This window comes from Periplaneta americana, chromosome 17 (assembly GCF_040183065.1).
Source record: "Periplaneta americana isolate PAMFEO1 chromosome 17, P.americana_PAMFEO1_priV1, whole genome shotgun sequence".
In the NCBI taxonomy this organism is placed as follows: Eukaryota; Metazoa; Arthropoda; class Insecta; order Blattodea; family Blattidae; genus Periplaneta; species Periplaneta americana.
Genome location: NC_091133.1, coordinates 2780160 through 2904014, shown reverse-complemented (window position 1 = coordinate 2904014; position 123855 = coordinate 2780160). Strand labels below are relative to the sequence as shown.

At 36.9% G+C, this 123855-nt stretch overlaps 2 protein-coding genes and 1 long non-coding RNA gene across 3 annotated transcripts in view; 2 read left to right on the top strand and 1 right to left on the bottom strand.

Moving 5' to 3' along the window:
- Positions 1-22110, top strand: part of LOC138693088 (zinc finger protein OZF-like) — a 55387-nt gene extending 33277 nt beyond the window's left edge. The window contains exons 4-6 of the mRNA XM_069816694.1: positions 5471-5568; positions 14820-14957; positions 19227-22110. Of these exons, the coding sequence (XP_069672795.1) occupies positions 5471-5568; positions 14820-14851 (130 nt within the window). The 3' untranslated portion in view covers positions 14852-14957; positions 19227-22110. The remainder of the gene's footprint in view (positions 1-5470; positions 5569-14819; positions 14958-19226) is intronic.
- An 11820-nt stretch (positions 22111-33930) lies between these two features.
- LOC138693375 (zinc finger protein 665-like) lies at positions 33931-123550 on the top strand. Its single transcript, XM_069817298.1, has 11 exons — positions 33931-33947; positions 39337-39419; positions 54709-54806; positions 60256-60372; positions 77154-77224; positions 79313-80315; positions 96127-96178; positions 101050-101147; positions 106314-106421; positions 112692-112774; positions 122211-123550. Exons 2-11 carry the CDS (start codon positions 39395-39397, stop codon positions 123160-123162), a joined length of 2607 nt encoding a protein of 868 aa, XP_069673399.1. The 5' UTR covers positions 33931-33947; positions 39337-39394; the 3' UTR covers positions 123163-123550.
- Positions 51117-53890, bottom strand: LOC138693489 (uncharacterized). The gene is made up of 2 exons (XR_011330338.1): positions 52926-53890; positions 51117-52585 (listed from the first exon to the last, which is right to left on the bottom strand). It is a non-coding gene; the product is annotated as an uncharacterized lncRNA (long non-coding RNA).
- Positions 123551-123855: the final 305 nt, after the last annotated feature.

Genomic DNA, 123855 nt, shown 5'->3' with positions numbered 1-123855 from the left:
CATACATTAAACATAGTGAGTTTGATATATAGTTCGGTAGGTCATTTATAAATAACAAAAGTAAAAGTGAACCCAGATTTGATCCTTGAGGGACCCCCGATGTCACTGTAAATTCTTCAGATAGACATTTGTTGAAGACAACAAACTGTTTGCGGTTTAATAGGTACCTTCTAAATAGATTTATAAGAGAATTACTGATCCTGTATTTGGCAAACTTCTTTAGCAATATACACTGATCAACAGTAGCAAATGCTTTTTTGAAGTCTGTGTAGATTACATTAACTGGATTACCCATGTCCATATTTTCAGTGACATAATCACAAAACCATACTAAACTGCATAAAGTTGATCTATCAGTAACGAAACCATGTTGTTTGTCGTCAATAATGTTTTTGACTGAGGAATAAATGTTTTTATATATAATAGATTCGAAAACTTTTGAAAAGATGGACAATATCGATATTGGCCTATAATTATTAACCAGTTCCTTGTCTCCACTCTTATGAATTGGACATACTTTGGCTATTTTTCATCTATCAGGAAAAATCCCAGTCTTGAGAGATAAGTTGTAAATATGTACTAAGAATTTGATGAAACTTTATGGAGAAATGACGGAATATTGGTAGGGGAAACGGGAGTAGGCTTACCTCGTGCAAACTTACAACTAAACACCGTCTTTTCCACCCGTCGGAATTCGAATCTGGGTTCCCAGCGTGGAAAGCCAACGCTCTAGCCCAGTGGTGGTGAGCACTCGCTGAAATGGGTAACGGGTAAGCAATGTATCGTAATATGCCCCGTCATGCAACAGGAAGAGGGAGACAGAGCATACCCGCCAGAAGTCACGATGCACCATAGTGCAGTCTCTTATCGGCGGGTAAGCGACGCTAGTCCGAGGGTGTACTGTGCTGATGACCGCTGCTCCAGCCGTTCGAGTAACGGTTCGCCCCGTGATTAGGACCTTATATTTGTGAATTTAATGTGTCGAGTAGGCCTGACAGTTGTGTAATAAAATGTACTGTGTAATAATGAAATGTGTCGCATTTACATACTCCGGCTATGGAGTAAAAGCGCATGGAGTATTAAAGCTGTGGTTTTATAACAACGGACATGTTTCCAGGAAAGGTACTGGTCCCACCAGCGAATAGGGATTATAAAGAATGGACACTGAGCGAATTTTCCTGTGTTTTGTTTCTCTGTGCACCAGCGGCTAGTTCCACTTTCAAGCGCTAGAGGTAGTGTAATCGAGCATACGCTAAGATAATAATTGACAATAGAGTTGAGGCACAGGACCTAAACATCGCCTACCTTATTGCATAATCCAGTAACGGTTTGCTTCAAATAAATTCAAGTTAACAGCTTTTCCTTATTTCTCAGTGACAAACTAGTTGTAATAATAATATTTTATATTTAAGATATAATACATTATATTATAAAATAATATAATACATTATAAAATTAAGTATCGAATTGGTTTAATATTTGTATAATAATATAATATAGGTATATGGTTTTACTTCTCGTAAGAGTTTTGTTTTTCCATTGTCAGCGCTATCAAATCATTACATATTTTAATTGTTGTTGGGGTCAACGTCTCAACTCTGATTATAAAGGAACTCTAGAGTCCAGACATTGCAGTTAATGAAGGATTTATTATTTTATGGATCCAATTTATTTTGAGTACATAATGTACCTAGATGTATTAATTGTATGTGTTATATTTCCGCTGTGTCGACTGCTAGCTGGTGTGATGTCAGCGCCAACTCTAGGGAGAAAGCAGATTTTGACGCTCTAGCTGGCTTGAAGGTCATTGAAATCAGTCCGGCTACATCAAAGGTACCGACGCGAAGTGTCCATTCTTTATAATCCCTATTCGCTGGTCCCACTTTGACAAGTGTCACGCACTCACGGCAGGCTTGATATCTTTTGATGTACATTAATTCAGGTCCTCTGAACAATTGCTTTTAATTTGCGTCCTATTTTAATTTCGAGATGTAAGAAGAAGTCAATTACCAATTGTAGAGTCCCTACATGATTGCTCCTAGTGTTAGCAATAACAATAGTTTATTAATAACAATAGTTTATATGGTATCTTAATCATAATTTCCTCACAGATACGAGAGTGGTTGCGACTTATACACAGGTAAGTTTCCAGAAAGCTAGTTACCGGTACAGTATGTTATCATAAAATAATGTGTGTTATTATTCGACGTTCAAACATAGGAGTCGACCTGGTTAGCGAGTTGGTATAGCGCTGGCCTTCTACGCCCAAGGTTGCGGGTTCGATCCCGGGCCAGGTCGATAGCATTTAAGTATGCTTAAATGCGACAGGCTCATGTCAGTAGATTTACTGGCATGTAAAAGAACTCCTGCGGGACAAAATTCCGGCACATCCGGCGACGCTGATATAACCTCTGCAGTTGCGAGCGTCGTTAAATAAAACGTAACATTTTAACATTTCAAACATAGGGAGGCTTATTTGAAGAGTGGCTATATAAGAGGCTGTAAGTGTCAATATTTTTTAAAATTAGTTTTCCCAAAATAAAGTCTATAAACCCTGCTCAACCCCTAATAAAAGGGATTGAGTCCCATCGTAATTTAATTTAGAATCCAGGGTCAATCTAGAGCATCTACCAACCACTGAACGAATATTGTACACTTTTGTCCATGCCAATGTGACGCTATAAACCAATTTTCAATACTTTTATCACAACCACAACACATTTAAAATCTTATTGTACCATATATACAGAATTATTACTACAATAACACATTTAGTATATCACGAACATGTAAAATGTAATTATTATGAAAGTCCCCATTGCTTCTTCTTCAAATTAGTAGTATTAGTACGTTCCCCTTCCACTAGATGGAAACCGACATGATTGGCAGAGCCGGCAGTACATGAAAACGAAATGATACTAAATGTGAGGAATGTTACTACAGATGTGTAGTATTATGTGACAGGTTAGGTTAGGTTTGATTAGGTGTGTTTTATGTGACAGGTTAAGTTAGGTTTGATTAGGTGTGTAGTATTACGAGAAAGGTTAGGTTACGTTTGATTAGGTGTGTATATTATTCCTATGTTGGCAACTCTGAAACCCACTGTTACATTAAAGAAATATGACCGTGTTCATCGTTCACGCGCGACGATTTTCCTATATAAGTAAGGTACGGATTTAGGGTGGGCTTACAGCTCTCCCAGTGATCACATCAATTTCTACTACTCAATACTTTACATCCAAGGCATTTTCGAAGTGTTTTTTATTTATTTATTAGTGGCTGGGACATAAGAAAGATTCACCGAATCCAGTTTTTCTCGTGCATGTGCAAAATGTGTGATATTGTGTTATCAGCTTCGCAAAAAAAAAAAGAGCTCTGTCTTCCTGTTTCTTTTTTCCTTGGACACTTAACAGCTTTTTTATGTCCAGCCTTCATTTGTTCTTCAGCAACGGTCGTGTATTTTTGCTATGATATCAATATGAGAGTAAGTCAGCCTATGTTATCATTCCCTTGTTCATGAATGGACTTCGGTTGCAAAGCAGTTGGAGTAAAACATATTACAAAATGTTTACAACTGTTCATCATGTTTCATGTTTCCACCAATTTTCTGCACACATTGTCCCTACCATCGATTCACAAACTAGATGCCACTTATGGAGAAAGGAAGTGAAGACCTGTTTCCATTTTCATTCTGTTTTTATTTCTGAAAGATAAAAGAAGTTCAAGTCCACCACTGTGGAGTAACAGTTTGATTGCCTCACCAAGAAACAAGATTTGAAGACACTCCACTGATCAATCGTCAACACATTCACTTCTTGCATGATGGCGCTCCTGCACACTTCAGTCGTACGGCTCGCCGGTACTTGGATCGAAGGTTTCCTGATCGATGGATAGGTAGAGGTGGCCCAATTGCTTGGCCTCCACGCTCAACTCATCTGAACCCTCTCGATTTCTACTTGTGGGGCCATTTAAAATCATTGGTTTATTCGTCTCCGGTGCCTGATTTGGAATCCCTTCGGAATCGAATTGTGGCATGTTCTGAGGACATACGCAATACTCCTGGAGTTTGGGATCGTGTTCGCAGGTCAATGAGACATCGACGTGAGGTCTGTATTGAAGCAGGAGGTGGACATTTTGAACATCTTCTGTAATGACAACGTCGGAAATGAAGCATTTCCGGACACATGTTGTAATGAACTATTTTGATGTGGGAAATACATACCTGAAATTATGCCCCGTATCTTTTAAATATCCTGTATATATTTGTTTCGATATTTATTTAGTATTTAATATATTTTGTTAGTTTGATGGGAATAATTAATTATCTCTTTTTTATACAAGGTGGGCCAGTGAAATAGAAAGATCTGATGGGAGTATACTGCTCTTATGGAGAGGGTGAGAATGAATATAACCGTCTCTTCTCTACCTACTTACTTTACAATTTATGACTCCTTAGGTGGTGACGTCACTGTCTCCATGTTCCCTAGTAACCAAGTTGTTTGTGTTTACCATGTTTTGTTAATTGGTGCTCATCGTTACTGCGAACTGCAATTAATTGATTAGAATGGTCTTGGGAAACCTCTTCATGCCCAAAAGGTAACGGTGTGGTGTGGGGTTTCTTCAACTGGAATAATAGGCCCATTCTTTTTTGAGAGTGAGGTCGGAAATGCAGTGACTATTAACTCAGTGTGATATGTTGCAATGATACAGAATTTTTACACCACAACTCGCCCATTTTCTAGTGGATGAAAACACACTGTTTCAAGAAGATGGAGCAGCAAGCCACACCGCAAGAATTTCGATGGATGCTGTGAATGCTTTGTTCCCGGGCCGCGTCATTTTTCGGAAAGGGGATATCGCTTGGCCGCCTAGGTCACCTGATTGAATGCTATGTGATTTCTTTCTATGGGGACACTTCAAAACGGTGTTTGGGAGCAATGCCCCAGAACAATTGCAGCCATAAAACAACGTACACGAGAAGAGGTCGCTGCTTACCTGTCAATATGCTGGAAGGGGTTGTGCAACAGTTCGTGGCCAGACTCGAAGAATGTGTGCGTTTCAATGGAGGTCACCTGGCTGACGTAATTTTTAACAAATAATTTTTTTTCTTGTTGCATACTTAATGGTTATTCATGTACTTGTTATTTCTACTCATTAAATTGATACAATACTAACTTTTCGTTTTTTTTCTGCGCCTTGAAATCTTTCCGTTTGACTGGCCCACTCTATATATACACATTTATTTATGAATATTTGATCTATTTTTGTAGATTATAAGATTAAGCCTAAATTACCTGAGGGATAACAGCGTACCGGTAATCTTTTTTGAGAATTCTTATTGATTACTATTAATATTCCAAATGTGAGTTCAATATTATGTTATAGGCTGTAATAATTGCAATGTCGTGTACAACTTTCCAGCAGCTCACGTTCTGCATATTGATATTAATTTCGTAATCGTCTCTTTCAGTTGTGATGGATACGATCAAGATGGAACTGGAGGTCGATCCATTGGCCGTCCAAACGAGTTTCAACAGGGATATAGAAGACAAGAAACCTTTAACAGAAGTAAATAGAAACTTTTACTCTATATTTTCTTAATGGGACATATATGAAAAAGCATACTAGTAATATGACTTGTACATTTTCCACTTCATCTTAAGAACATTAATTTAAACTAAAGAAAACTAGACTATGGTATGCTCATACTCTTTAAATATAATAAATAATGTTAAAATGTTCACTCTTATGACATCAATGTAATATTAACATTTGTTAACACTTGTTACATATACATAATGTATAAACGGCATCATATATCAACGAATGTTAATAGTCATAAGATTTAACATTTTAACATTTATTGCATTTAATAACTGTCTTATCTGAAAATAAAAACATGAATTGTAAATTACTCATCTTCTTTTTTTTTTTATTAGGTTATTTTACGACGCTTTATCAACATCTAAGGTTATTTAGCGTCTGAATGAGATGAAGGTGATAATGCCGGTGAAATGAGTCCGGGGTCCAACACCGAAAGTTACCCAGCATTTGCTCATATTGGGTTGAGGGAAAACCCCAGAAAAAACCTCAACCAGGTAACTTGCCCCAACCGGGAATCGAACCCGGGCCACCTGGTTCGCGGCTAGACGTTCTAACCAGCGAATAGGGATTATAAAGAATGGACACTGAGCGAATTTTCCTGTGTTTTGTTTCTCTGTGTGCCAGCGGCTAGTTGCACTTTCAAGCACTAGAGGTAGTGTAATCGAGCATACGCAAAGATAATAATTGAGAATAGAGTTGAGGCACAGGATCCAAACATCGCCTACCTTATTGCATAATCCAGTAACGCTTTGCTTCAAATAAATTCAAGTTAACAGCTTTTCCTTATTTCTCAGTGACAAACTAGTTGTAATAATAATATTTTATATTTCAGATATAATGCATTATATTATAAAATAATATAATACATTATAAAATTAAGTATCGAATTCGTTTAATATTTGTATAATAATATAATATAAGTAGGCCTATATGGTTTTACTTCTCGTAAGAGTTTTGTTTTCCATTTTGAGCGATATCAAATCATTACATATTTTAATTGTTGTTGGGGTCAACGTCTCAACTCTCATTATAAAGGAACTCTAGAGTCTAGACATTACAGTAAATGACGGATTTATTATTTTATGGATCCAATTTATTTTATTTGAGTACATAATGTACCTAGATGTATTAATTATATGTGTTATATTTCCGCTGTGTCGACTGCTAGCTGGTGTGATGTCAGCGCCAACTCTAGGGAGAAAGCAGAATCTCACGCTTTAGCTGGCTTGAAGGTCATTGAAATCAGTCCGGCTACATCAAAGGTACCGACGCGAAGTGTCCATTCTTTATAATCCCTATTCTCTGTTCTAACCGTTACTCCACAGGTGTGGACCTCATCTTCTTTACCTTGTAGCTCATTCTGTAATAATTTTGTTTTGGTTTAAGTTTCCAAGGACATATCAGGTAGGGTTGAACTGTGCTGTAAGATAGACCTATTATAGTCTTGTATTATTGTCCATGTTTCATTTATTTTTCCCTATGCAGAATTAGACTTTTCGGAACTGAAGATAGCTTCTATCATGAGGACCTACTCTATTGCCCTGAGTACTCCACTATCCGTAGATGTAAAAAATATTAACCTTTATAACGTCAAGTGGACCTGACCCACATACATTAAAAGTTACATTAATATTTCTGGTTATATTGAACTGAAAACTGGAATATCCAATAAAATGTTTTTAAAATGAGCAAAATGGTAAATTACGAAAATTCATTCTCGTGTAAATGTCCAAGAATATGATTACAAGAGATTTCAAACCCGCCAATGCTTAAATGCATTCATAGACACAGAAATTATTTTCTCAGCTTCCTTTAGAACTTGAAACATGTTACAGAGAATAATGTATGCTGAGTGGGATAAAGGAAGGATTATTCCTGAATCCTTTAAGAGAGGTTATTAGAAGAATAGGAAGGGAAACTGTTTTCTTTTGTAAAAATCCTTAGAGTGATGGCCAGAGTGTTAAGTACAAGAAGGAATACAATATAATGATTCTTAACCCTCCCTGCAGCATCTTTGTGAAAGTGAATCTGGGGGAATTCCAAGGCCGAGTGCACAGTAGCATACCTCCCTAATTAGTGTGAAGTCAGTCAGTGCCTGCTGCCTACATGGTCAGATTGATTCAAGTTTTGAACTGTGAACATCAGGATGTCGAAGCGTAAAGGTGAAGGATAAAGTTAACATTATTACTGATATTGAATGTGGTCTATCCCAAGCAGACTTTAATACTATATGTATAGCAATGTCATTGGTATAAAAACAGACACTTCGGATTGGGTGAACGGGATGTGGTGGTCCGCAGAGTTTCACTATGTATGTATCTATTTATTCACACTGCAATGGGTATATACCCGGTGGCAGTGGTAACTAATTACATTCAATAACGACAATAGTAAACTTATTAATTAAAATACAATTAATGATAATACAAATAATTAATACTAACAATAATTAATAATAATAATAATACTTACTTACTTACAAATGGCTTTTAAGGAACCCGAAGGTTCATTGCCGCCCTCACATAAGCCCGCCATCAGTCCCTATCCTATGCAAGATTAATCCAGTCTCTATCATCATATCCCACCTCCCTCAAATCCATTTTAATATTATCCTCCCATCTACGTCTCGGCCTCCCCAAAGGTCTTTTTCCCTCCGGTCTCCCAACTAACACTCTATATGCATTTCTGGATTCGCCCATACGTGCTACATGCCCTGCCCATCTCAAACGTCTGGATTTTAAGTTCCTAATTATGTCAGATGAAGAATACAATGCATGCAGTTCTGTGTTGTGTAACTTTCTCCATTCTCCTGTAACTTCATCACGCTTAGCCCCAAATATTTTCCTAAGCACCTTATTCTCAAACACCCTTAACCTATGTTCCTCTCTCAGAGTGAGATTCCAAGTTTCACAACCATATAGAAGAACCGGTAATATAACTGTTTTATAAATTCTAACTTTCAGATTTTTGGACAGCAGACTGGATGATAAGAGCTTCTCAACCGAATAATAACATGCATTTCCCATATTTATTCTGCGTTTAATTTCCTCCCGAGTGTCATTTATATTTGTTACTATTGCTGCAAGATATTTGAATTTTTCCACCTCTTCGAAGGATAAATCTCCAATTTTTATATTTCCATTTCGTACAGTATTCTGGCCACGAGACATAATCATATATTTTGTCTTTTCGGGATTTATTTCCAAACCGATTGCTTTACTTGCTTCAAGTAAAATTTCCGTGTTTTCCCTAACCGTTTGTGTATTTTCTCCTAACATATTCACGTCATCTGCATAAACAAGAAGCTGATGTAACCCGTTCAATTCCAAACCTTGCCTGTTATCCTGAACTTTCCTAATGGCATATTCTAGAGCGAAGTTAAAAAGTAAAGGTGGTAATAATAATGATAATAATAATAATAATAATAATAATAATAATAATAATAATAATAACAGGGAATATCCTAAATTAAATGAAGCACGATCACTTAAAATAACATTTAAAATAAATCTAATTTGTATCTTAAACCTAAGTTCAAACTAAACCCACGAGTATGATATGTTCATATCTGCACAAGTACCTTTCAACATTACACTCATTTCGCTGTCAACTCACTCACTGCACTGGAACTATGACACATTTCACTGATTCTATCCTGATTTCACTAACACTTCAAAAACATTTCACTGTTCAAATACTTTGCACTGCCACTATAAACTATAAAGCTTCACTGACAGGAACACGTTTCACTTACACAACACACTTCACTGACAACATAATTCTTCACTGATACAACACTTCAATAACAAAATATCATTTACACCCTTTAAATACTGTGTATAATTACCGTCTATTAGTAAAGTCCTTAAGCCTATTTTTAAATACGTTTTTGGTTGTTTGTAAAGCCTTTAGTAAATCTGCAGGTAAAGCATTCCAGTCCCTGATAGTATGATTGAGAAAAGAAAACTTTCCAGTGTCCGTCCTCTGTCTTCTTTCCCTCAATTTATATGAGTGGTCGTTCCTTGAAGAATAATTTGGCGGCTGCAACCTATTTTTTATTTCTCTCCAGGCAGGCTCACCTCTGTATGTTTTGAACAGTGCGCATAATCGAATTCGCGTTCTCCTGTCCTTGAGTGTGTCCCATTTTAATGGTGAATTTTTCCGACAATACTTGAGAGCCCGTTTTTTTAATCTTTTCCAGTGTCTTAATGTGTTCTAATCTGTAAGGATCCCAGAGTTCACTCTATATATACTAAACTTCCATAATTCCACTGAAGAAACATATCACAGAAAATTGTCTGTTCTGACTTTATCCGGTAGAGGACTCTTGGGTGCATATCACAGTGTTGCTACCAAAATCTGAAAAGATAAATGTGCCAACTGTGAGGTTGAGAATCATTGACAGGTTAGGTTTCGTTTGTTCAAGCTTTTGGAATGCCTTGCTTGTACGCTTATTGATAGATAGGTAAATATATTTAGGCTTACCATCGACCATAGCAAAGAAGGAAGACAGCGAAATACTTCCACTTTTCCATGTGTTACATTATCATGGTAATACCACTGGATTAAGTCGTCATTGTGTGTGAAAATATCGGACAAATTCATCAGTTGGGCGGTAGTTGGCCCATAGTAGAAATGAAGGTACTCCGGGTAGGTTCAATGGGTTTATAGGTTTTGCAGTGACTACATCCTGTATCTTAGTGTGGTGTGTTGCAATTTTGAGATCATTTTCAAGGATTTAAGTTCTTTTCTTTTCCCCTGTCTGTAGTGTGTGAGGATATCGAATTTTCACCAAAATTTGATTTAACTGTCACTAAAAATACTGTTTCTACCGTCTTGACGTGTCCTTTCCAGTTACCTTCCTCTGATTTCTTCCTTATAACCACTGTCACTGCACGCATGCTGCCCCTAGCAGCAGGCTAACGTACTTCAAACCTGTCATGTCCAGTATGCACAACTTACAAGAAGCATTTGGGTGATATAGAAGGAGGGAGATGGAAGATTTAAAAATCTGACGAAACGTTGGAAATGTTAAGTTTCAGGACATGAACACTGTAACTGTTCGTATAGTTTGCTAATAGACTCAGGGCTGGGCAAAATACTGACATCCAGATATTTGAAATACAAATACAAAATACTTTTAAAAAATTAACCAAAATACATTTGTATTTCAAATACTCTAAATACATTTGTATTTCAAATACCCGATACAATATATAAAGAAATAAGAATATTACCGAAAATCTAAAATATTATATTAACATTAAAATTATATTATCTCTAAGTTTTATATAAACACTGTAACTGAACATTCTTCCTTTTCCCAGTCAGCAATGAAATTATGCTACATATGAATAATTACTGCTCCCTTTCAAAACAACAAGTTCCTCAAAAAGTTCATCACATAAGGATCCCCTTGCTGGTGAATCAATAAGTCCTGCAAAATAAAACAGTCTTTCTACAGGCGCAGAGGAACACAAACTTGTATTATACTTTATAAAAGCTTGTTTTACTGTTGGATAATTCTCTAGAGTGCACAGGGTTGTCCCTCTGCCGTTGAAGAATTGTATGAGCTCATACTCCACAGTAGCCAAATTCTTTTCTGTTTGCTTTTCATAGTCTGTTGTACTTGAGTTGAAAACATAAAAATTGTTTTCATCGTTTTCATCATCTGAACTGACCAAAGGTGTAGCAGACAACTGCTCAGCTGATTTCACACACATATTCTGTATCCTCTTCTTATCATTTGGTGAGGCAGTGTCAGGTAGCCATCTCATCTTAAATGATGGGTGGAAGCAAGCTGCCAAAATAGCTCAATTTGCTTCTAGGGTCAGATCAAACTTCGCTTTAAATCTTGATGAAAGCGAACTAATTAGGATTGGAGTTACTTGGAATAGATGGCGTAGATTACTAGATAACATAATATGTAATCTGTTTTTAAGGGAAATTAATGTGGACAAAAGTTGGCTGTAATAGCACGTCTTCTCATTTTGCATTAAATCAAGGGCTACAGCAGTTGGTTATCCCAGTGTTTCACATATACTGTTTGTATCACGTTTGAATTGCAATATTTGAGAGATTGAGTCATGAAGAGAATTCCATCGAGTTGGGCAAGGAAACTTTAATGAATATTTCAAGACATCTGATATAATTTCTGAGGATTTGGGTCTCCTAGACGCATTCCATAATGCTGAACACTTAGCAAGTGTTGGGTGATGGATCCTTGATGCTGCTGGAGATTTCTTCATGGCATTAAGGAAATCAGTTGTGGCAAAAAAACTAAGTGTATGGGCTGCACATCTGAAATGGGCAGGCAAATAAGACAGAAGTTCATTCTTCAAATACAAATCCAAAATTTGAAAGACAAGAAGAAGAAGAAAGTATTTTGAGTATTTGAAATACAAAATATATCAATTTTATGTATTTAAATACAAAATACTTTCTAAAATCCTTGCAAATTACAAAATACAAATGTATTTCAAATACTGCCCAGCCCTGAATAGACTGTATACATTTCAGTACATAGCGTCATGCACAATTATCGAGGCTGATTTAGTTCTAGCTTAGTAATCTATAGCAAGATAAGGAAAAGGTCAGCGCTGTTTCTCATGTCAGCCATAATGTATTATACTTATACAATGGTTTCTTTTGAAGACTGGTAATTATCGCATTGAACTGAACTGCAGTTTCTAAGATGTAAGTGTCTTTTACTTGACATTATATATGAAATCTTCAAAAACTCTTCCAACTTTGATTTTCCTTAATTAACAGCAATGATTTTCATGCAAATTATATTGATCCACATGAAAAGACAGGAGATTATTTATTGATCTGTGTTTGTAGTTGATGTGAAGATGACGACAATATGTAATACCATGTGAGTAATGTGGTGAAACTTCTTTACATTAGGTAATCATTCGAAATTATTACATAGGCTTTGTTAACATTAAAACCAGCGAAATGGAGGAAACATATATTTTAAGAGCAAGGTAATTTTCGAGAATGAACTACACATAACTGTTCTGTGACAAGTTACATAATTAATTTGTTAATCGTATATAACAGGTGGGCTGAAATTTTTATTGTGTTTCTTTGAATTTTGTAGAAATTGAAGAAGCTGTCGCGTATACAATTGATTCGATTAAAAATTTTATTTGGTGCAGGGATAGAGGTTTTCTTTCATTTCAGAACATAATAAGTATATTAATCTTTTGTGCAGTGGCGTTTTCAGTTGAATAATATATTGTGAATGTTTATAATGTAGAAATCACTAATCCATGATCGCTATTCTCTAGATCCAAGTGTTGTGGGTTCAGACCCGGCTGGGGTCAATTGATTTTTCAGGATAGCAAAATGCGGAGCACAAGTCCTTCAGGAGGGACTTTATGCCGTGTGTCCCATTTCGGAGTTTTGCAGCATGTTAATGACCTCTAAGTCTAAATTAGAGCCTGTGACAAAATTTCTCCTCTCTCGCTTCCTAATAGTACCGAAGTTGTATACTAGGTGGCATTTGAAGCAATCAGCTTACCACTTATCCTTGTGTCCTGGTTGGCAAATAATAATAGAGGGGCAGAGAAGGCCTGACGGCCTTATCTCTACCAGGTTAAATAAATAAATCTAATCTAATCTAATCTAATAATAACTAAATTCCTTATAGGTGCTGAAGCCTCCATCAGAGTACACCTTTCCGCCAAAGGAGCAATGGGCTATAATTATGAAGCCAGGAAAAAATGTGGGGCTATGGAAAAAGATGAGCTAGGGTGCAGATACTCATAACCATCAAGCTTTTCGTAATAGAGTTTTGGGTGCCGTTGATTTCGTCTATGTGATGGTCATCTTCCTGCAAAGTCTATAGTTCCGACTCTGTTATTCCCGGCATGACTGCTCCTCTTTGCTTACGTCTTAGAAAGTGAAGGCTCTATAAAGTCTAGGTAGGTAGTATCGTTCGCCATTTTTGTTCTTATGTTGCCGAGCTACCATACGAGGAATCTATTTGCCACACCGTTAAACATTATCATGTCGTAGCTCCTATTATAATAAATCAAACGCAATGTAATTCAGCAAATAATTGAGCGGCAAATAACGTCATCGTGTGCTTTCTGCGAACGCCAAAAAAAGAGCTAAAATGGCGGGCGATTATATTAAGTATTTATCGAGCCTTAAGAAATGAATCAGCGAATCACAAGACGCACACGTTTAAATGTAGCAACGCGATTGGCTGCCGGAAATTAGAACGACGGGACTATAGTAAACCACATTTTAATATTAATTACGGAAAAGTAAACAGCTGAATGCCAGTAATACAGCAACTAATGGCGACAAACAACAGTTTTTTCATTCTCCTGAAAATTATGACTTTGTGAGATACGAGCATTTGCACCATAAGCGACGTAAAATGTGTAATTGTTTAGAATTCAGAACAGATGTGGTGCTATCAAACTTATGAGAATTATATTTATTGGAACCTGAGTTGTGGAATTAAGATCCATCGCATTTTCGAGTCGTGCGTTTTGAGGACAGAAAATAGTTATAAAATTATATGCACTCTGTAGTAACTTATTGTATTTGGCCATAATGCGATATAAATTATTTGTCACCCATTCTGAACTTTAATAATAATAATAATAATAATAATAATAATAATAATAATAATAATAATAATAATAATAATAATATCAATGTCAGAAGCACAACATTTGTTTAGTTCATATGTAAACAATTGTCTGTATGCATCTGAAGTCTGACTAGTGTAATATGTAGCTAGTCAACGATGTATGCAATGGAGGGAAAAGGGAACTGGCCAACCTACCCCATTATCTCCTGGTCTAGTTGCCTCATAAATGATGTCTTCCGGTATAACTTGTGAGATTCAGATCTGTCTTCGGACAGTTGACTAAATAACAAGAACAACATATGTCTTTCATAAATTCATAAATATCATAAAGTGTTTTGATTCTGGCAAGACATGTAAAGACACACTAAACTTATATATTATGCCGTTGCAATATCAGTGCTACTCCAGACGTATAATTCTGTTATGTTTTTCATATTTACAAGTAAATACTTCATTTCCGCCAACATATAGCTGTCATTGTCTTGCTATTGTTTCACTGTCGATGGTTTTGATAAACCTATTTCACGTATTTCAGAGTGAAACATAACACTTGGAATCACATTCTTACAAGCTATTATAGTATTATGTCTCTCTTCTGCAGGAAGGGTGTTCACTGGATCGCCACATGCCTGAAATAAAAACAGAACACGTGGACCACAGCTATGATCACACATCACAGATTAAAGTTGAGCAGACTGCAATGCCAACTAATTTTGTTATGATAAAGTGTGAAGCTCAGGTGAGTGAAGCCCACAGTTGCGCTCATTGTTCTTTTTCTAATATTAATATTGTACGGTATTCTTTTAGATGGAGCAATAGTTTCTGTATCACTATATCCACAGGGATTTCACCATATGGTAGATCCATTAATATTAATCTTATACGGTATTCTTTTAGATGGAGATACAGTTTCTGTACCACTGTATTCACATGGATTTCACCATATGGTAGATCCATTAATATTAATCTTATACGGTATTCTTTTAGATGGAGATACAGTTTCTGTACCACTGTATTCACATGGATTTCACCATATGGTAGATCCATTAATATTAATCTTATACGGTATTCTTTTAGATGGAGATACAGTTTCTGTATCATTGTATCCAAAGGGATTTCAGCATATGGTAGATCCATTAATATTAATCTTATACGGTGTCGACCTGGTTGGCGAGTTGGTATAGTGCTGGCCTTCTATGCCCAAGGTTGTGGGCTCGATCCTGGGCCAGGTCGATGGCATTTAAGTGTGCTTAAATGCGACAGGCTCATGTCAGTATATTTACTGGCATGTAAAAGAACTCCTGTGGGACAAAATTCCGGCACATCCTCCGACGCTGATATAACCTCTGCACTTGCGAGTGTCGTTAAATAAAACAACATTAACATCTTATACGGTATTCTCTTAGATGGAGATACAGTTTCTGTACCACTGTATTCACATGGATTTCAGCATATGGTAGATCCATTAATATTAATCTTATACGGTATTATTTTAGATGGAGATATAGTTTCTGTACCATTGTATCCAAAGGGATTTCAGCATATGGTAGATCCATTAATATAATATTGTACGGTATTCTTTTTGATGGAGATACAGTTTCAGTACCACTGTATTCACAGGAATTTTAGCATATGATAGATCCATTAATATTAATATTATACGGTATTCTTTTTGATGGAGATACAGTTTCAGTACCACTGTATTCACAGGGATTTCAGCATATGGTAGATCCATTAATATTAATCTTATACGGTATTCTTTTAGATGGAGATATAGTTTCTGTACCATTGTATCCAAAGGGATTTCAGCATATGGTAGATCCATCAATATTAATATTGTACGGTATTCTTTTTGATGGCGATACAGTTTCAGTACCACTGTATCCACAGGGATTTCAGCATATGATAGATCCATTAATATTAATATTGTACGGTATTCTTTTTGATGGAGATACAGTTTCAGTACCACTGTATTCACAGGGATTTCAGCATATGGTAGATCCATTAATATTAATCTTATACGGTATTCTTTTAGATGGAGATATAGTTTCTGTACCATTGTATCCAAAGGGATTTCAGCATATGGTAGATCCATTAATATTAATATTGTACGGTATTCTTTTTGATGGAGATACAGTTTCAGTACCACTGTATTCACAGGTTTTCAGCATATGATAGATCCATTAATATTAATATTGTATGGTATCCTTTTTGATGGAGATACAGTTTCAGTACCACTGTATTCACAGGTTTTCTTCATATGATAGATCCATTAATATTAATATTGTACGGTATTCTTTTTGATGGAGATACAGTTTCAGTACCACTGTATCCACAGGGATTTCACCATATGATAGATCCAGTAATATTAATATTGTACGGTATCCTTTTTGATAGAGATACAGTTTCTGTACCACTGTATTCACAGGGGTTGCAGCATATTGTAGATCCATTAATATTTTCTTTACAGCATTATATTTCAATATAACCTAACTCTCAACTATGGTATTATCTTAATGTTTTTTCTTACATATTACTTTCATCTCTTCCTATTTTGCTTTGCAGTGGCCAAGTTCTTCGAGAATGTGGGAAGGTGTAATGTCCTGGAACAAACTTTCATTTTAATCTTGCAGTTTTCTTCCTGAAGGTTGAGTTCTCGTTATGTTGTTTCATTAATGAAGTGTTGTTTCAGGTGTATAAATTAACACTTTTTATAAATAATGTCTAGGTCCACTGTTTTACAATCTGTAACATGTCTCTTGTGTGTCGTAGGTATTTGATACAGGATACTTATGGGTAGGTTATCACTAGAGTGGATGTGATGTTCATTGGCACAGTTTTCGGGGCCTGATTCACACTGTTGTATTTCTAACCAAACAGGTGTCCTGGCTCTGAGATTTTGGTAGTACTGGTTATCATCGTCATAGTTGTCATCGTCATCATCATAATCAGTTCCGCAAGAATATTCATGGAATGTCAGACGGAAGTACAAGGGTTCGAATCTAGATATGCAGCTTGTTAGGTTTGGGGAATAGACCTCGTCATGAAATTGTTTAAATATGAATAAAATATGACTTTAAAAATTAAAAATTTGACCATTATATGAAAATCATAGAAGTGCCCAGCCTCGAAATGTACTACTCTGACACCACCAGGGCCCGCCAGGCCTGTGTACACCCCTGCTGATTCACAAGTCTCCGAATTCTAAGTAAATGAGTCACATGGAATGCGGCATGAATCTTGTAAATTACGTGCTGACATGTCACTTGTGATAGCGAAAGAAAATACGTCTGTTAGCCACTGGTGCTACTTTGTGCAGTCAGATAGCTTGCAGGGAAACATACAGGCAGTTGCTCTCACTTTGACAACTTGTTGATGGACTGTAACCGTCTTATTTCTGTTTTCCATTGGTTGCCATAAACGCCTTTCATTGGTATCTTGCACTATTAGCCAAAGGTGATGTGAGTTGGAGTCCAATGCGATGTAGAACATTGATATTGGATACAGCACTGTCTAGTATTGTATGATAATCTCACATGCATTATGGCTAGATCATTTGTACATTTTGAAGTGAATTCCTCAGCATCAAAAAGCTCATAAAATAATGTTATAAATTTCAATCAAAGACACAACTATCTGCAAATGTTTATTTGCTACATGAATATAAGGTGTATAAACGTTTTCGCCTTGTGGGGCATCATCAGATATATTAAAATTATGTGATCTGAACTTAGATTAAATTAGATTTATAAAAGCAAATACGAACAGTGTGTAATACATGGTGATAAAATTTCATGAGTTATATGTATACCGTACTAATAAGATAAAATGATGAATTTCAATGTAGTGTAAATTCAAATATGATTAAAATTGGAATTGTGTGTACATATAACTCATGTTACATTATAATACATTTTATCAAATAATGTTATGCAAATTATGATCATGTTAAAATAAATGGATAAAATCTTGGGTTATAGTTATTCGATGTGTAGAAAATGACACGTCTTGGAGAACTGTGTATCATACCGAAGTTTGCAGTAATCGATGTTGTAGGTTGATTGTGATGTGCGTATAAATTATCATTCATATACTGTAAACATAAAAGTATGATTTATTTATACAAATTATGAGCATTATTTAGTGATCAAATGGGATAGAATTCTGTTTTGGTTTTGGAGATGTGAAAAGGTGTTAAGATTACTTACGAGTACTTTACTTATACGCACATCACAATCAACCTACAACATCGATTACTACAAACTTCGGTATGATACACAGTTCTCCAAGACGTGTCATTTTCTAAACATTGAATAACTATAACCCAAGATTTTATCCATTTATTTTAACATGATCATAATTTGCATAACATTATTTGATAAAATGTATTATAATGTAATATGAGTTGTATGTACACACAATTCCAATTTTAATCATATTTGAATTTACACTACATTGAAATTCATCATTTTATCTTATTTCTTGCTCCAATAGTATACATACAACTCATGAAATTTTATCACCATGTATTACACACTGTTCGTATTTGCTTTTATAAATCTAATTTAATCTAAGTTCAGATCACATAATTTTAATATATCTGATGATGCCCCACAAGGCGAAAACGTTTATACACCTTATATTCATGTAGCAAATAAACATTTGCATATAATTGGGTCTTTGATTGAAATTTATATCATTATTTTATGACATTACTAGACACATCTGAAATACAAAATGAATTGCAGATATCGAAAAGCTCGTTGGAATAAGGAAGACACCCAGATAACATACCAAATGTTGCTCTGTGTATTTGTCCGCTTTTAGATGAACTCTGAATGAGAACAGTAGAACATCTGCTTCGAGAAGGAAACTGTCCTGATTAATTGTATTAATAGTCTACGCGGGTTCGAAAGGTTTTCAGTTTTGATCTCTAGCATAGACGTTCATTGTTCTAGTTTTTCAAATATTTGCACTCTAGCTGTTGGACTTCCTTTTCTCTTTGCAGGAAGAGTCGTGTGGTTTGGACGCAATGGAGGAAGATGTTATGGCGACACCATTAAAATGCGACGCCTGTGAAAAGTGTTTTTCTAGTTCTTCAGACCTTGATATACATGTGCGCCAACATAAAGAGCAAAAACTATTTAAATGCGACGCCTGTGAAAAGTATTTTTCGCAACACTCCAAGCTAAGAATTCATGCTCGCCAACATAAGGGTAACAAACCATTTAAATGCGATATTTGTGGAAAGAGTTTTTCTATCTCGGGGCATTTTAACAGGCATGCGCGCGTGCACACGGGCGAAAAACCATTCAAGTGCAATGTCTGCGAAAAGAGCTTCTCGTATTCTTCAATACTAAAAATTCATGCACGTCAACATACAGGCGAGAAACCATTTAAATGCGACGTTTGTGGACGGTGCTTTTCTGATCCGGGACATCTGAAGAGACATGTGGTCGTGCACACAGGCGAGAAGCCATTCAAATGCGTTGTATGTGGGAAGTGTTTCTCTCAGTCTGCATCGTTAACAACGCATTCCCGCGTGCACACGGGCGAGAAGCCGTTCAAATGCGATATCTGCGGTAAATGCTTCTCGCAATCCGGGTCGTTGGCTACGCACGCGTTTGTCCACAAAAATGAGAAGGCATTCAAATGCGATGTGTGCGGAAAATATTTGTCTCAGGCGGGAGCCTTAAGTACACACTTACGCTTGCATACAGGTGAGAAGCCCTTTAAATGCAACGTCTGTGGGAAATGTTTCACTCAGTCGGGAGGTTTAAGTGCACATTCACTCACGCATACTCCCGACAAGCCATTCAAATTCTATGCTTGCAAATAGTGGATAACTTAAACTACATGCAGACAAGACGTCATTGCGGGGAATAGGGCTAATGCATAATAGTACATTATGCAACGAGCCTATAATGAAGGTAATTAAGAAACGAGTATGGATATTTATGAAACGAGCGCAAGCGAGTTTCATAATTTTTCATACGAGCTTCTTAATTACCATTATAGGCGAGTTTCATACGACTTTTTATGCTCGACCATATTTCTAACTTGATATTATTAATTTTTTAGCAATGTGCCGTATGTTGTGAGATGTGCGCAGACGCGTAAGTATTGATTTTTTCCGAGGAACAGATGTTCACATTGACCTTGCTAGGCCATAAGAACCTACAGAGATAACATTGAAATTAAATTAGACATTGAAAAACGAGATGACAAATTGAATTTATTTGAATATTATTTACAATTAACGCTAATTATTATAGTAACAGAACATAACCTTCTGCGACAGTATTGGATTTCCAGCCTCCGTGACTTTTCGCTAATTCTCTTTCGATTGCATATCCGAGAATAATCGATACTTGCGGTTTTATAACTGTAGAAAGCTGACCTGTCATTGGCTGAACAGTTGTAACCTGAGTCGTCATTGGCTGAAAGACCTGACCTTTAATGAGTAGGTGTACTTTAAAGACATGCATTAAAGGTCTGCTCCCAGGTGTATAATTACTACATTTCGGCATGGTCGAGCATAAAAGATATTATTGACAATATATGAATGACAACTGACAAGTCTTAGCAATTCCTGTTGCATAACAAAATTTTATTTATTAATCGTAACTAGCATACTTTAGAAGAGAAAGTCAGTTATATTGAGTTTTTATGAATAGTGTAGAAAAGTAGTTTTATAATACTAAAATCAACTTTAAGCGTTATTTAATTTTGAATTAATTTAGTTACGAAAGAAGAAAGACAATCGTACTCGTAGTTGTTGATGTACATAAAATATTCTATATTTACAAGCTTCATTGCGTCTGATTGATATTTTGGCTAATATGTACATCTGTTATCAGGCATACATCTCACTTGATATTTATCAGAGGAAGAAGAATAAAATTGCTTATGTACATCTGATATCTGAATAACTAGTCAGTGATGTATCCAATGGAGGGAGAAAGAAACTGTCTGCCCTGTCCCATAATCTCTTGGCTCAAATGTCTGATGAGTGATGTCATTTTGCTGTCACTTATGAGATTTCAACTTCTTTTCGGAAAGTTCACTAGACTTAACAACTATCTTATTGTTGTAAAATGGGTGCGAAAAATCTTCGCATCGTGTTTCTTAATGAAGCGAAGAACAGAATATAATATAATTTGGGCAATTTTATTTCGATTTGACGATGGAAGTGAAATAAAATAAATGGAAAGAACTGGACATGTATCCCAAAGCTAATACTCTGACGTCATATGCTGCTAGTAGCAACAGACTGTAATATTTATTTATCTAATGGGTGGTAAAACCCACAAAACAAGTGAACAAACAACAAGAAACAGTTATAAAGAAAACGTGCCTGGCTTCCACTTCTGTGAGTTACTAAGCCAGGACATACTGAAAGGTGATGTCTTTCCATCTGCTAAAGCAATTGAAGAGATAAGTTCAAAGGTGTTATCAAGTAGAAAAGAAATATGGAACATTTTCCCTCCTCTTCTTAGTAAGTCGGTGGAGACGATTAATCCTAATGCAGCTGCCAACTTGAAGTCAGGATTCTGGGCCTATGGAATTTGTCCATTTGAGACAGAAAGAGTCCTTATAAAATTGCCACAATCTGGTATGACAGAGTCTCCAGAATCTCAGTCCACGCTGGCACTGGTGGGAGAAACTGTCATCAACGTGAGATACGAAAAATCATCGGCTGCCAAGAAAAGGAAAGTAAAAATTGGAGTTGAATCGGGAAAAAATATTGCGAGTATCAGTAGGCCTACTGAAGACGGAACATCTCTGTCAAAGGAAGAAATCTCTCATCCTGTCTCAACTGAGGAGACCAGAAAAAGAGAAGCCAAGAAAACCACCAAGAAAAGAAAACAGAGAGGATACCAGGAGTCCAGTGATAGTGATGAAGACGGACGATATTCCACTAAACATTCGTCAGATCAGTGGGTTGAAGAGGAAGATAATAATGATGACAATTTCAATGACCCTAAACCAGGGGATTGGCTTTTAGTGAAGTCCCAACTAAAAAGGAAATTAAATTTTATGTCAATTGCATTGAGGAACTGGTTGCAGGAGAAGGACTTAAAGTTAGTTTTGTTAGAAATTGTGGTGGATTCCAGTTCAAGTATCCTGAGGTGGAGGATGTGAGTGTTATTGACTATGATTAGATAGAAAGAAAACTAAGTGCTCCTGTTCCTATGGAGAAAAAGGAATTCTTGAAATTTGGTGTTGATTTTCAGGGTTATGATATTAATTAGAAACTTACAGAGATGGAACCTGTATTTTCCAGGGCCATTTTATTAATTACAACATTAATAATGTGATAATATTGTGTGAAGTTTGACGTAATTTTATGACTGCTAATTAATTTAAAATATTTCAATTAAAATTATGAGCCTTAACATATTTAATGTAATGTTATGTTTTATTTAACGACGCTCACAACTGCAGAGGTTATATCAGCGTCGCCGGATGTCCTGGAATTTTGTCCGCAGAAGTTCTTTTACATGCCAGTAAATATACTGACATGAGCCTGTCGCATTTATGCACACTTAAATGCCATCGACCTGGCTCGGGATCGAACCCGCAACCTTGGGCATAGTATTTAATGTATGCACATTAAAATAACTATTAAAGTTCACATTTTCCTATCCCAAATAACTTAAAAATAAGAAATAAAATAAATAATAATAAAAGCATCCAAAAGGAGGTCGATATCGACCGCAATGAGATCACACATTCATTTACATGTATTTTTAATATGGTGATCGAATTAACACCATGGACTGAGTAGAGTCGACTGGCATTAAAAATTTGTTTTCCTCAGTGACCTTGGGAGTTCAGAGTAAGTGAAGTGGATTTCCGAGCAAAGAAGAGAAGTGCAACAACCTCCTTCTCACAATATTATTTTATTTGTAACATTATTTCCTAAATAAATGCTCCTAAATGAAAAAAATAAATAAATAAAAAGAAAAACATTGTAAAATTAAAGTGTTTATATCATCGGTTTTTGCCTTGAAGTTGCTGCTTATCTTTCAGCTGGGCTTATTGGTTTGTTAATAAATTTTGTGGGTAATTTTACAATATCATTTTCAATTGAACTTAAAACAAAATGAAAATGTTCGGGAGAAAGTCTGAAATATTCCTTAAAACTGGTGAGATAATTTTCAAGATGTCTTAATATCAATGAATTAAAAGAGCCCTCTGTATATCTATTTCTAAACATGACATTAACTACTTTAAGGATCCATATTTGTTTTTCAAGGCAAAACTTTATATCATAACATTACCACATCATCCACTTATCAGCTGATCACACATCGTCAACTATACAAAACAATTTGCTCTCCAGCTACGATGTTCGCCAGTAAAGAAATCACTCTCTGACGATGAACGCTGGCGATTTCAATCGTCAGCGATGTTCGTTCGGCGAAGATCGTCGTAGCCAAACCGTAGCTTAATATTTATACAGGGACATCATTTTATTTTTACTAACATTTTTAATATTAACCTGGCTATACCTCTGGATCAACGCCGTTTGCTACTCCCTTCCACGACTGGAGTTCGATGATACTGGCGTAATATACAAACAAATCACTTTACTAGGTATAGGAGGGAAGAAAAGTAGTTCATCCATTTACGTAAACTAGGAAATATCGCGATTTTGAGTTTGATCATTTTCATTAGGTTTTTGTTTAATCAAAATACAGTATAGTATTAACAATGAGTGTTTTTACTCATGAACTAAGCTGTCCATGTGGACGTATTCATTATGCAGTGTATACTACTGTATACTGTCTACAGCATATTAGCGTACAATATAGAGAATGAAGTTAAATTGAAAAATAATCATAATATGGATATTTAAACAAACACATTTTTTAAAATGGTGGCCATTCATTTCGATACAGGCTTCAGTTTTAATATGCATATTATCGCACTATAGACTATTGTACCTAATTCCAATTACCAGTTTAATCCTTCGTAACTTGTAACTCATGTTGAAATAATTATGTACCTACTCTATAAAAGAGTAGCTTACTTACTGTAAATTCAATCTTCACTTCTGCCCGATCCGAAAAGATAAAATTACTCAGACATGCTATCTACTGTCCGTCCAAGTGCTTATGTCATAGGGTCGTAGAAAGGGAGGAAATTACGTGACAGTTAATTACTTATTTATTTAAGTTATTTTAAACAATTGTATGGGCATAATATTACGTAGACGTCCAATTCCTAACAGAAGTTAATGTTCTCAGAAAAGAGCTAAGACAGCCCAGCCACTAGCTTTTACACAAAGGCGAATAGAAGAGGGTGGGGGAAACTGGGATGCGACGTAGGCAAATGGACGACAGTACCTGTAAGAAAATGATTCAATATTGAAATAAATATGACACTGGAAAACGCGAACATATTTTTGGAACATACTGTTTACGCTGAACATAAAGCTACTATTACAGTATATGCGGTCTTGGATCTGTATGGAGGACGGTTGAACTTCATTAGTAGAAGGGGTGGGAATGAAGTACATAAAAAAACTCAGGTTCAATAAAAATTGAAGTAAAAATAAAATGATGTCCCTGTACAATGTTAAACAAATACAATGTTAAACAAATTTATCTGAATTTGGATTAAACCTGCCTGCCAAGCGAAGGAAATAAACTAGATTCCCCACTAAGTGGGATCGATTTTTTTTGCCGCTAAGCTAAACATAAAAAAATGCTAGGTTTAGCTTGATAAAGAAAAAAGCTAAATTGGCAACTCTGTTTGCATGTTATTTTTATTTCTTTCTATTACAAGAATGTAGCAATCTATTATCTCACGGCAGTCTTGATGTCGATATGTGATGAGTGTGCAGGTAAATGATGTTTGGAGAAGAGTTTCATATTTATTTTTTTTTCGTAAACAATGTTATTGCTTGAGAAGCGAATTCTAATATTAAAACTAGTGTATGGAAAGTTCAGGTGAAGTTCAACTGCTTTACAGGGAAAACAATTGTCTTTGGGAAAATTTTAGAACACGGATTGCACCTGCCAAATTATGTCTTAAAATACTAAAAAAGAGCAGATTTGTCTGCGTTTGTCGAATGGGCATCATTATATTTACGAAAAGGCACTTTTCAGTGCCAATAATTTATTTTGTGTGCACAAGGTTGGAATTTTGAAGTAAGAGGGAAAGGGTGCAATCCATGTTCTGGACCATTTATTAAGTGTAGCTACCTTATTCTAGTGCCGAGGTCATGGAAAACATGGGGCTCTACCTCCATGCCCCCCATATGCCTTCATGGCGTGTGACGGGGATACCTTTACCTTTTTTTACCGGTAAATACGGTACCTACACGAATAGAGGTTTCAAGCATTCGACTGCTCGTCTGAATCAGGCCTTTCGCAGTTGCATGAGCCTGCCAATCCGGAGCTGTGGGTTCGATTCCCTCTTGGACTTTTCCCAACTGTGAGGTGAATTTCATGTTGAATCCTTGGCCTCATCTCGCCAAAAGCTATTCTGCTGCCATCTTTTTCATCACACCATAAAGTGCCGTTAAATAACCGATAAAAATATTAACATATTTTATTGAAATAAGTTAGTAATATTTCGTTTTCTTGCCTTACCCATCTCCACTTATAGGTACTTCCCCATATCCTGGATAAAGAGTTACCGGTATGTGTTTGAACACTCATATGAGGATCTCATGAGCTTTAGAGTAACACCACAGTCTACTATATAGTCACGAAGCTTGAGTTTTGAGGGTGCTAGAAACAATAGACTGTGACGGTATTATTTTGCATTGCCTGTAATGAGGCGATATTAGCGATCCTTGTGGTGAGCAACTATGTAATGTTTGCATATTTACTACGTATTGAGCTTCGCGACTGTATATAGTAGACTGTGGTAACACCATGTATTGACTACATTAGTCTCGAAAATGTAACGAAAAGAATGTTTGAACGGTTAGTCAACAAGATCCTATCGCAAGTGCTAGAGTAGCCTATTAGATTCGAAATCAAAAGGTAGCCTATTCCATTGGAATCCTGGTTTAACTAAGATAATTACGTAATTAAGTTGACATTGTAATGTAGGTAGAATCCAAGGAAGAGTCGTTTCCCGATTAAGAAGTTGAATGGCGTAATAGGCCTATATGACGTCACGTATGTCCACACGTGGCTAACGAGAAAGATGGCAGCCACGTGTTTGCACATTGCAGACCAAATACGAAAAACTGTTTTAATAAAAATGTGGCAATTTAGCTTACCTCAATTAAAATTAATAGAATACTAAAGGGACTACCGTGATGAAGCGATTTAATATACGCAAGGCAAGTAGATAAGTGTAGTAACGCCATGATTAGGATAGGTACCGGTATTTGTCATATTACTTCCTTGTACAATATAAGTTAATTAGGCTATGTCGTGATTTATTTGCCATATTGTCTGTAATAAGGTTAACAGCAAACTAATGAATTCAGTTCTATTATATAATAATAAAAGTAAATTGTTTAATATTTTTGAAAGTATTTGATGTTCAGGCTATGAGTTTGTCAAATTTCTAACGTCTAGGCCTACATTTTTACACCTATTAATCTGAAACTTCTGCCACACATTTCTTACAATATGGACCTACAATACACAAATTTTTACTTTCATGTTCCAATTGGTTTACTTATAATTATTTTTCTTAATACTGAATTATAATTGTCCCAGTTTTCAAAGTTAACATAATTTTTATTTAAATTTATATTTAATTTATTTCTGATAGATGTATGTAAAATATGACACATGATTTTCATATTTTTCTAATTACTTTTGAAAAAAATATATATATATTTATCCTTTTAGTTGTTAATTTTTCAATTTTTAAAAACTTATCACATTCTCAACACATGGTAATTTGAATACTTTGACTAACAAAAGAAAACACACGTGTCAATTTACTTCACATGTCTTTGTGGATTTCTGTGCAAAATTTCACGGAGATTGGAGGAAAATTGCATTCATTAGAGCAGGCATGCCAAAACCCTGCACATTGTGCAGTCGCGGACATTGTGCACTTGTCTCTGTGCGATGTGCACTTTCTATTCCCCTACCTGGAGGGAGTGAATCGCTTGGAGGGGAGCGCGACAGTGCAAAATTTTTTTTTTTACATTGGGGAATTTAATTGAAGTGAATTTATTTTGGCAGGCAGAGTAACTATCTCATGCCCCATGTTATATTGCTATCAGTGCACTTCATTAGAACCAGGTACCCAGCCTCGAAGACGTTAGCCCTGCGAACTTACAGTATATTTATTTTCCCTATTATCATATTATAGGATTATCTAAGAAATTAGCAAGTTCTTTGTGATAGTAGAAGAGAAAGGGTGGGGGAAGGGAAGTGGTCCGTGGCCCATTTCTTTTAGAGGTCATCCCGACATTTATCTCATTACTCAAGGGAAACCACGGAAAAACCTTGAGCAGGATGAGGTGTCGTGCTGACGACAAGCCAATTGGCTTCTGTAGGTACTGTATATGTTGAGGTGGAAGGTTGTCGTTTAATCGTGATTAATTATACAATAAAAATACATAACAATTATATACAAGAAAATATGTAAAATGCATCTATGCAGCCAATAACGTGATGACCCTGAAACAGAGAAATAACTTTATTAGTGCATTAATAGATTTATTCTCGACCATGCCGAAATGTAGTAATTATACACCTGGTAGCAGATCTTTAATGCATGTCATTAAAGTACACCTACTCATTAAAGGTCAGGTCTTTCAGCCAATGACGACTCAGGTTACAACTGTTCAGCCAATGACAGGTTAGCTTTCTACCGTTATAAAACCGCAAGTATCGATTATTCTCGGATATGCAATCGAAAGAGAATTAGCGAAAAGTCACGGAGGCTGGAAATCCAATACTGTCGCAGAAGGTTATGTTCTGTTACTATAATAATTAGCGTTAATTGTAAATAATATTCAAATAAATTCAATTTGTCATCTCGTTTTTCAGTGTCTAATTTAATTTCAATGTTATCTCTGTAGGTTCTTATGGCCTACAAGGTCAATGTGGACATCTGTTCCTCGGAAAAAATCAATACTTTCCCGTCTGCGCACATCTCACAACATATGGGACATTGCTAAAAAATTAATAATAACAAGTTAGAAATATGGTCGAGCATAAAAAGTCGTATGAAACTCGCCTATAATGGTAATTAAGAAGCTCGTATGAAAATTATGAAACTCGCTTGCGCTCGTTTCATAAATATCCATACTCACTTCTTAATTACCTTCATTATAGGCTCGTTGCATAATGTACTATTATGTCTGTCTGTAGAGTCAAGTGGTTGTTTAGTGTTCAAGTTGGTATTCGTCTTGTACGTTGTCGTTCCAAGCTAGAGGGTGGAGTACGCTCTTAGGTCTTTTGTGTTTATCTAAAGCAGGGTTGTAGTTACCCAGGGAAGAGATTAGTGGGTTGTTGCTGCTGTACGACTTGGTGTACGTGCAGAAGGCTTGATTTGAGATATATTCTTGAATTGTCCAAATTCCGAGTTCTTTATGAATCAGTCTAACAGGTGTCACTCTAGGTAGTCCTGTAATGAATCTTAAAAGTTTGTTTTGGAAAACCTGTAATTTTTTAAGAACTGTACTAGGTGCGTGTCCCCAAGCAGGACAAGCATATAATATTACTGGCCTAATTAATGTTTTATACAAAATCAAGGCTGTACGAATGTTTAAATGTCTGCTTTTATTTAATGTTGGGTAAAGCTCCATCATTCTAGAATTAGCAAGTCTTGAGTTTTTGTTGTACATCTTCGGAGAAAGTGAGCCGTCTGTCTAGTGTTACTCCGAGATATTTAACTGAAGTTTTCCACTCGATTTGTGATCCATTTATAGCTATACAGTATCCACAGCAGCATATCAACTTTTGTTTCAGTAACACAACTTCAATACGGTTGCTGATTTGGCTGTGTCTGTGAATGAGTTATGATAAATAAAGTGAGAAGTTCACAGATAACAAAGAAGAGAAATTACGAATCCTATAACATAATTGTTATAATGTTTTTCTTAATCAACAATAATTGTTTTAAAATGAAAGGTTTTCATTAACCCATGTCGAGGTAATAGTGACAGTTTAGATCAGATTAGTAAAGTTCTCAAAATATGTTATTGTCAGCGCTTATTTCTTAATCAGTACTCTCACGGCAAAAGTACTTGACAATGGCGTTGTTTTGGAGTCTGTATTAACACAGTCATCAATGGTTAGACGACTCACGACTCTCATTTCATAAGCAGGTAAGTGATGGGAATATAGTGAGGAATACATGTGAGGCTCTAGAGGTTGTAAGGAGTAAAGAAAGCAACTATTTGGAAGGCGGAAAATTTTTCTGGAAAAATATATAATGGCAAATTTTCCATCTCACGTCACTATATTATGTTAATATACTTACATTAATAAATCTTTAAACCTAACATAAAGAGAATGTCGTCGCTTCACAGCTTGTGAACTACACTTTTAATTTCTTTGAGTAATGCTCCCAACTGGTCAATACTTATATATTATTTTAATGTACCGAAGTACATATGATATTTCCATGCAGATATTCTGCGTCATCATAAGATGAAAATAATGGAACAAAGAAAAATTCTCTCCGGCACCGGGATTTGAACCCGGGTTTTCAGCTCTACGTGCTGATGCTTTATCCATTAAGCCACACCGGATACCCACCCCGGCGTCGGACAGAATCGTCTCAGTTTAAGTTCCAACTCTTAGGTTCCCTCTAGTGGCCGCCCTCTGCACTACGTCATAGATGTCTATGAACGTAGGACTGAAGTCCACACATGTGCTGAGGTGCACTCGTTATGAGTGACTAGTTGGCCGGGATCCGACGGAATAAGCGCCGTCTTAAATCCGGTGTGGCTTAGTGGATAAAGAATCAGCACGTAGAGCTGAAAACCCGGGTTCAAATCCCGGCGCCAGAGAGAATTTTTCTCCGTTCCATTACTCTTTCATCTTATGATGACGCAGAATATCTGCATGGAAATATCTTATGTACTTCGGTACATTACAATAATATAGGCTATATCGTCGTGTGAATGCAAGAACTAGGTAACTTGATTTTTCATATTTTGTGACATTGCCTATTTCTTATTTATTGCACTAAGGAATATGTCTCGTTTTCATTTACCTATTTGTTATATTGGAAAATAAATGTCGCTGGTATCGTTCGATCAGTTACCAAGTTCTTGCATTACATTTTATGCGATTTTTGATATGCTATGAAAGAGGTAACTAAAAAACGCAAATTTCGAGTTACCTAGTTCTTGCATTCACACGAAGATATGATATGCGTAAATCACTTATTCCGCTCGTATCCAGCATGACTCATTGCGAAGGAAGGCGCGGGGAGACGAAACTCGAGGATCGGAGAGAGCAGAGGAAACGTGTTGAAGCAGAATGTTGTGGAAACGCGGAAGCTTCGCGGCGCAGAACAATCGAGAACGTGTGATTTAATAAACAGAAGCGCGAGCAGTTTTCGAGCGAATGAGTCAGTCAGTGAATCAGTAGCGAGAGACTGAGCAGCGAGCGAGGTGGATCTGAGTTCGAGTCAGCTGTGAGAGAGCCAGCTAGTCTTCAAGCCTTGGAGCGAGGTGGACCTGGGTTCGACGTGCAGTGAACTTTAGGTCCGCAACTGTGGGTGCAGTGTATCCGAAAGTCTTGGGTTCGAAGTGCAGTGAACGTTATCTGGAAAGCTTGGGGTTCGATGTACCGTGAACTAGCCGAGGCGAATGAACTGTGAACTGAGAACTGACAGTTTTGTTTGTAAATAGTGTTTTGTGAACATTAGTTGAAATTAGGAGTACATTGTTGTTCTTCTCAATAATACAAGTGAATTGTCACTGTCGTTTGTTAGAGTGCAATAACGACTACTGTGTTGAGTGGAATACTTATTGTTGACGGGTGTGTGATTCACGTTAGAAATAAAAGTGACATTATTGTTGAATAAAAGTTACCATATAGGCTAATTTAATATCCCCTAATACTTCACCAAATTTTGGGAGCTAGTGTATATACATCTTGTATATAAGCCTCTACCGTAATTCAACATCTAATACTTCAGCAAGTTTCGGGAGAAAGTTTATATTACATCCTGTATATTCCGCATCACATAATACTCAAATAAGGGTTAGTACATCCATATGAATGCTGATGCAAGACTGGAATGGGTGTAAGGTAAGCTAGGATTTGACACTTGTAGCTAGCAAGTAGTCACTGGGGTTACGTGTCAGACTGTTACTTAGCTAAACCCTCTCTATCCTTGTTACTAACCTCGACGTATCGCTATTACAACTCTGCATGAGGTACGGTGTGCATAATACCTCGTCACTTATACCAAAAGTGTTTCATGTGTTTGTATGACAGGATGTATTTCGCTGTTTCAGAATCTTATGTTGTAACACTTCCCTCATCAGCCTACATCCTTAATCACCTGAGCTGTGATGGATGTAATAAAGACGGAACCCGAGGTAGATCCGTTAAGTGGCGGCACTGATGGAGAGGAGAGAAAGCCTTCATCAGAGGTAAAGTGAAAGGCAATGCTATTTTCTATTTCAATGGTTGTAGCAATATACGGTACTAGATGATAGTAACATACAGTCTACGAATTTTATTTATATTCAGTAAGGAAAGTGGGAAAGTGTAGAATCTGAATAAGAACTTAAGCTGTTTCACGGATGTGCATTCAGTCCCGTCAGATAGGCTAGAATTCTACTGAAGTTCCTACATGTGCGAATAATGTAGGGTGACCAATTCTGATAAACAAAAGCAGTACACATAAGATGGCAGTGCAGCAGTCCTTAATGCCTTCAGTGTTTGAGATGCTGAGATTCGTGACGAGTTTTAACAGCAAAAAAAAAAAAAAAAAAAACATAATGAATGGAGCAGTTTTGAAAATAATTAAGACTATTGACACATCTGCAAACTACAGAAACAGCAAAAACAATATTTAAAATTTAAAATTATTATTACATTTTAGCACATTAGAAAAATGCACTTTGAGGCAAATTTTAATACCAATTATTATCTCACACATACCATAATTAGGATTTGAATAATTTCAAATGAGCAAACACTTCATTATAATTTCATCTCATTCTTTGTCTGTACTTTTGGCTGGGGTGTACAGCATAGAACAACGTTGTATTTTCCTGAACTAAATCATGGAATTCACTATAATTTTTTTTTATTATGGGATGTTTGGGTGTTTCAGTTTTTAATTAAGATTTCTCAGCAGTCCACATCTTGTTCATCATTGAGGAAACTCTCTCAGTGAGTGCATTTGTGTGTGGAAGGCACAAACTGAACTCCACAATATCAAGTGCCTGTGGAAAGGGAATGAATTTTTCTTCAAAGTATTGTAACAATTGAACCCATCTTAAATCTACTCTCATTTGAGCAGTGCTCCAACCTTTAACCTTTTCAGGAGTGACATACTGTAGGCCCTTACCAATACATTTGAGATTTCATAAAAGAAATACTGGTATGAATCATTTACGGTAGTTGTTTTCTTAAGCATTTTTTGAGAAAGTTTAAGCAATTTTGCATCCCGTCCCATGCAATGACTGAATTTAGTCTCAGGAAATCCAAAACACTCATTTCAGTAAATGGAGAAGACCACTTCCAAATATCTCTGGGTTGTCGACAGAACATCTTAAGCGTCACTTTTTAAGATGCTTTTATTTACCTAATGGAAAGGCTAAAACATAACATCGAGCCTGGAAAAAGAGCACCAATGAGTCTGTAACGTACAGTGCGAAAACAAGGAGTACATTTCGAGGGCTTAGTAACTTCAAAAACTGACAGGTTTAGGTCTTTACACCAATTGGTGATTATTCGTTCTTCTACTTAGTCACAAAAAATCGTAACTTAGTTCCTAACAGTCTTGTATATAGTACAAAACATGATGCTATAAGCGTGTTGCCTGTTAAGCATTTTGTTGTGAATGAAACATCGATTGTAGTTCACATTAATTTCACATTTAGTCCTCGATTTTATCTTAACCATTTTAGAATTATTTTTGTGACCAACAAATCATCTTAAGACATGATGGAGAGAGAGACATGAACAAGAGGACATTTAAGCTATGTTAGCAATAGACGTAGGTACTGTATTTAGGCTGTCCTTGTGGACAATTACTAGTACTGTGTACAGCAAATTAAAGGAGACTAAAGAAAACCAAGTCGACAGTTCTTTGTCGTATCTATCATGACGTCATATATTAATAAATTGCCCCCAGTAGTCTAAATAAATTATGCCAGTAATTGTTTCCACTCAACTTCCCATTATGCAGCAAATTACCTACATTTAAATAAAAAAGAAAACGTGCAAAATCTTTCTATTTCAGGACCTTGGTATTTCAAAATGCAATGCTATAGAGTTGTTCCAAGAAATCAGTGTGTGAGTGATAAGATAATATTTACATGTGCTTTTTATTTGCATTGGGATCAACTGTCGGCCAAGGTTTTACGAATATGGAAGGATTACATGTACACTTGTTGATATCAAAATTAAGAGCAACCGAATATGTTTTGAAAATATAGACATGAATGTTGGGATCTTGTGCAATTGATGCGATACATGTTCCACAGGAAGGGAACGAGTTAGCTCTGCGTGTGACTGGGACGAAGACAGAATGTGTGGACACCAGCTACTCGTTTGAGCTGATAGGCTGTACCGCTGTGAAGAGTGAAGCTGAGGTGAGACGTTTATGGAGGCACTAGTCATTGAGTCCTCTTCTAATATCCTCTGGTCAGTGTGTTTTTTCTTCCAGGCTGTGACCAGATATTTCAATGATGTCTCTCGTGCTTTCTTTTTCTACCTTGCACGATTTTATTATCTTTGTTAACTCTTCAATTTTTTTCCTTAATGCCTGTGATCATTACATGCAAAATGTCCACCACATCACCATGCTTATTTTCGTTTTCGCATTCCCACTAATTGTGTTTACCACATCCGCATTTAATTGAATGTACAGTTCGGAATAGCAGTAGTTTAATAAACAGACATGAGTATTCCTAGGAATGAAAAAGATTACAATAACGAATTGCAAATAATACACGCAATTGCATACGAAGATGGATATAAAGAATCAATAGTAAACAATATATTAAAATGTAGAAGTCGAAGAAAATTGATTAAAGATGTTTCCAAACTTTCTCTGATCACAGAAAAGAAAAAAGGTTCTTACTTTTACATTTTCCAATAACTTTACATATCACATGACGTTGCCAACACATTTAGAAAATTTAATGATGAAACAGCACACAGAACTAATAGCACATTACAAAATATGTTATTCAATAAATTGGACCCAAAGTGCAATAAGTTGATTTCTTCAGGAGTCTATAAATTAGAATGTCAGTTGTACATTGGTGAGACTGGAAGAACGTTCAATACAAGATATAAAGAACGCAGACAGACTTCTCATAACATTAATTTTCAGTTGACTTTTAATGAACTTCATTATAATGACCAACATTTTTTCACACTAATATTAACAGCATCAAAATGACAATAGAAGAAAAAGCACTGATTCAATATGAAAAACTTATTAGATTACCAGGAAACAATTGGCATTCATACAGTCCTCTCTGTAGATTGAAAACTCAAAAAAGTTTCATATCCATTGTTCAAGAATTAAAACAGAAAATCAATATCCCGAATTTAAAAGAAAACTTACAAATTAAACCAAACCCTTTAACTCTATTAAATATGGAATATAATCTAAATTTAACAGAAGAAATACTGAAATCAGAAGTAAACACTGAAATACTAAAACAATTGTCTTTAGAGACAATTAATATTATATACCCTCCACAAAACTGGCTTCATTTATACACTGATGGATCCTTGATCTCCAGAGAACAAGGTGCCGGTGCAGGTGTTACGTGCTGTCTCTTCTCACTTTGTAGATCTCTTGGGTATGGAACAACAAGTTTTGATGGAGAAATCATTGCAATAAGTGAAAGTCTCAGGAATCTTCTATGCCACATCAGTAAATTTAAAAATGCAGTTATATTGTCAGACTCCAAAGCAGCTATTCTATCAATAGTCTCTAAACACACACCTTCATCTCAAACAGCAGAAATAACTAAAATGCTCTCTCAATTAATATCATTCAATAAAAGAATTGTATTCCAATGGATACCATCCCATTGTGGAATCCTGGGAAACGAGAATGCGGATGCTTTAGCAAAGAAGGGCAGCACTGCTACTTACAGACCTGTTACTAAATCTACGTATTACTCTGTAAAAAGATTTATTAAATCTACATACTTAGATTTCAACGAACAAAATTTGATAACACAATCCCAAGGGAAAAAATGGAACTCTCTGCATCAAAATCCACAGTTAATTCCCGATTTACCACGAAAATCGTCTGTAGCTGCATTTAGATTGGCAACAGGCCATGATTGTTTGGCCTAACACCTGCATAGAATTGGAATATATCAGTCCCCTAACTGTCCATTGTGCAACTCAAACCAAGAAATGGATTCGGAACACCTCAAAATCTGTGCTTCATTGGCTGGTCATGATAATATCTTTGAAAAATATTGGAGTGCAAGAGGTCAAGTGACTTTATTGTCAAACGCCTGGCATTAGAAAACAACAACAACAACATTTTTTCACAAATATAGAATATGATATGGGTATAGTACATGTACAGAATAAAAGTCATGCACTTGTCGTTTTGGAATCTATAGAAATATATAAAGAGAGATTAAATACTCAGAACAACCTAATGAAAAGACTCTAGTAGACAGGAACATTCTCATTTAGTTACATATTGGTTCACACCATTCCGTGCTTACACGCATGCAGTCAGTCGGCAATAGGCTGCACACCATTAGGATCTGGCCTCGTAAGTACTGCAACATTAGGATGTCCATTTTCACTTTTTACATCTATATAATCAATACTGTACTCCACATTCATTTAATATTTAAGAAATAGTTCAATACATATATATTACAATAGTTTTTTTTCGTATTTTCAGAAAGCTACTGAAGATGGACAGCATGTCTTGAAACATGTCTAGCTAAATGAATTTTAATTATATTGTTGTGTTTTTAATACTGTTGGATTTTAAGATAATGTAAAGTTTAATACTGTTCTCTCCGAGTATGGTCGCTTCTTGGTCAATAATCTCCAAGCAGAGTGAATGTTCTACTTACTCAGATTCAACCTAATTCAGGTAAATAGGCACTTCCTAAACGCCATGACAGAAATATTCATTGGAATGCTATATCAAGAGATTCAACTATAATTGGCTGAGCTGTTGAATGTTTACCTTCTAACGGACAGGCTTTGGTACTTCTAACCAGTGGGTGGGCCAGATGGGCCCAGCCCCACCCAAAAAATTTGCGAATTTTTGCGTTTTTTACGGAAAACACTCAACATTAAAAATAAACCATGGATCCAGAGCAATAGTTACAATCGATAGAATTAAGATAAGAAGTCAAAAATGCATTAATTTCTTCAAGAGTCAATTTAAATGTGTTAGGTTGGTTCTAAAAATATTGCCTTGCAACAATAAAAAGAAGGAAACTGTCGAGGGTACTGGATTGTTACATCAGCTAGAAAAAATTGACACCTTATTTTATTTGGTATGTTTAGACGATTTTCTTACTCTCGCAAATTCATTAGTAAATGTTCATCCCTCATTAAATCAATATAAAACTTTTTAAAGCTTCAAAACGAAGAAAACTTCGAAAAATTTTATTCCAGTGTTGTTTGTATGGCAGAAGTTTTCGGAATCAGTGTCTCTGCACAAGAAAAAAGATCATCATCCCTCAGTCTCTGGTAACAGACCATTTCGTTACTGATGATGCTGGTGTTGCACTGAAGATTTCCGATTCCGAGCAATATGATAAGGTTTTGCTGAGAGCAAGTTTATATAATATACTTGGTAATGTCATATCGGAAATGAAAAGACGGTTTGAAGAAAATTTTGTTTTCTGTGAAGCAGTATCAGCTTGTGATCCAAAGTCTCCTGACTTCATAAACTTCAAGACACTGCGAGAACTGGCTGACTTGTATGGGTCTTAAAATTTTGTGTCAAACATAAACCAGGAACTCCTAGAAAAACTGTGTTCCCTAGTGAAATTAATTAATATTAAATCAAAAGGTGTATGACCTATATTCTAAACCACATGAGCATGGGCTTGGCATTGCAGGACATACTGTCCTTCAAGTCTTACAAATTATACTGATCTGTCTCATCACGACTGCAACCGCAAAAAAAGGACTTCTTCTGCATTACGACGAATAAAAACTTTCACCAGGACAACCATGTCAAGCACAAGGCTTTGCAGTCTAGCAATTCTATCCATTGAGAGGGAGAAAAGTTGGGAACTATTGAAGGGCCATCACCAGCTATCGAGAGATTCGTTGCTAGGAAATCTCGACAGCTCCAGTTCACCTTATGAAGCGTTTGTATAGGAACGTCTTGCGTGATTGTTTATCATAATTTTGCATGTTATTAAATAAGACTCGAGAATGAGTTTCAAGAGAGTTGACGGCAGTGGCATTGTTAGGAGATGGGTCAGGTACTTTCTAAACCGCGCATATTTGGCCCATCTAAAATAATTAGTCTGGCTACGCCATTGCTTCTAACATTTGAGGTTGCGTCTCTTTCACATATATATCTGTAGATTGTATACCGTCTCTGACTTAAAGCATACACACCCAATGCAGTCCTCCTAATTTGGCCATATACAACATTGGTGTACTAACATTGTGTATTAAAATGGTAGCAAGAGACATCATGAGGAGTAACGGTCAGCGTGTCTGGCCGCGAAACCAGGTGCCCCGGGTTCGATTCCTGGTCGGGGCAAGCTACCTGGTTGAGGTTTTTTTGCGGGGTTTTCCCTCAACCCAATATGAGCAAATGCTGGGTAACTTTCGGTGCTGGACCCCGGATTCATTTCACCGGCATTATCACCTTCATCTCATTCAGACGCTAAATAACCTTAGATGTTGATAAAGCGTCGTAAAATAACCTATTAAAAAAAAAAAAACATCATGAGGATTGCCTGGATCCTATGCAGAACTTCGTGCTAATTGTGATGGAAACTATGTTTTAAATTAAAAATGTTGCTCATGACAAATTTATAAAGATATTCAGAAACTTCGTCTTAGCACAGTGTGTATAATAAATACTCTGATGGCAAGAAAGATGGCGATTGCATCATTGAAACTATTCAAGGCACTAATGAAGTGAACGTACCTGAGCACCAGACACATACGTCTTTTGATAAGACAACTCATTCTGCCAACTTGTATGACAGGATCTTATGCAGTTCTTCATGGAATAATGACGCAGTGTCTGACAGAAGAAGTCTGTCTAACGAACTTCCTCATCAGAGGTAAAATTCGTTAATGAGTATAGAAGCGTGAGGAAGCTTGTGAGCCAGCAGTTACGAATGGAGTGACTACAACGAAAATCCGAAAAGACTTGTGGTGAACTCAATGTTCTAAGAATGACAAAATGATATGCGAATAGTGTTTGCAGCAATTAATCCATCCTGAAGGACCTGTTTTTAATTCTGTGGTTCCAAGGCAAAAAGTTGCAGTAGGCCTATGCTAATTTTTTACGAAAATGAGACTTTGCGATATGTTGTACAGCCTGATGGTATCCTTACTGAGGCAAAAGATGACACGAATATCTCTATTATTTTTCTCTCTAACCCATTGTTATGGAACATGATTCCTATGATTTTATACAGTCATTCAAACATTAAATGTTCGCTCCTGAAAAAAACTGCAAGAAAAAGACAGATCACGTGCCTTGGAGACAGGAAACATCTTCAGCCTCATTATTCCTTGATTCTTCAAAGATAATGCATAACCCACCTTGAGGTTACCAGAATCAGTGGCAGATGTGGTTTCCTTGTCACAGACAATATTCTTGTCTCTGTTACTGGTGTTGTACCATGGATTGGGTTACTATAATTTAAAACTCAGGGCAGATGGTGATTGAAAGAGCGATAATGGAATGCCGGCGTGGAGACAGATTCCTCCAACAACCTCGTCTTCATCTAGGCCTAGAGATGCACTCTCTGTTTTACTTGTCTTCTTTTACAGGAAGAATCTTGTGACGTGAGCGAAGTAAAGGAGGAGCTGAAGCTCAAAGTATCGCCAGATGAGGATGAAGTTTTCCTTGAGAGGTGAGTGTAGTGTAGTCCTTGATTTCAAAGCTTAATTTGAATGATATATAATGATTAGGAGGCTATTTTATTGTATATATTATTTTAATGTACCGAAGTACATGTGATATTTCCATGCAGATATTCTGCATCATCATACGATGACAGAGTAATGGAACAGAGAAAAATTCTCTCCGGCGCTGGGATTTGAACCCGGGTTTTCAGCTCTACGTGCTGATGCTTTATCCACTAAGCCACACCGGATACCACCCCGACGTCGGACAGAATTGTCTCAGATTAAGCTCCAACTCTTGGGTTCCCTCTAGCGGCCGCCCTCTGCACTACGTCATAGATGTCTATTCCATTACTCTTTCATCGTATAATGATGCAGAATATCTGCATGGAAATATCACATGTACTTCGGTACATTAAAATAATATATATGATATGCGCAAATCACTTCGTGATTTAAGACGGCGCTTATTCTGTCGGATCCCGGCCAACTAGTCACTCATAACGCGTGCACCTCAGCACATGTGTGGACTTCGGTCCTACGTTCATAGACATCTATGACGTAGTGCAGAGGGCGGCCACTAGAGGGAACCTAAGAGTTGGAGCTTAATCTGAGACAATTCTGTCCGACGTCGGGGTGGTATCCGGTGTGGCTTAGTGGATAAAGCATCAGCACATAGAGCTGAAAACCCAGGTTCAAATCCCGGCACCAGAGAGAATTTTTCTCTGTTCCATTACTCTTTCATCGTATTTTATTGTAGATTATCACGGGTTGCACATTCCTCAAACTATTATTAATTATAAAGAATTGAAACGTTATTCAGTCACTCAAATTAAGCAAGTATTTGCGAAAGTTTTTTCCTTGCTGTTCCAAATATTTCCACCTACATACCCATGGAGTTAATGCCAAGACATGTTCGAAAACAGAAGGAGATTAGGGTCAATTCCACCATCATGAATACCACTTAAAATTCACTTATAAACTGTAAACCTAATTAAAGGATCATTGAGGAATGTCACGGACTTCTATAAATTTCTAAGGCTTTCTCACAGAACAAAGTATTTTGGAAAGAGTTAAAGAATTTAAATATCTTAGCAGATTTATACATTCATGGCTAAAGTTTACAGTATAATAAATCAATGGGCATCATAGATAGAATCATAAAACCATCTGTAGTTCAGCGACATACCCGCCCTTGTCTGAATAAAACCTTATCGTGACCAGTCCTGCTCTATGGAAGTGAAGCTTGGAGTCCAAGGAAATGTGGCGCAAGTAGAATCACAGCTAGTGAAGTGAGATTCATGCGCCGAACAGCTGGCTATACTAAGTGGGACCATAAAAGAAATGAAGACATCTTAAAGGAACCTGAAATTAACTCAATACTAGCAGACATTTGTCACTATCAAGATAATTGGCGTCAGCACGTGAGGCATATGTCTAGCTCTAGAATCCCTCGTGCAGCCCTGCATTACCAACCTAGAGGCAGGAGATCTACTGGACATCCAGTGAAGAGATGGGATGAAAACTTTTGTGGACAGTAACAGTCCAGGGCCTATAACCTGTATGGTTGATGATGATGATGATGATGATGATGATGATGATGATGATGATGATGAGTATGCAAAACCATGAATGGTATAGTGGGGCATGAAATTATAAGTATCTAATTTATGGTCATTAAGTGATTACAGAGTAATGGAAATACGAGGGGGATCCAGGAAATAACGACCGTTCGCGCATACCCGCCGCGCAGCTGACTCCCCTTCCTTGTTTGAAGGTCAACTGGCTTCCTTAGCATGTGTTCTCATAATGTTGTGAGTACTGGTTGCAACAAGTCGCCATTGTGCATTTTGTGTTACTTCAAAATGAACGACGTGATTGATAATCCCACAGACTGTGAGGTGAGGAGTGTGATTCGATTTTTGAATGCCCGACATTTGAAACCTGCAGAAATTTACCGGCAATTGAAAGAAGTGTATGGTGATACTGTAATGAATGAAAGAAATGTGAGAAAATGGTGCGAAATGTTCAACAATGGGCGAACAAATGTCCACGATGAAACTCGACCCGGATGCCCATCACTCATCACAGAAGACCTGAAGACTAAAGTGAACGACAGAATCTTGCAAGACAGGCGCACATCACTCGACGAATTGCATATTGCCTTTCCTGACATTTCTCGTTCTTTGCTTGGTGAAATTGTGTCACAACATCTTGGCTACCACAAAATCTGTGCACGATGGGTTCCACGACAACTGAGTGACCAACACAAAACTCATAGAATGGCCTCAGCATTGACATTCTTGATGCGATGTCACACAGATGGAGACGCCTTTCTTGATCAAATTGTGACTGGTGATGAGACCTGGGTGTCTCACAACACCCCAGAGACCAAGCGCCCATCACGTCTGTGGCATCATCACTCATCACCCAAGAAATCGAGAAAATTGAAACAGACTCTCTCAACACAAAAAGTCATGGCTACTGTCTTTTGGGATCGCAAAGGTGTTCTTTTGCTGGATTTCATGCCAAAAGGCACTACGATCAATGCAAATTGTTATTGTGAGACTTTACGAAAACTACGGCGAGCCATCCAAAACAAGAGGCGAGGAATACTTTCGAGAGGAGTTGTGCTTCTTCACGACAACGCCCGCCCGCACATTGCTGCTTCAACTCGAGAATTGCTGGATCAATTCGGTTGGGAAATCTTTGATCATCCGCCCTATAGTCCAGACCTTGCTCCTAGCGATTTTCACCTTTTCACTAAGCTGAAAGACTTTCTGGGTGGTACGCGTTTTGGAAGTGATGAAGAGTTGAAGAAGACAGTGAACACCTGGCTTAATGAACTGGTGGCAAAGGAGTATAACACGAGAATTCTAAAGCTAGTGAACAGATACGACAAATGTTTAAATGTAGGTGGTGATTATTTAGAGACGTAAAGGAAGCTTCAGTTATGTAACAGACTTTGTTTTTTCAAATATATATATTTTTTTAATTATTACAACAAAACGGTCGTTCTTTCCTGGATCCCTCTCGTATTATGGGTACAACAAGAATACATAAGAGATAACACCAGGGAAGAGCTTGCGGTGGGTGAATGGTCAGGCCTCAAGTCTCTCACGCAGTTTCGAGTCCTGTTCAGGTCTCGGATGTTCCGTTGAAAAATCCATAGTGACACTTGTGAAGGACAAGGTCGCAGTTGGACTTTTTCTCAGTGTTCCCCCGTTTTTCCTCACATCTGCATCATTCTGTCATGATTTCTCCATTTCATCATCATCCCATAGCATTCCCTGATCACTGGTTGGTGATGCATGGAGAGGATTGTCTGCTCGAAACCTGGATATGCAGCGAACCTTAGTGCAGTCAGCCGGTGTGGGTTTGGGAATGAGCCTGGCTTGATGGTTAGCGCAATAGATCGTCACAAGACGCAGTGCTGGGGTATAGTGTCCCCCTCTCGTAAATTCCATTCCATTTCCAAGTGCATAACTTAGGAAGGAACAGATGGTTTAGCGTGGTGACAGTTTGACAATTTGTAATTTGGAGAACAGAATCAGAAACATGGAAAAGGATATACTGTATGTCCATTTAGCATATAATATTATCTTGCGCAGATATTGGCAAGATAAGGAAGATATTTATTGAAAAGTAAGTTCTAAAGTCAAATTTAAAAGTAACTTGCAGGAAATTATAAGGATCCCTAGAAGAAAGAGGAAGGTAGAAAAATTATGATGTGCAATAAGGATTAAATGGGAAGAGGAAGCTAATCGATAGGCATATTCATTGTTAACAATGTCATGTTATGTAAGTAATAGGCGTAATTTTTAAACTTAAAACATTAGGGTAGATTAGGCCAGTGGTTCCGAACCTTTTTTGACTGACGACACACTTTACTGAATGCCCACGATTTCGCGACACACTTATTTGTTTCTATTAACAACAATATAATAATAACCAGTGATTTCCTTGTGAAGGAAAAAGTGGTAGAACTCTGTGTAGAATATTTTATAGTGGACGGGGGGATTATTACTGTTTACTGCGCGGGAATTTTGTCGTTTGTATTCTCCTATTCGTACAACTAAGATTTTCAAAGTCTAAGAAGAATTCAAAGAAAAATTAAATTAATAACATAGTTATTCACACATATTTCGCTTGCATGATGAAAAATGCAAGGAAAAGGAGCCGGAACGCCGTTACAGCATGTTCCGCCAGAAAAATGCATTGATAATTTCTGTGTAATGTCGTACATCCACTGTTGTAGATAGGTCGATGTTAACACGCAATCGACAATTCTAAACAAAACAAGCAGCAACTTGAGTGGAATTAGAAGAAAAAAAACCTATGTGTCAAAAATCCCAAACTAACTATGCTGGATGTCCGATAAAACATTTTTATTGTCATTTTTGAAAACTCACCTATTTAAATTAATGTGAAGTCTGCACTTGGTGCGTTGGACAGAGTTCTCTATACGTGATTATGGTTCAGAGGACACATAAATCATCTTCAAGATTCAGCAGTGTGTTCCTTTGTTTAGATTTCACTATTTTCATGTTGGAAAATGCAGATTCACGCAAGCATGACGAGAATGACAGTTCTAAATGTCTTTTTAGTTTATTCGATACCATTGATTGATTTGACAAAAGATTTCCGCATATAAGACACTCGGGATTTTGCTTATATTCATCTCTACGCCATGTAAAACCATAAGTTGCAAGTATTCATCACTATATTTACGAAACGCAATACGTATCCTGAAGGGAATTTCCGCGCACATTCGAATTAGCACTGCTGTTGTCTACTTCTAACTCAGAGCTTGATTCAGAATGCCTTTTTTGAATTAACATTTTTTTCCATGATAAAATTTAAATAAAGCACTTTTCATAAAATGGTCGCACTATAACCCTCTCATACTGAAACTCACCAATATGTTCTGACGATTCTAAACTCTATTTATCACTAAGTGGGAAGAGTAAACGAATTACTAAGCATTGTTGCAGGTGTTCACGTTTCTTTGGTAAAGTCTGTCTCAAAATAAAGTGTACCATATCGAAGACTAGGTTGTAATTAAAAAATGCGGTGTAAAGAGTCTTTCTGGATGACAAAATTTATTTTTCAATTCCAAAATTTCGCGACACACCGTTTTGGGAACCCCTGGAGTAGGCGAATAGTATATGTTAATATTAAATACATTATTTAAAGTGAGTACCTGGAAAACAAGTGCGATCGATCTGCATTAATTGATGACGTACTACATATCTAAGTTTTGATGAAAATAAACCTGTATATAGTAGTGCTGCTGCTAATACTGTAATCACGACCAGCACCGCCACTACAATTACTGCCATTAATGTACGTAATCCTTATTTAAGGACTTTTAGCTCTTCTTTCAGATAGGTAACCCACTTTCCAGTTTCCTGAAGTTACAGCCTTAAGTCTTCGCCTTATATCTTCATCGTCTTCTTCAGTGTCTTTTAAACGTATACAGGATCCTTTCTAAGTTTTTCGTTTGCATCTGATTCCCATTACGATGAGGTTTTCCTATTCCAATGTGTGCTAGTTGATGTGTGATTCTCCAAGTTGTTGCAAATGTTGTACCGGTAGTCATTTGTTCCTGTTATCATACCATCTTTCATTCTTCGTTTACTTTTGAAATTTTCATCTAATTTTCAATACTATGGTATAAGAAACAACACCTCATCACTTAAATTTCTATACCTACAGCTCATCTATACCTTTTGTCACTTGACAACTCCTTCAGAGGAATTATATGTCTTGGAATGTAGGCTTTCACATCCTGCGTCGTTAGGATTGGTATTCTCTGGGCTCCTTACTTGGAACTAGGCTCTTTTAAATTTGAAACTATCCATAGTTTTATCTATCTTGGCTCTGAAATTAACAACAAAAATAATGTTAGTTCTGAAATAAAAAAACTAATATTATCTGCCAATAGATGCTCTTATGGCCTTAGAAGACATATGAAATCTCAAATTATATTTAGGAATACAAAAATTATGATGTATAAAACTCTTATAAGGTCTGTACTATCTTATGCATCTGAGACTTGGCAATTGTCGAAGTTAGATGCGACATTATTATGTACATTTGAAAGAAAGATTCTTAGGCAAATCTTTGGACCAGTTAGAGAAAACGGAACATGGAGAAGAAGGTATAATTTCGAACTGTACAGATTATATAATGAGCCGGACATTGTTAAATTTATAAAAATAAGAAGATTGGATTGGGCCGGGCATGTTGTGAGAATGCAAGATGATAGGGTTGCGAAGAGAGTTTTTAAATTTATTCCGATGGAAAGAAGGAAGGTTGGGAGACCGAGATTGAGATGGGAAGACTGTGTGATGGATGACATCAAGACTTTGGGTGTTAGAAATTGGAGAAGTTTGACATTGGATGGGGAGGAATGGCGAAAACTTCTGAAGAAGGCCAGGGCCCATGAAGGGCTGTCGTGCCATTGATGATGATGATGATTCTCTGGGCTAACACCACCCAATCTGAGCCAAGGCCAAACCTGTACTGGAGACCGTATCAGCAAGATACTAAAACAACGTGGAGACAATTTTCATACAAACGTGACTGACTTTCAACAACTGGAGTGTACAGAACCCCGTGCTCCTGAGGTTGTGTTCAAAGGTACAGCACAGCGTGGCATAGAAGGAACTGCCGTCTAGATCATGTAGACAAGTCAGACGTAGCCGAGCATGCATTTAAAGAGGAGGATCACATCATCAGGTTCGAGACACCGACATCCTTAGTGGATGCCACACTTCTAGCCAGGCTACATCGGGAGGCTATTGAAATACACAAACATCTTTAATCGTAAGGAAGAAGGACACAAGGTCAACAAAGCATGGTACCTGGCCCTGAAAAGAACACACACCAAACCCTTTCTCCTACAATTCAATAGGCCCTCTACCTACTAGATAATGCCAATCTTGTTTATCTCAAGTTATGACCATAATGAGGAATGAAAATACTCCTCACTAGGCGAGATGTTTCCTACTTTAATTATTATGACGATTATAAATCCTGGGAACTGATAAGACATCCCAGAAGTAGCTACTTAACCGTCAGAATTCAACATTTCGTTGCAAACCAAGCAAAAGATGGAACTCTCCTGTTCATGTAAATATTACTTAGTTGATACTGATGCAGATTTGTGCCTTAATTATTATTTTTGAGGATAATAGTGTATTTGGTAACAGCATTCCAGGCAGGCAGCAGAGTGGGGTGTCAGCATACAACGATGTTATCGCACAAGAAGAGGACCAAATTACAGAGTCTAGTTCCGAGAACTGCGAGTCCAGAAGAAAGACATTAACAGATTACAATAACCACCATAATTTCAACACGTGTTATGCAAGAGAATGCAACTCGAAATCACAGTCTCGAATAGACGAAATTGCCGATTCAGATATTTGTAACAGGAGAGGGAGTTTATTCAAGTGTAACATTTGCGGCAAATTTTTATCTACTCAATATTCACTTACAAAACATTTGCGAAGTCATTCTGGCGAAAAGCCGTTCAAATGTGATGTTTGTGGAAAGTGCTTTTTAGTATGTGAAGCTCTCAAAGTTCATTTACGTAGCCACACGGGGGAAAAGCCATATAAGTGTGACATTTGTAGTAATAGTTTCTCAACAAAGAGTATTCTCATAAACCATTTACGTCTGCATACAGGCGAAAAACCATTTAAATGCGAGGTTTGTGGAAAGTGTTTTATTCAGTTACAGTCTCTAAAAAACCATGAACGGCACCACAACGGTGAGAAACCATATAAATGCGATGTTTGTGGAAAGTGTTTCGCACAGTTCGCGCATCTCAAAAGACATCTGCTGCAGCACGCAGGCCAGAAGCCGTTCAACTGCGTTCTTTGTGGAAAGTGGTTTTCAGCCAAAGGTCACCTCAAAATCCACTCGCGTCAGCATACCGGCGAGAAGCCTTATAAGTGCGATGACTGTGGAATATGTTTCTCGGACTCCCGAAAGTTGAAGTACCATAGATATGAACACACCGGCCAAAACCCTTTCCAGTGCGATGTCTGCGGAAAATGTTTCACTCAGAAGGCAAAATTGAAATACCACGCATACAAGCACACAGGAGAGAAACCTTTTAAATGTCAAATTTGTCTGATGGGCTTCTCGGACCCAGACTGCTTGAAGTACCATTCGCGCAAACACACAGGCGAAAAGCCATTCCAATGTAATATATGTGAGAAGAGATTCTCAAAATCTGGAAATCTCAAAAGCCATGCTAACCTCCATGTAGAAGAAAAACCATTCGGTTGTGATTTTTGTGGAAAATGTTATCCGGACTCCGGAAGTCTGAGAAAACATGTACGTCTGCACACTGGCGAGACGCCGTTCCACTGCAATGTCTGCGGGAAATGTTTCGCGCATTCTGGAGTTCTCAAAAGACATATGCGCGTACACACGGGGGAAAAACCATTCAAATGTGATATTTGTGGGAAATGCTTCACGGAATCGGGGCACCTCAAGAGACATGCGCGTGTGCACACCGGCGAGAAGCCTTTCAAGTGCGTTGTGTGTGCGAAGTGTTACTCTGACCCGTCGGGTTTGAAATATCACTCACGGCAGCACGAACGGTGACAGAGGGCTCTGTTAATAATCATACATGCCTGTGCATAGCTGGGAGTTCATTTTAATCGTAGTATATGTGGAGTGTTTCGAGTGTCAATTCCCATGAAATATGATTATCAGCAGAAATCCGTTCAAAGTTCGAATTTTATTTTAATCTCTTCATGTTAAGATACTATTTTAAATATATTTTTTTCCGACTGTATATAGAATACAAATGTAGATTATTGATGTCTTTATAAAATAAAGAGAACAGTTTTCTATATTTGTGAGGAAGGCATATACTTTCTCTTTTTCATTTGTTACATGATTTACTAATGTTAAAGGTAAAATATCCTTCTGTTTTCCATCTGTATGTTTGGAAATACTTTCCATACTTAATAACTTACTGACTTTTAAGGAACCCGCAGGTTCATTTCCGCCCTCACATAAGCCCGCCATTGGTCCCTATCCTGAATGAAAGATTAATCCACTCTGTATCATTATATCCCACCTTCCTCAAATCCATTTTAATATTATCCCCCCATCTACGTCTCGACCTCAAAGGTCTTTTTCCCTCTGCTCTCCCAACTAACACTCTATATGCATTTCTGGATTCGCCCGTACGTGCTAAATGCCTTGCCCAACTCAAACTTCTGGATTTAATGTTCCTAATTATGTCAGGTGAAGAATACAATGCGTGCAGTTCTGCGTTCTGTAACTTTCTCCATTCTCCTGTAACTTCATCTCTCTTAGACCCAAACATTTTCCTGGGAACCTCATACTCAAACACCCTTATTCTCTGTTCCTCTCTCAAAGAGAGAGTCCAAGTTTCACAACCATGAAGGACAACCGGTAATATAACTGTTTTATAAATTCTAACTTTCAGATTTTTTGACAGCAGACTCGATGATAAAAGCTTCTCAACCGAATAATAACAGGCATTTCCCATATTTATTCTGTGTTTAATTTCCTCCCGAGTATCATTTATATTTGTTACTGTTGCTCCAAGATATTTGGACTTTTCCACCTCTTCAAAAGATAAATTTACAATTTTTATATTTCCATTTCGTACAATATTCTCGTCACGAGACATAATCATATACTTTGTCTTTTCGGGATTTACTTCCAAACGTATCTCTTTACTTCCTCCAAGTAAAATTCCCCTGTTTTTCCTAATCGTTTGTTGATTTTCTCCTTACATATTCACGTCATCTGCATAAGACAAGCAGCTGATATAACTTGTTGAATTCCAAACCCTCTCTGTTATCCTGGACTTTCCTAATGGTATACTCTAGAGCAAAGTTAAAAAGTAAAGGTGATAGTGCATCTCCTTGCTTTAACCCACAGTGAATTGGAAACGCATCTGACAGAAATTGACCTATACGAACTCTGCTGTACATTTCACTGAGACACATTTATTTAATCGAACTAGTTTTTTGGGAAGGAAATACTTTCCTTACTTTCAAAAACCTCTAACATCACTTTCAAGTTTAAAAGTCATGTTCAAGTTCAAAGTTCAGAGAAGTTGAATAATATATGATAAGGAAAATTAGATTAAAATTTCAGTGAACAACTTATCAGATGGGTTGTTGACTGAAATTATAATATAATTTTTTCTTATCATCACTTTTAAGCATAAAAAACAGTCATATCCAAATTAAGTCTTGAAATATATATTATTTTCTAATAAAGGCAAGCCTAGGAATATGTTAATTGCATGTAATGATAATAAATTATTTTATAAAAGCATATTTAATGCCAAGAAATTTAATTAATATAGAATATACTTTCTTCGTTTTCCCGAGAATTTAGTTCTTTGGACTTAGCGGGTTTTCATTGCACACATCTTGTATACATATTTTTTATTTAATTAAGGTCTGTTTTCTAGTGGTTATTTTGTACTTCACATGGTCTTGTTAGAGTTGCAAGAGAAATCATTGTAGGACTGAAGAATATGTGTTATTTTGATATAAAATGGAATATATGTTGAACTAAAGGCCTCTCCATTGCTTTTTAACTTAGTTGTTGTTGTTGTGGTTAATGTAAATATTTGTTGGTTTAATTTTCGTCAGAGCCTACACGATTTGACTCGCAGGTGGAGAACCCTATGTAGCAGTCGCTTTTTCCATGGAGGCGACGCTTTTCTTTGCCGTGGCAAGTATTCTGCTGTACAAAGCAATTATTCTAGTGTAAATTAGTTCATTTGTACGGGGATTGGTACTTACTGGGGTGGTGGCCGGAGATACAATATAATCTGATTGCAAGGTACATCGTGTTCTTAATTTTGTGATATGGTTACTCAGTTTAAGTTTGGGTCCGAGATCGGTCCTATGCTGCTGGTAAGGGATGGCCAGGTACCTACTAGTTAAGATTGGATACCTATCTCGTAATCTTCTAGAGGGAATCGTAATTTCTTGGTTAGCAGAATTCGAGTTTTGAATACATTCAATCTCAGCGTTGTTCGTTCACTACGCCACAAGACGTGGTGTTTGGGCTTTTTCTATATAACTTTTATCGTCGGCGAACTGGTCAATTTGGCCATTGGTCTTTATTGTTGTCTGTATGTCTGCTACAATTAGATTGTTGGCAGCACCGTTCTCTGTCGATGGTGAGTGCAGCACACAGTTTTTGGCTCACTTTAACCCGTGCTGTTCGATCCTGCAGGAAGTCGAAGACCACCGCATAATTTGTGGTGTTAGTCCTAAGTTTGTTAGTTTGTAGCGTAGTCGGTCGTGCCGGACAGTGTCAAACATTCTCTGCATGTGTAGTGCTATGATGGATATGCTTGTTGCATTCGCGAGCGAGTTTATTTACTTATTTATTTACTTATTATTCTGCTGATAATTGTAACATAAAATATAATATATATAGAAAAAACTTTAGCTCGCCCCTGAAAGAGTAGAACTCGTGCTCAGGGGCGGTAGTTGAAATGGATTGGGTATTTTCAGTCAAGGGCGTCGTCGTCTGGCAGCTGCCTCCCCCTACACAAATTAATGATAAAGCAGGTAAGAGGAAAAAAAATGGAGAACTTACGAAAAAAAAAAGAACTTCTTAACTAAACATCTGTTTGTTATTATGTTGAAGGGAGTAAAATATGCTGAACTACTGGAATATACGATGACATTCCGCAATTGTATTGTATTGTATTGTATTTATTCATTCCCTGTACAATCTATTACAGATTATAGGTTCGTCATTAGATACAAACACACAAAATACACATACAGACACACACATACACACACAAATAAGATTTCTAGTATGAATTTTATTAATTTCTAGTATGAATTTAATTTTAACACTCTTAAGTTTTCCAAAGGATAGTAAAACTACCAAAGACACAATAAATAACAATATATATAATACATTTTCCGTTTACAAGACATTAAATAAATAAATTAAGAGAGATTAGGTAAAAACGAGATAGTCCTACATTATTATTAATATTATTTGGAGAAAAAATTATGTGCACCAGTAATGAAGGTAGGTACTTTGCTTTATAGCTTTAATGCAAGAAATCAATGATTTTGAACGGCATGGACTGGAGCAGAATAGTTTTTACCCTGGTTTTGAAACCTTCATAATTTAAGTGTTTAATATCCCCTGGTATCTTGTTATATAATAAGATACCTGTATGAGAAGTACTGTTGAGACTTTTGGTAGTATTATGACAGTTTATATGCAAATTGTTGGCAGTTCTTGTGTTATGGTTGTGAGTTTCAGAGTTCCTTTTAAAATAGTTACGATTCTTATGTATAAAGCAAACAGTTTCTAGAATGTAGATGCAGGGGAGTGGTAAAATATTTAATTCTTGAAAAATTTCTTTCCTTGGAGTGCATCTGGAAAACCTGTCCACAAACGAAGTAGGCCTATATGGAAGCGAGTATGACGTGTGAGATGTAGCCCCACCCACGTTTCCTGATTGGCCGAAGAGTTGGCCAATGATCTGCATATGCGCTGTCAGGCGTCAGCTGTTCTACAGATATAGTGTGTTTATGCCTTCTTGATGATCCTCGTGGTTCTAGATTGTGTGTACAGCATCAGGTGCATCTCAGGCACCAGTCACCCAGCCTGTGTTGTCAACTCAATGTTAGTGTTGAAGGTTCAAAGTGCCATAAAAATTACCACGCTGTGACGTCACCATGAGATGCATCACTGCCTCAGTCTGGGAGTTTTAGTTCAGTTTCATCAGATCGACTCTGAGATTATGAAACAGGGATATTAGGAAATTCTTTGGTACCGTTACGTACCTTTTTGCTTTATGTAATATAATAAAATTAAGGATCGAAGTTAACGAGCTAATGAAACTAATCAGGAATAATGTTTTCATATAACCTCATGGAGTATATTAGTCGTTGCAGTATGTTGTTTGCAGTTAATTAGAAAAGGAAATAAATGGGAGTGGAAGCAACGAAGCTGAACATGACACCAATGTGTCAACTAAGGCAGTCCCTCCTACTTCAGATGATGCAGACCCAGACCCAGCTGTTTGATGAGGCAGACGTCGAAGCTGGAGTTTCAATGGATGATAGCCACGAAAACGTCGTTAGTAGATACGTTGGACGAACATCTATGATTTCGACTGAAAAAAGAAACAGTTACTGAAAGATTGTTGGATTCCACCTATGATCTATAACAGTGGTCGTAAGCACTCGCTGAAATGGGTAAAGTGTAACTAGTGCAACGTAATATGCACCGTCGTGCAGAAGGGAGAGGTAGAAAGCATACCCGCCAGCAGCCACAAATGCACACCAGTGCAACGTCTTATGTGCGGGTAAGAGACGCTAGCCAATGAGGCCAACCTGCCTAGGAAAATATTTGTTTTTTGCTTATTTTGTCTATATAGCTATATGAATTGAAGATATGACGATTATCAGCAAAGGAAATTGTAATCATTATTTTACAATAACACGGTTAAATACCCAAATTTCTCGTAACCCCATATAATGCGACGTGCATTTTTGGCTTGCAACTCTCCATCTATCACGGATTCGCATAGAACCCCAGAGTCTGCCATCTAAAGGTAAGCGTTCACTACATCGTATCGCACGCATCGGACGAATCGCACGCATGGGAAAAAGACTATCTTTGCTGTAATTGTTATGTAACCGCGTTCACTACATCGTATCGGACGCATCGCCTCATGGCAAATCCGTCCACGTTTCTGGGATGGGCAACTTTTCCGATGCGTGCGACCATGGCCTTCTTTAATAAATCAATTTTAATTGGTCAACTGTTACTATTATGTTGTGCCATGTTCAGTGTCGCGCCAAAATGGCAGACGGAAAACTTATTTCGCGTGTAGAAAATTGCGAAGAATTATATAATTTGAGGCGTTCCCATTACAGTAATCAAGACATTTCTTGCAAATATATTATGTAACCAATATTTCTTTCGTTTCTTCCTCTTCAATTAAGACGCATGAAGCAATTACAAATTCGTATTCGCTAACAGACGTAAATAATAGACCTAACCTTAACTCCTTTGCTTTCAATAATGTCAATATCGTACGACGTCATGTATTAAACAGCTGATCGGGGAATCCAATGAGGTGAAGACGTTACAGTGAACGCACTGCACTTAATATATCCGTTGCATGCGATTCGTACGAGCAGTGCGATACGATGTAGCGAACGCTTACCTTAACAGACTAATAAGACATTGGTCGGGGCTCCTAGGTTGAGAAACATTGTTCTACGTGGTCTTTGTGTCACGGCAGTCTTGAATTCTAACGCGCTGAACATGCAATTTAAATTTCACCAATCCGGTAGAGGCGAATATTGACATTATTGACAGTGAATGCTAAAGAGATAATATATTACACATATTATGTGTAAATACATTTTATTGTTTGTTACAGTGCTGCATACTGTTACAATAGCGGTCTTTACTAAAGAAAATTGCTTAGTAAAATATTTGGAGTAAAATATATCCGGTATCGGTAACGTTTACTTTTTCTCTATGGCTCTCTCTTCAACTTTAAGTGTAAGTTTGCTTACAAAGAAGATATATAATTTAATGCTAGTACCTTCTTGTCTTGCATTAACGTTGAACTACTGATGTTGAGTCAACTGTCCGAAAATAGGGCTATACTTCACAAGTGATACAAAGAAGGCACCACTCCTGAGGTAATTAGACAAGGAGATAATGAGGTAGGGTGGCCAGTTCCTTTCCCCCTCCATTGCATACATCGTCGACTAGCTACATATTACATTAGTCAGACTTCAGATGTATACAAACAATTGTTCTTCCTTTGACACATATCGTCAAGTGAGATGTACTGCGTGATAATAGATGCACATAATTATCAGCCAGAAGCTCAATCAGAAGACACTAGTAATGTAGCCTACATATATTTTAATTCTTTTTGTAAGTCTGTGGTTTAAAGAAATTGTGTATTTTACTGTTGAGTTCATTATACAAATTATCCTCATTTTTATGATTTCTTATAAATCACCTTGTGGGTAATTCATTTGTGTTCGTCTTTGTAATGCGACAACGCTTTTAGTTCGGGTTCACATTTAGCTTACGGTATTGTTTGTGTTTTTGTTTTCCAAAGAATTTTAGATAAGGGCGCAAATAGCCATAGTAGCTGATGCTTCCTTCTTAAACTAATTTTTTGTGTTGTGCAAAATGGAGGGCCATCCATCGATTGCAGGAATTTACCTCCAATTTATTAAAATTAAAGTCACTTCCTTCTTGCAGTTGTAATGGATTTGATCAAGAATGAACTGGAAGACGATCCATTGGCTGTAGAAGCAGGTGATGATACAGAAGTAGACGAGAAGAAACCTTTATTAGAGGTAAGTTGAGAATCATTACTATTCAGTTGCTATAGCTGACATTTAGCCCTGCAACAATCAGTGTAGGTACTGTAAGACATAAAAGTGCTTTTCTCTGCAACTATATTCAGTAGGCTTAATCAAAGTAAAGGAAAACAAAGCTTGTTATGTCCAACAGTGACACATGTTGTATGTTTACATCAAGCTGAGAGCTGTCTCGTATACTACAAGCATTAATGCAAATATCTTTCATAACCAATATATAATATCTCATTATTGGGGTGAACAAGTTTTCACTTTACGAATTCGAGACGTCCATAACGAAAAAAATGGTGGAAAAAAGAACATAGTGCTTCATTTATAGTCACGTCACAGTTTTAAAACTACATTTACCCAAATCATTATTATACTATGACCACAAAGTCGCATATCCTGCTTGCATTGCGGACTTCAGATAGTGACTGTTTTGAAATTTGAACAAGGTATGTTTTCAGAATCGTTTGAAATAAATATCTTAATTTAACAGGCATTAATTAATCTAATTGCCGGCTGGGTAACTTTCGGTGTTGGACACCGGACTCATTTCACCGGCATTATCACCTTCATCTCATTCAGACGCTAAATAACCTAAGATGTTAATAAAGCGTCGTAAAATAACCTACTAAAATAAAAAAAAGGCATGTGTTTTGAGTAATAGTAGCTATGTCGATGTGCGGACCACAGAGGCTGAGACTTCAGCTGATTGCTCTCATCAAAAATGGCTTTTCATTCCCTGAGGCAGGTAGACTGGGAATTCCTCGTTCTATGGGCTCGTCGTTCTCGAAATCATGGGTTAGTCGGGAGACGTCCTGGTTCTGGACGTGCGCATATTTGTAGAAGGGAACAAGACGAAGCCTTGCACAGAGCGGTTTATGTGGATCCCTTCCACTCTGCTCGTCAACTGCAGGTTGCCTCTGGCTTGCCAGGTGCTCTATAACGGTTCGTTACTCTCTGAGAACAGATTATAATATTAGATGCACTTGCCTGTAACACACTTGAAGAGTTTTCGCTAGCGAGAAATGTGTTGCGAGAAAATTAAAAAATTGATAACATGGAGTCAAATGGACGTCCACACACTGGAAGAGATTCTCGTTCGAGGCAAAAACCTCGCGCGAGTTTCTCGCTGGAATCAGTAGCTCAGCGAATTTTCTTGACATATTTATCAAAGATGTATGACATTTATACTCTTTATGACGATTAAATGTAGAAAAAGATATCACGGGGGCGATGAATTGTATTGTTTGTATTTGAAAATGAGAAAAGATGGCTGATAATTGCAGTCAGAAACTTATCGAACTTGTACGATGTCACCCGTAGGCCTTTTTATATGATACACGGGATCAAAACTATAAAAACACGAAACTTAAAGAAGAAATCTGGAGACAAATATAAGATTATCTGAAAATAAATAGGGCTATATTTTATTTTTATGAGATTTAATAGTACCGGTATTAATAATGAAACATTTGAAATAATGTATCTATGTATATGTCTTAACAGGTTACATAATTTTAATGAGAACATAGCAAAGAATCCTCTATCATATCATGAATGGCAAAAAACTGAGGTCCATTCAACCTGAAATAACGCCTAAACGTATCATCATTCAAATCAAAACCAGTGTCCAAACCTCGCCTTTATCTTCTTAAGATACAATGTGATTTTCAGATATTTCTGGCTTTAATTTTAGGCCTACTTTTTCTTTTCATTAACAAAACATGTTCATGTAACTCCATTTCCTCATCATCTGAATACTCAGATTCAACATAGCACGACAATATACTTACAGGTTATATATTTAAGTACGACAATATACGTAAATACATAACCTATAATATTTCCCCCAACGAGTCATTACTATAATCAGAAAAATGCTTTCTGCATGAAGGAATGCATAGATGATCATAGCGAGGTGTGATCTGTGAGAGCGAAAACTCGCGAAGTGTGTGGAGGAAGGTTCTTCGCCTCTTTCTCGCAACACATTTCTCACTGGCGAAAACTCTGCAAGTGTGTTACGGGCCTGAAGAGAAAATTATATTAGAACAAGCTGTAGGCCATCTCGCTTTTATAACTGGCCTAGGTGACGATTTCGATTGAGGGAGAGTTATTTTCTCCGACGATAGCAGAATTTTGACCGATTACGATGAACCTGTCGGAGTTTATCGAGAGCCAGTTCTAGATAGGACCCGCAACATGTGAATTGACATGGCAGATCGGGATGCATTAACATATGATGCCGGGCCTGATGTCTCGGGGCGGGGCAAGTGTCTATGGCCGCAGTACCGACACATTTTGGAGAACGTGTTCCTCCCATTCGCTCGGACATACCCCGAAGTGACATTATTGTTTCAGTAGGATAACTTTGCTGTGCGTACAGCGAGAGACGGTCAAGCTTGGTTTGCTGGGAGGCCGAGGTCGAAGTGATCAACTCGACTCCTGTGTCGCCAGATTTGAACTAATATAGAAATTAAAAGAGAGGAGGCGCGACGAATTAGAAGACAATCCCCCTCGGAATCGAGATGCCCCGTGGAGGCAAGTTCTCTATGCGTGGGAAGACCTCGCTGGATCAGAACAGTGGTAGAAGCAGATGGCAGTTGGACGAAGTGTTAGGTCCTCCAGTGCTTTTTTTTTTTTTTTTTATATTTTCGTGTCTTTTTTAAGATTAACTGTGTACCACCCTGGAATAAGGGTGTAAGTATATAGGGAAACCATGCACGATATACCCTTATTCCAGGGTGGTATTCAACTGTTATATTTTCTTTTCATTAGGAAAAGAAAATTGGTCTTCCGAAATATATTTTTATACCGTTCTGTTTTTGGGGTCACGGCAAATACAATCCCATAGGACGTGGGAAATAATTTATTCCAATAAAAAAAAAGAACTAACTGAAACATCCATCACAGTTGTCCGAAACAATTTTATATTAAGACAAAAAAATTCGCCATCCACAGAGACCGAACCCATGATCTTCTACACGTCGCTCCAAGTTTCACAACCATACAGAACAACTGGAAATATAGCTGTTTTATAAATTCTAGCTGTCAGCATTTTTGAGGGCAGACTTGATGACAAAAGCTTCTCATGGAACATGGGTATATTATTGCAAGTCTGACACCTTCAAACAGTGGTGCTATTCCATCGTTAGAAACAGTTGGCCCCAAAGTAATGTTATTTAGTAGTAGTGTTTAGTAGTATTTATTAATTTAACCTGGTAGAGATAAGGCCGTCAGGCCTTCTCTGCCCCTCTACCAGGAGATTCCAACTACAATATGGACAATAAAATTACAATTAGTTTTAAATTTACAATTACAATTACAATAAAATCAAAGTACGAAAAGATTATCTGAATAATTAAAGCTAGATAATTTATCATAGGGAAACAAAGAATATTTTATATTTACTGAATTACAAATTAAATCTAGAATAACAAAAATTGTATAGTGATGAAATTACTGAATATTGAAATATTTTGTGATAGATTAAAGAAACTATTTACAAGAAATCAATTACTGACCAAGTGCCTAGTAAGTTTTCGTTTGAATTCAATTTTATTTCGACAGTCCCTGATGCTAGCAGGTACCGAATTCCAGAGTCTTGGCAGGGCTATTGTGAAAGAAGATGAGTATGAGGAGGTGCGATGGGATGCTATTGTTAGTATTATTTCATGACGAGAGCGTGTGTTGAGATTATGGTGGGAAGAAAGGTAAGTGAAACGAGACGACAGGTACGAAGGAATAGAAGAGTTCAAGATTTCGAAGAGAAAGAGAAGTGAATGTAAATTTCTTTTCTTATATAGTTTAAGCCAACCTATTGCTTCCAGGGATGGGGTAATATGAGCACATTGAAGTTTCATTTTGTGATTCACTTTGTTATGTGATTCACTCTGAGTTTATGCGAAATGGATGTGCAGTCAATGTGGATGTTTATTCTTAATAGCTAGAGTGAGCTCATAAATTTTGAGAAAGAGGTATCATATATTAGTTAATCAGTACAGAATTCTCTTGGAATAAAATTGGACAATGTAAGACCTCTTACCGCTTGAACAACCATGGAAAAAATCGAAAAATTGAACTGCTGCCACAACTCACATACAGCCCTGATCGTCTGCCTTTACATGACCATCTGTTTCCATCCATGGCCGACTTCGTGTATGGAAAAAATTAAAAAAAGACTGGAATGCTGTTGCAATGATTATCACTAAATGTTTCCACCAGAAACCACAAACTTGTATAACAAACCGCGCTATAATTAGGCTCAAAACTATAGCATCTAATGGCCTTTATTTCGAATGTTAGATTACATTTTATGTCGCAACGTACCTTAACTAAAATTTTGTTCCCAAAACCGACGGTACACATGAGGTACTGTAGTATCTGTAATGAGGATGTTTATTTCACTACGAGTATGCGATCATTTAATGAATAAAACTTGATTAACAGCCTAAATTATATAAAACATTATGAGATCCGCCGAAATGAAATAGAAACTTCAAGGGTCTGTGAAACTGGAATGCTTGGGAACCACTGAGATGTTACATTGCTTTTTGTTAATAACACAATACCAAGTTGTGGTGTGGGTTGAGAGCCTGATTGAATTCTGCCTTCTCTAGCTGTTATTTGTATTCTTCTGTTCGAGGCAGAACATAATGATTGTCAATCACTGACATGCATATATAATGGAAACATTCTTTTCTTAGAGCGTATTCCGAATCTCACCGGTGAGCAATCCGATGGCATCACGATGTTCCGAATTCCACCGATGACGTCATTGATGCTCCACCGGTGTCGCACCGGTGCCATCAACTTGCAGAGGTGGTGGCAGTCTCCATCGGCCGCCATCAGTGAATCTGATTGGTTCTTGTATAGGGCGGGAATTAGCAGACGAATAACATCGTGCACTGTTGTGTCATGGCGGTGTGTTCTGCTTTAGTTCTGCTGCATTGTTTGTAATGAGCACAACGTAAAAACAATATGTTAATGGCTTATGAGCGAACATGTCAACGGACCAGTTATTACTACTGGTTCAAGAAATAAGTTGTTTATGATCTCTTTTCTTTGAACGAGATGGCAGTACGAAAATTTCGCAAAATTTTGCTAGGGTAGCACAGATAACCACTTACACGGTCGCCATGACAGCATTGATTTTTCCAGCAGTTTTGTTCCTTATATTCGTTGCAACGTGACGTCATTGATCCCACCGGACTGGTGAGATTCGTAATACGCTGTTAGCAGCTGTATGCTGCATTTCAGTTTGATGCCAGTAATTCTACTTTGCATTTTTTCTGATTTGGATTTGAATTTTTTACAAATTCTGGCCTTCACTGCACTTTGTTGCCAAGCACTGGTGTACAGAGCCAGAATACAGTCTGTATGATTTGAAATCGACTTCAAAACAGCAAATAGAAATTATTTACTTATTTGTGTTCTCCAGGAGGTCAATTTATTTAATCTGCATTGGACTCAGATAAAGGAGGAATGTGGTGATGACCTCACATCCGAGTTGAAACTGGAAGAAACTTCAGTAACCGTGGTGAAGCGTGAACACGAGGTGAGTGGGTAACTCGTCACAGACTCCATACTGTGCTATATTAAATGCTATGCAGACCAGTCCCACTCCCACAGAACTTGTTGTCGGGCTGCAAGCTGTTGTACGCCGGCATACAGACAGGTCCTTGCAGACCGGCTCCATTCCACACCTTACCGCTTAGTTTCCTTAGGCCAGATGCTTTGCCTACTGTCTTTAAGCTGACGGAACAACATTGCTACCTGGACCAGGCGTCAGAAGTGCTCTGCATTATTTAGATGTTTCAGTATTCTTATTTGTCCTGCATTTGAACTGTGATTTGATTCTTTGCTTGTCAAATACCTGTAGGTAACGTTCAATACTTTTTCTTGGAGTAGAATACATCCTTCCCCGCACTGAGCAAGGGCTACTGTTGCAGGATCCATGGTGAAACAAAAAATGGCAGAGTTTCGAATGCTTACTGTAGATTCTGATATTTTTAGTAAGTATGCAACTTATGTGACCCCGTCCAATGACGCCACCTCCACTTGCTATGTGTATGAAGGCATATAAAAGCCATGCTGCACGGCCTCTTAGTACATACCTGCACCTCCACTTGTATTAAAGTGGCAACAGACTCGTACAATGCTCGTGAGCTGGACTGATTTCAGAATGTCGCTTAATATTAAGAGAGAATGTATTACATACCCTTCATTAATGACTTCTCCTATCATAGATCCATACTCTCTATATGCCGAAACTGAAATAAAAGTGAAACATTCAAACCAACACAATTGTATTTTCATTCCAGAAATTCTACGTGCTGGTGTATTCTTGATATAGGCAGAATTTTTTTGTTATATATGGTGGATGATTTTGTAACTAGAGATACTCGATTCATTTTCCTTTTATAATTTATTTGTTTGAAACTTCGGCGCTTTTTATATTTTGTCATCATTGTAGGACAGTAGCTGCAGTGTCCTGTATTTATTTGCATTTCATAGTACTTGTACATCGCTTCACAGCTAGAATATGCAGCATGGTCACAGTGTAGTTCAGTATATACAGAATGGTTTTACAATATGCTGCTACAATACAAGGAGTTAATACAAGACAAAAATATTCATGCAGTGTTGTTGAATGTCATCATTCCTCCTATAGAATAGAAGGCGTGAGAAATTAGGCACTTCTTTAATTTGGCCCTAAATAATCTTATGTTTTGACTTCGATTTTTTATATCCATAGGGAGGCTATAAAAATGTTTACTGCCATATAACGCACTCCTTTTTGATAGCACGATAGACTTGCCAATGGAGTACGAAAGTCATTTCTTGACAATATTTATGCTATGAACTGTTGAATTAGTTACAAAGTTTTCACGATTATATACCAGGAAGTTTATTAATGAAAAAATGTATTGACAAGCCTTGGCATTATTTGTGATGGTCCTACACAATTCCCTAGATTTGGCACCTACTATTATTCTAATTACACTTTTTTTGTAGTAGGAATATACTGTTACTGTCTGTAGAATTTCCTCAAAATATTATTCCGAAACTCATTACCGAGTGGAAGTTTGCAAAGTATATTGTTTTGATGTTTACTGTCTCTTACATATATCTAATGGCTAAACATACTGAATTTAGTTTGGGGGTAATTTCTTTAGTATGCTTTTTTTGTGCAACACACCACCCTGGGCGAAGGCCATGAAGGTTTTCAGATTATATTTAATTAATCTTTATTTAGCTGTATCTTACAAATTAAGGGGGATTGATATCTGATCTTAAACTTTAGGCACATGTTATACCTGGTGAAGGTTTTCCAACAAAGTCATTCATTGGATAGCCTAAGAAGCAATTTCCTTAACTACAATTTTCAATAAACTAGCCTAAAAGTGTCAATTAATTTTAGGGAAGTACAGAGAGACCAATGACATAACTTAATTTCGTTTAGCTTTTAATCAAAATCAGAAATGTAATAATTGCGTGTGCTCTATAAGAGTAATTAGAATAATAGTAGTTGTCAAATCTAGGGAATCATGTAGGACTATTTAAAAAAAAACTACAAATATGCCCCTGGCTTATCAGTATATCTTTTCATTAATAATCTTCCTCGTATGTAATCGTGAAAACTTTGTAAATAATTCAACAGTTGATAGCATAAACACACGTCAAAAAAATGACTTTCATACTCCATCGGCAAGTCTATCGTGCTATCAAAAAGGAGTGCGTTATATGGCAGTAAAAAATTTTAATAGCCTCCCTATCGATATAAAAATGAAACTCAAAACATAAAATTATTTAGGACCAAATTAAAGGAGCAGTCCGCGATAAAATTCGAAATTTTGATTATATTAGAGGATGTTTACCTAAGTAATCCTTAGATTAACGGCATTTGTCGCATCTCTCTATGGCTTTTAGTTTGTGAAATATTAAAGGTCTTACTGCAAGCTCTGATGTCATAACCACCGATCGCTTCATAAGACTCCATTGTAGTTCCGTTTGACATACAGTGGTGTAGAACGAGTAAATACATATTCATATGTTACAGTCAGTTATTATTGACTCACTTAGGACCTATCGCATGCATATACTGTAATAGTGGTAATAATAATAATAATAATAATAATAATACTAATAATAATAACTTACCCAAACTCTATCCCACTTTAAATCCCGTGTACAATGCATTCTGTTCCATTCTGTGATTAGAACGACTTGGGTCTGATAAGGGTTCGAACTGAAAAGGTTTAATATTTTGATCAATTATAACCTAAGTCAACGTCTTCACTGAGTGAGTGAATGTATGTGAGACGTGAAATATTCGTTATGAAGGGACTACAGATACTGTTTATCTCACGTCAGCAATAAATTATTACATGGTTTATATTATTCTATTGCACCATAGTTGTTGAGTCACACGGTTTAGGCACCTGGGCTATGTTTGAGAGAACTCTAAAACATGTGCATCATCGAATTGCAGTAGTTGATAACCACGAGCTACTCCCAACACATTTCTCTGTATATCTTCTCTCCACGCGTTTTCCTTCCTGCTGTATGTTTTCTTTTCTACCCATCGTTCAGTGACTTTAGGGTACTGGAGTCTGGAGCCAGTTACATCTCTTTTCACGTTGTAATTATGGCCCACTATCGCAATCATAGTTCTTGTTACTATTCCATCATATGGAAAGTGTTTTCTCTTAGGAATGTAAACCATTCTCTCGTTATGATATGATTCAAGTTTGCTGGTGTGACAAAACTGATTAGTCTGCTTTAAGTCTTTTAAAGGGCAGGGTTGCATACAACATTTTTCAGAGCATCGTAATCGTTGGGTCCAGGTTCGATCCATTCTCTCTCGCTATTGTATGGGTGAATGTGTGCACATTTTTTATATGTCTCTATTCATGTATATTACAAACATGATTTAATACAGAAATGAATCTGTCTTCTAAGTCGTCAGGATCACCTTCACATGTAGCACATAACCACCATGAGTGATTTATGATGCTGTGTTTCCACATTTGTATTTTCTCATATGTTTTTGCGGTGGCTTTAAGGTTTTTAGATAAGCTTTTTGCAATGTGCCAAATGTCAAATTGATGGTCCACCATTCATATTTGGTCCTCATGAATTTCCTAATTCCTCTATTGCGGTCCGACAGAGAGAAGGTAATGTTCATTTTTTCTTTTAGGCGATCTAGAGCTTTTTCGCATGCTGCTTTTTCAAGACTGCCTACAATTAGGCCTTTTTGCAGAACTACGAAGTCTATAAGATTATCTGAATCGAGGTCCATTACACTGTAAGTCACATATTTTGCACTCTAACCAGGTGAGTCAAATTGGTCATCACCGCGATTCGCACGTTTTTATCTTTTAGGGAATTGATAAGTTTTTCATGAATGTGAAAATAACTACACCTACTGTTGGTTCTACGAATATTTAAATTTTTTTATAAAATGTTGTCTTGCCGATGAAATATAGTTGTAAAGTTTTTGAAAAATGTTCAAACAATTTGTATCTTATACCTGATGAATTAGAATTTGAAGTTTCTTCTTCTATTTGAAAAGATCTGTCTAAGTCAGTTTATGGCTCACTCACATCTGATTCACCACACACATTTCTTAGCGTCTCGCACCCTATCTCACACTGCACAGCTTTATTTATATTAAGTTTCTGTGAATTTTCAGCCTCATCGAGAACTACACATACGTCAATATTTTCAGCTATAGGTGCATCACTGCAACTTGCTATTACTTCTTCGACGATCTTTTTTCATTTATAAGCAGAGGAGCGCTTAGTATTAGAACTGTCTTGGGGAGATTCTCCTTTCAAAAATAAGGGACAGCAGTTTTCTTCATTTTCATAGAAGTTCTATTGTCTTTCATTAAACGTCTTTTTAATAGACACGATTCTTCAAAATTAATTTCACGGAAATGATTAGAACACACAACAGCAGTTTTCGATGGTATAAAATCTTTTCTGTTGATTTTCTTCGCCCATGTTTTAAATATTTGCGGTGACTTTTCTTTGCTCGGAAATACATGAAATGATACCCCTTCTCCACGTTCAGCTTTTGTTCTTCCCTCTGAACACGAAAAATTACAACACCACGGCATTTTAAACTGTATTATGATACAATTTTTTCTGTTTAGTCTACTGTAGTTCAAAGTCGTTCATATAAAAGAAAATAGCCCTACATAAAACCACAACGTTGGTATCTACTTTTTTATGATTAAATGAAAAGCAAAATATAACTTCGCTCAATCACAACTAAGTCCGAAATTCTGTTCACGTGTATTACGGCGCGAGAAGATTATTTAATACAAAGCGCTGCACTCGGGATGTTCTCGGCCTACTACGCTATCACACCAGTTCAGTGGCTGTGACGTCATAAGTATTTGTGCGGAGTCAGTAACTCAAGAACCATGCCTCGCATTGACATGCGGTAAGTTACATTCTACTTAGATTGAAAAACGTGTTTGATTAAAGCCAACTTAATTTTATCGCGGACTGCTCCTTTAAAGAAGTACCTAATTTCTCACGCCTTCTATTCTGTAGGTGAATTCATGACATTCATAACACTTCATGAAATTGATACTAAAATTATGTGTTGTACTAGTAGGCTATATTGTAAATCTCGTCTGTGTATATTTCATCTAGACTGTGACTATTAATTAAGGCTTTATAATAGTACCGTATTAAGTTTTTTTACTTGTTCCATATTCCAGCTATAAGCAATGTATGAATACCAAGGAATGTTAATAAATACAATACAATACAATAACGCCGGCGATAAATCCATTAATATAGGTACGTAAAGTATAAATCCCAACCCGTTAAACACTGAGAAGTGTAGCTCATTTTGACCCGAATTAATTTTCATTGTTATTTTAAGGTATTGTAGACAAAACATAACGTGACATTTTCACAAACACGTTCGACAATTTCTCATATTTTAGCTGAATGAAAGCAAAATAAGAGCTCAATTTAATGTACTCGTGAGTGCTTGTACTCACATTTATGTAAAACTGATTTAATGCGTCTCAAAACTGTAACAGTTACTTTAAATAATTTCAAAATTTCTGCTAAAATGTGCCGAAATATGTACGCAATTGAAAATCTGAAAATACTTGTAATGAACCAAGACTATACTACACAATTGCAATATTTGTATGTTATCGACCTCTCTTGTAACTGCAGTAGTCACATGTGAAAATTCCCAATTTTTAGCTAAATCATCGCTAAATTTGTCCTAGACTGGAAATGCCAAAATACTTGTGACATATTCATTATTATCGTGAAACATCTGGCTTATTAACATGTAAAATTGCTGCATATATTTTCGCACTCGCCTACAATGGTTTATAAAATTGTATTTACATTGTCGCTGATGTTCTATTATTTTAATCACATACATATACTTCGGTCTCATGTCTGTAGTCCATCTAAATTCTTTAATTATTTTATTGGTAATATATTAATTCTGTTCATCACATGAACACAGTTGAAACAGCCACCAGCTACTGCATTTCACCATAAATTTGTAGGTAAATTTTTCGCGCATATCTGTACTACATTCAGCATTAAGCATACTTCCATTCCAGATCAATTCGTCCACAGAACAACCTCTAGTATACAGAAAATCTACTAAAACATTGTCCACAACTAAAAGTCCAAATAAGGCCACTAGTCAGAATGTCCAATATAGAGAAATGTTCACAAGTCAAAATGCCCATTATATGTAGAGATCTCCATAAATCATAATGTCCAACGTAGAGAAATGTTCACAAGTGAAAATGCCCATTATATGTAGAGATCTCCATAAATCAGAATGTCCAACATAGAGAAATGTTCACAAGTCAAAATGCTCATTATATGTAGAGATCTCCATAAATCAGAATGTCCAACATAGAGAAATGTTCACAAGTGAAAATGCCCATTATATGTAGAGATCTCCATAAATCAGAATGTCCAATATAGAGAAATGTTCACAAGTAAAAATGCCCATTATATGTAGAGATCTCCATAAATCAAAGTGTCCAACATAGAGAAATGTTCACAAGTCAAAATGCGCATTATATGTTGACATCTCCATAAATCAGTGTCCAACACAGAGAAATGTTCACAAGTCAAAATGCCCATTATATGTAGAGATCTCTATAAATCAGAATGTCCAACATAGAGAAATTTTCACAAGTAAAAATGCCCATTATATGTAGAGATCTCCATAGATCAGAAAGTCCAATATTGAGAAATGTTCACAAGTCAAAATGCGCATTATATGTAGGGATCTCCACAAATCAGAATGTCCAATATAGAGAAATGTTCACAAGTCAAAATGCCCATCATATGTAGAGATATCTATAAATCAGAATCTCCAACATAGAGAAATCTTCACAAGTCAAAATGCCCATTATATGTAGAGATCTCCATAAATCAGAGTGTCCAATATAGAGAAATGTTCACAAGTCAAAATGCCCATTATATGTAGAGATCTCCAGAAATCAGAATCTCCAACATAGAGAAATCTTCAGAAGTAAAAATGCCCATTATATGTAGAGATCTCCATAAATCAGAATGTCCAACATAGAGAAATGTTCACAATTCAAAATGCCCATTATTTGTAGAGATCTCCATAAATCAGAATGTCCAATATAGAGAAATGTTCACAAGTCAAAATGCCCCTTATATGTAGAGATCTCCATAAATCAGAATGTCCAATATAGAGAAATGTTCACAAATCAAAATGCCCATTATATGTAGACATCTCCATAAATCAGAGTGTCTAATATAGAGAAATGTTCACAAGTCAAAATGCCCATTATATGCAGAGATCTCCATAAATCAGAATGTCCAACATAGAGATATGTTCACAAGTCAAAATGCCCATTATATGTAGAGATCTCCATAAATCAGAATGTCCAACATAGAGAAATGTTCACAAATCAAAATGCCCATTATGTGTAGAGATCTCCATAAATCAGAATGTCCAACATAGAGAAATGTTCACAAGTCAAAATGCCCATTATATGTAGAGATCTCCATAAATCAGAATGTCCAACATAGAGAAATGTTCACAAGTCAAAATGCCAACTATATGTAAAGATCTTCATAAATCAGAATGTCCAACATAGAGAAATGTTCACAAGTCAAAACGCCCACTATATGTAGAGATCTCCATAAATCAGAATGCCCATTATATATAGAGATCTCCATAAATCAGAATGTCCAATATAGAGAAATGTTGACAAGTCAAAATGCCCATTATATGTAGAGAGCTCCATAAATCAGAATGTCCAATATAGAGAAATGTTCACAAGTCAAAATGCCCATTATTTGTAGAGATCTCCATAAATCAGAATGTCCAATATAGGGAAATGTTCACAAGTCAAAATGCCCTTTATATGTAGAGATCTCCATAAATGAGAATGTCCAATATAGGGAAATATTCACAAATCAAAATGTCCATTATTTGTAGAGATCTCCATAAATTAGAATGTCCAATATAGAGAAATGTTCACAAGTCAGAATACCCATTATTTGTAGAGATCTCCATAAATCAGAATTTCCAATATAGAGAAATATTCACTAATCAAAATGCCCATTATATGTAGAGATCTCCATAAATCAGAATGTCCAATATAGAGAAATGTTCGCAAGTCAAAATGCCCATTATTAGTAGAGATCTCCATAAATCAGAATGTCCAATATAGAGAAATGTTCACGAGTCAAAATGCCCATTATTTGTTGAGATATCCATAATTCAGAATGTCCAATATAGAGAAATTTTCACGAGTCAAAATGCCCATTATTTGTAGAGATCTCCATAAATCAGAATATCCAATATAGAGAAATGTTCACAAGTCAAAATGCCCATTATTTGTAGAGATCTCCATAAACAGTATCACGTGAAGCTGCATGCTGAACCCAGTGAAGGAGAAAATTAGACAATGAAATTAGTTGCAGGAGATTGTGAACTTAGCTTTCAATTATTGTAATCAAATAATTGACAAATAAATGTTATGTGATAATGTATGGCGAATGACAATATGTCAAGTTGCTCAACATAAAAACAACGATGATAATAATCTTCTGCCTCAAACCACTAAACACAGAACACCTTGTGACTCCTGGGTATTTGTCATAGTGCAAACTACAGTTGGTATATGCATTGTGCATTATAACTTGGGAAGAGGTGAGACATTGTGGTTTACTGTCGTATTCAATAAAAGAAACTCTCTTGCCATATGGACTGAAATTGTCGCTTTTCTTATGCAACACGCCGTCTTTTTGGTTCTACCTCTTTGAACACTGCTAAATGTTAGAAATAACACAACTTTAATTACTAATCAATTTAATTTCAATATTACCTACTTGTATTTCAATTTCTATATTCAGAATTTTTTTTAAAAGGCAAATGTCCAAAGAGACCAGGTGCTTACGATACAACGTCTTAAAACTCAAATTCAATGAACTTCCATTTATCGGAAAATAGAAGACTTGAATGTAAAATTTCATACTGAAATCTAACTACAATTTCTCTCATTGATATATACATAAATATTAGAATATATTAAAAAAAAAATGAAAGGCTCGAGGGCCAGCAAATTCAGTACGAGGGTGGCGGGTTGGACCATACTGAGCTAAATTCTCGCTAAAAATCAGAAACCCGCATGGACTTTCAGAAAGTCCTCAAATATAATTGCAACTTTATTTTAGCCACATTGTGAATAATTTTATATTTCTTCACCACTTGAATGTATTATGCTTGATTAAATAGTTTATTTTTTACTTTTATTAAAACATTCAAGAGTAACTGGTCCTATTTACTCCTGTCTCTTTAACATCGTGTATCGTAAATGAAAGTAGTTTTAATACAGTGATTCCCAAAATGTGGGTCTTTCAAAGAGCTGAGGAGGTCGAGAGATTATTTATAAAATAAAATTAAATACATCTCATCAACATACGTTTATTTTATATTTAGAAACAACGAACGTTGGTCAAAATAATTATTGCGATAAATAAGCCTGTTTTCCAGAGAATAGCTAATCAAACCTGGGATCTATTCAATACACACACAGCGATATCATTTTCAAATTTAAGGAGATGTCTCTCTTTTGTTTCAATGGTAGCGATGATATATATATTTCCATTAATATGACGTTGCAAATTTTACAAAAAAAATTAAGAACTACTTTTACAAACTTGAGGTATTCTTGCATTGATTTAATCCAAAACGTGTCTGTGCTATTAGACATTCTATCATTAGTTACATATTTCCTTCATATATATATATATATATATATATATATATATATATATATATATATATTTTAAGGGCGCAAATAGCCATAGTAGGTGACGCGACCTTTTTAAACCCCACTGACTAGATAACATATTTTAATTTCTGCCACTTGAACGCAGTTCACTAAAAATAGATTCAGTAGCCATGTCTGACTGTCGTAGTTGTCTTGACTTGTCTTGTAGTATATATATATATATATATATATATATATATATATATATATATATATATATATATATATATATATTATTTTAATGTACCGAAGTACATATGATATTTCCATGCAGATATTCTGCGTCATCATACGATGAAAGAGTTGTATCCGGTATGGCTTAGTGGATAAAGCATCAGCACGTAGAGCTGAAAACCCGGGTTCAAATCCCGGCTCCGGAGAGAATTTTTCTCCGTTCCATTACTCTTTCATCGTATGATGACGCAGAATATCTGCATGGAAATATCATATGTACTTCGGTAAATTAAAATAATATATATGATATGCGTAAATCACTTTGTGATTTAAGACGGCGCTCATTCCGTCGGATCCCGGCCAACTAGTCACTCATATCGAGTGCACCTCAGCACATGTGTGGACTTCGGTCCTGCGTTCATAGACATCTATGACGTAGTGCAGAGGGCGGCCACCAGAGGGAACCCAAGAGTTGGAGCTTAATCTGAGACGATTCTAACCGGCGTCGGAGTTGTATCCGGTGTGGCTTAGTGGATAAAGCATCAGCACGTAGAGCTGAAAACCCGGGTTCAAATCCCGGCGCCGGAGAGAATTTTTCTCCGTTCCATTACTCTTTCATTGTCTTGTAGTATAAAATTCTGCTTTAAACTGGGAAAGTCTGTTACCCCATGGTGGTAATAGTTTTTTTAGCACTAGAAATTTTGTTTACGTAATATTTTGTCATTGTTTTACCACATAGGCTACTTCTGTTATCATTCTTGTGTGGTGTCCATTGGTTTTGAGTAAAGTTACCATTTTTCGATTTTAAAGGGATTTGTATTTCTCGATTGTGGTTAACTACCAGTACGATAGTAGGTGCTTTCAAAAAGTTTTTGGAACCACTGTCGCAGTAGGCTGCAGTACAACCATCAGGTGTCTTGTGCACTCTAACTTAAAATTACAGTGCAATGTATATTTCTGAAAGTTCTATCAATTCGAAAACTTCTTGCCATTGTTTTTTCTCCACAGCACTTTAACACTAGAGGCAGCAGTCCGCCGAGTTAGCTCTGTGATAGCGCATCTGTCGCCAGACTAGCTGGTCCGGGTTCGATTCCGGGCATGGTCAGAAATTTTTGTGTAAAATCTCTACCTCTAGACTAGGAGAGGTTGCGGTGCACAACTTTTAATCACAGGATTGTGCACCAATATGCCTGGGTCAAATCCCAAATCTCTCCGCAGTGCATATGAAGGGAAGGCATATGTCACTGTTGATAGTGATTCGTCCGTCGGACGGGGACGTTAAGCCTGGGGGCCCCTTGGTGCTATTCAACAGAGTAGCTACGTGCTGGCTCCGGATTTCACCTTCTCCCTCTCTCGTCTTCATCCATTCCCTGCTTTACACTTACACTCACCTTAATACACGACATATCTCTTCACAGACACATCATGCATAGCGTAGCTCACCGAAGTGGTGTGCAATTTGAAAATGGGTCACAGTCCTGCCATCTATTCGCAATATGCAGAACCCGAGTGACGCAAGTGAAGTGAGTAGGCATGGGATATACTCTCTCTCTCTCACGTTGCTCCCAGTACACGTTACAGCTGTTTTGAGCCTTCTGTCTTCCTTACTGTCTCCCGCAGATATTTATTCTTCACGCTATCCTTGGATGACGGCTGGATTACTTTCCTCTCCCTGTGCGTTTCCTTGTTGCTTTTTGTATCAGGATTAATTGGACTCTTCTTTTTACTGCACACGCTGTTCTTCTGTCTCAGTGGATATTCTCTATTCCTGGACTCTTGTGATGAGAAGTTCGGTTGGCAATAGTCTAGGTCGGATATTTTTGGATTTACTTGAGTTTGTCCTTGATTAATGCCGCGAGCTGCTGATTTGCTGTCCAACAACTACCTCTTGTTTCTGCTGTAGTACCGATTGATTCTTATACTCTTCTCTGCGACATTTCTCAGATTATTCATGATAAATTCTATTTCGTGCCTGCCTCAATCTCCTCTTAATCTGTTCGCCATTCAGGTTCTCGCTGCACAGGTGTCGAACTGAATTATAAGTTCCTAATTCATTTCTCTCCGTTCCTCCTTCATTCCGAATATAATTATATTTTTCCTTCCCTGATGGTTCTCCAAAGTTTTAACCCTCATTTGTGATTTAGTATGCTCTTGTTGCAGTTTCCTAATTTTCTCTTCTTTTCCTTATATTTCTTGTTTTAACCTCGCTACCATGTTTCATATGATTTAAATTTTGCTCAAATTCTTCGTCATGATCGTCGCCTAGAGGGATTTCAGCCTTTTCTGCATAGAATCTTCTGATTCTTGCTATATAGACACATCTATAGTTAATAGAACATAGTAAATAAGAGGAAATGATACATAGCAAATAAAATGCAATATAAATTTAAATGTGCAAAATGATGTTTTTTTTTTATTTTAGTTGGTTATTTAACGACGCTGTATCAACCACTAGGTTATTTAGCGTCGATGAGATTGGTGATAGCGAGATGAGGCCGAGGATTCGCATCCACATTACGGTTGGAGAAAGGTAATCAGCACAAGTGGGGATCGAACCCGCGCCCTAACGCAACTTCAGACCGGCAGGCAAGAGCCTTAACCGACTGAGCCACGCTGGTGGCTCAAAATGATGTTGTGCAGTACTTCCAGTGACCACTGCTCTGCTTTTGCTGGATCTGGAATCTTCCAAATTTTTTTTTCATTCGTTGACTCGTGAAAAAGTCTCGTTCCCTCGTTTGTTGCCCAGAATTCTAGACCATCACTGATTGCTGTCAATACTTTCATTATCGATACTGCCATTGATTGCACCTTCACTATCGCAATCAGTTCTAACAGAAGTCGAAGGTGTACTCACATTGGATTTTGAAGGAACTCACTATGTTTTATTTTTAGCAAGTTGGAAAAACTACGCTATTTTATGTGTCACATTCCTAATAAGCACTTCTAAGTTTTTATGTCGCATCCTAACTTAATAATTAATAACTTAAGATTGTCATAACTTAAGAACCACAGCTGCCAGCATTAAGTACGTCATAAGTTGTGTGCCTGCCAACTGCCAAGATTAGTAATAGCTATTCGGATTTGTCACAACAATTAAATGAAATGGGAACTGCTGCAAATTAAACAGTTCAATCAACAATGGTATGTTTTGAAGTCGCTGTGAAGAATTCATTTTTTCGTTCATTCGTCTTTCCCACAATCTGTAATCCACATTCCTCTTAGCCTCCGCATATCTTAATTCGTCTATCATCTGATATCTTCTTCTGCCCTGAACTTTCCTCCCGTTCACCAGTCCTTTCAGTGCATCCTTCAGTAGGTATTTTCTTCTTCCTATCATTTGCATCATTATTCTTTCTTCACGCACCCTTTCTTCCATACCTTCGCTTCTTATTCTGTCTGTCTATTTCACATGCTCTGTTCTTCTTATCCACATTTCAAATGCTTCTATTCGCTTCTCTTTACTTCGTCGTAATGTCCATGTTTCTGCTCCATGCAATGACACACTCCATACAAAGCAATTCACTAGTCTCTTCCGTAGTTATTTTTCCACAAGTCCGCAGAAGATGCTTTTCCTATTAAAAGCTTCCTTTGCCATTGCTATCCTCCTTTTTACTTCCTGCGAGCATCTCATGTTACTGTTTATAATACACCTCAAGTATCTCAAGCTGTCCAATTGCTCTACTGCCTCATTTAGAATTCGTAAGTTTACGTCATTTATTTTTCTTCCGATAACTTCGGTCTTCGTCTTGTTTGCATTTATCTTCATCCCATACTGCTCACAGCTGTCATTTAGCTCGAGTAGCATATCCCTTAGTATCATCTCCTCTTCTGCTAACAACGCCATATCAACTGTATTCTTCTTCATCAGACTATCACTCCTCCTATGTTGATATCAACAATGGAAATGAAAAATTATTGAACATAAAGGATTTCATAATTTTAATTTTGAATGTACTTATTTTTTTCTAAGCGAACATGCTCTCTATAATTCAGGTCCTTTAATAAAGAAATTTGCAATATTTCCACACAAGAGGTTGTTTTTTTCTTTGTAGGATCATGAACTGTCATGTAACAATTAGACAACTTACAAGTTTTGACGGTCAGCGCGTCTGGCCGCGAAACCAGGTGGCCCAGGTTCGAATCCCAGTCAGGGCAAGTTACCTGGTTGAGGTTTTTTCCGGGGTTTTCCCTCAACCCAATATCAGCAAATGCTGGGTAACTTTCGGTGCTGGACCCCGGACTCATTTCACCGGCATTATCACCTTCATTTCATTCAGACGCTAAATAACCTAGAAATTGATACAGCGTCGTAAAATAACCCAATAAAATAAAAAAATAAAAACAAGTTTTGATACTGTGATGCACGAGCGACAATATACTATGATCAGACAAATTGTATTTCCCGTTAGGAATTAATTAGCTATTACCCTTACTTACTTACTTACAAATGGCTTTTAAGGAACCCGAAGGTTCATTGCCGCCCTCACATAAGCCCGCCAGCGGTCCCTATCCTGAGCAAGATTAATCCAGTCTCTATCATCATACCCCACCTCCCTCAAATCCATTTTAATATTATCCTCCCATCTACGTCTCGGCCTCCCTAAAGGTCTTTTTCCCTCCGGTCTCCCAACTAACACTCTATATGCATTTCTGGATTCGCCCATACGTGCTACATGCCCTGCCCATCTCAAACGTCTGGATTTAATGTTCCTAATTATGTCAGGTAAAGAATACAATGCGTGCAGTTCTGTGTTGTGTAACTTTCTCCATTCTCCTGTAACTTCATCCCGCTTAGCCCCAAATATTTTCCTGAGCACCTTATTCTCAAACACCCTGAACCTATGTTCCTCTCTCAGAGTGAGAGTCCAAGTTTCACAACCATACAGAAGAACCGGTAATATAACTGTTTTATAAATTCTAACTTTCAGATTTTTGGACAGCAGACTGGATGATAAGAGCTTCTCAACCGAATAATAACACGCATTTCCCATATTTATTCTGCGTTTAATTTCCTCCCGTGTGTCATTTATATTTGTTACTGTTGCTCCAAGATATTTGAATTTTTCCACCTCTTCGAAGGATAAATCTCCAATTTTTATATTTCCATTTCGTACAATATTCTGGTCACGAGACATAATCATATACTTTGTCTTTTCGGGATTTACTTCCAAACCGATCGCTCTACTTGCTTCAAATAAAATTTCCGTGTTTTCCCTAATCGTTTGTGTATTTTCTCCTAATATATTCACGTCATCCGCATAGACAAGAAGCTGATGTAACCCGTTCAATTCCAAACCCTGCCTGTTATCCTGAACTTTCCTAATGGCATATTCTAGCGCGAAGTTAAAAAGTAAAGGTGATAGTGCATCTCCCTGCTTTAGCCCGCAGTGAATTGGAAAAGCATCAGATAGAAACTGACCTATACGGACTCTGCTGTATGTTTCACTGAGACACATTTTAATTAATCGAACTAGTTTCTTGGGAATACCAAATTCAATAAGAATATCATATAATACTTCCCTCTTAACCGAGTCATATGCCTTTTTGAAATCTATGAATAACTGATGTACGGTACCCTTATACTCCCATTTTTTCTCCATTATCTGTCGAATATAAAAAATCTGATCAATAGTCGATCTATTACGCCGAAAGCCGCACTGATGATCCCCAATAATTTCATCTACGTACGGAGTTAATCTCCTCAAAAGAATATTGGACAAAATTTTGTACGACGTCAACAAAAGTGATATTCCTCGAAAGTTACCACAGTTGGTTTTGTCCCCCTTTTTAAAAATAGGTACAATTATGGACTCCTTCCATTGTTGTGGTACAATTTCCTTTTCCCAAATAGCAAGTACAAGTTTATAAATTTCGCTATATAATGCGCTTCCGCCCTCTTGTATTAATTCTGCTGGAATTTGATCGATACCTGGAGACTTGTACTTTTTCAGATTTTCTATCGCAATTTCGACTTCTGAAAGCGTGGGTTCGGATATAAATGGCTCAGTAGTTTGTATTTCAATTTCGTCCCGATCATTTCTATTTGGCCTATGTACATTTAGTAGTTGCGCAAAATAGTTTTTCCATCTGTTTAGGATTGATGGAGAGTCTGCAAGCAAGTCACCATTCTCATCCTTGATCACGTTTACCCTTGGCTGATATCCGTTCTTAAATTCCTTTATACCCTTATATAAATCTCGAATGTTTTTATTCTTACTATTTGTTTCTACCTCATTCAGTTTTTCCTTCAAGTAACCTCTCTTTTTATTCCTAAGTGTACGACTTGCTTCCCGTCTTTCATTGAAATAATTATCTCTCTTCTCCTCGACTGGATCCTGTAAGAATTTCAATTTTGCCTGTTTCCTTCTTTCTACTACCATGCAACAATCTTCATCAAACCACGGTTTCTTTTTCTTAGTTTCATAATAACCTATGCTCTGCTCAGCTGCAATTTTGATACTATCTCTGATATTTTCCCACACGCTATTAACATCTAATTCTTTCTCAACTTCGTCGGAACTTTCTAAAGTGGCAAACCTATTCGAAATTTCGACCTGATAATTTTGCTTAGCTTCCTCGTCCTTTAATTTCAAAATATTGAATTTAGTAATATTAACTTGTTGCTCTACTCGCTTGGCTACTGATAATCTTTCTCTTAATTCTCCAATCACCAAATAATGGTCAGAATTACAGTCTGCACCCCTGAAAGTTCGAATATCTACTATACTAGTATGTCTCCGTTTATCTATCAAGATGTGATCTATTCAAGCTATTACCCTACCTATTGTAATATATTGGTTCCCCATATCTGTATTGTATTGACTTCTTCTTTACAGGCAGAGTCATGCAAGTTGGATGAAGTGAAGGAGGAGCTCAACCCAGAGGAAGCTGCTGCCTTCCCTGAGAGGTGAGTGCAGTAGGCGAGTGATCACGTTTTACTTGAGTTGATTGCTATAAATGCTATCATGGGCCGCATTGATGTCGACATTCAATGCTTGTTGCAATTAACGATTCACTGAAGTTCTGCCTTCCAAATGTCAGAGTTACACTAAGCACAGCCATCATTCCTACGCGGCCCTCACATTTGTGTAGACAGTGCTCAGAGGTCCTTAATATAAAAAGGAGTGGTTCACAGAACACAGAAGGGCGGATAATCGGGACTCACACACTCTTTAAAATTTGTTTTAATACGTTAATAAGGAAGTCCTGATAACGAGGCCCAGTTAATCTCTGTGGTAGCACGTATGGTCCTATTGATGTATCACCAAGAATGCCGGCCCATACGTTAATTGAGAATCAGTGCTGATGCCTTGTTTCTTCAACTGCAAGGGGGTTTTCATCAGCCTACACATGCTGATTACGAAAATTCACAACACCATCTCTGCTGAACCCTGCTCATATCAGCAACCAGATTTTTGTTTTCACTATTCCTTGCGACGTATCAATATTCCATGCCAGGGGTGTCACTATGGTATGATTGTCTGGTAGTCTGCTGTATTGTAGAACAAAGAAATGCATTACTATGAATGGACGTCACATTGAGCACCTCCTATGAACAAGTGTTCAGATCTCAGAAAGCATGTGTTGCAGGACCCATGTTTATTAGACATTGTTTTCTTGTTATGATGCATACTATCACCTCCTAAAATATTGTATACTTTTTTTTAACACCTATAGAAGTAACTAATTTTGACTCTTGCTTCTTGCTGAATAACTGTTGGCTCGTGTATCGTGAACCATATTTTCCACCTGTCATCGTCTGCTTAAACTGCAATTGGTAAAATAATGTGTGAGACATGTCGTTCTTTGGAGCTTTAGCTCTTAATGAGAGTTTTCCTTCACTCACAGACCTTGCTGCTTCATTAGATAATTCGTGCTTGTTCTTTCTTTTATATAGTGTATGTCTGAACAATTGTATAACCTAAACACATATACCGATATATCATCAATAAATTTGTTTTATTAGACTTTTAAAATGTTTTTCACAGTATTGTTAAATTAATGTTCTGGAATAGTTTTGAACATTCTTCAAATGTTCCCCAAGGAACTGTTAAAATGTACCGCACGTGACCCTATCAAGTACGACTATTCATTAAAAGGAAGAGGTAAATATTAGAGAACTACAGTAATTTTCGAAAAATGAATTCATTTGGCTCTAATATTACATAATGAAACTCACCTCTAAAACGTTAATGTTGTCATAATATCTTTACCAAGTTCGAAAACAAATAATTCTTTCTTAAGCACTTCAACACAACACAGAGTTCATACCAATAAATTAAATGGAAGGAAAATGGCAGCCAGTACATCAGATATCAGTAAATCTCCTCTCACTACCGGCAACTTGATGAAAATTATATGTAGAGGTGAGAAATTCAAGCTATTCTAATATGCCCCCTTCTTCCCTCCAGACCATTTCTGCTGAACTACAACCTTACTACTACTACTACTACTACTACTACTATTATATCTGCTACTCTGCAACAACCACCACCACAAATACTACTACTACTACTACTACTACTACTACTACATATTATCTCCCGGCTTAGTTGCCTCATGAGTCATTCCTTATTAGTATTAATTGTGAAGTTCAAATCTGTCTGCTGACAGTTGACCAGCAACTGGTCTATCACTGTGTAGTAATTGATAGCATGCCTTACCCTGAAACTAGTAAGCTCGGGTTCGAATCCTGATTGGCACAAGTTACCTGGTTGAGATTTTTTCCAGAGTTTTCTCTCAACGCATTAGAAGCAAATTTTTTCGACGTTGGACGCTGGACACATTTCACTTGCAGTATCACCTTCATCTCGTTCAGATGCTAGTTAACCATAGGAATTGAAAAAGCGTCGTAAAATAACCAAGTCATTGAATAATATTAACAACAATGGCTAAACCTACTCCTGCTGCTGCTACTGTGTTTTTATTGTTCAAAAGTGTTCTTGTAGAGCTGATTTATTGTGATGTCACCAATAATGGGACGTTTTCATAACAGGCTTGCAGTTATCCAGGAGAAGACGGATCCAACCAATTGCGACATTATTACACAAGAAGACGATCAAATTATTTTAGGGCATATTCCCAAGAATTGTGTGCCGACACATGAGGTATCTCCTAGGTACATCGACCACGATGCCTATTATAAAAAAGAAGAGGAGTTGAAGAAACAATGTCTTAGTGAAAAAGATGAAAGTGCAGATTGCAATAAGAGGAGTGAAAGTCTAATGAAGTGTAATGTCTGTGGTAGGTTCTATTCCAATCACCAGTCTCTCACGCAACATTTACGAACTCACTCCGGTGAGAAGCCATTCAAGTGTGATGTTTGTTCCAAATGTTTCTTTTACGTCAAGACCCTCAAAATCCATATGCGTAACCACTCTGGGGAAAGGCCATTCACATGCGATGTCTGCAAGAAAGATTTTGCAGTCAAGAGCATTCTGAAAAGGCATTTAAAGCTCCATACAGCAGAAAAGCCATTCAAATGCAACCTTTGCGACAAGTGTTTCACTGACACACAATCACTAAAAAATCATGAACGCTGTCACAACGGACAGAAGCCATACAAATGCGACTTGTGCGACAAACGCTTCTCACGTTTCACACATCTTAAGAGGCATGAGCAGCAGCATACACACAGCAAGCCATTCAAATGCGATGTTTGTGGCAAATGTTTCACGGAAGCAGGATGTCTCAAAAGGCATGCACGAAAGCATACGGGGGAGAGGCCTTATAATTGTGACGTTTGCGGTATGAGTTTTTCAGAATCGGGAAGTCTCAGAAGGCATGCGCGAGTACACACTGGCGAGAGGCCATATAGTTGTGATTTTTGTCAAAAATTGTTCTCTCATTCGGGAACTTTGAAAAGGCACATACGTGTTCACACTGGCGAAAAGCCATACAAATGCCATGTTTGTGGGAAAGCCTTTGCCGCTTCCGGGCATCTGAAAAGGCATGCACGAGTGCACACGGGTAAGAAGCCACTCAAATGCAATGGGTGGGATTAATAAAAGTGAGCCGCGTCTTAAAAATGACTATTTTTTAGCCGTTTGTCTTTCGTCTTTAGCTCGATGCGATCTTGAAGTATATCAGCATCTCAGCCGCTTGTGTGCTGAGGCGCGACTCCATGGTTTGTATTCATAAAACAGAGCAATGGTTCCCATTTACAAGAAGTACCACAACACAAGAGAATCATTTGGTAATGGATCAAAGATATGTAAAACAAAGGGACTTTCACTTACTTCCTCAGTGAAACTGGAAACAGAGTTGAAATCCTCAGTAAGCATGAAAGGATTAGAAATTTCTTCTGTGATGAGTATACTAACCTGAGATCCATTATGGTATTGCAAATGATATTCTGTAGATATGTATATTTGCGAGTACATTGTCAAAGAATTTTGGAAAGTTCATGCTGCAATTAAAAAGCATCAGATTCGATCCTATGTCCTAAGACGACTACTGCATTTCATGTGGGTAAAACCGAATGACAAGAATGCTACACATTCTCTGATCCTGTCGGGGCGGTGCACTTCATGCATGTGCTAATAAAAAAGCAACACTTGCACATGTGACGTACACATCGTTAGAAAAAGGGTAGTCCACACCTGTGGAGTAACGGTCAGCGCGTCTGGCCGCGAAACCAGTTGGCCCGGGTTCGAATCCCGGTCAGGGCAAGTTACCTGGTTGAGGTTTTTCCGGGGTTTTCCCTCAACTCTATATGAGCAAATGCTGGGTAACTTTCGGTGTTGGACCCCGGTCTCATTTCACCGACATTATCACCTTCATATCATTCAGACGCTAAATAACCTAGATGTTGATACAGCGTCGTAAAATAACCCAATAAAATAAAAAAAAAGGTAAGCTACATTTAAAGTTCAAGCTATGTGCACTGCAATCCATATGTTTGCTAGTGTTGATGTAAATTAGCCTGGATCTCTCTAGATTTCTAGAATGTATTGTTTACAGAATCATGCCTGGTAATGATTGCTATGCATTGTTTCCTGGGGATGTGAGATATGGAAGTGCGCCAGGGCTCACATCTCCTTACTAAAATCCTAGTGCTGCGGAAAAGTAGCTTAGAACATAAGCATCGCAAACGAAAGCGTCATAATTGAACGAAAATTGTTAAATTATGGTTTTTAAACCATGCTCGCAAGTGCAGAGCTTATATCAGCATCGCTGGTTTGCCGAAATTTTGTCTCCAAGGAGTTCTTTTACATGCCAATAAATCTACTGACATGAACCTATCGTTTTTAAACACACTTAAATGCCATCAACCTGGGCCGGGATCGAGTGCGCAATCCAGGAAGTTAGTACAACTACTTTTGCTATATCAAGAAAAATTAAGTAAATCCATTGTATGTTAAGGTACATTCAAAATTTAAATAATATCTTAGTTCTTCAATGAATCCCAACCCATTGTGGAATATATGGCTACAGAAATGCAAAAATATAGGGCTTTTACGTATGTGGCCAAGAAAGGAACTAGAAAGAATGTAAAGAAGATCTATAGTTTTCATAAGAGTCCATAAAACTAGTTATCAAAAGGAAAATTAACAGCAATTACCACACTAATTCTCCATGTGAACATCAAAATTCAAGATGGAATAATTTGCTACCAGATATAAAATTCATTCCTGATCTACCACGAAAATCTACTGTGGCTATGCCATGGACATGGAATATCTAAAAAATTTGTGAATCTGTGAAAAATTTTATCGACCTTACATCTAAATATTGGGAAGAAAGAAGGAGAATGACTTCACCGTTAAATATTGAGCATTAGACACACACACTTTTTACATCCTTTTCTAAAATGTCTGTAACTTTCTCTTACCATACACTGGTTTACTGGCAGATATGTTATCATTCCTGGCCTTTGAATAATTATTTAACAGTATGTTCGTAATGACTGAAAGTATTTTGTCAGCAAGTTCAATACATTCCATACCACATGGGCATACATCATTTACAAAACCAGCATCACCACACAAAACTGTTTTGCAGAGTAACATCAACAATTTTTTCTGATTTCCACATTTTACAAATTGTTCTTCATTTGTACCCCTTGAAATCAATGCATTTACAATGCAGTATGCAATTTTTGCAATGTAAATTACAAAATCCGAAGGAAGAGTAAGTCCTCCTCGGTTCAAAGTGTCAAAATAAATATCTTGATTGCTGGTTTCTTTCCCTACCAAGTAATCAATACAAAGTGGACACTGTAACCTTGAAGATACCTTGAAAGAGGCATAACCTGATAAGTACAAAAGGCTGGAGGTATCAGCTTCAAAGGTAAAAGTATCGACATCTTGGATGACACTAAAAAATGGAGCTACATCTACAGTTTCATTCCTTTCTAGGTCTATATTTTCTGCTGCTTCAAATGTTTGTGAGGACCATTTTAGAATTCCATACTTGGCTGATTTTATACCTAAAAGAGGCTTCATTCTGAGTTTTTTTCTGCCTCTAAGACCTGTACAAAGGAAACATTGTAGTTACCACCTGATAACTGCCTATAGCAACTGAAGCGTTGCTCGAGATTGTCGGTTTGTAACTTTCCTGGCAGTACAAATTCCACATTAAGAGTTTGCAAACTGTATTGTATAAATTCAATTAACACAGAGGTACTCTGAAACAAAGCCCTGAAAGTATCAGGAGTTAAGCCACCTCTAATGCACTCCCATTTTTGCAACCATTGTAAAAATTGTCTTAAAAATTTGAGGTGGGCATCGCCAACACTATAAAAGGGATTCGCCAATTCATTTCTTTTCATAGTACCCAACAGCTTGGATTTCACGTTTACAATTGTCCACCACTGCAGTATTATCAATACAAACTGACAAGTACCTGGACTTTACACAATACTGGACTGACTTTGAAATTCAGTGTTTAAAGCACTGTAAGTAGACTCATGGAAAATATTGCAAACTAATGAAACTTTCTGTCTTTCTAAGTTGCTTGGGTACTGAGAATTATGATTTAATTTATGAGCAGGTTTCAAGAGAGGACTGACATTATTACCATAGTGATACAGTTGCTTAAGATCTGAAAATTTTGCAGTCAAAAGTGTGTCTGTGTCTTCAAAATCTAGAAAAATTAATGTTTGAGAAGCATCTTTCTGATTGATCCAGCAGTTTCTAATGTTCTTAAAAATATGAACAAAGTCGTATGTAAAAAATGTCTTATATGGTGGATCAATGTCATTTGAAACATACCCTTCATTTGAAGCCTGAAGTAGTGCCATCATATTTCTGTTTACTCTGTGATTGTATGAAACAACAGAAAGTATATGGCACCCACACTTTCTTAATAAATCAATTACAACATTTATCATATCATATACATCTTTGCCTGTCAAATTCTTCACTGGGTAAAGAGCAACAATTTCCCTGAAGTTACCAAATAGAGAAGAAACAAAAAATGCCTGGACAGTTTTAGCTTCAGTATTTTGCTGGTTATCAGCATATCCGAACAGTTGCCCTGATTTATAATCAATCTGTGGTTTGATATGCATTTCATCAATTTGTAAACTAACTAAACGTTCTCTCTCTGTCAAGTTTTTTATGCCATTTTTGAGAAAATGTTCATTGTTTGTCATTGAATTTGGCGACACTGAAAACAAAGAAGTCAAATGTTGCAAACATTTCATATGTGGTAAAACAATCCAAGATGTTTCTCGGATTGCCGCATAACAACTTGAAGAGTGCCCATAAAATATAATCAGTTGAATAATGTTTAGGGTCCACACCTGTGGAGTAGCAGTCAGCGCGTCTGGCTGCTAAACCAGGTGGCCCGGTTTCGATCCCTGGTCAGGGCAAGTTACCTGGTTGAGGTTTCTTCCGGGGTTTTCCCTCAACCCAATACGAGCAAATGCTGGGTAACTTTAGGTGCTGGACCCCGAACTCATTTCACCGGCATTATCACCTTCATATCATTCAGACGCTAAATAACCTAGATGTTGATACAGCGTCGTAAAATAACCCAATTAAAAAAAAATGTTTAGCTTTGCTACAAATTAAATTTAAATGTTCAATTGCAAATTTAATTTGCCTTTCAATGTTCGGTTGTATAGCACTGGACTCTCCCAATAATAAAAGAAGTAAATTTAATTTGTTCGTAATAACTGATAGCATAGATTGGACACTTTGAGCAGTTACACAGTCTTTCTCAACAGACTCATATTTCTTCAAAATTTGTTCTAACTGAGACCAGCGGGTGAGTTTCAAATTTCCTGTTAATATGTCAAACAGTTCACTTCTAGCTACTATGGTCTGGTTGACACATACCTCACAATTCATATCTTTATTTATTTTAACACTAACTATTATCTGTGGTATGGTTTCGAAAGTGCACTGATAAAGTATTACGTAATAAATATTATAATAAATGAACCAACCCTTTAGCAACTGTGACTTTCCACTAACATTGTCGGTAAACGTAGAGAAGTCCTTAATAATGTCTTTTTCAAGAAAACCTTTTTCTTTTTCAGCATGTACTTCAGTCTGTCTGGCTCTTCCTTCTTCAGAGTCCCTCCGCTTCTTTGTTTCTGGGGTTGACAAATAAGCTGGCAAATCAGGAAAAATTGTAGGGAGTGCTCCTGTTACTAACTTCAACCTATCTATAGGACTTCCTTCCACTCTCCCGACGAATCCTTGTATTTTTCCACTTTTATTACATCTTGTTCATGAAAATGGTGTATGCAAACCACAGCCCACTTTGAAGGTTGCCAGTGCTTGCGTGGTATTTTTCTTAACCAAGCTTGGCGAAGTTTCTCTTCATTTGGGAATCTGAATAGTGGAACATAACCTCCTTTGCTCGGATAATTTGAAGTGCAGTTAGGAACACAACTTTTATCTGGCATTGTAATTAATGCATTCCTGAAAAAAAAAAAAAATTGAATAGTAAAGCAAAACGAGCCAATAGGTAATATTATATTAATAAAACAGAAAACATATGCATAATGCATAGGATTTGAATTTAAGAATGTTTGTTATTGTTTTTTGCGTGTTTTATTTCTGTTTTAAAATTATGAAACACAAGTAAAAAACTCACCATAAATTGCAAATACTCTTAAATAAGTGTAAACAAATATTAAACCGCATATGCCATGTGAGTTGGTCGATGCCTGATGTACATACATGTTGCCAAGTTTCAGCGTTCCGACCTTGTACTAAAGTCGACCGTGCCTGATCTCGTATATTTGTGATCAGTGATCAGGTATCAAAGATGCTGATTCAATGATTCTCACGGGTTAGATCTCTCTCTCAATGCTACTGCTCCTACTCCGATAAACGGTGGCAACTTTGATTGGCATGTGACGAGTCGCGAGCTCCAGCTAATGTAATCTTGGTTCTTCCCTGCAACGTGGAGATATTCTACTCCGAACCGACCCGAGGCAATTGAGTTCTGGACAATTCCTGTGAAGCAAATGAGACTGTAGTTTGTGCTGGTTTTAATATATTTTAATATATAAGATTTAAAAAGTGTTAGATTTCAAAAAATAAATTGTGGTGAAACGCTTGGGTGAAAATTTCCACACTTACAATTTGCCAGAAAGTATAGTGTCAATGATTGGATCAAATGCAGTGCATTGACAATCAGTCACACCTTCCACCTCAACATCACAGCCGTCAACAACACAGACTCCGCAGAAATGGGGGATGAAGAGGAAATTATATTTTTCTCCCCATATGTACGTTTTTCTTATTTTCATTTAGTGGTATTTATTATTAATTTTTAGCAACATTTCTGGGGATTTTTTTAACAAATTTTGGAGAGGTTTAGTTACTTCTTGTTGAAAAATTAGCGAGATTGTAGTGCGATATATTGGCAACAGTGTACTAACCTCAATAATGCCTCTTACTTCGTAACGTACACATTCCAGAACATGTCGCATATTAGCATGAACCACTGCCGTGATTTCTTCCTTTATGCTTAGCAATAACCTGAAATTTTAGCTTCAGTAGACAGGTAAAATGGTGAAGGTACTGTGAACGTCTGATTGATTTTATTGAATGCTTTCAGAAAGTAGACAACGCCACCTCTTTTGCAAGCAACATAATGTGGCAGGTGTTTCGTTTTTTTTAAGACAGAGTAGGTTCTAATAATTACTTCACGAACCTTAGAAAACATTTTTGAAATCATATTGATTTCATATTTCATTTATCAAAATACACATATGAACTTATTTCTCTCACAACATGTATGTATATTTTTAGTAAATATATTTGTAGCATTGTTAGACATAATTGTGAGTTGTTTATTTATAGTTACTTTTAAATAAAATTTAAATCTGCTTTACTGGTTGATATTATCGTGTTGACATACATTTTCTCAAATATTATTATCTTCCGTTGATATCAAAATTGTTTTTTTTTTTTAATCTTGTTAAATTTTCACTGCTTGTATACTTTGTGACCAGGTAGAGTGTAAGAGAAGGCCCTATGGCCTTAACTCTGCAAGTACAAATAAAGAATTATTATTATTATTATTATTATTATTATTATTATTATTATTATTATTATTATTATTATTATTATTATTATATCACTCATGTCATTGTTGTTCTAGTTTTATTATTATTATTATTATTATTATTATTATTATTATTATTATTATTATTATTGTCGTCGTCATGAAGAGTAGACATGCTTTTGCTTCGCTGTGATGTCAGCATTGTTCCAGTTTAGCAATATGTGTGTGTTTGTGTTGTGCAACGTGCTAACCCGTATTTTACAATGCCTGCAAGTAAGGACACATATCCTTCTTGCTCCACAGTTTTCTATGGAAGGTAAAAGTTTTTAAAGTGTGTTGGGCCCTGTGGTTCTCGTTTCCATCTGGACTGTATAAACATTGGTGATGCTGAATACGACTTCTTTATGGAGGACGGGACCTCGTCCAATTTGTGCAGTGGCTGCTTAAAGACTTCGAAGAAGTCCCGAAAGGAGGATATACCAGTGAAGAGCAGGTATCATGCTACTCAGAAAAAGATAATTTCACCTGAGACAAAGCTTCAATTGCCTAAACATCCATTCCTGGACTCATTATCAGTTGAGGCTGAGACTGTCAGACTTAATAATGATTCAATTTGTGATATGCTTTCAGATGTACTCGAATATGTCAAAGACTTAAAAAAAGAAGTGGTTGAACTTAAAAATGAAAACGCGGCATTGAAATCTCTAATTGCCGAAATTTTATTAAGGGATCATTTACATACTAAATCAGTTATTACTGAACCTAATGTAGGTCAGCAGGCTGCGGTAAGACAAGTCGGGAAATCTTACAGTAAAGCTTTGACGAGTCAGGTGTTGCTGTTAAAGTTGCAAAGTCAGCTCTGTTTCAAACATTCCCGAGAATCAGCATGTTAGTGGTAATAGTAGGCCTATTAATGAGGTCACAGCTCCGACTGTGTGTGTCTATAATGATGGTTTTCAAATTGTTTCGAGGAAGAGAAATGAAAACAGAAAACACGCGGTCGGAGTACTCAAATCGAGTCCACTTGAAGTTATATCCGAGAGAGTAAAGTCGAAGGCATTATTTGTGTAAAGATTCAGCCCTAATGTCAATTGAAAAACACTGAGGATTCTCTTAAGAATCAGATCAACTTAAGGTCCCTGGTGTAACCAAGTTAAAAACTAAATACCAAACATATTCATCTTTTCACATCTCTGTAGACGAAAAAGATTTTGAATTAATTAATACCACTGGCGTGTGGCCTGCTGGTTGCCTAAGAGCGCCATTTTATGGGAAATTGAAGCCCGAACAATATTTTGGTAATACCTCTAGTGAACCTGAAGGACCTAAGGAGAATGCCTCTTAGTTTTACAAATGACACACAATGTTCAATTCAAGTAATCATCTTCAAATCTATTATCAAAATGTCAGGTGATTAATTACAAAGATGGAGCAATTTTTTGAAAATGTAATAAGCAATAATTATAAAATTATCTGTCTTACTGAAACATGGCTACATGAGCTTGCGGAATACAATAATTTATTTCCTAACTATTATAATATTTTTCGTGGGGATAGAAAAAGAGATGATTCCAATAAAACTTCGTGGTGGTGGTGTATTAATAGCTGTCAACAACCAGATATCTGGAGTATATCGGAGACATGACCCTGAATTTAACAGTGAATTTGTATGGGTTCAAATCCCTATGGAGGATGGTTATAATATTTTAATAGGCAATCATTACTTTTCACCCGACACTGATTCTAAAATTTTAAAATCCTATCTTAATTTTCTTGAATTCAATCTAGACTCACACAATTTTAGAATATTAATGCTCGGTGACTTCAACGCTCCTGGTATGAACTGGACATCTGGTTGTTGTCCTAACGATACACATTACTGTGCCAAATTTAAATCACAAGAATTATTTTCATCCTTGAGTTAAATCAGCCTGCAACAAATTAACTATACAGTTAATAACAGGAACCTACTTGACTTAGTTTTTACAAATGTTTCTGAGAGTGATGTCAAACTGGCCTCGTATTCTCTAGTACTATAAGATACATACCATCCACCCCTCTTAATAAATCTTGAAGTTAACTATCTTACTCTAATCATAGTCAACAAAGTTGTTTTCAAAATTATGCTCAAGGTGATTACTTGAATCTTTGCACTAGCCTATATAATTGTGACTGGAATTGCGTTTATCAGAAAAAAAGATAAGGTGCACAAAAAATATAAAGAATTCAATACTGATGTCTATTACCAAACTTTTTCTAATTATTATAGAAAACTAGTAAAATCTAACATTAAAAGTTATAAAGCTTAAAAAATCGATGAAAATTTAAAAAATGAACCTAAGAAATTTTGGAAATATGTTGAATCATTTCGTAAAACTGATAACCACACATATGAATTAATTATTGAAGATAAACACCTTACTGATGAAAAAGATATTGTCAATGCATTTGCTAACCATTTCAATTCAGTTCAGAAAAAGCTTAATCTTAAGGCACAAAACAATAATAATAATAATAATAATAATAAATTGTACAGACTGTCTATCTACACCTATAGTAACACATGATGATGTAAGGAAATCAATTAAAATATTTAAGCCCACTAAATCAATGGGCACTGATGGTATTCCAAATTTTATAATAAAAGGGTGTTCTGAAATTCTTGAACCTTTATTAGTTCACATATTTAACTTAGCTTGAAAATTGGGGTATTTCCATAATACTGGAAACAAGCTGCAGTTATTCATGTCTTTAAAAATGGCAAAAGTAATGTAGTTAATGACTACAAACCTATCTCTATTCTAAATAATTTCTCAAAAATTGTTGAAACTATAATTCACAAACATATTTCTTTTTTCTTTTTCTTTTTTGTAAAAACAAATTAAATTCAGCACAACACGCATTTACTAAATCCAAATCTACTAAAACTAACCTAGCCCCTTATTTGAATCAGATAGTACTAGGCTAGTTGTTGAATCCCAGCGCCAAAAAGATGCAATATATTTTGATTTCAGTAAGGCGTTTGATGTGGTTCTACATTCTATTGTCTAGATTAGATAATAGGACTATTGGTAAGGTACGTAAGCTGGTTTGAAAATTATTTACACGACAGACAATGAAGTGTACGAATTTCGAATACTCTCTCTGATCCATTTAATATTATTTGTGGTGTGCCCCAGGGCTTAACTTTAGGACCTCTTCTATTTTTAATCTTCATTGACAACATTTGCAAAAGAATAAGGTCTGACTATCTATTATTCGCTGACGATCTTAAAATTTTTCTAAAACTCAAAAGTAATGCAGACTGTCAATTTCTTCAGGATGACATTAATTCAATTACCAATTGATCAGTTGATAATGGGATGATGATTAATGAATCCAAAACTTACTTAATATCATTTTCAAGAAAAACCTCTATGCTAAAATATAACTATCACCTAAAAAATGTATTAATTAATAGAAAAGATTGTATCAGAGACCTCGGTGTATTAATTGACAATAAATTATATTTTCACAGCCACATTGATTATATTTATAACCATGCAATAAGAATGTTAGGAATAATTCGGTCAATTACTTATTCTTGTTCAACATTTGACTCTCTTTTAATACTATACTGCACATTAGTGAGATCGAAACTCGAATATGCATCTGTAGTTTGGAACACTATTATTAGTACTGATTCGGCAAAACTGGAAAATATTCAAAGAAAATTTATTTCATTATTTTCGTACAGATCTGCCTAATAACTCCGGGTATAACTATGATAAAAAAAATGCGAGCACTTTAAATGTCCAAGCTTGTATGCAAGACGTCATGATCTCGATTATTTATTCTTATGTAAGGTCCTTAAAAGTGACATTAATTGTCATTCCTTCTTAAACAGTGTAAGCCTTCGTATTTCTATGAAGGACATGAGACATCACAAACTCTTCTATATTATAAATTGTAAATCTTCCTCGCCAGTCTCCAGATGTATTAAAAATGCTAACTTACATGTAGGCAGTTTCGATCCATTCAATGTAAAGAAGTATTAGAATATGTCAATGTATTTGCCAATATTATTTGCAAAATCCTTATATACAAATTGGTAATACTTTTGTAAGAATCAACTCCTTTCCATAAAATATTATAATATTCTTGTAAATTAATCATTGTGATCTATGTTCTTCATTTTGTTGTTATCTCAATTATTTAATTTGTACCATGGTTGTTCATTTTATTGTATTAATTGTATCACTGTGCAGGACTTTTATTGACCAATAGCTGTTTTCCAGCACACATATATATATATATAAATAATTATTATTATATAGAAATTTAAAAAAATTTAAATCTGATCACCACTATCAAATTTTCTCTTACTATAGAAAACAACTGAAGGCTTTGATTAAGTCTGATAAATTGAAATGGTTGCAACCCATTGATGATAGTTTAAAAGAGTCTAATACATTTTGGAAATAAGTAGAATCTTTTCGGAAATCGATATACTTTCCTAATGAATTTTGTATTATTAATAGGGTTCAGATTGCTGATCAAAAAATCATTGCAAATGCATTTGCTAGTCAATGTAACGATGAAAGAGTAATGGACTGGAGAAAAACTCCCTCCGGCGCCGGGATTTGAACCCGGGTTTTCAGCTCTACGTGCTGATGCTTTATCCGCTAAGCCACACCGGATACAACCCCGGCGTCGGACAGAATTGTCTCTGATTGAGTTCCAACTCCTGGGTTCCCTCTAGTGGCCGCCCTCTGCACTACGTCATAGATGTCTATGAACATAGGACCGAAGTCCACACATGTGCTGAGGTGCACTCGTTATGAGTGACTAGTTGGCCGGGATCCGACGGAATAAGCGCCGTCTTAAATCACTTCGTGATCCCGGCCAACTAGTCACTCATAACGAGTGCACCTCAGCACATGTGTGGACTTCGGTCCTATGTTCATAGACATCTATGACGTAGTGCAGAGGGCGGCCACTAGAGGGAACCCAAGAGTTGGAACTCAATCAGAGACAATTCTGTCCGACGCCAGGGTTGTATCCGGTATGGCTTAGTGGATAAAGCATCAGCACGTAGAGCTGAAAACCCGGGTTCAAATCCCGGCGCCGGAGGGAATGTTTCTCCATTCCATTACTCTTTCATCGTATGATGACGCAGAATATGTGCATGGAAATGTCATATGTACTTCGGTACATTGAAATAATATAGTCAATTTAAATCAATTCAGATCAACCATAACTCTAATTTTCTCAGTTGTTATTTAATAAATTTTTACCCCTTCCTGTAATCTCTTGTGATGATGTCAGGAAGGCCATAAGAAATGACAAGCCACATAAATCTGTGGGTACGGATGGCATCCCCAATTATTATCGCTACTATCGCCTCATTACAGACAATGTGAAATAGTACCTGCACAGTCTATTGTTTCTAGTACCCTCATAAACTCAATCTTCGTGACTGTATATACTAGACTGTGATTCTAGCTTATTCCCTGTGTGCCAGGAAAGTAAAGCCATATGCGTTGTGTTATTTGTATTAGGCACTTATTGTAAATGAAAAGAATATACAGGGTGAGTGACTTAAAACTTGCACCGCAAATATTTCTGAAATGGAAGGTGATTTCGATGTGCGGTTTCCACAGAGTTGAATTATATACAAGGCCTCGTGTTTGTAGCCGATACACAGATTTTAATACGTATGAGAAAGTGTACTCTTTTACACAACATACATTTTTTTTAATAGAGCAATGCCTATTGACATGAAAAAAAAATAAGACTAGAGTAAATTAGAATGTCAACTGTTTTTGTTGCAGAATTCTAGCTCAAATAGTTTACAAGAAATTGTATTTTGAAAATTGTTAACACCAACAGTTGTCTGTCCCATCTGTTAGCACAAACTAAAGAAAAACAAAAGTAAACACACTAAATTCTCTGTGGATTCTGACACAGAAAGAGAAAGTTAACAATCACAGGTTTTGTTCAGAATGACCACCACTAGCTTGAATATACGCCTCCAGTCTGGCATGTAAATATTGCTGCACATGTTCTAACATTTCAGCAGGAATTTCAGCGTAGGTAGCAGTAATCCGTTCTTTCATATCATCTCGTGTAGTCGGTATTTCCCTGTAGACAGTGTCTTTGAGATTTCCCCACAGAAAAAAATCTAAATGGATCAAATCAGGTGAACGGGCAGGCCAAGGTATAGGTCCTCTCCGTCCAATCCAACGATTTGGAAACAATCGGTGAAGACAATCTGTAGTACGTCGTGCACTATGGGCCGGACGATCATCATGTTGATACCACAAGTTCTTCCTAATCTGCAGTGGAACGTCTTCTAACATCTGTGGAAGTTGGTCTGTTAGGAGGTTGAGATACGTTTCGGAATCCAGTGTTCCTTCTATGAAGAAAGGGCCTATGAGCTGATGGTTCACTATTCCACACCACACGTTTACACTACATGGGCGCTGACGTTCCACCTGATGAAGCCAACGGAGATTGTCTACAGACCAATAGTGCATGTTTCTGAGGTTAACGTGACCATGATTAATTTCGTCACTAAACAAGATACATGACAAATCTGGAGTATCATGTCTTAATGCCCATATACAAAAGTTAACACGATTCTCAGAATCTTTTCCATGCAACTCTTGATGAAGAGAGATGTGATAGGGATGGAACTTATGCCTCTGGAGAAAGCAAAGTAGACTTCATTGCCTCATGCCACTTCCTCGTGCGATTGCACAGGAACTAGTTTGCAGATCTGCTGCAACAACAGCAATTTGTCCCTCTTCTCCAGTCGTTGGTTTCCTTCTGTTATGTTCTCTCGGTGTTACACTACCTGTTCCACATAATTGGTTCAAGAGATTCACAAATAATTGTCGAGATGGTTGACGTCTATTTGGATATCTTTTTGCGTACACTGTACAGCAGTCTTGCGATGGTGACTAATATTTGCGGGCGAGAGCTCTTTTCTGCCCGCTGTGCGCGCGCGGAGCTCTTTTACCTGTAAACATTGCTAAAGGATGTACAGATCTTAGAACACAGCGCATCATGACGGAACGGAAGCGCTTAAAGCTTTCAAGGAAGAGTGGAAGATACAATATTTATGCTTCGAACATGGTGATGAAGTCCAGTGATTGTTGTGTAAAAAAAATATCATTAGCAAAAAAAAGCAACATAAAACGGCATTATGAGACGCAACATGAAAAAAATATAGGCATTATTCAGGAGAAGAGAGAAATAAATTCATTTCAGAATTGACATTGAAGGTAAATTAATTTACATTTGGTCAGCAGATAGTATCTAGATTCCTTTTATTTCTTTATTTTAAATGTATTATTGATGTTTTATTTGTTGCTTGTTTCTGGATATTTACTTTTATTAGACTACGTGTTTCTTTAATTTAGAAATAATATTTTATCTTTGATTGCACTTTAATTTACACTATTACTAAACTCAAAATGCTAATTCACTTTTATTCCAATAACTATTTTCAGGATTTTTATCAAATATGAACCAAACATTTTGAAAACTTTGATGTAAGGAGCTTTTTTAGTAATGTCAATATAAAATATACAGTACTTAAAAATATAATTTCAAAACTATTACACCTAATTGCACAAAATTTTGTATAGATATTATTATAGATCTGTTTATATAGTTTAAATTTCACAAATTTTGGCCGATATTGTGGAAGTTTTAAAAGTCATACATATCCCCAATGATTGACCTCAAAAATTACTATGGCTCTCAGTATCTTAATTTAATCAATTTGTTTTTTTCGTGTTACGTGCATCTCACAAATCACTCTAAGAAAACTCATTACATAATCATGACTGGAGAGTAAGGACTACATTTTCACAATCACACAATCAATATACTCAGTTTCAATCAATATTGCCATTATTATTTTTTCAACAAATACTCAAAAGTACTTAGAAATCACACACGTCGAGCAGGTAGATCCTATTAGTTTCTCTTAACTAATGAAGTGAAGTATTTACATAATAAATAATTGCTTTTAACAATAAAATGGTTTACATACAATTAACTTTTCCTATTTCTCTTTTTGTTCCTAAACACCCTTCCCTTTGCGATTTGTTTATATATGTACATGTATATTAAATAACTGAGTAATTAGCGCTATTACATAGCCAGAAATTTAGTAACGCAAGTTATTGTAATAAATGCTACCTTTATTCGCTGCATGTGCATGTACATCCCTGTTGTCTATGTTACAGTGGATGCGCTATGCGCCCGTGATCAAGGTCGAGCTCTTCTACCGTGATTGGGAGCTAATATCGTCTCATCCCTGCTGTACAAGCACGAACAGCATTCTCCATACAGAGGATCTCGGCCTTTCTGCGTTGGGAAATACCATCTTCTACGCACGTCCTATTTCTTGAACTACCCCAAAGTAACTGACAAAGTCGCAATGCAATCAATGTACAGAAAACACAATGTCAACAAACAACATTGTAGCCTAGCAACGAAGCAGTTGAATGGGATAGAGAACTGTTGGTGTTTACAATTTTCAAAATACAATTTCTTGTAAACTATTTGAGCTAGAATCCTGCAACAATTTACTCTAGTTTTACTTTTTCATGTTAATGGGCATTGCTCCATTTAAAAGAATGTATGTTTTGTAAAAAAAAGTACACTTTCTCATACTTATTAAAATCTGTGTATGGGCTACAAATATGAGCCCTGTCTTTAATTCTACTCTGTGAATACCGCACATCAAAATCACCTTCCATATCAGAAATATTTGTGTGCAAGTTTTAAGTGACTCACCCGGTATATGCCGAATAGGGAATGCAAAATATCGAAATATTTCGGAAGAGTTTAACTACTTTCGAATATTTTCGAAAATATTTCTAGGAACATGGACACCAACCCTTGTTCGGGTACATCAAGGAACCAAACGTTTACCGGAACCAGGGCTTTATTGATATCCTAATGTGTTGTTCATGCAATTACGTGATGTTTTACTAGTTGTGATGTGGTTGTGGTTGTGAACTGTTGTATCGGAAAAATTTGTATTAACGTTGGAACAGGTATGAATGTCTAATTAATCAGAATGAGGGAGTTCCGGTAATTTTGGAAGTGAAAATGGACGAATTTGTAAGGGATTTCTTGTGGAGATGGATTTAAAAAGTTAGGTTATTTCAAGAAAAGGAAATTGTTCGGAAATGTAGTAAATTGCGTGTGAAATGAGAGTTGCGTGGTAATGGAAGTGCAAACGTTGTGGTTTGTAGTGAAGGAAAGGAACGTAGAGACATAAAACACATGATATAATGTAATGTGAAGAACGCAAAACTTGAATGAATTCAATGACCACTGGAATATATTGAAGCACAACAAATAATAATGAAATATACACAAAATTGTAAGTTCTTTTCCACGTCGGTTATTATGCTGACGTCACTAAACACAAAGCTTTGAAAATTATGCAGAGATTCGTATATGCAAATCATAATAAAAGTCTGAACTAACTTCCCTAACCTAACTTCTCACAGATTTGTATGTGCAAGCCTAGATCTTAATTTCTTCTAATAAGATGACCTAATCTTTAAAACAACAAAGCTGGACATTTTAATATTTTACTTAACTAAAAAATGATACAAAAGAGAACTGCAAAATGTGGTTGTTTTATTAAAATAGTTTAGTCATAAATACTTAGGTTTGGAAACTAGTAAATAAATAAATAAACAAAAATTGTGTAACTTACATTATATAATAGCATTTAATTCACTCCAAACAAACAGTCCTTTCGAATTAATGCAGCATTCATTGATATTTTGTCTATGAATGGATCCTCTTTGAAAGTTCTTTTTATCACAAACCATTTTGTAAAAGTTGACGTACATGTATGGCTATTACCCAATTTTCATTACGGAGAAACGTACTCGTCAAAATATGGTATGCTTTTATAGTTGTCTTCCAATTCCTTTTGGTTTACATTTTCTACAGTTTATGGAACGAATAATTCGTTTTGTAATTGAGTTTGCTTTTCTCACAGGTACTACAAAATGTTTTCATCACAATAAGACAATTTTTCGACATTATTCTTCATTGCCACTTATTGATTTTATGTTACGATACCTGTAGACCAGCATTTATTGCTTTGCTTATTTAATAAAAAGTTTGCTCATTATTGTCACAATATTCAGATTTGTCGTAACACTTTCATGGCAATTTTTGCGGTCTCAAGAGGTACCCTTCAAACTTTAGTTAAGAGAAAGGAAGGAGAAGTATATTTCGAAGAAAAGCTAGAGGAAAGAATCCAAAATCAAGGAAATTTACAAATGAGGATAAACAAAAATAAAGGAGCACATATATAGCTTAGTACACCACGAGCTGAAAATCATTATTCAAGAGCCAGGCACCCAATAAGAAGAATATCTGTCTCGATTAGAATATTAATGGACTATTTATTGCATTTAAAAATGCTACTGTTGTAACATACTAACATTATTCCAGGGGAATGGGCAAGATGGAAGGTTGTTGTTGTTTAGTCAACTGCCCGAACCTTAGAAACGACACGAATAAAGCATCAGTTATGAGGCAACTAAGCCAGGAGATAATGGGGTATGGTGGTCAGTTCCTTTCCCCCTCCATTGAATCGCCGATTAGCTATATATTACACTAATCAGACTTCATATGTGTGCAAACAATTGTTCTTCCTCTGACACATCGTAAAGTGAGGGCATAATGGCATAATATGCAAGATAGTTTTACTGCTCTTCGTGATGGAATGTTGCACATTTCAAATGGGAACTGGCTCTCCATTCCATTTGCTCACTCTTATGCACCATTACAAACCAATTTTCACATGAACGCATTTTTAATCATGTTCAAGAGTTGTCTTTTGTATTGTCTGCCTTGTTGATTGGACCAGTATTTCTAAAACGTGGTGATCGTCCTTCCATTACTGAAGGAGGTGCTAATCCGAGTTATGCACATATTCGTTATTGAGATGGAGGAGGGGAAGTTAGCCCCATATGCACTCCATGATAGATACTTGTACCCATAAAAAGGCATCTGACAATGAGAATTCCAGTCCTTAACAGGAATATACAACAAGATTCGACTGAACCAGTCTCCAGTCGAGCACAACGAACCAGGACTGCTATCTGTGAGAGCAATCTAAATCTAACCGAGATAGATTACATCACAAACTCTAAAAAGGAGAAGAATGTAGCGATAAATATTGTCTGTTGTTATGGTTGCATTCAAATGTTCGTTATTATGGTTATAAACAATTGTTTTCAACAAGATGTACATGTTTAAGCATATTAAAGCCTAATGACTGAAAGGTCTCGTATTACAATTAGTACTTCTCTGCATATCCAGAACCAGAGTGTATTTTGTGAGACAATGTTAACCATAGATACTTCACTCCAGATTCTACACGAGTCAGGCTGACACAAAGAAAAAAGTAACTGAGATAGGATTGTACATACACAATGATACTGTAGTAAGATTACATATGATTAGGTTTTAGTTTCTTGATGTTTAATAAATACTGGTAACTAATAAAATATCAATGTTTTGAAGTATTAACAGCTTAAGTGCTTATGCGTTATTTTGAACACTCTGACGCTGGTTATGATATACAACTTATCCTTAGGCTGAGCAATTGCACCTGTACCTTCGGCCAGTACTTTATCTCGTAACTAAGTCTTCTTGTAGATGTCCATTACTTGTGCCGTTTTAGTTTCGGCACTCTGTGTTTCTTTCTTTCTTTTCTTTTTTCTTCCTTTTTTATGTAATGTTTCTTGTTGTTAGTTACCCTTACTTCTCATAGATGGCATTCTATTCCGCCATTTTAGGTCTCTTTCTTCCTTTTATAGATAGCTTGTTTTCTTTCCGCCATTCATGGTCTCTTATTTCTCACATATAAGGAGCAAATTTAAGTTGTGGCGTGATATGGCCCTATTCACATTAATTATTAATTAGCGTCGGTTCTCTTGAGAGGGACGCTTGACGCGGTGCAGTCTGGGGTATGGTTGTGTGACAGCCGTGGAGAGCTGATGGGTTTTTGTTTAGTGGCTATCAGTGATGGGATCACGGATAACCCAGTCTGGGCAGGGACGTGTACTGCTGTAGTTGGGGCTCGATCGGGGATAGTGTCTTACCTACATGCAGAAGCGTGGCCGAACTGTGGTGTGATGTGCTGTGTGATAACAGAGGCATGAGAGTTGAAGAGAGACCATTGCTGTTTGGTTTCGAGACTGAGCTACCAGGGATCATAACAGGTTTTTCTACATCAGCAATTGTATGTTTCTTTTGATTAGTAGAAGTATATTTGATTTCATACTGAGTATTAGGTAATTCACGAATAAGTTGGCATTCGTCAAGTGTATATTTTACATTGGTTGTAAGGCTGCAAAAGGGTATCTGTCGGATACAGGGGGAAGAGCCATTAATCCTTCCCATTGAAGGCTTTAAGGAATCAACCTGGACAAATACCCAATGTCCCATATCTACCTTCCCGTGGTGCAGCTGTTAGTAAGCATAATTTTACAAGCTGAACTAAAGGGAGGGGCTACTCATCAATTAGCACTGGTCAGCTTGATGAGTTAATGGCTGAATTTGGTATAATTTTCCTCTATTCAATACCTAATTCCCTCTTTACCTTTTCCTATCCAGTTCTCTGACTGAAATCTTACTTTCTTCGACCCCCAACGGCATTAGAGCATTCGAGGCCTAGGGGTTCATTTCCCTTTCCTTCCTCCTCTTTCTACTTTCTGTTCCTAGTGCTGATCACTGGTGGTGATCAGTGGTGATCAACAAGATCTCCCAGCTAGGTTTAATGGACCCGTCGACCAACAGCAGGTGTGGTCCTCCAGACATTCTGGGGGTTGTGTGTGAAGTAGCCACCAAAACGTTAAAATAGGGTGTTCACTTAAGTCGGCTACAACTTGCCATTTTCTAATGGATTCGGAACACCTCAAAATCTGTGTTCCAATGGCTGACCATGATAATATCTTTGAAAAATATTGGCGTGCAAGAGGTCAAATGACTTTTTGTCAAACGCCTGGCATTAGAAAACAACAATAATAACATTGGTTGTGTTTGGTTTCGTATTAGTGCTTTCTGCCACATCCGACAAGTTTGGACTTGTCTAGCAAGTTACTTATACTTATAATCTGTGGGTATAGATGGTGTTACTATTGTGTGTAATGGTGAATGCCAGTTGAGTGACGATTAGCGGCAAGTCAGTTTCGATGCATTGGTGGAGTTATCGGTGACTGTATTTCTACTGCAGCCTTTTTGTTCATTTTCAAATTACCGGAAGTGCTAATTAATAAATGTAAACGGATAGTTGATTATTTATGTTGAGTGTTTTCTTTTGTACCACCTCACCCATGAGAAAATCGACCCTATCATACGTTTGACGGCAGGGTAAAACTTAATCGTTTAAGTATTGTTTACTTATTATTTATACCAACTATTCAAAGTAAACAGAGGCCTACCGTTGCATACTTACATCTTATGTGGCTGAGTGGTCACATCTCCTTCCTGTCACGCAGGTCTTCCGAGTTCGATTCCGATTAGGTCAGGAATTTTTCATTGAAAAATTCATATTGACAAATGTGGCGGGTAAGGTCGCAGTTGGGTTCTCCCGTTTTTCCCCATATTTTATTTTTTTTTAATTGGGTTATTTTACGACGCTGTATCAACATCTAGGTTATTTAGCGTCTGAATGATATGAAGGTGATAATGCCGGTGAAATGAGTCCGGGGTCCAGCACCGAAAGTTACCCAGCATTTGCTCGTATTGGGTTGAGGGAAAACCCCGGAAAAAACCTCAACCAGGTAACTTGCCCCGACCGGGATTCGAACCCGGGCCACCTGGTTTCACAGCCAGACGCGCTGACCGTTACTCCACAGGTGTGGACTTCCCCATATTAGGCACCTACCCCCTTCCGTCACATTTCTCCATTTCGTAGTCATTCCAGAGCATTCCCATCGCCGGCTGGTGGTGCATGGAAGGAACTGGGGGGTTGCTTGTTCGAAGCCTGGGTATGCAGAGTTCCTTAGTGTAGTCAGCCAGTGTGGGTTTGGGAACGTGCTAGCTTGAGGGTTAACGCAATAGATCATAACAGGTCGCAGTGCTAGGCCATTGTGCCCCCCTCCCGTAAATTCCATTCCATATGTGTTATGTGTGTTTGTACAGCAGATAAGCTGTAATAGCTACTAATTCTTTTCACATTCTGCAGATGGATGTCACCTTCTTGAACTTTTCTTTCAGTTGTGATGGATGTGCTTAAGACGGAACCTGAGATGGATCCTTTGGCAATAAAAACAAGTGATGATAGTGATGTAGAAGAGAAGAAGCCCTTGTCTGAGGTACGTTGAAAGTAATTCTGTCTCTTTTCTATATGCAGTATTCGTAACAATACATCATATACATCCGAGGCTTGAAATTGACCACGGCATTCTTATTCGTGAATATCAGGAACGTTTCCATTTTGTCTCATAAGAAATCGGTGTTTTGCATTTCAGATCGATTTTTGTGGTATTGATGATATTATATTTCAATTCACTGTGAAATAAACTGTTAAAAATACAGAGAAAAATTGTGTCGGCCTGCTCAATTCTATTTTAGCTTTAGTTAATTTATAATGTGTGATTCTTCATGAATAGTAGTGGGCAGTAATGGATTCAGCCACACTCGCTAGACATCGAGTCAGTTTGTTTCTCTTGTATTTTTTCCTTCAGAGAAGGGCCCGAAAGCTAGCACCTCAACCTGGGACTTATTGTGCAACCTCCTTATATTGTCGGATGATTGTTGATTCATGTGGGTACATGATTCACTGCTTGGTGCCATCTTATCGATTCAGCTACAGGGTCCAGTTATGACGGAACAGCTCCCTATCTCCCAGTTGATGTTCTACCGCCTCCTCAGATAGATGGCATTGTTCGCAAATCACACACTACATCCTGCTGTATCCTATATTGACTTGAATATCTTATGAAGGATCATCTGTTCGATGGTCGTGCCATAGTCCTCTGTGAAAGCCCTCACGCTGCCCTGAGATCTATGCAACTCCCCCAGACAGACGACATCTGTAAGCGAATTACGGTACCGCGTCTGCCCGATCTCTGAAACTATTGAAGATGATAGATGAAGTTGAAACTAATGAAGGCGAAATGTGTCCGAGATCCGGGGCCGAAAGTTATTCAACAATTCTCCTTCAAGTGGTTGAGGGGGAAAACCTCGGAAAATATCCAACCAGGTAACTTGTTCCAGCCAGGATTTGAACCCGGGTCTGCTCATCTCATGGTCAGGCTTGCTAACTGTTGCTCCATACTGGTGGATAGTAATGACGCACTCGAAGTGAGGTATTATAAATCTGTGCATTTTATTGAATGTAATTTTTTTCTGCTGAATGATGCGTCGCCCATTTGTGGTTTGCAGTTGAACATTTTAGTAGACATGATTTCGAAAGTTTCATATAAGTATTTCTATGTGATGGTTGCCATCATCTCGCTGGTCATCAACAACATTTCCGTTCGTGAGAAAGTCCATTTCAGGTCCTATGTACAACTACCAAATTATATTCAGCAGATGTATTCGGACTGACGAAAATAAAGACTAGATTTTCTTGTCTTATTTGACATGTGACATATTGTCAGTTTCCTTCATATGTACACTTTCCAGAGTTCATCTTTTATCTTGATTTATATTGTGTTATTCAGCAATCTTTAATATACAGGGTTATGCGTTTGGGAAGACATAAAATAAAAACGTGATAAAATGAAAACTGTTGCTATTTATTGTTAAATAATTTGTACATGCATTCTAGAAGAAAGGGAGTTTTGTCCAAATTAGAAGTCAATGTGCCCACCACAGCGAACTCGACACAGTTCATATCTTCAGGCTAATTCCTCCCATGTGTGGTCTAACATCTCAGGGGTAACTTTTTCAAATGCTGAGAAAATCTTTGATCTGAGATCATGAATATCCATGAGTCACTGTGCACACACACCATTCTTCATTAAACCCCAGAGAAATAAATCAGGTGGTGTCAGGTCTGGGGAATTTGACCGTCCTGATCCACACCAGTTACCAGACGTATCATCCAGATAATCACGGACGTCCGTTACCCAGTGAGGTAGTACACCATTCTGTTGGAACACAATGCCCATGTTTTTAGTTTGTTGCAGTTGTGGTTCGAAAAAGTTATTCAACATGTCCAAGTATGGTCCTGATCGAACCGTTTTCTCTAAGAAGATAAACGGCCCATACAGATTATAGTAACTTACCGTGCACCAAACATTACCTTAGGACTAGCCCGTTCCAGTTCATATCAGACATGCGTACTTTCACATCCTCATATGATTATATTATGAGTATTCACTCGCCCACTGACATGCAAGGTCACTTCGTCAGAAAATACTCATCTACTCAAGAAGCATTTTGTTTGTTCGGTCATTAGAACATATTAAGACACTGGAAAAGATTAAAAAACGGGCTCTTAAATGTTGTCGGAAAAATTCACCAGTAAAATGGGACACACTCACGGACAGGAGAACGCGAATTCGATTATGCGTACTGTTCAAAACATACAGAGGTGAGCCTGCCTGGAGAGAAATAAAAAATAGGTTGCAGCCGCCAAATTACTCTTCAAGTAACGACCACTCATATAAATTGAGGGAAAGAAGGCAGAGGACGGACACTGGAAAGTTTTCTTTTCTCAATCGTACTATCAGGGACTGGAATGCTTTACCTGCAGACTTACTAAAGGCTTTACCAACAACCAAAAATGTATTTAAAAATAGGCTTAAGGACCTTACTAATAGACGGTAATTATACACAGTAGTTAAAGGGTGTAAATGATATGTTGTTATTGAAGTGTTGTATCAGTGAAGAATTATGTTGTGTCAGTGAAGTGTGTTGTATCAGTGAAGAAGTATGTCGTGTCAGTGAAGTGTGCTGTGTAAGTGAAACGTGTTCCTGTCAGTGAAGCTTTATAGTTTATAGTGGCAGTGCAAAGTATTTGAACAGTGAAATGTTTTTGAAGTGTTAGTGAAATCAGGATAGAATCAGTGAAATGTGTCGTAGCTCCATTGCAGTGAGTGAGTTGACAGCGAAATGAGTGTAATTTGAAAGGTATTTGTGCAGATATGAACATATCATACTCGAGGGTTTTATTTCGATCTTAGTTTTAAGATACGAATTAGATTTATTTCAAATGTTATTTTAAGTGATCGTTTGATTTAATTTAGTATATTCCCTGTTGTTGTTGTTGTTGTTGTTATTATTATTATTATTATCATTATTACTATTATTATTATTATTAGTATTATTATTAATTATTGTTAGTATTAATTATTAGTATTATTATTAATCGTATTTTTAATTAATAAGTTTATTATTGTCATTATTGAGTGTAATTAGTTACCACTGCCACCGGGTATATACCCACTGCAGTGTGAATAAATACATACACACATTGCCGAATAACATCTGAATATCTTCTATGCGCCGTGTAACAAGAAATTAAATGCAGAACATAATGTAACGTATCATTTATTTCCAATATTTAACACTTTTGTAATATCACATAAAACATATGCGTGGTTCAGGGAAACTGTATTAACAAAATAAAGGTCATCCATTTGCCTTTACTCAGTGCTAAAGCCAGGCACAACTGATCGATACAAATATATGAAGACAATTTGTCAGGTATGGATCCCGAATTTCTTTCATAGTTTATTTCCTACAATTTATAATGCTGAGACGCCATAAAGTGTTGTATCCAACTCCTGGATAATCCTATTATGACACTCGTGAAAATTGTCGCACGAACGATCATTCATTCATGTCATAATCATCAAGATTATCCACTTGTTGCATAAGTAACTATTGTACTCATTTTAATTTATGTCTTCCCAAATGGACCACTCTGTAGATTATATATGTGTTCACTTCTTTTGAACCAAGCATACCACTTTTATCTTACTAAAGCATGGATATAATTTTTAAACTGAAAGTGCTTTCCGGTAAAGATCAACACTTGTTGAGTAGAAATGGAGGAGCAGATAGCTTGAGCTTTGCACATTAGTATCCAGTTATGATCTGTCTTGGAGAGTATAACAATCAGCTGTTGCAAAAATGGAACACTGTACATTCCAAACTTAACTGGGTAGCTTGAATTTCAGTCTCAAATATTCATTTATGATAAACTGAGGTGGTCATTGTCATCCAAAATCATTTCCTTCTGGGACTTTATTGATCAGCATTATTTGTAATAAGTCTGCAGAATAGAAATAGAATTCTAAGTGGCCGTGTGAAACAGTAAAATAGTATTATAGAAGTAAGATATTAAGAACTTCCTCCTGTAGTTACAGTGCAAATGTTACAAAAATTGACAAGTTATTGTCTTTGGTTGACATGGGGTGAAAGCTTCATTGAATTTTGGTATAATTGCCTCACCAAGTCCTCTTTGCTCTTGAACATAAGATAATGCATTTGTACCAGTGGCACGCTCGTGCTTGCCTTCATTCATATTACACATACAATTATGGAAATATTCTCACTGTCGTATGCAACTTTTGAGGTCTGCGATGAAAGAGTAATGGAACGGAGAAAAATTCCCTCCGGCACCGGGATTTGAACCCGGGTTTTCAGCTCTACGTGCTGATGCTTTATCCACTAAGCCACACCGGATACAACCCCGGCGTAGGATAGAATCGTCTCAGATTAAGCTCCAACTCTTGGGTTCCCTCTAGTGGCCGCCCTCTGCACTACGTCATAGATGTCTATGAACGTAGGACCGAAGTCCACACATGTGCTGAGGTGCACTCGTTATGAGTGACTAGTTGGCCAGGATCCGACGGAATAAGCGCCATCTTAAATCACGAAGTGATTTACGCATATCATATATATATTATTTTAATGTACCGAAGTACATATGATATTTCCATGCAGATATTCTGCATCATCATACGATGAAAGAGTAATGGAATGGAGAAAAATTCCCTCCGGCGCCGGGATTTGAACCCAGGTTTTCAGCTCTACGTGCTGATGCTTTATCCACTAAGCCACACCGGATACAACCCCGGCATCGGATAGAATCGTCTCAGATTAAGCTCCAACTCTTGGGTTCCCTCTAGTGGCCGCCCTCTGCACTACGTCATATATGTCTATGAACGTAGGACCGAAGTCCACACATGTGCTGAGGTGCACTCGTTATGAGTGACTAGTTGGCCGAGATCCGATGGAATAAGCGCCGTCTTAAATCACAAAGTGATTTACGCATATCAAATCCCGGCGCCGGAAGGAATTTTTCTCCGTTCCATTACTCTTTCATCGTATGATGACGCAGAATATCTGCATGGAAATATCATATGTACTTCGGTACATTAAAATAATATATTTTGAGGTCTGCTCCACATTTCAATTGGCCGATTCATTCATAATTCCTTACTTAAGCTGCATTTAGTAGCAGAGTACGGTCTGTAACACTTGAAATCAGGTCTGTTTTAGTATGTCTCTGTGTTTTCCAGGAAGGGGATGTTTTGAATGTGCTGAAGAAAGAATACGTGGACCACAGCTATGATCTCACACCACACCACGTGCTAACTGGTTTCGCTTTTGTGAAGTGCGAAGCTGAGGTGAGTGAATCTGTTATGATGTTTTGAACGCAGCTCTTCCAGGGAACTGTTTGTCATAAGACAGAGCCGTTAATATTCATTTATTGTATTTCATACATCTTACATAAACACCGTATCTTTGAGATGTGGTAATTGTATAATGCATTAGGCATGCTATTAGAATGGCCCTTCATATCAAGGGAAGCACGTGAGCAAAACTGTACATAAAAGTACAGTTCCAGAAATATGATGGCCCTCGTGAATGTTCCAATGCAGTTATTGGAATTCATTTTACGTCAGTTGTGACTGGAAAGCTATTCGAAAAGAGTAGGTGAAAATTGACCTGTTCTTAATAGTGAATGAACATTTATAAATCGTGCAATAAAATAACCAAATGCTCAAGACTTTGTCGTTAGTCTTGTGGCTCCCCAGTACTGCTGTCCATTGTTTCTGCAATGCGGTGAGCCCAGTACATGATGATGTTTCTTCCACTCAGCATATAATTTAGAGAATCTATTATCTGCAGACATATAGATGTGAGTCAGTCAGTCATGTTGTGTGATGCCGCGTGGTATTCTGGTTAGTTCCCTCCGTGTGTCTTCACTGCTCGATCCTCTGATTTTCTCGTATCTCTGTGTCCTGAACAATGTTTAGATTCACTACTCAACAAATTTGAACTTTTTTTCCATAACATTAATAAAATAGGCTGATCTTAACTAATTTGCATGCGATGAACACGAAAATGACAGTGAAAAGATCGTAACACATCATGTTTTTGTGTTATAGATACTTACTTGATACATTGAAAAATCAGGATTTTTGACCTGTTGAAAATTACTTTGTTCTCATTTTTTGTGTGAAAATTTCCAAGGGCAGCTTAGATATGATAAAACTGATACATTAATAACGGAACAGCTATTAAGACTTATAAAAAGCACTCTTCTTGCAATAAAATAGAGAAAGATAAAAAAAAACCTTCATTTTTTTCTGTTATGAGAACTGGAATCTTCCCTTTTTAAAAACCAGCAACAATTGCCCATCATCGCTGGATCCCATCATCCTCGATACCGTTGCTCCATTGTAGCAATGTCTTGGTGAAATCGCTCTCCCTGCTCATCACTTCCAGTCCCCAAGTTCTCAGGAAAGAAGTGCAAATGTGAATGTAAGAAGTGGATCTTCAGTGATATGCTGCAGGCCATTTTTTTTTGTAGTTTCTTAGGAACGATTCTATTAATTGGCGAAAAAATTCTGCCTTGTGATTCTCTTGATGCAAAAGATTTTCATACTGGTAATTCCTAAGTCTTTTCTCAAAAATGCTGTACTTTAAAAGTTTTCTAATTTGTGGACTAACTAATATGCCTTTTTTAATTTAGCATCACTGATTTTAGAGAACAGTCTTTAAGTATTGAAAGGCTTCTCCACTCTTATCTAGAGCTTACACAGAATTTTTCATTAGCCCTAGTTTTATATGCAGTGGAGGAAGAAGTACTTTTTACGTTGCACTAGTGCAGGATATTTAATAGTATGCTCACCAGGAATATAACCTTATGTGATATGACTGTCCCACAAACATAAAAAAACAACATAACATGTCGACTGTCCCACAAACATAAAAAAACAACATAACTTAGTAAACTCTCCTTGCAACCCAAGCAACAAATTTATTACTTCTAAATCTCCACAAATTGTTCAGCGATGTTCATTTCAATTTACTGTATTCAGAATTAGTGACATGTTGCTATAAGTTTCTTTCATAGTGACTGAATGAGCCACTGATGGAAGGTTTTATATTGCCATTGTGCAATAAAACTGCTCTTAAGTTTAGTTTTGATGAATCGATGAACAGTCTCCATTCTTCTGGATTATATTCAATATCTAATTAATCCATAAGCCCGTTCACATTTTTGCAGGCACAAACAGTATTTTCCATTACAAAATAACTAGTCAGTTTATCGTTTCGTTTTCTGAACACGGAAATCTTGGTATCTTTTGCTAATAAGACTCATTCTTGTAATCTAAAACCTCATAGTTCAGCGTGTTGCTTGGAAAGACCAAAATCCCTAACTAGGTCATTAAGTTCTTCCTGTCGTATCAGATGTGGTGTTCTATGATATTCGGGAATGTGAGTGGGATCAGCGGAAGTTGAAAGGTAGTTTGAGTGACGAGATTTTAACACATTTTTATATGATGCACTAATTAAAAATATAAGTTTCTGAAAAAATGTGACGTGTAGGCACTTTTTCAATGCCATATTCGTAATCAGGACGTACAAATTACATAAAAATAGTTATTCTTGTCCATGTTATGAAAACCTTGTTGAGTAGTGATCAGTCTTTCTGATTTAAATGACAGGGTTGGTTTTCTTAGTGTTGTCCCCTTTTTTGCTAAATTAGTAGCTTTTTCATTTCCAGTTAATCTTACATGAGGTGGAACTCACTGCATTGACTTCTTTTCCATATTGCTACAGTTTTCCAAACAGGTGTTTTATTTGTAGCACTCGTGAAGAAATTGAGCATTTGCAATTTATTATAGCTTCAACTGCCGAGATTGAATCACACAACATAAATGAGTGCATCCTAGCAGTTAGTTGGGAAAGAGCTGTATATATTGCTTCTGTCTTTCCATCAAAGTTTGTTTGTTGAGGCGTAGAATTTAAAAAGTTTACATTAAATTCCAGCACCATCATATTCACTATCCTCCATTTGTGAAAACAAGACGTAATTTGTATTTATTTCTTTTTTATTGTTTGCTATGCGACTGTTTTCAAAATATTCCTGTGGTCTTCTGATTTTCTGACCTTTTTTCCCAAAGTCACATTACAGTTTACATTTAGATACTTGTATTCTTGCGGGTTGTCTCGGTTTATTAATTCTTCAATTTCTATATCTGGGATATATTTGTCTCTAATGAGATTTATCCCTCCCATGAATCATGTTTATTTTTTTTTTTTAATTTCTAGGCTCTCTTTTGAATTCTGTCCAAAAATCTTCTGTTGGTAGGCTAATCAATTTTCATATTGTGTAAGAGCCAGTTTATCTCTAATGAGATTTATCCCTTCCATGAATCTTGTTTATTTATTTTTTTTAATTTCTAGGCTCTCTTTTGAATTCTGTCCAAAAATCTTCTGTTGGTAGGCTAATCAATTTCCATATTGTGTAAGAGCCAGTTTGTCTGTTATTTGCAGTTCTGACTGCTCCAGTGATTAGCCTCATTGCCCAATTCTAGTTCTCTTATGTTAGTTGTGATTAAATTCTCACACCCATGTAGCAAGATTGTTTTGATTTAGGTGTGATAAGTATCTGTAAGTGTTTGTAGTGAACATTCCCACTTTTTTCCTGCAAGTATTTCTACTATATTAAATCTATTTTTAGCTCATTTTGACATGTTTTGCCAAAGTAAGTTTTGGATCCACATACATCACTAAGTATTTAAATTAGAGATTTTCATTTATCCATGTTGAATCTTTCGTACACTACTTTTAACATTTGAATATAAATAATTGATTAAATGGCGATCTTACTAGTGTTAATTATGTAAGCATGCAAAGAACACATTAAAGCAATAACCATAGGATACAATACATCTGTATATGCCGAACACATAACTAATGCTAACCACACATACAATAACATAAATACAGACATGGAAATCCTACACATACAACCCAAAAACCAAAAACTCAACACACTAGAACAATATGAAATATACAGACACACTGAAGCACACCCTGATCAAATTCTCAACACACTATTTGACACCACATTTCAACACTTTTCAACAATCGAACGCACCCACACAACAGGCGGCGAAGTTCGAGAAGACGCCGAGATCTATAGGCTCGCAGGATGGTGTGAAGAAGCACCGAAACAGCTGTAAGCCGCATATGCTTACACAATTAACACGAGTAAGATCGCCATTTAATCATATATTTATTTTCATTTATCTTTTCAGTTTTATATTTCTAATCGAGTCTTATGACTTTATGTGCTAGAGAAAAAATGTGGTAAAATGTCTTGTTGGTATTAACTACCTGTCTATTTTCATCTGACGATTTCTCTAAGACTTTCAATGCTTTCTTCATGTATTCAAATAATTTGCGATGGTGTCTTTTTGGAAATGATGTCCAGATTACCATATCATCTACATACAGGGCTGTTTTCATTTCAGCTGTTTATTAAGAGAAGTTGGTAAGCCATTAATCATTTATAGGCCTATCCTTGTGAGCTTTAGAAAAGCAGGAATAAGGGAAGTCAATAAATAACCGAAGAAAGCTTAGTACGGTAGTTCTGGTGTGAAAACAGAAGTAGAAAAGGAAGAAAGCGGCTACTAACTTATATGAAAGAAGAAGCAAGGTCAAAAGGACATTTCGTCAAAATAGACGACGATCAGTGCTAAAGATGAATGCTAAATTTTATGGTCTGAAGTTTTGCTCGGAAGAGTTATCACAATTTGAGGGCATGGTTTATTCCTTAGAAGGGAGCAGTTGAGAATAACTGATTTTTTTTTTAAATAATCAATCATGTATCATTAAATACAGATAACGCAGGAAAAACTAGGTAAGACAATGTCGTAAAATTTTTGGCTCTAAGCAGCTAAGATTTTGTACAAATAATAATCTCACATTCTTCAGAATTATATGTTATAGATTTAAGTACTATATTAGAATCAAAGATGCCTTAACCATGAAGTTCTAAGTTTCTCTTGTGAAAATTTTACCAAAGTGACAACTCGTTCTCCCCTGATAGCCTAGTCTTGAAATTATATTTCAGATGTTATTAAAGGTAACTCGAGTTACTGGTTTTGCTCACTTACAGTATGCGTTTTTTTCTTCATTCCCCATAAGTGAAGTTTTACTGTACTTCGATCTAACAATATTGTGATGGCAGGCCGAATATTCTCGGCGCTTTGGGGAACTTCGTGTGCGTCCGGCAGAAGAGAGGGGGGCGCGACGAGGCGGCGCGGACGTGACGAAGGGAGAGGGGGAAGTAAAGCAGCTGGTGACTGAGGGGAGAAATCCAGAGAAGTCTAGATAGGCGCCATGTTCTCGGCATCTGGAGAAATTTCGAGCATCGTACTTTCTGGAAACTATGGTTTAGTGATAAATAGGAGACGAAAGTGAACTGACAGCAGCCGTTGCTAGTTTTTGGACAGCAAGGCAGTCAGTCTTGTGAAGCCAGCTTCGAGACCGGATTCGACTTGTGGCCAGTAGACTGTCGCCGGAAGTCTTGAGTTCGAGTGCAGTGGGCCGTAGTTGGGGGACCTGAGTTCGAAGTTCAGTGGACTGACTCTGAAGGTCTTGGGTTCGAGATACTGTGAACTTGAGTGACTGAGCTAGAAGAACTAGTCAAGGCAAACGAACTGAGAACTGACAGTTTTTTGTTGTAAATAGAGCTTTGTGAACATTAGTTGAGATTAGGAGTACATTGTTGTTCTCAATAATCCAAGTGAATTGTCATTGTCGTCTGTGGAGTGCAATAACGAATACTGTGTTGCTGTGTGGAGTGGAAATCCCATTGTTGACGGGAGTGTTTAAATTAAATTGTAGAAAGTGATTATTGTGAGAATAAAATTACATTATTGTTTTGTATTGAAGTTACAATATAATAAGAAATGGTGGTTCAGAGTTCTGCATTCAGAACTTAAACCTGTATAGAAGAACTCTATTAATGTTCCTAACTGTTTCCTATCCTGTCTTGTTGACATTCGTAAAGTAGCTCACTCGAATGCACAGGATTCCGTACTTGAAGTGATCGTACTGGTACATGAATGGACGCATTTTTTGGAACCATTGTGATATCCAGTTTAAATCAATACAACATTAACAGTTTTAGGCATTTCAACAGTTATACCTCATCCACCAAGTGAAGATAGAAGAGTCCACCACTGTGCAGTACTGGTTAGTCTGCCTGATCGTGAAACAAGTGGGCCTGGGTTCAAATTCTGGTCGGGACAAGTTACCTGGTGGAGGTTTTCCCTCAACCTTCGTGTTTAATAAATAATTGCATATGTAGGACCAGCATAGGAAGGCAACCAGAAATTTAATTTCCATAAATGAAAATAACTTTCTTCATGTAATGTGGTCACACAGTGAAATCCTTAACCATTTTGCCTGTTTAATATCTTCAACAAAATTTGTGATTACAGATTTATTTGTTTGTGAATTGTCTTCCTTTATTCAAATTTATACTTTGACTAAATAGGATATGAATTCAGATATTCATCATACTAAATCCATTGACTAGTTCCTCATTTAAAATTGTAACCTTTCCGCTTATGATCTTTCTCTTTCAGGAATTGTCATGTGACCTGGACACGGCGAAGAGGGAAATGAACCTTGAAATACCCACAAACGAAAATAAGGTTGTGACTAAGAGGTACGTATAATGTCTCAATTTTTACTTCTGCTTTTCATCCTTCATTCAAATCATTAAAAATTATGAAAATAGGTATTGAATTACGCTGCTCCCCTCATGAAAATCGTTGTGAGATGCTCCACATATTTGTTAATTATCATGCGATATTTTAGAATTATAAATGCGACAACTAATAATATCATTCCACTGTGAGTAGGAATTAGCATGTATAACTATGGAACGAGTGAGCCAAGTTCAAATTTTCAAGGGAAAAGTTACCTATTTGACGTTTTTTCCGAATTTTTCCCTCAATCCATTGAGACTTTCGGTAGTGAACTCTGACTCATTTCGCTGGCATTATTACCTTCATCTCATTCCAACGCTAGATAAGCATAGCAGTTGATGAAACAACGTAAAATGACCAATTAAAAATATGTATCATTCCCACAACTGCAGCTTGATCCAGAGATTTTGGCCCTTGCAAAAAGTAAGCAGATAGACTAAGAGCGAGTTACTCTTCACTACTGGCGAGCTGGGTTGCACAGTCATAACACCTAATGCTTCCTTTGCGGTGCACTCCATCTTAAAAACGAAATATTATTTCACACGCTCCGTTACTAACCACTATATCTGTTGATGAAACAATCGCATGATGACTTATATTTTATTGACATGAGTGTTCCTCAGCTACAAGTATAGATATTATTTTCATTCTTTCTCTTTCCTGTTCCCTTCACATCCACGTTTGTGATTAAATTTCTTTTTTATGACGCAACACACAACTCGCTCACTAGCCAAACAAACAAGGACAAGGGCCAAGATCGTTGAATCGAGCTGTACTATAGCAACACTGATGCATTGCATTTTTCTCGATCTCATTTAGAACGGCCTCTGTACTTTCTATTACTTTCAGTGTTTGGTTTCATCTCCGCCTTTCACTTTTCTAAGTTCATCTCTGTTTTTCGTGTAGTTTTACTTCGTCTTCCCATTCACCATACCCTTCGTGCTTTGAAAATCATATGTAGTCCATTTTTACATATATTGCTGCTCCATTCATATAGCAGTAGTAGTAGCAGCAGCTGCTGCATTATTTTGCCTTGTTTATTTAAGGGAATAAGGCCTTCTCTTCCACTCAACCAGGTTTGACATATATAGATGAAAAATACAGAATACATAAGAGCTCTCTTGTTTCAAGCAATGTTTGTGTAGTCTACCAGTTCTTCTTCTTTTTTTTTTTTTGTAACTCCTCAAGTCCATTGTGTTTTTATTGTAAAATATAAAAATGTTGCTTTAATTATGATTATAGTGATATGAGGGAAGTGGGATATGATGATAGGGACTGGATTAATCTTGCTCAGGATAGGGACCAATGGCGGGCTTATGTGAGGGTGGCAATGAACCTGCTGGTTCCTTAAAAGCCAGTAAGTAAGTAAGTAAGTAAGTATAATTATGATTAAATGATAAGAATATTATGTTCATATTATTAATCGTGTTTTGATACATTTTTTTCTTATTTCATGTAAATAATTCTAAAGGATCATCTTGAGTAGAATATTAATAGCTTTATAATGAAATTAGGCGTGGGAATTTTTCTTTGTGTTAATTCTATTCTCTTAATTAAACACTCTCCTGCTCCTCTCCTCAACCCTTAACTGGTAACATCAGTTTATTATACACTATTAGTAACATGGGTGAATTTTCACCCAACACAAAAATTAAGATTTTTATAATGCTGCATTTGACTTTTATATATTGAAACACACTTGAAACTTAACACAGCACAGCTCAACACAAAATAATTGGAAATTTAACATAAATTGACAATATTGTTAGAAGCGATGAAAGTTTTCTTGCAGCATAGAATTAAAAAAAAATTCCAGTGTATATTTTATAATTAAGAGAAAAATGTCACGCTTTTTATTTTCTGTGGTGTGCAATTCTTGCAGGTTATTTCCCTATGATCTCCACACACGAAATTCTCACAAACACTACACTTCACGGCAAACTTTTTGTCACTCTTTTTGCAGTGTTTGCAACGTCCCTGTCGTGGTCCTGTTTCAGATGATTTCTGTTCTTTCAGTGAGCTAACTGATAAAGAATTGTTTTCACTCAATATGGATTCTATCTTCACTCGAAGGTCATTAGGAAGATTCCTGATTGTCAGTCTCTCTTGCATAAATTTCGTTGACAAATCAAGACCAAGCTTATGAAGAAATTCCAGTCTGTTGGGTGTCTTTCCTCCACGGGCTGCGCATGCGTAAGCCCAAACAATAAATGCATTGATTCCTGCTGCATTCAGTAATCCGTAAAATACTGCCATTGGCCAGCGTCTTGTACGTCTACTGCAGGAATAGTTCTTGCACATTTGATGAAACGAGTCGACCCCTCCTTTAGTTTCATTATAAAATTCAATAGCTTCTGGTTTCCTTGTTTGTTCAGACACTCTTGTTGTGTAATGCATGGTCGAGGCTACTAATACAATTTTACCTTTCTTTGGTGAAAGTGATATCAATTGTTGATTAGTATTGTAGTCAAAGAGAAACATTGCTGTATTTGCTGGTCGTCCTTTGGTCTGAAGAGCTTCCGGAGGAATCTCCTTTTTGTTTCTTCGTACAGTGCCAACCATAGTTATACCATGAGCCAACATCTCTGACAAGAGGGGGAAAGATGTAAACCAATTTTCAGTAGTTATATTGGAATTGGTGCCATAAATTGGTTTTGCTAATTCCTTCACCAAGTACTGTGCTAAAGGTTCAGGCCCATTGTAAGTTTCTTTTCCTATGTAAGGTATTCCTGTGACTAGGTATTTAGAATGAGAGTCGCACATGAACACAAGTTTGAGGCCGTATTTTTCCGGTTTATTGGGGATGTACATACGGAATTTGCAGCGACCTCTGAATCCCAGAAGCTGTTCGTCAATAGTACATTCTGTTGATGGCTTGTAATATCCTTGACAGTGAACGAAAAATTTATTCCATAGTTCCCGAATATATGTAAAAGGATCTGCAGCCTTTCTGGCTTCTATGGTCTGCTTGTCATTGAATCTCAAGCAATTTGTTATAAATCGAAATCTCTTTAGTGACAGAACTGAAACATAAATTGGACTACCCAATATACCCCACAGAAATTCGGCACTCATATGATTATCTTTTCTGGCCCAACTGATATAAAGTAGACCTGTGTATGCCTCTAATTCTCGCAAAGTAATATCTCCAGTATACCTCTGTTCAGACGAGTAGTTCATTCTCTGGGAAGCCATCTCTTTGTTGGTGTGACGAACAATATCTTGCAACATATCCTCATCAAAAAAAAGACGCCAACTGTCTTTGGGACTTTTTACCTTTCGAGCATCACCTTTTGGCCCGGGTATGGTTGTTCTTCATATATTTCGAGAAGGTACCTTTTGTCTTTCAGGGTGTTTGGATGTCCACTCTTTAACATTTTTCCCTTTTAGGACTGACTTCTTCGGAGTGATGATATTATTGTCCTTACATTCAAACCAGCAATTTTCTGGTTTTCTGCGCTCTTCAGGAACTGCAACACCATCTGCACTATCACTGCTGTTGTCATTATTTTCTGGGGTAAAATCACTTTCACTGTCACTACCGCACTCAATAATATCATCTACTACATCATCTTGTTCACAAATATCGTCCTTCACACTCCCCTCTCCATCAGATGCGTCATTTTCATCATCATCATTATTTTCATTCATTATTATCTTCTCTACCTCACCGGAAGTACATTTCTTACCGTCAATAATAATAAACTCCATGTTCATCAAACTAATGCAGAAGAGAATTGCAATTCGTCTGACACATATACTAAGAAGTTGAAAAAATTACTAATGTAACATTAATGGTAACATGGGTGAAAACTCACCCAGGTCTGCTTTGTAGAGCTATACTATAGCAACTAAAATTATTTCAAATACATTTCAACAATGGTTAAGAAGCTACACTTGAGAAAGTTACATAGCAAGAGAGCCAACAGTCTAGACAGGTTTACCAATGCACGGCAGAGAAATAAAATTTCTCAAAGGTGAATTTTCACCCATGTTACCATTTAAGGATTAAGGCAGTTAGTATTGCCAACATCACAGCAATTGATAACACTCAAAGGATTGGCTTCATAATTGTTCTGACTCTCAGATTTGAAGGAACTGAATTACAGCTACGAGATGTAGGTTTGGACCCTGTTTTACTTATCTGGAAGAGAAATAGCACATACCCTTTTGTCGTTGGAAAGTAATTGGCTTGTTCTTTGGTACAAGGGGCACTATGTCCAGATTCTGTATCAGTTTGTTTCATCGGTTCCATATTGATCTTTTGCAACTTCAAGATATAGCCATTAATGTATTAAGGCATTCCTTGCTAATTGTAAATAACCATTTGTACAGAACTATACATAAAAATAAATTATTCCTGTTAAAAGTAACTGCCAAAAATAAAAATAAATAAATAAATAACAACTAAAAAAGAAATAATTAAGAAAAATTAAAATATTGTTCGTCTACAATTAATTTAGGTGCTGTTACCGCTTGGTACCCCTGTGTTCAAGGGCAGCTATCCTTTTTGGATTTTTTTGTCTCTACACCATTGAAACAAAATTTGTGATGAAACTGGAGGAGATGCAGTAGTGTGTCAGTGTTCCATATTTAAGACATACATTTTTCTTGTTTTTACAATTTGCTTACTACATTTCAATATAGCATAAAATCTTCGCTACTGTTTTCAGATTTTCATAACTGTGAGAAATTGTTTGAAGAGATAGAATTTTTCAGTTATGTGTTAAGGTATGATATCCCTACCTTACATAGTTGCTACTGAATTATGTGGAGATTTAATGGTGCGCAGAATTATTCTCAGTGACGTGCAGAATCATTTTCTCAGATCACTAACGATGAATACTATGTGGTGCGAATTGTTATATTTACAGAGTGGACATAGAGTTTCGATCAACTTTAATGTAATAATAGTTATTCCCACACCTGTGGAGTAATGGTTAGCGCGTCTGGCCGCGAAACCAGGTGGCCCGGGTTCGATTCCTGGTCGGGGCAAGTTACTTGGTTGAGGTTTTTTCCGGGGTTTTCCCTCAACCTAATATGAGCAAATGCTGGGTAACTTTCGGTGTTGGACCCCGAAATCATTTCACTGGCATTATCACCTTCATCTCATTCAGACGCTAAATAGTTGATAAAGCGTTGTAAAATAACCTACTAAAAAAAATAATAGTTATTTGAACATGAACTCTACATAAGGCTGTTATGGTGTGTACATACGTAATTCACCATGACCACCATCCATTTGAAAGTACTGTGTCCAATGTTCGAATGACGCCGTAAACACATTCGTAATCATATCAGTAAAGGCTCCTCGAATATGTGGATCTTATACTTTGGTTTTGTACATTCGTGACTTCATAAAGCCTAAGCAGAAAAGGCTTAAGTGCGTCAAATGAGGTGAACGTGAACACCATATGCCTGTTGAACCTCTGTAGGCATTGATTCAGATCTGTTGTCATAACTGACACAACGTGAGTGGTTTTCCACCTCGCTCTGTAATCGTAGCTTCTGCGAACTTGTAAGGACCGTGAACTGTGATTTGTGTGAATACAAGTCCGTTTGTCATTCAAAGATCCATATGCGACTGTTGTGTGTGTTAAATGTGAAATTTGGCCTGATCACTGAACAGAATATGACCCAAGAGGTTTCACTGTGTAGTCACTGCCCTACGAGGTGCATATTCTTCGTCGGCTAGTTTGTGCCATATCTCAATGTGATAAGCTCGATTTTTTTTGTGTGAACTTAAAACCTTCAAAATAATCGATCTTGGTTACCTAGACGACGACTCAGTGCTCAGAGCTCCTCTCGAATACATTCCACTGCTCGTGCACAGGACGTGGCCCATTGGCAGCATTACCTCAAGGTAACTGCATTACCTGTCCTCTGAAATATATTGAAAAGGAATCAGGTAATTGCTCGAGTTGGCGCTGGTTTTCGAAATTTATGTGTGAACACCTGTTGCATCTCAGCAGGTGTTAAACCGCGCAGTCCGGCACCCTTCAGCATATCAATGCAGAGTGATTATAATATCTCGATCCATTTTGTAGAAGTAATGGACATGCGGACATGGGGTTATCGTACATAAGAAATTCATCGTAATTCAACATGTCCGCCATCCACTTCATAGCATCATAGCATTGTCCCCACCTTTCACCTGTAGCCCTGAAGACAATCACCAGCATGTTGCCTGTAATCGCTGCACATGGTTGCCGAAAACCATTCCTCGGGTTCTTGCAGTGGCGTAGCATGAAATTTTGAGCAGGGGAAGCTAACTCAAGTAGTCTTTCATGTACATATGAGAAAACGTATTACAAAAATGTAGTCTTAAAATAAATAGTAGTCAATGTCAAGTCAGCAGTCCGAAGATTGGTTGGAACCTCGTAAGTAACACCGATAAGGCATGACCTCAAATGGTACGTAGTAAAATATGATTTCATGGTTTACACATATCTCTAACAAATAGACAAGGTCATTTGTTTTTTAAATCGCACTTTTATTCGTAAGTCAGCCTTGATAATAGAATTGTCCTAAAAATTCAAGTAAATTGGTGTCAGGAACTGTCATTTCACTCATTATTTATTATATCAGCCACAATGCACACTAACCTTCAACTGAACACAACTCACGAAAGGGATAACTCGGAAACTTTCAATGTAGGTAAAAGCTAGCTTCTTCCGTGCATTGCGACCAGGGTAGTTTAGTTAGAAAGGGATAGAAAATCTGCGGGGACGGTTACACAGAAGAATGAGTGTAAGAAACCAGTCTGCTTGGAAGCTGGTGTGTGCAAGCTTCTTGTTTACTGCTGCATCACAAATCATCCTGAGCTGCCTCATCACAATATTTAACGCATAAATATAAACTCTATTGAAATTAATAAATAATTTTGTTCATGAACTGCAGGTTTATTATGAAATTATTATTAACTGGGGAAGCTGAGCTTTTTAGCTTACATTGACGCTACGCCACTGGGTTCTTGAGATCTCGTACTTTCGTTTTGCACACTTTTGCCTTCATAAACCCCCACACGAAAAAGTCTAACGGCATCAGGTCAGGTGAACGTAATGGCCATACTCGTGATGAACCTGTGCAAATCTATACGTTAGGAAAGCGCTGGTTGAAGTACGCTCTAACAGTTAACGCAAAATGCGGGAGTGTTGCGTCGTGCTGAAAGACAACACTGTCAACAATGCCATCTTGGTCTAGCTGTGGTTCCAGAAAGTCCGTCAGCATGTCTAGGTAAGTGTTGCCTGTAATGGTACTTCCTGCTAACATGAAAGGACCGTAAATCGTGGCTTTTTGTAAGCCCAAGCCACACATTCACTTTTGGGGTGTCCCTTTGCCATTCATAGATGGCGTGTAGTGGCTCGTCACGCCATATGCGACAGTTCTCTTTTTTCACTTTATCACAAATGTGGAATGTGGCCTCGTCACGCAACAGGATATGATGGAATAAGTTTTCGATCTTCACATCCTCCTTTAAGTCGTAACACAGTGCCCTACGAGCTGCATAATGTAACACCTGAATGTGATAAACACGCTTCTTCAATGTAAACCTCAAAATCTTCACACAGCTGCTCTGGACACATCTAGCTCGTTACTTAAATGACGAGTCGATGCTTGAGGACTTCTTTCGATGGCTTCTCGGATCTATGCCACAGTCTCCTCCGGTTCGACAGGTCGACTGGAACGTGGTTCATCAGCGACATTACTTGAATTCTATATCCATATGGTCGAAAACGCACGGACTTAATTTAAATGCAAGTAAATCGCAGGCAATCTTAATAGAACATCAAAGATCGAAGTGTGACAAACAAAATTTGTCACCGATAATTGTAAATAATACTACTATTCCATACAGTACGACTGTGAAGAACCTTGGTATTTATATGGATTGTCACCTGGAATGGAATGAACAAGTGAATCACACCTCCAAAAAAAATATTTTCAATTATTCACTCATTAAAGCGATTGAAGCACTTTCTTCCCGATAAATTAAAATTAATCCTTGTACAAACACTCGTGATGCCACACTTTGACTACTGCGATATTATATTAAGTAACCTAAATGCAAATTTGAGCAACTGGCTACAACGTGTGCATAATGCGTGCGTCCGTTATATTTGTAATATTCGTAAGTATGATCATGTTTCCCCGTCTTTCCAAACTCTGTCTTGGCTAAGGCTAAGCGTTCGACAAGCCCTGCATTCTCTTGTTCTCTTATTTCAAATTCTGCGCACCGCTACCCCAATCTATTTGGCTTCTCGTTTTCAAAATTTACCTGCATATCATCAGCTAAGTACAAGATCTCATCACAACAATTTACTCATTATACCCTACCACAAGACATCTTTATAATCTTCATCCTATACAGTTTCAGTTGCTAGAAATTGGAACTCGCTTCCGAGTGATATAAGGGGTTGTTGGACAATAACTTCATTTAGGTCAAAATTACATAAATTCTTACTTAACAGATGAATTGCTAATTAATATTTGTTACTTATAATGAAACTAACATCTGTCCATTCTTATTATTACTATCATTAATTTCTCTAAATAGATTTACAAAACCTCTAATGGCAATTACATTAATATTCTCCTTATAGAAATAGAAATATATATATTCTCCCTGTAACATAGTCCTAGTAAGCTTATATTAAATTAATTTTCATCATTTTACTAGCTATCTCAAATATTAAATTAATTATAATTCATTGAATTAAATTAGCTCATAAATTAAGTTACTACTTTACCTTATAGATTTATCTAAATTTAAATAAATGTGTAGTGAAGAATATTTCTGGAGAACCTTTTAAGTGTAGTGTAAATATTTGTAATTTAAATTTATGTATTGTCTTGATTAAGGCTGGTTGAGTGGAAGAGAAGGCCTTATGGCCTTAACTCTGCCAGCGAAAATAAAACATTATTATTATTACCTGTCGTCTGATATTTATTGACCAGGAGTCTGATATTTGCTCGTGTTGGCGCCGGTTTGTGGAATTTACGTCTAAACTCCTCTTGCATAAGTTAAACGGCGCAATCGAGCACCGACAACAGCCACCCATTCTTCAGTGGTCAACATACTAGTATATCAGCCTGAAACGAAAGCCAAATTCCAACGTTAACTCGAAAATGGATCGAGACTTTATAATAACCCTGTAGATTAATTTGAAACAAACAAACAAACATTTTGTTTACTCAAAATAGGTCGAGGCAATATGTCCACATCAAAATTTAAAATTTTTGCTCACAACAGAGTAAATTAAACCTTCGTATATGTTATTAGCTTCCAAACTTTGAATATATCTAATACAATTTTCTGTTGCTGTGAATAGTTACTCTTGTGAGTTTGTCCCTTCTAATATAGTATAGCTTGATTGTGCATTTTCATTATAGTATTGCAGTTACTGAAGGCTACAGTATTGCACAATCCGACGCTGTAACAAAAGGCAAGACACCCACATATGGTTTTGCCATAGAGAAAACTGTCGGCGAAACCTCTGATGAACGTGGAACTTACGAGGAGATGTTCACGAGTGGAAATAAGTGCGAGATGCAGACTCACAGACACAGATTGGACCATTCAGTTATCAGTTCAAACAAGTGTAATATTTGTGGCAAGGTTTTTGCGAAGTCTCAATCTCTCTTGTCTCATTTTCGAAGTCACAGAGCTGACAACTCATTGAAATGCGATGTCTGTGGAAAATGTTTCTCGGATTCAACAAGACTCAAGAATCATGCTCGAGTACACACAGGCGAGAAACCATTCAAATGCGAAGAATGTGGCAGATGCTTCTCCGAGTCGGGGCAACTAAAGAAGCACGTACGTGTGCATACCGGCGAGAAACCGTTCAAATGCAATGTTTGTGGAAAGTTATTTTCACATTCGGGAAATATAAAAATGCATTCATGCCTGCACACGGGGGAGAAGCCATTCAAATGCGATGTTTGTGGAAAGTGTTTTTCGCAGTCTGGACATCTGAATGCCCATGCACGCCAACACACCGGTGCGAAGCCGTACAGATGCGACATATGTAGAAAGACTTTCTCGCGGTTAGGACATCAAAAACTGCATGCACGTCTGCATACTGGGGAGAAGCCGTTCAAATGCAATATATGCGGAAAGAGTTTTTCTCGTTCTAGTAATTTAAAAACTCATCAACGCCAACATTCCGGGGAAAAACCGTTCAAATGCGAATTTTGTGGAAAATGTTTCTCGCAATCCGCACATTTGCAAGTGCACGTACGTCAACATATTGGTGATAAGCCATTCAAATGCGAAGCGTATGGAAAGTGCTTCTCTGTATCAGGACATCTCAGAAGACATGCATGTTTACATGTTGACTAGAAACCTTGCATGCTAAGTTAACTTCTCGGAATGTTGTACCAGAATTAATTTGCGTCTACAAGACAAGATTATGAAATGCAATAGTTGTATATTATATTCTTGTGTAGTAGTTACGTCATATAAATGAAAATATTTAATTTTTCAGTGGTTTGTTTAATTGAATTCTATGTAGAATCACTTATTTGTAGTTTTCTGCTGAAGGAAAAGACTCACTGCAAACAAACCATTATCCAGTCTGCCCCATTTTCCGCCTTTTAGTCTCCCCACACGATTCTTGTATCTTAAATATACAAATTGTCGTCCATTATTTCATATCTTCTACCTCAAACATTTTCCCCGCTACTATTACTTCCAGTACATCCTTCACTATGCAGCCTTCTCTTAGCCAGTGACCCATCGAATTTCTTTCTCTGTTCTTGGTCAGTTTCAGTATTGACTCGTTCTAGTGCAGCTTTGTTTCTTACTCTGTCCATGTCACACGTTCCGTTCTTATCCATATCAACATTTCAGATGCTTTCATTTCTCTTCATTTTCAGTTCTTCTAGCCTATATAATGCAACACTTTCGGAAAGCACTTCACTAGTCTTTTCCTTAATTATTCCAGTAGTGCGCAGAAGATGCTCCTTTCTTCTATTATAAGCTTCTTTTGCCATTGTTATCCTCCTTTCGACTTCTTAACAACAGCTCATGTTG

Coding starts and splice junctions, on each gene's coding strand:
- LOC138693375 (XM_069817298.1), top strand. CDS start 39,395: ATGAGGATGAAGTTTTCCTTGAGAG. Junction 39,420..54,708: donor GATGAAGTTTTCCTTGAGAG/GTGAGTGTAGTG, acceptor TCCTTCTTGCAG/TTGTAATGGATTTGATCAAG. Junction 112,775..122,210: donor AATAAGGTTGTGACTAAGAG/GTACGTATAATG, acceptor TTTTCATTATAG/TATTGCAGTTACTGAAGGCT.